Source organism: Lichenostomus cassidix, chromosome 1Aa (genome assembly GCF_008360975.1).
Source record: "Lichenostomus cassidix isolate B80296 chromosome 1Aa, HeHo_3.0, whole genome shotgun sequence".
Classification (NCBI taxonomy): Eukaryota; Metazoa; Chordata; class Aves; order Passeriformes; family Meliphagidae; genus Lichenostomus; species Lichenostomus cassidix.
In genome coordinates, this window is record NC_139480.1 from 30,227,514 (window position 1) to 30,371,692 (window position 144,179).

The following is a 144,179-nucleotide window of genomic DNA, read 5'->3' on the forward strand; positions in this document are numbered from 1 at the left end:
CTATAAAACTTGGGGGTTTTTTTCTGGTGGAAAAAATATTAAAAATAACCTAGATATCATTAAGACAGGTTTGCAAAATTTTATAATATTTACTCAGTTCTAATTAATATCCCCTGGTGAGTCTGACTGAGTCAATAAAGTTGGAATAATAAAAATTTAAAATTTACAAGTAGAGCTGCTACTCAAAAACAATGGACTTGATTGCTGTACTTTGTCTGCTGCTGGGAGAGATACAACAGTAGATTCACTTTGTTCTAGCATGTTGAGTTTATATCCTGCCTCCTGGATTGTAATTGAGGAGAGAATTCTGACTTCTGATAATTTTGACTTTGCTTACATAAATGAATCAAAGGGAAGAAAAGGCTCTTAAACAGACACTTTATTTGAGCTTGAAAATGAAGGTGTGAAAAATGAGGCAATGCTTTAAAAATCTGTCTTTGTGCAGTCTTGAGGCCAAATTACAAACTGATTTACATTCTCTCCTATCCTTGTCTCAGGAAATCACTTATAATTTGTGCAACTCTTTTTTTCTCTCTGAAAAATTCCAAGTGCTGTCTCTGATGATGTCAACACAATCCCAGTTCTTCAGCTGTGGAGTTCCAGGCAGAAAGAAGCAGGTTCAAAACAAGCACAGAAAATAGAGTTAGAGCTTTCTTTATTCACCAAACATCAAGGTAGAGTAGGATGGCAGGGTCAGCAGATGCAAGTATAAACCACCTTTTTTCTCTTTGAATATCTTTTAAATGTTTTTATTAATTTTTTTATGTTATGTGATATCTAGATGCTTTCAAAGTGTCTAGTTCTTCGTACACAGTTAAGCATTTCATTCCTAGTAGTGCAAAATAGGAAATGAATGTAGTCAGTTCAATTTAAGGTATTTGGAGCTCTTTGATATACATTTGGAAACGTGAAAGTTGGCCAGATCCCGAGTTCAGCTATTTAAAGGAAGTTTCATTGATTTCAGCAGAGCTGCACACATTTACACCGAATGAAGATTTGACCTGTACTTCCTAATATGTTTTCTGAAGAGCACTGCAAAGGAAGGTCTGGATTTCTGAAAGTAACTGTTCCCTTTTCTTGGCTTAGTACTGCACACATGTTTTCTCACTTAAACTTTGCCTCATTTGGCTTTGGGTTTTTATGTAGCCTTTGAAACCATTTCTAATGGAAAAATGCAGCTGTTAGCAAGATTTCCTAAAATGTACATGGAACTAATTTTCCAGGCATTTCTCTCAAGGACTCTGATGTATCTACAGAAGACATTTGGCCAAAAGGATTTTTAATGTAACTATATGATGAAAGTAAAAGAAAAAGTAAAGAGAAAACATCCACTTGTAAGGATAAGAAGGGAAAATTGACTTTTAGTATTTATGTACTTGTTTTAAAGTAGATCTTGAACCTCTTTCATTAGCAATATTATTTTGCAAAAAATCAATGATTTTTTAGTGTGAATTAAAGTAATCAGAGATAAAAGGATGCAAGAATATGAAGACATCTAGAATTCTAAAAATATCTTTACCATGGATTCCGATTTTACACACTGTCTCTGCATCATATTTTCAAATGCAGAAATGACCAAGACTATACAGTGGTCAACCTGACTCATTAAAAGTAACAAGCACATCATAAAGTGGCATCTTCTCAGCCTGGATGGCAGGACAAGGCAAGGGGAGGTAAAGGAGTTGGTGGGGAAGAAGAGGTTCTTGAGATAAGAGAAAGCAAAATTCAACTCTCGTATCCTTACTGTCTGTTTCTTCTCTGAGACACCAGTGCTACAAATTCACCTATGTCCATCTCCACACAAATTGCAATATGAACCTTATTTATTACAGATTAAGTTAAATAACTGCATTATTTGAGGAAATAGATAAATTTTTAAACAATCCCAATGGACAAAATTGTAGAGAATCACAATTTAATTTCTTCATTAATCCCATCACTGAAATATATTTTAGATAATGTCTACTGGCCCCTCTAACTGATAAACACATCATGGATTTTAACATGTTTATTCTTATAACAACACAGAAAAGAAAGTGTTATTATTCCCATTTTATCAATTAATAATTGAGGGCACATTTTAATGTTAATGGAAAACTGATTTGATGTTAAGTTACTGACAAAAGCAGTGCTGCCATTCCACCTTCTGCACCAGTTTGCTGTTTCTGCTTCTTTTATGCAAGTCTTAGTGTATTAGGTCCCTTATGCAGCTAAAGCCACAAGAAACTTACTCAGCAGGCAGGAAGACTGAAGAAATTATCCTTTCAACATCATCCTGTCAGTACATCAATTTAGCACCACCCTAAATGCTCCTCACCCACTGCCAAGAAACTATTTTAAAATTAAGGAGCCAATTTCAGCTTTGTCTAAAAAGGAGTAGGATATTTGTGACAGAGAAAAAATTAAACTTGAGATCTCACCTCCCATGCCAGTTTTCTAATGACTTGATGTATCTTCTTTAGGAATGATGTGATGGATCTAAAGGGAAGACAAAACATGGCAATGAAAATCAGAATTACAAAGGTTAATATACTTGGTTACAAGCAGGAATAATTCCACTTGTCTCAGGAGTTAGACTGAGATCATAGTTCCATGATATTGGCACTCAAAGAAATGAGACCAGTTGAAGGATTTCATGCTGCCTTCCTGCCTCTGGTGGGCTCCATTCAATAACTCTTTAATATTCTCTTTTACCACTGCCACTATTTGAGGGATCAAGCTGCAAATAAAATCCATGGAGTGATCCAGGTTAAAGAAAGACCTTTTTTCTATTTTGGAGGTCAGGAAAAGGTTACTTTTAAATTACTGCATTTACGGCATAGTCCACAGTCATCTGTGTCAAAATAACCTGGAGGGAGGGAGGAACACAGATCAGGTGAGGAGTTGGAAGGCAGTGGGATGGAAACTGTGTAAGTCATATTTCCATTAAAACCAGAATATTATCAAATGATGGCTTTATATTATTGGGGCAGAGGTTTTTTTGATTTTTGTTTTTTTACTATTTTACATGAGTGAAAGCCTAAATATCAACACAAGGTTAAATGTATGGTATGTGCAAGTGCATATAGCAATAAATCTGAATGATTTTTAGCAATAGTAGTTATTTCCTGAATATTAACATAAAATACAGAAGAATGCCTAGGAGAGTGTTGAACAAATAAAAATGACATAACAATGTAGACAGAGCAAAAAAGCATTTGTTATTAGGTGTAGAGTGTATGGCGTGGCTGAGAACAAGTACTAGGTGTGGGAAATACTATAAAACTTGTTGCCAGAAAGCAAGCGTTTAATTGCTACTCAACCTGAAATTCTTCTCTGCATTGAGAAAGCAGTAATAAAATATCTTTTCATCTCATCTCCATGATTTTTTCATCCTGTTCTGAAATTCTTGTTGCCTTGCTCTAAAAGATGTATTTATTTTAGGAGTAAAGATTTAGCTTCTGTTCACAAGAAGTGCAGTCGCCTAAGACGTCCTCGCTGTCCAGCTGTTTGTTACTGCCCCACTGGTTGCCACTGCCCCATTAAGAAAATACTGAGAGGGAAAGCACACCTCTAGTGCTTAGTTAATGCTTGGACACAAGGCTCATTCTTCTGCTCCTTTTCTGCTTAAAACTTGGTTCAGCCTCTTTGCAACATTATAAATGCCCTATTCACCAAAAGGCAGAATGTAAGGATATTTTAATATTGTCAAATGAAAATAAAACCAACATGATTCTGAAGTAAATTACTTGGAAACAAATTTTTTGCTTTGGTTGCACTACACAAAGGGTTGTTTATAAAACAAGCCAAGGTTATTTATGGCAGGTCTGAGAGGAGGCAGGCCTTCAGATTAGGAAAGTGTGTCATTTGGAAAAACATCATATTTATAGATATATGTTCTTCTTGCTAGTGCAAACGTAGAGACAGAAATGGCAGGGCTCCTGCTTTGACTGTTTAAAACTTACCTGTATGAGTGCTTTGTCCTTGAGGAAATAAATGTTATGCTCCCTGATTAGTTTTCACAAGGAGTTTGAAACAGAGATGGGTTCTAATTGCATAGTTTTCAACTGGTTAGAGTAATAGAAAAGTGGATTAGGGAACGCTTTGTATGGAAGCAAAGACCTTTTTAGGGAGTCAAAACAAAGTAAAGAATTAGATATTGACATGGAATTACTATGTCAGGAATTAAGTATCAGCAATGGAAGTCTTTGGAGACATTGGATGCAAATATGGGACATGTAGAGCTATTCCACAAACTTCCTTTACTTGCAGGCAGTTTATGTGGAAAATAATTCCTCACTTCTATAGGATTTCCTGCTTTGTTACTTACTTTCCCCATGTCCTATTTTCTTTTATTGTTTTATGATTTCTTTTAATGGTATAGTTTAGAAAGTTGCAATATAGATGGAACTATCTGATTTTGTAATTTATGAGCCCTTTTTAATGAAAGGAGAAAAAAATAAACTCTTAGAGCAGATGAGTTGTCTGACATGTATGTCAGATGTCCACTTTGAAATAAAATGGATCCTATGAGATGCAGGTGTCTGCCTTTGGGCAGATCAATCCTACTCACTACCTCCAGGTGTTCAGCTCTGCTTAAACATACACCAAACTAGTTTCTGAATTCAGTTCAACATTAAGACAAAAACAAACAAACAAAAAAAAAAAACCAAAAAAAAAAAACAACCAAAAAAAAAAACCAACAAAAAACCAGAAGGAAATAACATAATGAGCAGATAAGGAAGAGAGTGAAAGCACTAAAAAAATTTAGAGAAAGACGAGATGTAGTCTTTCTCTAAATGGAATTATGTGCATTTTAAAATACGTACAGGACACACTACAAGACAAAAAATCCCAGCAGTTCATGACCTCAAAAACTCAGAGCTGGCTGACATAGAGAAGATAATTTTTTATGGCTAGGTGCCATAATTCTTATGTTGTATGATCCTATTTCTTCGATTTGAATAGAAAAAAAAAACTAAGGTAATTAAAATCTAATGCCTCAAGGCACATGCTTTCTGTCATCCTATATTGAATGGGAAGAATTTGGACAGCCTGAAAAAAAAACAACCATTGAACAAGATAAAAAGATGCTAAATAGGGGAATGTGCCAAAACCCACATTTTCTAAAGAGCCCATAGACACAAATATGGATGCAAGAAGGTTTCTTCACCTGTTTTGAATCCACATTTTTTGTCTTATCCTTAGAAAAGGTATCTAATCATTCTCATCTTATTAAGACCCATTTAATTATTTTATAAAGTGCATGGAAGAATAAAAAGTATTGCTGGTTTCTATGGAATGCACAAGGGCTTAGTCTCTCTTACCATGATTATTTGATTTTTTTAACCAATAACTGTTGTATGTACAATGACAGAATTTACTAGGAGCAAAGGCAAGAGCACTGTTTTTTTCCTTACCATATGAAAGTACCAAAACACTGAATGTCAGACTTAGACTTCCTTCTTCCAAATTCTATTTTCCTTGTCTGAGTATTAAACTTCCTTCTATGCAGAGGTGCAGTGTCATAGAAGGAGGTGGACTGAAACTTCTAGGGAAGATACTGATCCTAGATGCCTTTTTCTAGGTCAATGTTGTAACAACTAGATTATTTTTTAAAAAAAGGTTTAATCTTCTTTACTTCTCACTTAATAGAGGCATGCAATCTGTGATCTTAGTCTTCCAGGCTCTTCTCCCTTCCTTCCCTCTCCCAGTCAAAACAGACAGGAGCATTACAAGATATATTGTCTTCTAGATTAGAATATTTCTCTCTACAGATTAATGTTGCTAAATTTGGTGTCTCAAACACAAAATGCCTAAGTAAGGAAAGATGAAGTTGGGCCCACCCATATCTCAGCTTGGATGCGAAAATCCTTATTTTTAGATCACATTATTTTTTTGGATCTAGCCCTCTCAAAATGGCACAGTGGAGACTTGGTTTCCGGAAAGCTTCAGATGAACTTTCCCATACCCTATTTCCTCTATGGTAAGAGAAAGTTCTACCCATCCTCCTCAGGAACTGGTAGCACATATTTTTCATCTTTTCTTCCCACCTTAAGACTGAAGCTATTTGTTACCCATGCACGATATTTTAGGCAGGAGAGGTAATAGCAGTTTTCTGCCAATACTTTCCTCTCCGGTGATTTGACAAGTCCATACAAGGGAAGAAAATGTTACCTTAATCTCCTTACAGCTCTCTGCATGTGGCACCATTCTGAGCATACTGCAGCTCATGCATATTTGCAGACACAAAAAGCTATGAGCATTTAGGTCTTTCTATTTGGTGTGTTCTTGTTTCATAAAGCTTGTTACCAGGCTGTTTGCAGCTCTCCAGCCGTGCACTGTGTTCCCTTGAAGGAGAATTGTAAGGATCTCTCTTCTTTTTTAATGCCTGTCTAGAATTAAAGCAAATTGGTGAACATTGGCTGTTTTATTTCACATTTTAAATTTAAACTGAGTCATATGTTAACCACATTTCCACACCTGGGATTTGTTTATCTTGGATTTAGTTTATATCTTTAATAAGTGTTAGAGCAAATGTGCTAAGGAAATACTTTCCAGTTTTACTATTTTTATGTTGTTATACTGAACTTAGTTTCAATTTTTGTTTTGAAGTCCGTTATATTTTCTTAACAAGTTTCTTTGAAAAGAAAAACTTCAATTTCAGTGCTGCACTCTCTTCCCCTTCAAGTTACCTCCTGCCCCCACTTTCTTTTAAGTCTGCCCTAATGAATGAATTCACACGCAGGTGAGAACAGAAGGTTAGCAGATCCCAAGGTTTATTTTTAATGTGGCTGGAATGGTGTTCCTTACAGCCTCTTCTTGCCAAGCTGAAAGTGTTGGAGTGATCTCATCCCCAGAAAGGTGTGTCTGCATACTCCCTTTCACAGGTGCAGCAATAGAAATCCAACCCGTGCAGCATCTGAAACCCTCATGTTTCCTCAGTGTATTGGCAGTCCCCCTTCTGCTCTTTGGAGGCATGCTAGAACTGTTTCAAAACCTATGTCAATTTATTATCATTACTTTTTAAGTTCAGAGACAACCTGAAAATTCTGGGATCTTGATTCAATGTTTCATTTGACATTGCATAAAGGTTCCATGAGGATAGCAAAGTCTTTATTTTCCAAGTGACAATCTAATGTCTTCTTTATTTTTATGCAGTCTATAACTATGTAGTTCATGTCTGTGACATTTCAGGCTTACTCATTACTAAATAGTCAAGAAAATTATTGTGTCCTGCGTAATTTAAAATAACCAAATACCTCCTCTGGGAGGTGCTTACAACTTACAGATCCTATTCAGATGAAAATTATGTCTGTCTTACTTTAACCTTACCTCTTATAGTTACAACACTGTTAATGATATTAAATATTTCTTGTTCGCCATTGATATTTACACTTAGCAGTTACATAGAGCCTTTTATCTGACATACTAAAGTGCTATATCTGACACAAATTAACTTGCAGCTGTTAGGACCAGAAAAGCAACAGGGGAAATTTTTTAGAAATTATTTATACATCTGTTTGCATCCCATTTTTTCTACCTGCATAAATGTGAATGGCAGCAGAAATTATTTGGGAGTTTAGAGGCAAAACCCATTTCAAGTGGTTGCAGAGGTCAGGCGGTGACCATACTGAGGCTCAGTAAGGCTAGTGCAGAAGGAGGAGCGGGGAAGTCACAATCCCTGCACAGCAAAGTGCATGCAGCTCTTGCTCTTCAAGAGGACCAAATGTGCTCAAGTGTGACTGGGGACAGTGAGGGGACAGCAACAGTGGGGCTCAAGTTACTTATTTTTAACGTAATAATATACAGCCTTGAGTCTCAGAGTGAATCCAACCAGCTGCTGGTCCACAGAGCAAGAGCAGTGACTGCCATTCTCCCTGTGCTTTGGGGTCACCTGTCTGCCTCACCTATCAGGGAGAATTTGAAAAAAGCATCTGCTAATTAAAACTAGCCCCTACAAGCAGTATGGACAGAATTGTCCCAAGTCCTCACTGAAAACTTAGGCATGACAGCAGCTGCCAAAGCAGCATGGATTCACTACCCAATTCCATGAAGGTTATATCAGCAGAAAGTCCTTGTCACTTACTGAATCTTGTCCAAACTGTTGTGGCCATACACACATGCACACATGTAGCATTGGGACAGTTTACTTTCTAGTTTATGAAGGCAGGATGTAGGACACATACTCTTCCCATTCATCTAGAAAAAGTCAAGTTGGAAAACTTCCTTTCCAGCTTTACCTTCAGTGATGTACAAATGTGTTCCTAGTACCTTTGGAGAGTTCTTTGGCGAAAAACCAGGAGCAGAGCTGGAAGAGCCAAGTGGAGAAGTCAGAATCAATACTCAGGAGAGGCACAAACTTCACAACCCAGAAAGGCAGATTTATGTCTTTATAATCAAGGCTTCAACTGTGCTTGCTAGTGCTCTCTCTTTCTCTCATCTCCAGCAAAGCTTTTCCCATTGGGCTCCATTTCTGGATGCCAAATCACTCTACCACCCTAGAACTGTAACTCTGAGACACAATATAGCACTTAACTAGTAGCACCGAGCCCAAAAGGTCAAAAGAGAATTGGTATTAGTTTAACTTCAATTTTTATGCTCTTGCCTAAGGACAAAGGCAGTATGATTTTGGCAGAAAGCCAAATCTCAAATCCACAAGCAAGATGCAGGGAGAAAAGCCCTCAGCAAATACTGTATTTTAAAAAGTGAACTAATATGAATAACAACACATAAATTTCTGTGTGCCCTGTTTACAGCAACAGATAGGAGAGAATTAATCAAAGGCTATTGTGATCAACTGCTCTTCAAGAAAATATCCACCATGTACTTGTTTACTTTCCCACCTGCCTCTTAAATGAAAAGTTGTGTGCAGTGAAGGGGGGAGAAGAGGAGGAGGGAGAGGAAGTGGATGCAGAAATTATATGATGGAAAATTGTTTCTGCATGGAATGTGGAGGCCAAAACACCTGCATGATGAGCAGATCATCACCCCCAGCACAGCAGGGAGATTTATGAGACATTTAAACACAGCTTTGCTCCAGGCCCTTAATTAAGACACAGATCTGGCTGAAAGTAGAACTAAAATCTAATTAAACTTTGCATTTGAAAAGATTTTGCATTAAAAGCACTGCGAAACTGCAAGAGCAATTTTATATATTGCCCTTACAGCAAACATGGCAAGTACATGGTAAAGAGAGGGATGCAGATTCTGTTTTCTTTGTGACATGCTGCATAGGATTCCTGAAGTTGCCTCAGTATGTCTGTGTTCTCAAAATGGATGAGGATAGATTCATCTAATCTTTGGTTTCAAACATGGCTCCTTATACCAACCTACTGTTTTGTAACACTTTGCCATGATTTGTTTTACTTAATCTATCAGAAATCTCACTGTCTACCTTAGTTTTGTTGGGGTTCTCTTTATAGTCATTGAAAAGAGGCATCACAACTCATCCCACCTGTATCAGATACCTCTTTTGGGATAATAGGAATCTTGCTATGAAGGTGCCAGTCTCCTATTCACTGTGGAATAAATTTGACACAACTGCCCTAGATTAGGTATTGCCTTTGTGATGATTAAGCTTATCTCCAGGTATTAATTAAGTACGTTCATATGTTGGGAAAATATGAGGAGGTACACTAAAATAAAAAAGTTTTGACATTTTCAAGGCTAAAAATTTTAATCCTTATCTTATTCTAGAGACAGATTGCTCCATACCTCAAGGTTTTCTACTTGAATCCAGGAAAACCCCCTGCTAGTTTTCTCTGAGAGATAGTGCTTGAGTTGTGAAGATTTGCATGGACAAGTAGTGGATCTAGGTAGTAGGGTGGATACAAATGAAGGGCTGTGGTTTGGGGTGTTGGAATAAAAGTCTAAAAAGAAAGGACAGAGAAAGACAAGCACCTCTGTATATTGATTTTGTGATTTTTGGTAATAAGCAGGTTTGAAATATGTAGGATAATGCATGAGAGAAGGAAACAGCTTGATTTCTGCTGCTTAAAGATGTTAAAGGGATGGCAATGAAGTGCAGCTTATTTTAGAATAATGAAAATCCACATGGTACAGCAGACGAGGCAAGACCCAGCTGTTCTCTCAGGCCTTCTGGACACTGTTTTTCAGATGACATAAATATTTTTAGTCATCTAATATAACTTATGTAAATAGTGGTCTGAATTTGCATTTTAAAAAAACAGAAAAACAAACTACATACATTAGCACCTATATAAGAGAGAAACAAATCATTTTTGTCCTTCTTATCTCTTTAGAGGGAAAAACAAGGAAGGGCTGAGGAGAAGACAAGCAGAATACTGTCAATCAGCACTGGTTCCATTTAAATCAATGATGAAACAAGAGGAGATCTTTGAGTCCTTGCTGCTGCTTGTCAAGTTGTTAGATTGGTTGCACATCTAAAAATAAGTAAGAAAGAAATTTCAAAAGGACATACTAGTGGTATATGATCTTACTCTGGTTCCTAAGACAAGCACAGATATTAATGTGAAATAATAATTCTCTAAATACCAGAATATCTGCTTTGCAATGTAAAACCCCACCCAAACTAATTTTTCCTGCAGAAACATATACAGGCATTAGCACAGAGCATTTTCCATCCTAGGATAGTTTTACTTGTAATTGAGAAGAACTTTTTGGAATTAGTTATTTGTTTGCAGCAGTGTACTTCCTGCAATAATAATAAAAATTTCCAGACAAGGAAAATCATTTTAATTACATTAAGTGCATGCAGTGATCATGGTGGTGAGATTCACATTGGGGCAAATGAATTCATCTGCCTGTGTTTAGACACCTATAGGATGGATGTCCAATTTAAGCTGCTTGTTTAGTCTCTCCCATGGTTCCATTTGAATTCTCTTACTCATCTATTCTCACTCACGGTCCCTCCCTGTTGCCTAGTGTTCACTCTGCTGACTGTGGAAATAACTAATTCAAAACTAGATATTTAACTTATAGGCAGCTAAGATACGTGCAATGTGTTTCTGGGTCTGTGTTTTTCTCTAGCCAACTGTAGACAAACTCACAGCCATAGAAATATCATCAATAAATAATAAGGACAAACACATTTGCAAATAATTGTCTTATTCCTTTTATGACTTTGCAGCTTTCTTTTTCCTCTGCATTTTTAAATCCTCCTAACGCTCGACAGAGAACACAGAAGTCAGCGTTTTGTTGTTTTAAGTAGTATTGTTATTTAGAGATGCCATAAGAAAGGAACCTTTTTTTCTGGTATCTTTCCGGATATCTTGTTACATTACATTTTACTTTAGAACAGAATCAAGAAACGTCAGGCATTTTAATGAAGTGTGACTGCCAAAAATGCTGTTATTTTTCTTTTCAAAAGCAGATATTTCTCTGTATTGTTTACTAAATTTCTGGTGAAACATGGTTAAATTGTTGTGCCCTGCAAAAAAATTCAGTGACAATTTTTATTGAGAGTCATACATCCTCCCAAAATGTGTGTGCTTTGTTAAAACAGATATTCTTCATCAAGGGCACACTTTTTAATTCCAGCCAGATCTATCTATAAACAAGAGGGCAGGAAATGTGCTTTATCCAAATAGAGTTTGACAAGGAAAAGAAGGGGTTGTGGCTGAAGGCAGCAACAAAATATATGGATGATTTTAATTAAATTGCCAAAAGTAAGAGTCTTGTGTATCTTTAGATGAGTCCCCAGGTCAGATCCATAACAGCATTCAGTTGGTATTCCATGGTATAACAAAGTTCAAAATTTTGATTTAAAAGTTCTCTGGTGATTTAGGTACTTTTGAAAATACTTGTGAAACAACAGGAAGGTGGGATGCTGTCATGGGCTAACATCTCTTCATGAGTTTAGACAGACTAAAACGGGTTGCAGTAACAAAGCACAAGCTTCAGCCCATGCAAACAATCTAAATACCTGTCCTAGCTCTGGAGACTGTGTTCTCTAATTATGAGCTCATTTTAAAACTGTATTGTCCCAGCTCAACTCCTCTTGCTCTCTGACCTAATTAAATGAAACTTCCACTAAATAACAACCCACCTTCATGGTAAATATATCCCACATCTTCAGCCTTGGGGAAGCATTTCCTCTCTGTGCATCTGAGAGCCTGCATCCGTGCTGTGGTGCAGTGAGCCTGAAAGTGCTGATGGCACTGAAGTTGGGGCTTTCAGCAAGACTATGATAAGGGAAAGGTCTGGAATCCACGGGCTGGAGGACATCATTGATAATATGTGCCCTTCCTCTCTGTCCCTTTTGGCTTAATGCTAATTCAGATGATTGCATCTTTCAATGCTGATGCAGAAGCACAGGGCATGGTTTTGATCAGAGTGATAATATCTGCTTTCCCTTGCTTTATTTCCCTAATGCTCACTACCTTCCTCCCAGCAACACAGGTCCTTTCTACCCAGAAGGACCAACTGATCATTAGCACCTGGTTCCCTGGTCTCCAGCTGTAAGCCTAAAACTCTCCTGGCCGGGATCTTCACTCTGCAAGATGCATTACATGCTTCCAGTGGGTCCAGCTCTCCCCATCAGCATGGTGGCCAGGACACAAAGGGCCCCAGGATGAGATCATGCACTGCAGGGAAGTAGCCAGCTGAACAGAAGCTGATCCGTGGGTCTCAGGAAGCAGACCATGAAATATTCCCTTTAGGATCTGCTCATGTAAACCAGGAAATGGTAGCACCAGCCTCAATGGAATAAAGTATATGAAACTGCTTTTATGATTTTGGGTAAATGTCTATGTATATTAGCTCATTTCAGGAATGTCTTTCATTGCTGTTTACCTCAGACTTACCACAGGGTCCAAGTATTCACACAGGCAGTTACAGGGGCCATTTGATACCTGAACTTATCACACATGGTTACCTGTTCATTTGCCATGTCTTTAGCATAACACCACGAAGGATATTTCTCTTGTTTCATGTGTTTAATATTTATGTCGGATAGCTGCAAGATATAATGAAAATTCATTTTCACAGCTGGTTTGAACCTGTTTATTTCTGCTTTTCTGAAAGGCAAGAATAGAGAGAGATGAGATATCTCACACAGAGAGGTAAAAGAGGAGTGCAACAGTTAGAGAAAAAAATAATGGAAATGTTATGCAGATAAAAACAATATGAGACAATTTTTTTTTCTTTTTCTCTGAAATAAGACCCACCTAAGGCATGCTCATTTATTTATCTAATAGAAGTGTAGGTCCCTTGATACTGCTCCTTTATATGTCACCAGTGCAACACTACAAGGACTTTTCAGCTTAATTAGAACCCATCAATTAGCTTCAAAAGCTTTGCATTAACCCCTGTGCTTTTTATTGGCTTTATTTCTCCATCAGACCTGTGCAAAGAAGCCTCCTGCCAGCAGGGGGTGGATCTGGTCTGGAAACGGGGACAAAACAAAAATGCATCTTAAAGCACCAGACAGCACCCTGCTCTAATCATTATATTTATTTATAACAGTATAATAGGGAAAGTGCCAAGACATTATCTAATACATGGATGGTGCCGCAACAGCTTTTCATCTTAGTCTGGGAACCATTAGAACGTTTTGCTGCATAAATAACACAGTGAATTAAGTCTTCTTCTTCTATCAGCACCATATGTTAATAGCAAACATATTTATAATGTTTATTTGAATAGCTTCAAAAGGGGATATTACAGCAGATCAGTTGAACTATAAGCACTATTAAAACACTTTTTAAACTTTGTCACTAATGCCTCTTAGTAGATGGAGAAAAACACTGGTGAGAAATTTCAACAGGGCTGGGGAAACATGAGATTTCCACACATTAATTTCTAAGTACATTTATTAGCTATGCAAATTCACTGGTCTCAGTAACTGTGAGTCTTACAATTCTCTCTTAGACAAATAACAGCAAAAACTGGGTTGTGTAATTAGTCTGTGGTCTTCCATCAGTAAAAACTTCTATTACAGGGAGCTGCAGTGCTGACATTTATAAGTTTCTGGGTGATGTATTAGAGTTACCATAAATATAGCTGATAGTAGCAGTTGCTGTGGCCACAAATTAGGCTAGTAAATCAAATATAAGTACTCACACTGCTCTTTTTTTTCTTTGAGAAAGCTGCAAATTAGCAGATTTTTCTATGCAAGTTCACATATTACAGAATAATGTCAGTGAGTTCAGTCCAAGTGACATTCTAGTTTTTTTCATTCTCCTTTGCTTTTTAACAGTACTACCATCAGCATTTTTTTGCCCTTTTTCAAAGACACTCACCATTCATTTGTGAAAGCAGTACCAAACAGCAGGTCAGCTGCTTTTTCTCTGTGTGTGCTGTTTCCTTTAAATGCATTCTTGAGTGAACCCTGGTAGCTCTTAAGACAATGATGGGACTACTCAGCGGGAAAGAAAATTTAGCCTTCTGCAACACAAGGAGATGCTTTTTTTGTATCTGTATCCAACCAGGTTAGTAAGCAGAAAATCTGTCTGTGTAATGAAAACAGTTTAAAAGATTTCCACAATGGATTAAAAATTAATGCCAGAGGTTCATGCATCCTGAGGTAGTCCTTTAAAATTAAAAATCAGTGATGCCAAAATTTTGATTTAATGCAAGGAAACAAGTAAAATATTACACTGGCTTGGATTCACTTGCTTAAACACAGTCATCTAGCATCATTTAAAATGTGCAGAGAAGTGACAGTTGTCTGTGGCCAGGATGTATCATATAGTATCTATACAGGAGTCTTCTATTAAATCAGTCAGAAGACTGACAGGATAGCACAGTGCATCTGAAATGGTGTTACACTCCTATGGATTGGCAAATGAATCTTATTCACACTGAGAAAATCCCCAGTGGCCAGAAATTACATTTAAATGTCTGTGTAGGTTCAAGAATTTCTGCTTCTATTCCAGAGAGTTTCCTCCCTCCTATTTCCTGAAGCTTCAGTCAGTCTGAGAAACTGTATTCTTCCTGAATAGTAATAATCTCCCCACATATGTGACTTGTCTAACTATCTTTTCCAAATTTGAGGGACTAATTTTTTGAATGAGGACTATTTCTGCCTACAGGACTCTAGTCTCAACTTTGTAAAGGAGTACAGGAACGCAAAGGCATCCAGTTCTGGGTCAAGCACTGGCTTGCTTGTAGAAATGAACTCAATAAACACATGGATTTCACCATGCCTCACACAAGTTGCGTATGTGAAGCTCCTTAAAACAGTTTAGCCCTTCTAGAGCTTCCACTCCTCTGCGGTGAAGCTTGTATACCAAACTGGACAGCCAGCACTGAAATAGTTCATCTGAACTTCGCAATTTTGAGCATAGTTGCACAAGTATGGTACTGACCATCCAAATCCCTGAAATTTCATGACCTCGATGTAGATGCTGACCAGCTATTTCAGCATGTGTGGATGGATCTAGGGCACTGTGTTACATGGACCTGATTCAGTATCAATAATATGACTTTGAAGCCAAAGTTTTAAGTCAGTAGAAACTCAGAGTAACAGAATATACTTTTTGGCATATGGGTGTTAAACACAAACGAAGGAACATTAAAATAATATATTATCGGAAATCCAAATATAGAATCCAAATGCAGAAGTTACAAAATACCAAAATATACACAACCCTTATTTCTTTTTCTTCAGGTATATGCCTTATAGTGTGGTACATAATTACATTCAAACCTGTCAGAGAGCATGAGCTATTTCAGTGCACAGGACAGCATATATTCTGAATAAGACTAAAAGCACTAGACACCTACTTGTGCAGTAAGCATTCTCAGAGACTGAAAAAGAAAGAGAAGTGTAAGGCTTTGTTTCAGTCTATCATTTTGCTACATTCCCAGGCTATAGATTTTTAGTATGTTATATGATCTGTGAAGGTGGGATGAAAATGAAGATAATCACCAGCTGTAAACGGGATAAGGGGTTCCTAATCAATCCTTTTAACTCCCCTCCTAACAACCCCAGTATTGTACTGCATGTGTAACCCCTTTTAATACCTGTACAATGTCAGCTGTGTGCTTTCTGTCAAAGATAGTTTAAAATTGGTTGAATTCTTTCCTTGATAGCATAGTTTCAGCATGTGACAAGAAAAGCTAATTCAAAATATTGTGATTACTATTGCAATTCATGTGGGCTTTAACTATGTATTTCTCTTTTTGCAAATAGTTTTCTGCTTTAAGAGTGGTTCATGCCTTTTATCTATAAACCAACAGTAGAATATTTTTGAATGTGCAAATGACACCAAGCTGTGGGTTGCAGTGGATTCACTTGACAGAGGGCATGGCATCCAGAAGGACCCAGATGACTCTGAGTAGTGGGTCCATTTGAACCTCGTGAAGTACAACAAGGCCAAGCGCAAGGTTCTGCGCCTGGGTCAGAGCAATCCTCAATATCAATACAGACTGGAAGACAAGAGCCCTGTGGTGGATGAGAAAATGGCCAAGACCCAAAAATGAGAAAATGTCCAAGACCCAACAATGTGCACTCACAGCCCAGAAAGTCAACTGTGTCCTGCTACATCAAAAGAAGTGTGACCAGCTGGTCGAGAAAGGTGATTTTCTATCTCCACTCTGCTCTGATGACACCCCATCTGGAGTGCTATGTCCAGTTAGGGTGCTTGGAGAGGGTCCTGAAGAAGGTCCCCAAGATGGTCAGAAGGCTGGGATACCCCTCCTGTGAAGAAAAGTGGAGAGAGTTGGGGTTGTTCATCTTGGAGAAGAGAAGGCTCCAGCGAAACCTCAGAGCAGCCTTACAGTACCTAAAGAGTGCTTACAAGAAAGGCAGTAAGAGAGGTTTTTTTTTTTACCAAGACCTGAAGTGACAAAGAGTAATGGGTTTAAAAGTGTGTAGATTTAGATTAGATACCGGGGAAAAATTCTTCCCTGTGAAGGTACTGAGTCATTGGAACAGGTTGCCAAAACAATCTGTGGATGCCTCACCCCTGGAAATGTTCAAGAGCAGTTGGATGGAGCTTTGAGCAACCTGGTCTTGTAGGTGTCCCTGCCCATGGCAGAGGGGTTAGATGAACTTTGAAGGTTTCTTTTTTTTGGCCTAAAACCCAAATCATTCTTTTATTCTAAGAATGTAGTGATGACTAAACTAGCCCCTGATTCTGACACTCCTTTCCACTTCCTCTTCAAGCAGTAGGAACACATTTACAAACGACATCCTTGCCTTAGGGGCATGCAACAGGTAGGTGCTTCAACCAAACCACAGTAAAATATTAATATTAGTTTGCAATCCATGAGTCCACAGACTGAGACCTGAATGCTGAGCTGCGCTACTTGTGACATCTACCTGAGAATTTGTAGTCTGGCTGCACTCTTGGAACATTGGAAAGATCAGGTCAAGCTGAGCGGTGTGTGTGAAGTGTGTGGGGTGGGTATCAGTTCCTGAATTTGCCTCTTCCCACACACTCTGGGACAGGAAAGAACGTATGTTGTGACTACAATGGGATTATTCACTGAGCATGGCAAGATCAAATTGCTAGTTTAAAATAACCTTTCCCGTATTAGACAGGCTAACATCCAGGAAGGAAAAAATAGTTCATACGAGTACTCAGATCATCCTCCAAGATGCAGAAAAGGCACCAGTTTTGACTTTTGTTATTTTCTCCATTCCTATGGCGTCTCATGCACTTTTGGTCTGATTACCAGAATCAAGTTTGAGAACTTTGGGGAAGGCCGCAGGGTGCATAGCCAATCTCTACAATGGCAGAGTTTATGCCAAATATAGCTCTTAAATATGATATTATTAAAATATATTTTTCATTATATTGTTTGAAGTGGAGCCACTCAGTCTGCCTTGTGCAGTCTGCCAATTTTTAATCATGAACTGAAATTTGAAATGCTTATTTTATTAGGGAAAATATGCCAACATTAAAAATATTATTATTAATTTAAAAATAATGTTCTAGTTATTCTGCCTCCAAACTGCAGTCAAATTTTCTGTTCACAAATTTAGATATGAATGTAACTTATTTACTTTCTCACTTCTCTAAAGACATAAATGTAGGTTTTTGTAATAAAGTTTTTACATTATTTTAGATTGTGTATCCTGCAGACACATTATACTCACAAACATGACCGATATATGTGCTATTTAACCAAAATGAACCCATTATGTCAAAACATTTAACAGCTCTTTGTTTTTGTTCTTCAGTTTAATGGAAGTTCCACCTGGTAAATTCTTTGCCATGCCAGTGTTTTCCATTGCACGCTTTTCTGACCTTGGTCTTTAAAAGGATTCTTTTAACCAATGCTTTTTGATATTTAATTATGCTCAAGCCATCAAATGTTCAAGTCTCAGAATGACCTCATTACATAACTTTGGCTTCACTTTGCTTTCATATTTGAGTTTGAAACAAAAGACAATTGAGTGAAGAATTCAGCTCACTCTACTATGGATTGCCCCGACCTTGAAAGCCCTATGTTTGCCCTTCATGCCTACCACATCACTTTTCCTGCAAACAGACTGTTTTACTGACTTAGCTTGTTGTTTGCTCAGTAAGATGCTTGACTAAGTCTCATTATCACATCTTCTATCACATTTAGGTCTACTGCTGTGACTCTATGAATCACATTTCTCAGCAGAGCTCTAATGATCCTGACAATTATATGGTAGGTTATACTACTGACAAGGCCTATTCATTTAAACATCTTAAATATTTTAAGAAATCTCACAGAATTTTGCTAGTGCCTGAAAATCATCACTTATCTAGTGATACAGAGTATATCTTTGCATTATAAACACGTTGAGTTTTGGATTACCATGAGAATTTTTCACTCAGGGCTAATTGCTGTTCTTAACTCAGAATATTTCCAATGGAAGTCATAAAAGTGATAAACCCTTAGATTTTCTTATGCAGTTTCTTCTCAGTCCCTCCAGATTTTGAGAAAGAAACCCAAAAAACAGCGAATAGAAAAGTCAGGTGAACAGGTAGCATTTTCCAATTAATGAAGAAGAGAGAGAAAGACTAATTTATTACAATGTCTGCTTTCATGTGAAAGGCACACCTTTATGAAAAAGTGTGATGTTTTCAACTGGTTTCAACAGTTTGCCATGCCCACATGCCTCTAGGTCCTAGAGGACTAAGCTTATGCAGCACAGAATAACCATGCCAGGGCATCATTCTATTCAGCTCGTGTTGTGCAGGACAGAAAGAAGCATGTCAGGCTGGCTTGGATGGCAACAAGAGCAAAGAGAGCATCCAGCAAGAAGAAAACAATAAGGAAAATTGTGTGTAGATCTGCATCAGTATGTGTGTGTCAGTATTACCCCAGGACTTAGCTACACCTTGGGACTCACAGTGCAGTATCCCTTCTTGAGGTTAGTCCCTAGGTGCTTCATCCCAGACAATTAAGCAGTGAGAACTCTTTCTAATTATTTTACAGAATAGCTTAATGAATATTAACATGGTATATTGGCAATGATTTTGTGAACCCCCTCACCACCTTGAGGAGAGTCTGACTTACAATTGCCACCACATGGGAGAAGGTATTAGTATTCTGGTAATCCGTATTCCTCTTCCGCCAGTTAAACACCTGCTGCTGTGAGCTGAGAAACTTGAGAGCTATTGAGTTAAGAAGAAGGAATGAGGAGCAGACTGCCCCTAGCTTTCCAAAAGGAAGGGTCTTGGTTCTCTGCCAGGACAGAATAAAACCAGTATTAATACTGATTCCGTAGATCAGAAGCCAGATTTGTCAGCTGCCAGCTCAAAGCTCTTAAGCAGCATGCTGGGAGAAGCAGAGTCATACTCCATGTGTTCCATTTCTTTATTCATGCTGGCCCAGAACTGCTGTCATTGGCTCCACAACCACACTTTGCTGAGAGCAACGAAGTGCTTCCCTATCTGGACTAGCTTACTGCTTGGTGATAGGGGTATTACCTGGGAATAAAGGGAACAAAATTTATCCTACAGGGAGCTGAATCTGTATGTCCAGCATGGAGTAACAGTAGCATTCACTGTCAAAGGTGTGTGGCTCCTTGTGCTTAGGGACTGACCTTCCATCTGTGTTCCATAAAAACTGTTTTAGAAAGTATAAGCCCACATCAAATGATTGTCACTGACAAAAAAGCCCCCTTCATGTTCTGAATTCTGAGTGGAGACAAAACACAGGTCTACGCCTGACGCTTCTTACTGGCTAAGTCTAAACAAGTCCTGCTTTTGGGTGGAGGCCTTCTGGTTCTTTGAAGTGTCTGATTTCCTCCTATCAGGTATGCAAGTTATCAAGGTACTTAAACTGTTTTAATTGTCTTGACAAGCCCCTTACATTTTAGGCTTTGCAACATTTTTGTACACAGAACAAAACCTCAGGGTACCAACATCAGTGAAAATTTTACAATAACTAATATTATTTGGAAATCTAACCAGCTGAATACATCTGCTACAGAACTATGTGGGACCTCAGGGGAAAAATCACTTTCAAAGTGTATATAACTTTGCAGCTTGCAATAAATATCATTCACAATTATAATTCCACTTTTATCAAACAGTCAAGAATGACTTGTCAAAAACATTTTAAAAGGCCTTTGCATGATGTTCTCATGTGCATTATCATATTCTTGACTCTTGGTTTTCAACCATATTTTCTACTAAGCACCTTCTCTCACAAGCACCAACAAATCAAGTATTCTATCAAACAGCTTCTAAATTTATTTCTCTAAAGCACATCACCTTCCACTATTTTGCTTTTAAGTGCTGGCAGGTGCCAGGGCATACCAAGACATGGAGAAGTGCAGAGATCAGTCTGGGCATGGGCAGAGCAGGTCCTGGGCCACGGGTTCAGTGAAGGTAGAGCCCAGTAAAGGGGTTAGGGCCAGTCATGGCTGGCTGTGCACAAAATTAATGAAGTTAAATGTCATGGCTAGTAAATGAGCTCACCATTAACACACACTTCTACACCACTAAAAAGCCAAGGTCAGGATCCATAAAGGTACACTCAGGACATCTCAAAGGCTCCCACAACAGCAGTGCTATTCCAGGACTCATAAACAGCCTTTGCAGTGCTGCAGTGACTCTGGAGCAAACTGGGCTTGGGAGAGTTGGTCCTTCATGCTGGTAGGTGTGCTGGGAAATCAGCATGTTGCGTTGCTCAGAGCACTGCTGGGACAGAGATCTCCTCCTCTGATGCTGCCTCTGCAGATGCAGTAAATCATTTTCCCCGGCTACTGTTTGTGAGAATGAAGGCAAGGGAAAACTCTAAGTTGTTACAGGAGTGACAATTCCTGGCAAAGATGAGTTATAGCAGAGTAAAAAGAGACAAGGAGCTGGTTCATGTGTTGTTCTGTACAGCGATGGATATTCTGAATTAAGTCATGTTTAAGAGCTGAAGGGAAAGGAAGCATTTGCAGTTTCTTCCTCTTATTCCTTCTTCTTTCGAAAGTCTCTCCAAATTAAATTTCATGTATAAAATGCATGATATATGTATAGAATTGTATTATGTAGTACTATATAGAAAATTTTACTTTGCATGTATATTTCTTCCATTAGTATTTGTTGAACTATTTTTTCTACATTAGCATTTTTTATTTTCGGACTTATTTCAAGCTTCAAATATTCATCTAAGTATCAAAAAAGGATTTGCGCAGTTTATGAATGCATTACATCTGCATTAGTAGAGGGGTTCTAGAGACACAAAACAGCAGCATACCTACCTTTACCACACAGTTAGGAGTGTGCTGTAGGTCCGTTTTTGGGTAGATCTGGCTGTTATGATTCATCTTCTTGAGCTGGTAGTCTACTTTACCCATGCTAATCACAACAAACTGTACTCACTTAGACCTAGAAATCCCCCTTCCCACTCCTTGCTGTAGAACTGCTGGTCATCAGTTTGACATTAGAGTCTTAATTAAAGTTAGGCAGTAAGAATGACACCCAGACTTAGGCAAAAGGAGAGGAAATGCAAAAACCTACTAAAATATTTCTCCTACTTGTCAGGAGGAAACTAAAACACAGTCATTTGGTGACTCTATTTTCAGCCATATTTTCTACCAAGCTCCGTCTTTCTCAAGGACCATCCAAATCAAGTATTCTATCAAAGAGCTTCCAACTTTATTTCTCTACAGCACAGCACCTTCTAATATTTTGCTTTACTGTAAAATTATAAAATGCTGTTGAATCTTGGTTACTTGAAATTCAATGATGCAAAATCATTCCTTATTTGAAACATATTCTTGTTGCCTGAATACAGCATGGATCTACTAATTCCTTGATTACCTGAAGGTATGAAAACATCTTATGTTACTCTAAATACTAAGTCTACCATAAGAAAAACCTAGCAAAACTTAGACTATCAGTCATAAAAATACCTAGTAAGTTTTTTGCCTAACCCTCTGAAGCAAAGTCATGGGACTTGTTACAGGTAACTCCGTACTCTGTCATCCACCCACCCACTGTTTAATATGCTATTTGGAAAACTAATTGTTCATATTTAAAAACTCCTTTCTGGATGGTTATTTTTGGTGCCACCCACCTTACTTTGCACTTAACATCAAGATGAGTAAGTGGACTTAAAAATTTATTCAGCAGGGACTGAAAAATGTGAGGAAAAGACTTTTAGAGACTTCAGCTTCTTGAAGTAATTTAGCTATCCTTGAACAAAGTGAATGTAAGCCCTCACTTGGAAATTACGTCACACAGATAAATTACATTACATCACATTCACCCAGGCTTTTTGTCTGGAATATGTTTGTGTATTGGTTTTTCTTTTTTAATAAAATCAATCACATCTACCTGATTTCAGAAAGTGGTAGCAACCCACCTGTGCTCTGAAACAGACAGACACAGAGAGAAAGAAAAATGATCAGACAATGTTTTAAGCTACATGCTGGCTCCCTTAATTACAATTGATACAAAGAAAAGCATGTTAGTTTTGTCAAAAAAAATCACAATTTCTCAAGAAGAGTAGTCTATGCTATTTCATGAGCCTTAAGGAAAAAACATACACATGAAAATAAGGGCCAAAGCAGTTAATTTCTGGTTTTCCGACTTACTTTAATTGAACCCTTTCTAAATGTACAACAGTGGAGTCACTGAAAGAAAAGAAGTAGGTGGATTTTTGTGCTTTTTTTTTTTTTTTTTTGATTTCACTTTCTTGATATTCTGATGCAACTCCATCTCTTGGGAATTTCCCTTACAAATATCAGGAAAATAATATACCTATTTTTTCCCCTCAAGCTCTCAAGAAATTGAATCAGTAAGCCCCAAACAGTTAATAACTTTTTGATATCTCTTTCAATCATTTTAAAAAGCCCTCACTTGTCGCTGTCAGCTTTGCAACTCCTGTCAAAAAGACAGACTTGACTAACAATTTCTTTTTATTCTTCCCACAAAAATATATTTTTCTTTCTATTTCTTTCTTAGTCTTTGTTGAACAAACTTTCACCAGTTGGGTAGAAAATCCCTAGAGATGATTATTTGATTACTTCTTAACCTCCAGAAAAAAGTCCTTGCATGTCTTTATATTTGTCTTATCAGTAAGATTATTTTGAGAATATGGAATGAGTGGCATGACAAGAACTCCTAAAAGAGAGAAGATTTTTGTGACCAAAAGTGCCTGAAACTTGCTCAATCAATAGAAAGCCATTAGCAGCAAAAAACTCCAGTATCACTCTCAAATATTATTTTAATATTTAGGTATCTTCTTAAAATTAGTAATCTAGAAAAATAAAAAAAATAGACTAGTCAGTGGGCAAAATCAGGCACTCACAGAATTCGGTTTAATTGGTTTCAAATGTATTTATTTTGGTTTGATGAATCAGGCTTTGGAGGGAATTATGAGAGAAAGGCTGGCACACAAATTTAGAAAAGCAGATATGTTGTTTTCAGAGGGTTAAGTGTAGATGACATGGATTTTACCTGGTTGATCTGAGCAGCACATCAATGCTTTTCCCTTGCATCCAGAATCACTACAGAGCCAATCATTATATGTAGAGGCAGGTGGGCAGGATGGTCTTTTCTTTCTCCTGTAGCAAGCAACATTTTCAACTATTTCTATCAGCTGAACTTTCTCTCACAGTGGTGACCTCAGAGAGAGTTTGCATCATCAGTCCCTCCTTATTACTTGTATTTGAAAATTTTGTTAGAGTGTTGTTTCTAAATGTGTACAAATTCAGGGCCCTGGTGGCATAAGTTTTCATTTAAGTCTATTTTTTTTTTTTAATTTATGGTATTTGGGGGGTTATTGAGTATTGTAAAAAAGAAAATACTACAGATCATTCTTTAGGGGCAAAATAAGCAGTCAACCGAATCATGTTATATGCAGAAAATACAAATTAAGCCTGGGTTTGATAGGATTATCTTACCAAAAGTGAGTTTTTGTAGATTTTTTTTTTCTACTGGGAAAGAAAGAAAGGAGAGGAAAAAAAACCCCAAGGAAGATAAAGACAACTTCATGATGTATTATGGCCATTGTAAGTGCTCATGGTGCAAGAATAGAGACCCAGTTCATAGCTTATAGGAACCAGAAAGGTGAGATTGTAAAGGGCATTAGAGGTTGCCTATGGTGAGAGGAAATCTTGAGAAAGAATCAAAGTAGAAAAAAACATCTAGAGATGACAAAACTATGACAAACAATATAAAACGATACGCATGTTCTTCAGAAATTAGTTGGTGGCTGTTACCAAGTCCAGAACTAAACAAGTGGTAGCTATGGACTTGTGAAGAAAGTAGAAAACATCGAGCTAAGACACTTTATGTGTGGTGAGTCAGAAGAATTTAGCAACAGTCAGAATGTGGGAATGCTCGACTCAATTACTGGCTTGAGCAAACCTAGTACAACTGCTGGGGATTGCAGGATTGCACCCATAATCACAGGTTTCACCATCAGAATTACAGTCTAGAAACTGCTTCTCCAAATTAGTCTTGCATTTATGTGGTCATGTTTGCTTTGGCACAGCAATATGCAAAGAGCATAGCATATATTGCTTCCTTTAAGTCTTTTAAACAAATACATTATTTGTGGCTTTTCTGAAACATTATTCTAGTTGAGTTCAATTCTTTGTTAAATGGCACAATTCTTAATTAGAAACATATCTTGCTCTGAAATTTATCCATGCTATAATTGTGATAATGATTTGTAAAAGACAATGAAATTCTCATCTTGAGATATTAGATTAATATCTTCATAGCTCCTGCATTTCATATTGATGTTTTGAGATGCGTAAAATTGTTGCAGTTTAGAATTCTTACTATATCACATTTTTTGTTGTTTTATTGTAACTTGCAATAAAAAAAAAAAATTAGTCATTCTAATTACAGCTAATGACCAAAAACATAAAGTTAAAGACATATGCTTAGGTCACAACTTGGAGTTCATCTTTAGTCTAAGTCTAATCTGTAGTTAATAAATGATGGTACAGATTCCATTAGAAATGTAAAGTATGTATTCAAATCCTGGTTGTATTTTTTTATAGTGTCTAAACCACATATGTTATTTCCAAGCAGAATAGCTCTCATTTGTTCTACTTTTCCACATCTTCACCTTTTCTCCTGCCTTCTTCTGAGACCCTTATCCTTCCCTGCCTTTGCTCACCACCTTGGAATCTTGTTCTGGTCAATATTTTGCTGTTTCATTTAGCTGAATTGACCCCCACAGAAGCCAGGGGAGAAGCAGAAATAGCTCATGGAACCAACAGATGAAATTCAACAAGAGAAAACAAGAGTAGGTTACAGCAGCCATTTAGTCAAGGTTTGGCCAATTTTGCTTCAGCTGCAGTGTGTAAGCATGGCCAGACTGCCCTCACTATCTCCTTCTTCCTGGTTTCACAGTGAACATTTGTCAAGTTCTGTGCCAATCATAAAATATTTTAAAAACTGGGTTATATATGGCCAAGGCATCATTTTGGAAGGGGAGATCTGGTAAAGGATGTCTGGTTTTAGACAATGTTAGGTAATACATTCAAAATAATGCTAGAACTAGTACTTTAGGAGACTTAGTTATGTCTTCTCTTTTGTGCCATCCAAGCTAAGTGTCTTAACCACACATATCTTTCATTTCAAATATGTCATAATATTGAAGGTTTTTCCCATTAGGAGAGGAGAATGGAACAAAAACATCAAAATGATATAGTGAAAAAATAAAAGAACCCCACACTAATTTTCCCTGGTAATTACACCTACACTGCTCATAGTTTATGCCTCAGGTCCTTGGGTAAGGTTTTCAAGAGTATTCATATATTCATGAACTATGACTTAAGCACTATGAGAGTTATAAATATTAAGAGCTGAATGAAGGGGTCTTTAAGCTGTTAATGCTATTTTCAATAACTCCAAAAATACTGGAATAATTTCAGAAACTGGAAGTAATTTAATGCTGCACCGTTATTTAAATGGGATAGACAAGATGACCTGCCTGAAGATATTCTATCAAGCTGACCTTGACCCTAAACAAAATAATAGAACAGATACATTACATCAATAAATAATAAAATATTATGAATGTCATTCAAACTAGTCTTCTGCCAAACAGGTTGTCTAAAGGTGGCATGATTATGAGATTACAAGCTGAGTTGACAAAGGAAGTAATATCAGTGTGTGTAATCAAAGTTCAGTCAAAACTGCGACTGCGTATCACAGGACAATTTGATTAAAAGTCTAAAATGCTACAAATTTAACACAGTGAACGTTATGTATATTATCCATTAACAAAGTGACAGACGTCAGAGAAATCATCATCAAGCAGGTGTGCTTTTATTGTGCTCCCATAGGCAATGCATTCACAATATTTTTTAATGAGAGTTTTTTTCAATGACCTAGAAGATAACATAAGAATATCATTAACGAAGTTTGCAGTTACAGGGAAGGACTAGAGTCTGGCAAATTATAAATAAGAAGCGTTATTGACAAAGGGCAATCTTGATTGCCTGATAAGCTATAAGCTTGCAAACAGAATGTGTTTTGATTTGAACTAGCAGAGAGAGAGAGAGGCTAAAGAAGAAAGGACATAAATGATGCCAACAAAAGAGGAGACATTAATATAGGAAAGAGTAATTCTGGGAAGAACCATTGGAATGGTCCTGCTCTAAGTTGATCTGAGCTTCACATGAGAGTCTGTGGTTTGAAAGGATAATGACCCTTGAGTTTAGTAAAAAGGGGGTACTGAGCAAGTGTAAAGAGTAGATAACACTTACGTATTTCTCCTTAAGTAAACTTTACTAGAATACTCAAGTAAATTCCTTTGCCTGCAATACAAGAAGGATTGCTATTTGGAAAGAGTTCAGAGAAGATTTGTGAGAATAATGATATTATAAGAAAATATGACACAGCAAAATAATCCAGGCACTTTATCTTTTGAAGTTATGAGGTCATCTTGGCCTGCTTATACCTATGTGAGGAAAAAAAAAAAAAGTGTTATTCCAAAGGTCATGATTTAGCTCCAGTAATATCCAAGTCCGGCTAGACTGAAATCCTATGTCACAGGTCAAGGTAGTTAAGCATTTTTGAACATGTAACTTATGAGTCACGCGATGGTACTTATTTCAAACCAAGCAGAATTACAAACTGAATTAGAATAATTTGAAGTAAGGTTATATTATTTGAAGCCATTTTTTAGACAGACTTCCATGAGAGATCATGTTTGAAAAGGTTTGTCCTGACTGGGGAGGACCTTCTAAGCAGGAATGAAAAGTTAAAGATTTGCTAGACTATAACAATAATGAGGCTTAGTTATGGATGGCATACCGCAAATATATGTATATATACACATATATAAAACAAATTTTTTTTTTCCAGTTAAGGTCCTATACTTAATTCTTTGTGTTAATCAGGAATGAGAAAAACAGTTCAGTTAGAATATGAAGTAAACCACCTTTGTCCCAGATTCCAATCAAATGTGGAAGACCATGTGAAAAATGAAGTCAGGGCAGATGATCACTTTGTTTAAAGAGAAAAAGTAATTAATATTCTTGGCTCTGTTTTGAAAAAATGGAGTAAAAAAACAGTCACAGCTGCTGCCTGAACTACAAGTGCAGCTTCATGTAGATACACATAGACAGCTTCAGAGAAAAATGCAGCATCACATCTGCAACAAGAGGGAAATGGTTAGTCATGTTACCCAATGAGCTGCAATTGTTGAACTGAAGAGGATACCTGTTGTTCAAAATATTTCAGTGCACAAGTGGGAACACGGGAGGAAGGACAGTATAACCATCAACTCTTTCTCATGTTATAGGATGTTGCTTAATAACTTGCCTGTCTTAGGTTCTTTGCTTTATGATTAGAAAATCTAAATTCAGTTCTTTCTGATCTGAGTATGGGTGGACAACCAGCCAGGGATGTCTGCAGAAGGAAGTGACACATCCATGAAGAGATGATGGTGAATCTGGGCTCTTATTTAGATAGGGAGAGGCAAAAGGAGGAAGTAGCTGATAAACATTCAAACTTTTGAATGTCTTATCCAAGCCTCTCTGGTCTGGAAGCAAGACTGGAAATAACTCAAATAGGATTTCTTGAAGGATTTCCAGAAGCACTTGGTTTTGGCTGGGTCAGTAGTACAGCAAGAATAGACTTCCTGGGATATTTCAGCATTGCTGTTTTCCATCTCAGACACAAACAGAACATTTGTTTTTATCTCTCCTCTCCTCTCCTCTCCTCTCCTCTCCTCTCCTCTCCTCTCCTCTCCTCTCCTCTCCTCTCCTCTCCCTCTCCTCTCCTCTCCTCTCCTCTCCTCTCCTCTCCTCTCCTCTCCTCTCCTCTCCTCTCCTCTCCTCTCCTCTCCTCTTCTTCCTTCTCTCCTCTTTCTCCCTCTTCCCCTACCCCTCCCCACCCTTCTAACGTTTCCAAACAGCTCAGGCTGTGGTTCAGCTAGAGATTTGGACAAAAGCTTTGCTTTGGTTGAAGCAGGGTCACCAAATTACCCGCATGCTTTGCCAAAGAAGACTGCTACACACCAAAGTCTGGGACCCTAAAAGTAAATAGTAACATTTGGTACAGAAAGGAAATGGGAAGCTAATGAATATTATCATTCAGGAAAATATATTTCTCTTTCTCCTTGAAACTATTGTATATACAGAAGCTCAAATGTGTACACACAGAGCCAGATTCTATCCCTGGCTATGCACACACTGTTCCCACTGAAGCACGGAAGCCACACATATGCATCTGAGGGCAAAATGGGGACCCAACAGCTGGATGTTTTAATGTAGCCACATTAATTACAGAGCTCAATGACCACTGCAAACAACTGAGTCTCTGACCACACTGGGCAGATCAGCCTTGTAATGCCATTTCTGGCTCGTGGACAGCAGACAGGGATGTCTGAGGGAGGAGAAACACACTTTGGACCACCTGTTCATTCTCTCCTTGCACGCTGGCATTGGTACCCATCCTTCCTTCACCAGGGACTGATTGTTACATACATGGCCACACACAAAGCCTGCCTGGCAGACAAAGAACTCATAAACCCAGCACTGTAATCTACTCTGCTGGCAGCACTCAGTGCTATGGATGCAACTGGGATAGTGGTGTTGCTGACTTGGCGAGAGTTTCTTTAGCTGCTTCTGTTAACATTTCAAGATTTGGCTGCCACCAGACTTTCCCAGCTGCCTTCTTTCACTGGCTTAGTTTAAAGGCCCAAGTGAATTGAGTGTATACAGACTGCTTCTACTTTGTTCCACATTATACACACACAATTAGCTGCATTTTTTGAGTTGAAAGTGGTCTGTTATCAACAGCTGAGCAACCAGAAATGAATTTCAAAATTGTGATAATAATAATAATAATATTAATAATAATAATAATAATAATTAAACCAATGAAAAGTAAGGGATATTATTAAATATTGGGCAAAAAGTGTGTAATGTAAAATGTGAGACATAAAATAAATACATAGAAAGTATTCTGTATTTCTGGGTGTTGTATGAGGCCTTAAGAAATGCTCACCTGAAAAAAAGAAAATGGGCTTTTGTTACATAGAAAAGAATCTGACATTATACACTGGATTCTAGCCTCACCTTTGTTGTCTTTGACAAAAAATGTGCATGTTGACCTGAAACTTTAGTGGAACTACAGCAGCTTAAATTTTGCTTTCTGTGATTCATTAACTGCTTGTTTACCCCTTCCTTTGTTTTAATGGGCAACAACAACAAAAATGTTCATTTTGGGGCTGAATCCTCTGCTGAAAAATAAAGGAACTTAACATTACTCTTCTCCAAGAACCTGCACCACTGCACAGCAGTGGAAGAGTTACTTTCTAATAGTGCATCATCAGTTTTGCTTTGTTTTCCCAATACTGAATACATTTTGAAAAGTGGAGGACGAAAAGGTGAAAGTGCCTTTAGAATACAAATAATTAGCTTGGCTCATTTTTTTTTTAAGAGACAATTCAAAGTCAGTAAGACTGATTACATTTTGCCAACAGGAAATCCTACCCTACAAGGTCAGAGAGCTGTTAGCATCAAGAGGAATGACACAACATGGGGAAGCATTGCCACCACAAAAGCATACTATGTCAGGGACATCAGCAGCTAATAACAGATTTGGGGGGTAGTTAATTCAATTGTGAACTAGTTGATTTTGATTTCTTTTTCTCCCTGTTACTATTTTACATATATTTAGATTTTAAATATTTGTTTCTTCTGCATCAGAGGTTTGAAATATTTTTGATTTATTGACTCTAAGAAATACCCAGACTCCACTACAGGAGATTCTGTGTCCCCAGTTTGAAAATTTGCAAAATCTCTATTTTGTAAATTAAAAATAAATTACAGTCTTACAATGTGCTATGAAATTAAAAAACCCACATCACAGGACCAGTAGTATTACTTTAAGGAAAGATGCTGTGGTTTTCACAGCAAGGAACAATTCCCAGTGCAATTAAAGTAACAAAGAAATTAATAAAAGAATGGACAATGGCTGTAAAGTACTTGTAGATGAGGCATTTCCATTTGCTTGGTGTAGACCTCTCATTCCAGATGCTGGCTCAGTCCTCACCCTCAGTCTCTGGTCCTTTATGACTGTGAATCATTCATTCCCTTCTGTTCTCTGCACCGTCAATGAAACTGTCATCCCTTCAACCTGTCTTTGTGTAACCAAGATTCTCTATTTTCTTTTGCTCTCTTAAAAAAACATTCAGCCACTGATGAGTACACCTAGATTCTTCATCTCTTCACACCACTTTCACTGTTCTTTACAAAAGGTGTTGGCACTTGTTGCTTTGAAAAGACTATGAAAAGAAAAAAGATAAAAAAGAACAGAATCTACTGAACAAATGGATTTCCTAAATCACTTTTGATCTGCTCATTTAATATAAATATAATATAAATTCTTAATATATACTCATGTATCATTATAAACACAGATTTGCTTAAATAATATTCCTTTTGAAGATGAGTCTCATGTATGTTACAGCACAGATTTGCTAAGCACAAATAGAGTAAGCATGCATTCCTCAAAATTATAATTTCCGTGATGTGGGAACCTTTGTTCTGAGCCTGTAGTGTTTAGTGTTAAAACCCTGATAATGAAGTAATGTTTGCACCCTGATATAGGTGTGAAAAAAAAATTAGTTTCTGGTATTTTAGCAAAACACATCTAAATATTTAAATTATGGCTTTTTTAAAAGGAAAATATATTTTGAAATAATATACACAGATAGACTGAATGTTCATAAAAATACAGAGAAAATTAATTTAAAAGTAACTTCATCAAGCTTTTTAATTTTGGTAGAGGAAGTCAGCTTAAAAAGAGCAAAATATTTAAATTCTCTTTCTTGTCTTTTTGCCTGAGCTTACTCCATGGAAAATATTTCTGATGCAGTAATTTCACATGTATAAAAATGTCCTCTCCTGTAGTTTGGATAAATCTGCTGGAGACATGGCTATGTGTGAGGAGGGCAAAGCCATGTGGAAATATCCATGTTAATTTTAAATGAGCTACCTTAGAGACTTGGTTCAAAAAAACTTTCTTTAGTGGGATCAAACACTATGGGAAAAAATATGCATCACTGTCTTCCAGTGCATATTTCAGCTCATTTAGGACTGGTTCTTATAGCTTAGTTATGCACTGTCTACTCTGAGTTTGCATTTAGTGAGTTGAATGCTTCAATGGACAACTCTTGAAGGATAGTGTCCTATGGCTCAGTCCAAGTCTGCTCTGCAGAATTTCAGTTCAGACTCTGTGAGGCTTAGACTGCATCAAATACCTTGATGCAGAAGACAGCACATGTCACTGTTAATATCACCAAAGGGACGATACTGCCTGCCTTGCAACCTGGTCAGGAAGCTGAAGGAGCAGATGGCAAAGAGATCTGCTGTGCTGACTCTCTGCTCTAACCTCCCTCCCCAGCAGTCATGGGTTCATATTATACTGCTTTATGATTTCTCTACCTCAACTGCTCCCTTTAACTAGAATTCTACAGTTAGACAGACCTTAAGGATTTTCAGTTCAAGATTTTTCATACCATTATGTAAAGTAAATGAATTTTAATTCAGCCCCTGAGATTGTCAGGAGCAATGTAGCCAACCCCTTGATATTTTTGAGCAATTTCAGTGTTCTCACCACCTGCTGGGTCACAGATGCAAGTCTCTCTTTAAGATATATCCATAAGGGTACACAGATACATTAACTATTAATTTTAACTTCATAAGAAAATGGTATTTTTTCTTTTAAGTAATGGTTGTATGTGTCTTGCTAAATTTATTCTTAATCTTTATTGATCCACTTACATAAATATTTGATGATCATACTCAAACATATGATTAAAACTCATATCTGTTTTGAAGCATACTGATCAATATTTGATTCTCATTCACTGCAGAATTGTTAAGGATCCTGAATACATAATATATACCATTTTCATGATGGAAGGATGCTATCCACTATCATGAGGCGTGCTATGCTTTGCAACACTATCTCAATATCAGAAAACAGTGCAAGACTTCAAATTCTATAAAATTGTAGGTGGCATTCATCTCCACAAACATTTTTTGATGCAGAATACCCAATGCAGAAAGAAGGCAGGTACATCTGGGTTACTCAGCTAGATTCTTTTTATTGTTGTCGGAGGGCATATGACATTACTAAATATTACATTTATTCTGATATTTTTAGTCTTTTAGTCAGGATTAGAGGAAGTGCTTTCTAGGAGTAGCTGTTTCTCATAGGAGTCTGAAAAAGGAGACTAGAATACCATTAGATATAGATTTCTACACAGATACCTACACTAGAGATATTTTGAAATCTACCATTGTTGTCTGACTGAAAAGGCATCTTCTGAAACACAGCCATCCAGAGAGAGCTATACTGGTGTTTTATGTACATTAGATTGTTAAGTTTAGTTATCTATTTATCCTGTGATTTATTTCAATTCCCCTGGCCTACCTCTTGGCCATATTTTTTCCTATTAATAATGCAAATTTTTCCTCCCCTCCTGAAAAAAAAAATTAAAAAACAATGCTTATATTCCCATATGCAAGAACTAAGGAGAAGAAACAAAATATAATGAATTTTGTGTAGGAGACATGTTCTATTAATATATGTAGGATAAATAGCAAGATACATAGGTGAAGGAACTTCTTGTATCATTATCCTTCTCTGGTTATAATATGTTGCTAGTGTAGCATTAACTTGTGATAAGAATATCTGCTGCCTCAAGTAAGAGAGGAGTTGAAAAAGCAAATATATGAATTTGATTTGTATTCTCAAGGCCAATTGCCAGCCCAAAATGCATTATGCTCATATCCAATGGTATGTTAATTCAACAGAAACTTAGTCCAAAGACCTTTGCCTGTATTTTTTCCAAGCTGCACTGCTAAACCATTCAGAACAAAATAAATAGGAAAACAGGTCATAAAGGAATTACAGTCCCAGAGGTAGTTGACTGAAGCTCAGATGCTCTTGGCAGCATGACAAATGATGTGCATATGATCAACAAAAAACATGGAAAAGATGGAAAGGATAATGACATATTTTACTATTGTGTTTGTTTTTCTTCTATTTTGTTCATTATGTACAAAATTAGAGGTAGAAGCCACAGCCAGACATCAACAGCTCAATACAAAGTGAAACAGAACGCCTACCCAAATAGCTGGATTAAATTAACCAGGAACAACACCAGGAGCATCAACAACACAGAAGGGAGTTTGAGTCTGGAGAGAAAAAAACCCCAGACCCAACAAACAAACAAACAACAAAAGAAAAGAAACAAAGCCCTCATCTTTACACATTTTCAGTGATGAAAAGACTGAGAAAATAATAATAAAACAAAAAATAAATTGTAGTCAATGTTTAATTCTCTCATCTGCTTCAAGACAAACTCCTATCAGAATTCTCTGGGAGAATACTTCACCTCCCATGGGGACCTGCTGGTTCCCTCCTTCACTTGATGGCTCAGCCACCCTTGCTGTACCATCAACACCACTACCTGTTGGACACAATGGAGTTGTTGGGGAAAAGGAATTTTCTTCCTTAACAACAAACCTGATACAAATCCTTCAACATTCCTTTCTGTGTTTACAGAAAAGGTATATATAAAAGTGGAAAAAATTTAAAACATCAGAGCTCCTGACAAAAAAACCCCTGAAGTTTGTTTAAAGATATTCCATGCAAAAGAAAATTTTAAACAAAAGCATTCCACCAGTTCCAACTTATTGTTTTCATGTTCATTTAAACCTGTCTTTTCAAGAATGTTTTGTGCTCTTTAAAGTCACCCAGCCTTTTCTGTGGGCTGTGAAGGACTTAGTAAGTGTGGGAGCCTCATGCAAATATGTTCATATCAGTAAGCGTTTGTATTTTGCTTCCAAGGCAATATCTTGGTAGCCATATGTGTGAGACAATGTCCCTGGAAGCTGCATTTTGCACAAGTGAATTAATAAATAATATTATATATATTTTGTCTTGTTCTTCCAAACCCCTGCAATGTAACAGCTTCAAAAGTTATTGTTCAGGTGAGCCTGTGGAACAGACAGCAGAGTAAGAACTTCAACTACCTTTCACTATCTATCCTATTTTGTGTTCTGAGATTCTTTATTTCAAAGTTTCCCTGTGAGAGCAATATGGAAGATTAAATAGAGACTGAAACCAGTGCAATCATGTTATTCTTTTCTTCCTTTTGCATTTTAAAATTTTGGGGCTTATCCATATTTGTGTTCTTCATTCCCTCTGCTAAACTAGGTGCCTCTGAAATTTTGTGTTCCCCTCTGAATTCAAATCCAGCTTGGACCTATATCTATCTATATTATATCTCTTTCTCTCTATATATATATACATATATATATATATATAAAAATAAAAGATTTGTTGGCTCTTTCTATGTGACCTTGGACAAAACAGTTTACAGTTGTCTGATTCAGTTTCCTCACCTGCATATTTTTAAAGAATATTTTCCTTTCTCTGATGCATTGACACTGCAAGCTGAAATTACATTATTGCCAGAAAGCCTATCACATGAGTCTAAGAAACAAACAGGAGTGGATGAGGGACGGAATCCCTGTGAAAATCCCTTTAAATAGCATTGGTGGCTCTTTGAGTTTAGGAAAGGTTGCACTACTACTGCTTGTGGCATCCCTGTTGTGCATGTAAGGAGGGAAAATTGCTCTACAGAACTGACAAAGCCACAAGCTATAGATTCACTGCATAAACAGATAAAATGTTAAAACACGTTTCTCCTTTCTCTGTGTGGGTTGCATTTGTAGGTTTCGCTTATCAGCTCAGCACTCTCCACAAACACACGCAAAATTCAGGTGATTGTTAAAAACTTATACATTAAAAGCATAAATAAGCTATAGTCCATCAATAGGTATAATGTGCCTCATCTTTTTCTTTTATCAGCCAAGTGTGAAACACAGGCACAGCCATTGAACAGTGGTTTAATTGAATCACAGTTGCTTAAGTGCTCTCAAGAGGTGATAAATTAAAAAGTGTTTTATTGATGAAAGAAATGGGTTTCAGCAAGTTGAAGAAGCAATATGGCATGAATCAAGTAATAAATTGTTGGTTATCTACTAACACCAAATTGCTACCAATAAAAATTATCTGTGAGCTTTTTAACAAGGAAGGAACAATAAAGAGAAGATTCTAGCTCAGACATTACTTTGTTTTGCTTTGTTTGGTCAAATTAATGTCAAGTTAAATGGAGAGCTGATCAAATTATTTCTTCAAGGCAATTATTTCAGTTAATCTGATTTATTTTGCCCTGAATAAATGTTCCCCAAGGAATGCTGATTGGATAATTTTATGGCTGTTTTCCAAATTTTGAAACTATGACCTTTTCTACAAATTTCCTTTTCTGAAAAGATATTATTAATTTTAAAAATAATTTTCTTTCCCAATTCATATTCCACTGGTTATGTAAAGTCACTGAATAGGGTTTACCTGCAAAAATCTTTTCTGTATTTCAATACAGTTTTTTCCTTGGAAGTTCCTAGGTAAAATTCTGACCTGTCTAAAGCTAGATTTTAGCAGGGACAAGAAGCCATATTGCATGCTTTGGAAGTAATTTAAAAATACAATGGCATAAAACAGAAAAGCACTTAAAAATAAATAAAAAAGAATGGTGTCCGGTAAATTCAAAGCTATGCCCCAATTATGATCTCTGCCTTTTCCTTCTGTTCTGGTTTTCATTGGGACACAGTTAACTTTCTTCATAGTAGTTTGAATGGAGCAATATGTTTTGGATTAGAGACTGAAACAGTGTGGGTAACACACTGATGATTTAGCTATTGCTGAGCAGGGCTTTCACATCATACTGGCCTTTTCTGTGTCAGTGATGAGGCTGGAGAGGCATTGGGAAGGGACACAACTGGGACAGCCTCCCTTTTTTTCCCCCTAAAGATCTTTTGCAACCCTCTCCTTCTCTTTTCTCATTTCACATGTGAATAGAAGCTTTCACTATGGAGACAAAGTTCACAGCCACAGCTTTGTTAAAAAGAAAGTGTAATCACCTACTTTCTTCAGAGGCCCCTTGTAAAAAAGGAAACAGGTACAAGCATACTACAAATAATCCCCAAATGAAGGATGCTTAGAGTTATTCCTCTTTCTTCCCTGCCTGCACTTGGATACTGATGGCATTATAGTTCCTAAAGGGGATCAGGCTGTGAATTCATGCAAAGGCTTGAAATGCACTTGTGAGAGGTCAATACTTGTTTTGGATCACAGAGTCATCAGAGCCATCCACCCAAGGGGCCAATACCTGGCTCTAGATCAAGTGAGACAGTGTGGCTTCTGTGCATTCTGCTACAAAGCCCTGCAGAAGCTCTTCCAAATAGCTGCAAGCCTGGGTCACCTCCAGGCACAGTTTAGCACCTCTATGATTTTAAGTCTTCATTATTTTGGGAGAATCTTGCCTTGCCTTCCCTTCCCAGAATTGTGCCTGTTTCCACATTAGTGTGATTAAACAAAGCACTAAACATATCCAAACACCTTGCCTCTCAGAACTGATCACACAAGGAAAGAGGAAAGCAAAAGATCTTGGGACAATGTGCATTCCAGTCCCTGCCCAGTGCTGTTAGCTACCAGCACAGTGTTCCAGCTCACTGCTGAATTCTCCTGAAGATGAAGAGCAGCTAGACTCAGCCCCTCAGAAACGGAAACTCATGGTGGATACCTGAAATTCCTCTTTTCTACCTGCTACTCTTACCTACCTGCAGCTGCCACAGCCTCCTTGCTTCAATTTGCAGGCACCCATTCTCTCTCTAAAATTTTGTTAGGAAGATCATTTTAAGTTTAATGGGAGTATTTCTTTTTCTAATTTGCTTCAAGTAGCTGAGTTAAATCATGGAAGTGGTGAACCACCCACAGCACTCTTTAGGAAGAAGTAGTACAGGAAACCTCTCCTCCCCACCCTCCACACACACAACACGTGCACACATTATTAGTGACTATCTTTCCACCTGTGCTGACATGGATAGGAATTTACAACTGCATTGAAAAAGTTACAAGCAGTACCTCAGAAATTCCACATTTTACTGAGCTGCGTTATTATGGCACATTTGTCAGGCAGCCAAATGCTATGTCAGCCCCATAATTGATTTACAGCAACATCTGTAAGAATATTTGAGGAGAGGAGGAAGCTAATGCCCACTTTTGATTCCAGTGTTCCAAAGATCCAGCGGTTGTAGGGTAGGAAATTCACAAACAGAAAACATAGAAATAAATAGCATCTTTACAAGGTTATGTGCTAAATGTTACAAAAAGAAAGGGGGGGGGAAAGAAATAAATGCAGTACTTTTCAGACAGGAAAATAACCACAGCCTTCCCAGGCATGTATGAACTTAGCCATATAAAACACCTGGCCCTAAAAAAGCAGACCCATTTTTATTTTTCTTTCCTGACAAATATATGAAGCTTGAGCAGGAAGCCCATGTAAGCTTAAAACCCCTTTGTAAAAGACCTCATTAAAAAAAAAAAAAAAAAAAAGAAAAATCCTACCAAATTTATAAAATGGTTATTTTGTAATTGCTATGAACTATAAGACCAAATTCCTACTTTTCCATTTAAGTATGTTTTGTGAGGAGAAAAGAGGCCCAACATTTTTAAACAGTTGGAAAGCCTTGGGTGAAGGAAAGAGGTGGGAATGCCTTTCCCAGATCCCTCTCCTCAGCCTCTGCACCTGATCAATGATCAGATGTTATAGACTCTGAGAAGTTTCCTCAGCTGCCTTGTTTGAGGGGCAACTATGTGATACAGCCTTTTATTTGCACTTCAGTTTAACAGAAGAGATGATCTGGGCATTGCTCACACAGCTTCTGAACCTGAGGTGCTGTTGGAGATCTGCTGGAGCAAGGCATCCCTGGGGTGGCATCATGTGTAGAGCAAGGCTGCCACTGTGGCTCCCTGGCCAAGAGCACACACAGCAATGCTGAGAGCCCACGGGGGATTGCTCAGAACACACCTCAGGTGATGCAGGAAACACAGGGAGCAGCCTCCTACAGCTCTCAAAGCACATGGCGAGCAGAACATTTCTAATCATGCAGAAAAATATCAAGCCTGACTCTTTATGATTGTAGAAACTTGTTGAGGCTGTACTTCTAAGACAGAATCAAGGAGACAAACGCTCTGGTAGGAAGGAGAGCCAATCCACAAGGACCTGCCAAACTCAGGTCAAATGGATTTGGGCAGAGGGATGTCCAGCAGGGAAAGAACAAGGAACAGATTTACACACTCCAGCTGTGTGCCTGGTCTGTGTTGCCCTGATAACCCAAGGGGCTCTGCACTTTAGATTGCAGCTCTGAATTGAAAAGGGAGAATTCAAAAACAAAAATGAAAATAATTTTGAGACAAGTCATTTCAAAGTGAAAAATCAAAACATTTCTATTTTTTCAGACTTTTTTCAGGTTCTTATTTAAGCCACTTAGTAAAACAAGTTCAGTGACTCAGTGTCACAGAGTTGCTTTTTGATTACATCTTCTCTCTTTTTTTCAAAAATACCCCATACTTTGAATGTAGATGCTGTTTCAGACAAAACTGCTAGAGTGTGCTGGTAGGTGAAATAAGAGTCGTTATAAACTACAGAACAATAAACAAATACATTTTTAAAATGAGGCACTTAAGAACCTCAGCTTATGTTAAAGGATAATTTTTTTCATTAAGTTAATGCAGCTTTCTGATTAGTCATATTTTCCATCATCACAACCATTTTACTACTTTACCTACTGTGTGGTCACATTTATGTGAAATTTAATTTGTTCTAAGAACATTTTTACACGTGGGTTTTTGTGCCCTTGCCAAAACCTGAGAGCAGATTAACTTTTCCCTGCTAACAGCAAATACCTGTGAGGCTGCTGCGAGCACCCCTGACACTTTCCATTCTTTAGCTTACATGGAAGGCTGTGTAAGCTAATTACAATGGAGGCCATGTTTCCCCTTTCCTGAGGGAAGGTTAATAGAGAAAGAACTTTACACTAATAAAGAATCCGATCATTTTGTGGCAGAGGCCAGGCTACGGGCAGCTGGCTGCTGTAGCACGAATGCTTTCTTAATGCTGCTGGTGTACAGACCCACAGCAGGTAGCAGTACAAATACAGTTTATTCTAAACCAGGAGAGTGGCTAGTTTCAGTTCTGAGTTGGCTTGATTACATATGTCTTCTACCACTTACTCAACCAGCAGCTTCTTCATCGCTGTGCTAGTTAGCCACAGCTACTAAAAAAACATAGAACAAAAGTCTCATTTGGAGATGTGTTAACAATTATTATGTGGTACCAGTGGATCAAATATTTTGTGTGAGCTCTTTGGTTAGTCAATATACAGTAGAAGTTTTCTGCATGCAGTAAGGCAGATTGTGAGGGACCTCCATACGCCAAATGAAGGACCAAGTCTTTCTGCCTACTTCTAGGAGTCTAGAATCACAATGAGATCGAAAAGCAGTTCCAAAAACTCCAAACTACTGTGCCCTGCAGAAAATGCAGACTTTCCCCATTCAAGGGCTAATAAAGTGGCAGCTCTAACTCCTTGATAGGCTTACTGAATTATGAGGAGTAAATGTTAAAACCTGCACAAGTTATTCCCTTGGAACAAGGGGACTATTCAAAACCCCTATGTGGAGGGGAAGTGCAGCCCTCCTCCCCTGAATTCCCTTTACAGTATCTCTGTAGCTCTGCCTTACAGTAGTTCTGACTATTTCCCTAGCATGTAGCATGCTAGCACAGGACAGAGCTACATATGGCTGTCAAGTGCTGGCACATCTGTGGACATAAGGACAAAAGTAGTCCACCATTTGTTGATGAACAGAGGCTGAATAGAGCCCTGAATTCTCCATGTTACAGCAGAACAAAAAAGGGCATCAATGTCAATTCCTCCATGAGAGTATTTTTTCAGTGATTTCTAAAATAAGTAGGCTGAACACCAGGAATAGTACCAAACCTAGTTTCTTTAACTGGATAGGAACTGATGTGGTTTTGCATCATTTTGCCATAAAAGAAGCTGAAGCCTCACTGTCCAAGATGTTTTTTCATACATCTCTATAATTAGTACCTGAATTTTGATAATCCAGCAGCAGATCCAAATCATAAGTCATAGCTCTTCCATGCACATGTACAAAGGAAGTGCTGAAAATAAGTAGGTCACACGTTGCTATAGCAAATGAGATTGTCTTTAGACAATGTTGCATACCAGCCTTTCAAAGCAGATGCCTGTAAAATTTCGAAGCCTGTCTTATAAGTGGATCTTACTACCTCTTGTCAAGTAAGTCAGATCTTCATTTCCAATGCCGTATTTTAAATTCACATGCCTTAAAATTAGCCACCATTAATTTCAGAACAGAGTACATACAGGTGCTCAGACTGCAAAGTCCTGCACTGAAACTGCTGGTCAACAGCCAAACTGAATGGGAATAACACCAATGCCCTTGTTGATGGCTGAGGCAGAGAGATCATGCAGAAGTGCTATTCAACAGTCCCTAACCTAGAGTAACCTACAGTTCTGCTCTCTGTTGTGTGGGAAAAAATCCTGATGTCACAAAGCCTAAATTTGTTTTACAAGCAGGGAACTTAGAATTGCTACCAACTTCACTTTCAGGTCCTGCTGTCCCATGGCATTCTTGAGTCACATTGATCACATGCATTCTGACACAGTGGACCCCACAGACCACATGACTCTGGGAAACTATGCACTGCACCAGCAATATTTAGTCTTGAACACAAACAGAATAATGAACAGATCTTGTCTACAAGAAAAGGAGATTTTAGACGCACCAAAAGGTAACTCTCAAGCTGACGTGCTCTTTGGTGCATAGCTGCTTCTGGCATTTGAAAGCATAGAGGGTTAGCGGAATTAAATACACAAAAAGCATTGTAAAGCCTGTAAAGTACAAAAATGCTCTTCATTATGCTTATAATGCCATATTATAAATATTTTATCCCTGTCTCCTGAATTATACATTTTCTGTACATTCATACCAAGCTCTTCCTAAAGCTGTGGCTAGCCTTTTTCTCTCCAACACTTCACCTCCTCTCTTCCAGCACACAACTGCTGCTTATTGCCTGCAATTGCCCTGTGCTCTGTAAACTGAGTCCATTTGTCCCAGCCTGTCACCACAGTGACAGGGCAAGCAGAGAAACTGGAAACAGAGGAGTGTAGGTTACCAGAGAGGATTCCCTGAGGACATGGGAGCAGTATTGAACTATGAGAAAAAGAGCAGCATGGGAACAGGAGAGGCCACCTGTGCCTTTCAGAAGAGCTCGGGTGTGCATATATTTATTTCAGAGGAACAAGTGACTGCTGAATACTTCAGCATAACAACCAGGAGAAGCACCTTTTGTTACACATTAGTGAGCAAAGACACTCTTGCTTTTATTCCCTCCTGTAACACTTCCCTGAAACATAAAAAAGGAAGGTATCTGGTAAATTCTTTATCAGAGTAAAATGGTAGGTACACAAACTGCATCTTGTTATACATTGTTTTTTCCCTTCACTAAACAGGCTGAGGCTCCCCTCTCTCATTTTCTTAATAAAATGATTTCACAAGGCTGGTAAACTGACATCCAACTAGTCAGACACATTCTCTATGACAAAGAAATTTACAAAGAGAGCAAAAAAGAAGACTTCACTGAGAAAGTATAATTCTCTGAGAGGTGTTGCATCTGCAACAGGAAATCTTGCAAGTAGCTAATAAAATTTCTGCTTATGTTTATATTCAAGAAGCAACACAATCCCCAATTAGAGTCCTGGTTTGTAAGACTGACAGAACACAAACGTTTGCAGTGCAAATCTTAGTTTTAAGCTTCTTTGAAGCAGCTCAAGGAATAAGGCTTAACTATTCAAGAGATCCCCAAGACTGAGTTTGGTGACACTAATGAGCCCTCAGCTGGAGAAAACTTTGCACCTAAATCTTTGCCATTTGTCAAGATCCCCTTACAGTTAAGAAATCTAAACGAAAACATTTGCTGCTGAAATACAGTAGTAATCCATAAGGTTTTTTTCTGTTTGAAATTGTAACACCCTTCAGTACGCAAGCAGCCCCAGTGTCATCTCATGCACACCAGCTAGGTTACTCATTTAGGAAATGCTTGCTCCAGAGAGATTCTGGTAAATGAGTAACTCCATTTATCTGTCTATAACAATTAAAATTACTATTCAGGTCTTGCAGAAACTATACCTCAGCAATTACTTGTGTGATTTCAACAGATAAAACATTTTGTTGTGTAAAGCATTAAATAGACACTGCCCTTAAAAAACATTCTACATGCCTATGGCAAGATTCCAGCTACTGCTGGTCATAAAAATGCAAAATGTCTGTTTTGTCATTCAACAAAACAACACTTGTTTCTCATTCTAACTCTTGAGATGAAGTGTAAGCTTTACTCAGGGTTGGCTGCAATTTATTTTCCCATCACATCAACTTGTGATTTAGCTTTCAGCTGGGTAAATATCCAACTACCAGCTCCCTAACATCTGCATCTTTAGAGGGGAAAAGGAGAAAAAAAAAAAAAAAAGAATGAAGGCAAGCAAACTTCCAGCCTTTAAAACAGATGTTTGGTTACATCAGTGATCTTTAAAAAAAAGCTACTAAGATACTGGAACTATCTTGCAATTTACAGATTGCCAACGTATTTAAACACAATCCACTTATTAAACACAAAAACTCAAGCTAGCAAAAAAGAAGACTTGGGAGCTTTCATTTCCATTTCTGGAAATTTAAGGCATAAAAATAATTTTAAGTCATTCCTGTATCTAGATTGGTAAATTAAACTTGCTAGAAAGCATTTAAAATTCAGTCATTGACCCTGAACATTTATTTAGGTACAGACATCCAAGCCATTGGATGATTAGTGTCTTTGCAAGGGAGAAGATGAAAAAGGAATAAAATGACATTGCCACTATTCTCAACCTTCAACCACTACAGAAAATAAATATAAAGCTTGTTTTTCATGATGGACCTTTAACATAGAGCTCTTAAGGATAAACACTAAATCTGGAGTAACTGTTTTTAACTTTGGTATTTTTTAATATGTCAAAAAAGCAATGTCTGGTTATAAACAGGAGCTATCACAGCCCCCAGATCTCATCTCCCTAAAAATGGGGTCACCGGGGAGGGGGGTGCAGGGGAAAAAAAGGAGAGCTGTTGAATGAATCGAATTTTACATTTCTTGCCTTATTGACCTACAGGTTTGTTCTTAACTGAGGAAAAATCAATCTCTTTCAAATGTACTTAATTATAATCAAATACCCATATCAATGTCTGTCACCACATCAGCACATCTGGCAGCAATGAAGACAAATTAACAATAAGTCAAAAAATCTGGCAATATGATCAACTAAAGCACGCAAAATCCATTCTGTACACTTAGACCACCAGTGACTAAGGATGGATTAACTTCCTGTCTCTAATACTGGTGCCTAAATTAACGGGAAATTGCATTGCAATCTGGGTACCAGGTTTCTGGCTACAGACAACTAAAAGCCCTTAGCTCAGCTACACCAGACAAGAAAATCTTTGCTCTTGCTTTAGCCATGATGCCTGTGATGGCCTCTTCTAACAGCTGCTTGTAATTTAGTTTAAAAGAAGCTATTTGGCAACCATGTAAGTTTGCACCTTCAAAGCAGGCAGATTTAAAAAGCCCATGTCCTGTAGAATTAACCATTTTGATGTCTTGCTGTTTTAGTGCATTGATGACAACAGGATTCACAGCATTTTAAAACAGTAGGCATCTGTACATAGAAAAACAAAATAAAGTGTTTTCATTCAGTTCTAACTACTACTTTATAGTAAGCAACCCTCTTTCTTTGACTTTGTATAGTTAAAGATACTGGGTTCATTACTATAAATATAATCCAGCAAGAGTTTACAATTGCTCAACTTGACTGAGTGACTAAATAAAGCACAGATCTCATCTATAACCAAAGAAGGGCAGCCAAGTAAGGAACAGAAGCATAAATTAAACCAAAGAAAACATTATCTTGTTCTTGGATTACCTCCTCATGTTAAGCAGGGAGTGGTTGCAGAAGCAAAGAAGAGGGAGAAAGGGTATGGGAAAGAAAAGACTCAGGCATGCAGCACATATTTGGCAAACACTCGACACTAAGTCACTCAGAGAAGCGTGAAGTTACCAGGCAGATATCCAGTGCCGGTTTTCTTCTTTTGATGAATAGCTTGATATGAATTTGTGCATCCACTGTGTATGTCTCTCCACCACGTGCAGGCTCACTAACAAAGGCACAGGCAAACCACTGGCACTACAGCCTCATGGGCATGAAAACTGAGAGTGCGTGTGCACACACCTGATGAGGGAATTTCACAAACTGGAAGATTTACAGCCTTGTTTTGGTTCAAATAGTTTCAACCAACCTTACCAGTAGCCGTGGCAGGACCACACCCAGTCTTTGAAGATGAACATATTTTACACAGTAGATCTAAAGGTACAAGTTCAAGTCAAAGGTGCAAACATGCATTAGAAAGCACCTACATGTGCAACACTGTCTACAAATATAATTCACACTTTTCGTTCTTCATACACTAATGTGGGTCAGAGACCACACGGCAGCATATTTTATTAAAGTAATGTGCAAATAAGATGCATGATACCTGCAAACAGCATGGAGTTTCCATTTGTAAAAAGGTACAAGTAACAGTACAAAATTATAATGCTTACTACTCATTTCAATAAAATGAAGTCTGACATAGAAATACATATGCTGTATTATTTACACCATTAATTTACAAAAGATATTATTTGCATAAAACAAAGCTATAAAATAATTACAAATATAGTATTTTTATAAGGAATGTTTTCCCTGTATAACAAATGAAGAGCATTTTTGAAATTATGCTTTATTGGAATAAAAATACTTTCTTTTCTTCTGATTTCATAGCATCATGTGGTTTCTTTCTTCCCTTCCTCTCCTTATTCCCTTTTTAAATAAAGTTCCATACTGAGGTAGTAGTATGTCGAAGTATTTCTTTGGTTCCAGAAATCAACGGTAAGTCCAAAAGGAGCTATGTGTCCAAATCACATGATTGGAAAGTAGAAGTCCTAAAGTTTTCAAAGGACTGTTTGCAAGTATGAAAGCTATTTTCTCCTCTAGAAACTGTCCTTTCCTTTCCCTCTTCCTCTGCCTCTGCATCAAAGTCCAGAGAGACATGATAACTATTACGGGAAGTTTTTGGTTGGTAATTTGCTGGCTGTCTACAGCTTGAAAGAGAGTCCAGCTGAGGCCTCCATAAAGGTTTTCCAAATGTTCCTGAAAGACAGTAAAAGAGCAAGCTCAGAAATACTGATGCTAAAAGCTTTGTGTCTCACTCTAGGGTCTGTAAGTGACATTGGAATGCAAGTCAAGGATTGACAGAAGAAAGAGCTCAACAAAGCGAGATTTTACTTAACTGTTCTTTTAACCTTTAAAAGAAAACATTCGTGTGATCATAAGGCAAGATTCTGCCCCCAGAGACATTAAAAACATTTCCAAGTAGTTGTATAGCCACCCACAAGTTTATTTCTTTTGTTTTCATGACTACTTCCATACTCATTTTTCTTTGGGAAGAGTGGTGAGGGGGGAGGTGGGAACACAGATCAAACTGCAAACGCATCACAAGCCACTTTCTAATGCAAAAGTCACAACAGTCTCCCTGTTCTGTTCTTCATTAAATGACTGGTACATGCAATCTGCCATGCAGTTCAGAAAAAATAAAACAGAAATTTAAAAAAAAAATGTAACTCCCCAACCTGTATCAGGTTATACAATGTGTCCCACCAGTGCAATCTAAATGCTACAGCAATCTTTTTCGGGCTAGCATCTCCCATTAATAACAAAGGTCCAGCTAGCCACATGCTCTGTTCACCACTGATCATCCAGCCAGTTGTGGGCAAAGAGAACAGTAGCACCCCAAAGAGAATTTGCATTTCAGTGCAATTTTTTTAATAATTATCTGGATTTGCCAGTCAGAAAACAGGCAGTGTACGTCACTTTTCACCACTGGGAAGGCGTTAGTATCAACACCTCTACAAGAAGGGCCTTCTCTTTTTTCACTGAACAAAGATACAGCCGTTGCAAGTCACAGTGTCTGTAAGGACTTATTTTCAGAGGACAATGTGCCACAGGCTGACTTTGAAGAACTCAAGCTTTTATTAATAACTGAACACTACAATCTGTAATAAATTTTGAACCCCAAATGCCACACTTCTGCTTTTGCTTAGTTTCTGGAAGCAAGAGTTTCTAGTAAAACCATGATCTGAGAAGTTACTGGAAAAGGAATCGGACAAAATCCTTATTTGCATCAGTGATTTGTAGAGCAATTTTGATCTAATGCAATATGAAATTACGTTCCTCACAGCACCAAAGTTAAAAATGAACTCAGTCTTAATAACAAAAATCCAAGCAATTAACTTTCTGGCTCGCGCATCAACAGTGATATTAATGCCAGCAGTCTTCCTCATTGTGATTTCAAAGGCAAATGGAGGCTTGAATTTGAAGACAGTGTTGAAGAAGAAAATCTACAACTAAAGACAAGAAATCTACCACAACTTCTTCCACAGCTACCACCCCCAAGATGTAGACATAGGCTCTTTGAGGGAAGAGTGCTAATGATTATTATGAAGCATCCAAGGCAATGACAATGCAACTTAAGTGGGGTGATACACTCAGGGAAATGATGAAGCTGCACTGCAAAGCTTTTTAGCGCAGAAAGAGGACCTGTGCCCTTGAGGTGACATTAACTCCTGGATATACCAACATACAGTTGAACTCCTTTCTGTAGCAGGCATGCTAAAGCCCTATCTGCACAGTCCCACACTGCAATAGTGGCAGGCAGCCAGGAGGTCGGACGTGTGCAGTCCCAGGGTCTCTGCCAGATGTCCTGGCATCTGCAACATTTTACAGTTCAAACATCTGGCTTTTGAAGGGGGAAAACTTCAGAGCTTGTGCTCCCTCCCCACCCCCTGAGAACAAAGAGCCCAGTGATGCACATTCCCCCAGGTCCCCTTCAGAGCCAGCAGACCCAGACCTTGATCAGCCAATGCTGACACACCAGCTGGGAGACAAGCCATGGTACCAGGGATCTGCTTGGCGCTACGATATCACAAGGATGAAAACAGTATGTGGTTTTATATACATTTTAAACCAAGCAACCAAACCAACATCCAAAATTTAATGAGCTTCAAGGGTAAAGCAATGCTTTTCTCCTTCCTCCACCTCTCCCTGCAATCTGGACTGAAACTGTAAACTCTAAACTAAGCTTTGGGAACTCTTTTGTCATGCACGCCATGAGAAAAGGACAAAGAAGGGAGAGAAAGGGCATTTTTACACAGTGCCTTATTTTGTAGGGTAAATAGTTTTGGCTGACTGTGTTATACAATATGTACACATACAAGTTCAAGTCTCCCCACCTGCCCTGAGCCCTCCTTGCATAGTTTTTGTCTGTCAGGCAGAACTTCTGGTATGCCTGAAGTTTGTTAAGGTATATTTAAGTTAAGTATCCTAACATATACAGAAATCTGCCAGCTATATTAAGACAGAAGATAAGAATCACATCACTGATGAGATTTTTATGTGTGAGCTATTAAGATCTGGCAATCTAAATATTCTCATTACACAGTTTTACTATAGTCACTTTTCTGGTCCTCAAATTGAAACATCTGGGAAAGAAAAAGCTGCAGTTTTGCTTAGTGTTCTATGTAGGAAACAAGACAGCAAAGACAACAGTAGCTTGTATAAAAAACAATAGCTAGAACATACCCATGAAAGTGCTGTTACTCATAATAGATGAGGGTTCCAAACTTCTGTTTAAATCAAATGTGTCTGAGTTGAGACTTTTGCTTTTCAGTCCAGTTCCTTCATTTTGAGTATAAATAGAGTTCATCACTCTGCTACTACTAGCATGTGCCCCAATAATGCCAACACACTGGTCAAAGGGATCTTCCTGGGGAGGTGAATATTGATAGCATTCCTTTTTCTTTAAATATCCAGACTCATAAGGGCCCAACCCTGCTGTTCTTTGGTCAGGAATGCAATCTAAAGAAAATGAAAAATTGATTTTATATACATTCATCACAATATGACAATTCATTCAAAGATTGAATTAGGACTAAAACTTCTGCCAACCAACTTACTTGTACTGTATACTTCAAACGCGTCAGAACTGTAAGAGTTTCCTTTTAAATACAAAGTCCCAGAAGTCCCCAGATAGTGGCACAGGAATGGATCTGCAACACCCTCCAAGTCTGTTTCACTGCTGTTATCTAGATGGCAAACGCCTCAAAAATAAAGAGCATGGTATCAGCACATGGTCTTTTCTGAATCTTCAGCTGGAATTTTCTTGAGTAAGTTTTAAGAACCCCACGTGTTCAACTACATTTCCTAGTGTAGTGTAGTTTGCTTAGGCTGGACCTAACCTTTGGATAAGAATCCTAATTGAAGCAACTGTTCAATTAATTAGCTCACAGAGAATGCGTCACAATTTGCTTCATGATCCAATCCCTGAATAATAAAACAAAACCAATCCCAGGGATCAGAACCAGCAATTTCCTTCTTCTAAAGCACTGGAAGAGAGTTTCATAATTTGTCTGACAGTCACCTTTTGAAGCACAGAGGGTCAATGTGAAAATCCCGGTTGAGAGAATCTGAGGGAGTAATTGGCTGTCTGAACAGCTATAGAGATTTTCAGTTCAATGGTTTCTGAAAGCTGTGGACATAGTCTGTGGTTCTTGATCCACAAGGAGACTGTTACTCTCACTACTCTACCACTACAAAACTATCTCACCATCACTCCATTCCCATCTGTCCCAACTCCTGATTGTATCTCAACCACAAACCATTTTCCAGCAAGGTGCCTTTTCCTTCCTTGTGCAGGCAGGTACTGGATTCTAAAGGGTCAGACATATAATTACTAAGTATTGCAACTTTTAACTAACAGTCACCTTAAATCCTTTATTGACTCTGACCCTAATGATTTTTTTATCTGGCAAGTTTAAATAGCTATACTAAAGTTACACTGTACCACACATGCCTACATTCCATTAAAAACACTCTTTTCAAGCTATAGGACAGGAAGACATGCTGCGGTAATTTCTTTTTGACACTCTTGTTTTGCAAATTTCATCATCAGTTTAAATTTACCCTTGAGACTAGAGAAAAACTTCCTGATTTAAGAAACACTGTAATGCCATTTGGATGAACAGAACCAAGTTCCAGTTATTATCTTGTTGAAAAAATCCCAAGCAATAAATTTCACATCCTCTATTAAACTTCAGTAAAGATGCTTCTTAAATGTTATTTCCATTAGTTATAAAGACAATAGCCAAACTGGATCAATAGAGCCAATCTAGCTCCTCAAGACACATAGAAAATCTGCTTAGCATTTTCTACTTACCATTACTGTCCCTCTGCTGCAAGCAATACCCTCCCACAGAAGATGAGAGGAACTGATGATGACTGCCATTTTCAGATGAGCCATATCCATCCTGCCTTTCAGCCAGTGTCCCCTGGGATGACAGGTAACTTGGAATGTCAGCAGGCAAATTTGTTTCATCTGTGGGGAAGCAAAAAAACACACAGAAGTCATCAGTATACTTCAGATTGTAGAAACATTTTTAAAATTGTCAGTGAAGCACTGAAGGTAACAAATAATTCAGCTTTCTGCCTCTGAGTCAAAGAACACAAATGTTCCTACAATAAAGTCACTGCAAAGCAAACACAAACTTTTTTTTTTCCTTTCCAAGGCAAACCTTCAATTTACACACCTGTATTTGTGATGCTGCAATCTTCATTTCTCCTTCTGGTGTGGTAGATGATGACCACCCACACCAAGGAAGTGCCCACCACACAGCAAACCACAGCTATGATCACAATGCCAACTGTGGCCCATCCATCATCATCAAGTGATGGGGCAATGTTTTGAGGAGAGTCACAGGTGGGAGTAGGAATTACATTAAGACGGATGTTGCCTCGTTCTGTTCCAAGCGTATTAGACATTTCACAAGTGTATTTCCCGGCATCTTCTACATCTGTATCCACAATAATTAGTAACTGATTGCCAGCAGCAAAGAAATGTCTTTCTGTTACCACAAGAGGGCTGTCATCCTTAGTCCAGTTCAGTCGGGGTGGAGGGCTACCGCCAGCAATGCACTGCAAGACTGCAGTTTCACCTTTTGTTACAGTTCGATCCAGCAAAGGCCGCAGAAATGATGGTGTTTCTGAAAAGAAAGCACAAGACTTATTCTTGCGAGATCATTTAGAATATAAGAAGTGTCCCTTTCCTTCACAGCTCAAGAGGAAAAGCTAAATCAAGTGCATCAGTAAGGCCTAATGAAACTTACTCTCATTCTCAGAAGAAACTCAAGGATTTCCACTTAAAGCATACAATTTACTTATCAATTGATCAGATTTAGATGCTTGATTACCTTACAAGGTAAAAAGGCAAAATCATACACGCTTAAGATTACAGAGAACTACCAAAAAAATGGTTAACAAAATGTCAAGAAATCAGAAGTTAAACAAATCTATTGTCTCTAAACGAAAATAGAAGCCCCCTTCTCGCCTCCACCCCATGCATATCAGATGTGTATACACTGAGAAACACAACTAATGTTTATTATTTTGCATCATAATAGTGATTGTGCTGTTAAGGTTTGCCTATATCTTACCTAGTACTGTTAATGTTGCATTAGCTGAAATGCTTCCAGCAGTGTTTTGAGCTGTACAGCTGTAAACACCTGTGTCCTCAATCTTTACATCAACAATAAAGAATACATCATCTTCAGGCATGACATGCATGCGCCTCTTGCGCGCTGCAGGAAAGTCTGTTCCACCATCTTTCTGCCAAGCAATCTGTGGGATAGGATGTCCAACTGCAGCACATTCCAAACGTGCCATTGCTCCGGCTCGAATGGTTAAGTCCATGGGGATTTTTGTAAATGAAGGCAGCACTAAAGAAAAGTTAGTGATACTAAAATGAATACATGAAACATACTTTTCCTCTTTTGTACAGCACTTTCTTAAACACCCTTCACGGGCCTAAAAACACTGGAGAAACATACAACCTAAATTTACCATTAGCCAGCAGAAAGGGAGGGAACTGTGAAGCATGTGAGACCACCTAGAACAAAATCTCCTTTTTGCTAACAGCCTTCTACTTGACCTTTCCACAGCATCTTGAAACAGAGCATACACTTACCTCCTGTGAGGAAAAGTTCATGTTTTTCTGTCTTGTAACACTGATTTTGCCAGATTTACTATGAATTGAGTATGTTATTTGTTTTTTCCTATACTATGCTTCAGCACACTGGGACTAGAGGTAAGAATGAATGGTGGCCTTGCAAGTATATGTATTTTTAAGAAATAATCTCATATTAAGGAATCTTCTAAAAGATGCAGACGACAAGAATGGAGAAACTATGATTACCTATCTTCATTAAAACCATTCTACTTTTAAGCCCACTTTCAAGTCTACTTTAAATCTACTTTTAAGCAAAAAATAACATACTTACTGTTTACTGTAAGTTTGGCTTTGACAGAGTAGGATGAACCAAAATGATTTGAAATAACACACTGGTATTTCCCTTCATTGCTGAACTCGACATTGCGCAGTCGAAGGATGGTGGTGTACTCCATCACTTCACCACCCTGCGCCCGCAGGTGGGCGTAATTCTCCATTTCAGCATCTTGCAGTAATTCATTGTCTTTCTTCCACGCAAAAGTCATTGGGGAATCACTGCTGCTGGCTGCTGAACACACAAAACTCAAATTGGAGCCTTTGATTGCTGACTGTGTTTCTGGCTGGACAGTGATCTGTGGTTTAGGAAAATCATCTGCACAGAGGAAGAGAAAAAAATAGATATGTGAAGCTTGAGGACTCTTTCTGGAGAGTCTGTAAGCCTTGTTTTATAGGTTTAAGAGAAGAGTCAGGTAAATATTTATTAAATGGATACACAATGCTTTTGTTTTAAATTTTGTCAGCCTAAGGGCATTTAAAGATGCTGTATTTATGAGTTTATTGTGCCAAGTCATCTCTTATTGAAGAGAAAGCACAGTTAAAAGCAGACTGTGTACATAGTTTCCTCAACAGGAGCACTAAAGATGGAAGAACTACCCCCTGACATCGATAACGACTATTCTTAACATCAATCATGAAGCCTACTTTTCATCTTTACAACACCTCAGGCTACTCTGAGCTTTTCTTTATTGAAAGCATAGTTCTTCTGCTATCAGCAACTGCAAGTTATAATTGAGGGTTTTACCCAAACCCACAAAAACAATAATTAACAAAAGTTAGTGTTCCAGTGATCTGCATCTGTTTGGTCCAAAGGGGATGGAACATCCCTTAAGCAGGGCAGAACACAAGAATTCAAGAATTTCTGGAGATCCCTTTCCTATATGGAAGTTATCTTCAAAGTGCCATATTGTGAGTTCACAGAATTCTGAATTGTTTATTCAACTGTGTGTACACTGCATGTACAAAAGTAGTGAGCAAGTCAGTGCATGGTCTTCCAAAATACTTAGCAAAATACTTAGCATATTTCCAACTTTCAAGACTTCTCTAATCTCCTGACAAACTTCATAGGAACTGCAGGGAAAGCCTGTGCCCCTAATACTCATCCCTGCAGACCCTGCTGTTTTTCCTAGCCCCTTTGTCTCCTTACATCTCAGCTGTTTGGGAACAACTGGGGTTAAAATGTAATTTCCTTGAAGAACCTCCATGCTGTATGTTAAAAAAGAAAATGAGATGTGCAGATAGCCTAACCTTGAATTCTCTGCAAAGCACCTGCAGGTCTGAAGCTGTGCTCCAGTGACAGGGCAACATGGACCAGGGACTCTCTAAGCATGGGCTTTAAGAACCTCAAGGCCATTTGCTCTTCATGCTTCATACTCAAGTCTTAAGTCCTCCAAGACAAAATATACTGTTTGTAATCTGAGTTAATACCTTCACTGACTTTGCACAGGGACAACTAAGTAAAACACCCTAAGTACTTAAATTAGCCTTGTGAAAGGACGGGAGAACATACTTCAATCTTAATTATGTGACAGAAAGGGGTGATAAAAAGGTCACTCAAATAAGCACATAGTACAGAATACAGAAGAACACACTAGGATAAGACTCGCATTATGTTTTGTCAGAACAGAATAATTCGAGAGCATATTTGAATAAATATATCACAAAGACATTCATATATATGCATACACAACTTTAAATTTCAGACCAGAGTCAACACAATTCACTTAAATACAAGCAAGAGCAGCCATTGTGAACTGGTAAAGCAAGCTGTGTACACCCAACCATCTAGTGATAACACACTTTAAAGATTTAAGTGAAGCACTCAATGATTGTATTAGGAGATCTTAGTTATTTCTGCATGACAGTTATGTTAAGTATTAAATGCAATAACTGACTCAGTAAATTTCTTTTTGCTAATACATCTTAAATGGTTTGAAATTAATTCATTAAAAATAGCATTCAGCAGCTAAAAGAAAGATCACAATTCCCCCTGGTTTAACAAATGAAAAATATATATTTAAATGTCCAGTTTAATTTTTTTGACAGAATGCATTTCTCATAAATTAGGACATCTACTTCATATGTACTTCTCTAGCCACTGACTAATCGGTAATTTCCTGCATTATGTCAACCTCTCCTTTCTAGCAGTAGCTAGAATCTGCACATTATTTAATTTATTAAGTATTTGACTGCTAATAGAAGGGCAAAACCAACATTTTGGTACACTATTTTATATTCTGGACCTGCTTTCTGACTGAAAAGGGTATGAGTAGCAACAGTAAAAATTACACAGTTATATTTGCCATGAGAGGCAAGTTATTGAGAAGACAGTTACCGTTTTGTCTCCAAAGAATATGAAGTTTGAATTTTCTTTAGTAAAAATTAAATATACTCAGCAAAAATACATGAAATGCAGTTAGTTTTTAAGTTTCCTGATATGTTTTAAATTCCCACTTTACATATCAGAGTACTCAAACACACAACTGAATGATCAAACACAAATGCTTGACTCTTTAAATAGAGAACATAACATAGGTGATAATGAATGCTACTAAACACATATAGAAAAATTTCATTTGCAAGGCAGATGCTATCACCTCAAATTCTCAGGTCCTAAAGTAAAAATATTTTACTAGCATTTACTATCTGGAAAACTGAGTTAAAAAAAACCAAAAAAAAACCACTGCTGTAACTGCGGTAGTCAGATATTTTTTTAAACACAGTTTATATTAAGGCAATAATTTACATAGTCCAAATAATTTTTAAAGCAGACAAGAAGTACACATAAAAAACCTCAGAGCTGAGGCCAGTATGGCTTTTTTGCCTTCAAATTTTATCAGCTCTGGAATAACGTCAAGATTAATGGAGTATGAAAAAAATTGAAAAATAATCTAACCCAAAGACTGCATCTTAATTTTGCCAAAATACACCTCACTTAAAAATGATACAAATCTAAACAATATCTACCTTTTAAGTCTAAAGGCACATAGAGTTACCCTCACAAACTACTGAGCTTTCCCTTGCACACTATGCTATGCTTATATAAGCAAGCTGTACTTGAAATAAAACTCAGAATGCCATCACTCCCTGTCTTGTACAAAGCCACAAGCTCTGAGCATCTACATCACGGTTTGGGAACAGAAGTAAATAAGTATCAAATCCTCTCCATTTTGTTAATGAAATCACAATATATCAAGGAACCACAAAAAAACCCCCAAACATAAAGTAGAATTTACTTTATGGAATGAGAAATAGAGGCTACACTTACCACAGACAAACCCATCCAGGCTGACAGCAAAAATACTTCTCCCTTTTAGCAGCTGAGGATGGGCACAACTGGCATTTACAAAGCTCTGGAAGTTGTTCTCTGACATCCACTGTGGTAGCCATTTTAACTGGCAGTCACACAAGAGACTTGATGTGTTGAAGTGCCTAAGAAAAAGCAATTAAAATCAAAGCTTGTTTTTTTCTGTTTGTAGTACAGATCTGTATGAGTGTACATTTGTAACAAAACTACTTTTTCAGGTTCAACACACATACTGCAAGAGAAAAGGAGCAGCATTGTTCAACTCAAATCAGTGACACTATTGTCATAACTCCTACATGCAAAGCACACGTTATCCTGAACTCCCAAATTCAGCTACAAGTATGAGTTCAGGCAAACAGTATGTTTGTAGTGTCTTTGGATAAAAAACTACAGTCCACAGACAAACACACAGAACGGGCATGCAGGAGAACAGTCCAGAAGGCAAGCACTCTGGAAGTCAACATCTGAGACAAATACATTCTCTAATTTTCCTTTCAGCCAGAATTTATCTTGGTGAAGATATTCAAAAGGTGAGTGAGGAGAAAAAGAATAGTAATGTGTTGAAATAACAAGTGCAAAACTAGTTGTTTGCTCACCTAACCTATGGGAATAACTACATTCACAGAGGGAAAAAATAAGAAAGCAAAGTAATATTCTGGTAAACACCTAGAATCAGAATTTTAAGCAGGAGAAGTTCCCAATTTTGGCTGGAAACTCAAAATCACCCTTAAAAAGCATACTAAAAACCCAGTCAGTAACAAAATACCTCTTTTCAAATCTCACTTGTTCTTGAAAGAAAAGGAAAAATAATTCACACAGAACCACAGAATCAAAGAATATGCTGTGTTGGAAGGGACACACAGGACAAGTGTGTGTCCACTTGGACAAGTCCAACTCCTGGCCTTGAATAGAACCATCCCCAAGAATCACACCATGTGCCCCAAAAGCATTGTCCAAATGCTTAAGCAATGTCAAGCTTTGTGCTGTGATCACTTCCCAGGGAAACCTGTTCCAGTGCCCAACCATCTCTGGCTGAAGAACTTTTTTCTAGTATTCAACCTAAACCTCCCTTGATAGAACTCCAGACCATTCCCCCTGTCCTGTCACTGGTCACCACAGTGAAGAGATCAGTGTCTGCCCCTCCTCTTCCCCTCAGGATGAAGCTGCAGACCCCAGTGAGGTCTCCCCTCAGTCTCCTCCAGGCTGAACAGACCAAGTGACCTCAGCTGCTCTTCACATGACTTCCCCTCAAGGCCTTTCACCACCTTTGCTGCCCTCCTTTGGACACTCTTGTCGCTGTTGAGCCGCTAGCAGAGAAAAAGACCCCAGGTCTCAGTGTGGCAAGAAAGAGAGTTTTTTATTTTGATTTCAATATATATATCGACTTTTTAGAGGTCGCCCAGATTGGTCAGCTAGAAACCTCCCCCTAGGCCTGACTGGCCAGGCCTGAACTGTCTAAATCTCGAGACACTGTTTTAAAAAACATTCAAACTTTATCTTTGTTTACAAAACACAGCGGAATGCTCTCACGAGACAAACCTGTGCTAGCTACACACTCTAACAGTTTAATATCTTTCTTATATTGCGGCTCCCAAAACCACACAAAATACTCAGGTGAGGCCACAGTGGTGTGGAACAGAGCAGGTTTGGATGCACTGCGTTGGATGGCTGGCGATCTGTGCCTGATGCCCCCCAGGACATGGTTAGCTCTCCTGTCTGCCAGGGACTGCTGACTTATACGCAACTTCTCCTCAACCCAGACCCCAAGTCCCTTTCCATGGCACTGCTCTCCAGCATCTCATTCCCCAGTCTGCCCACACATCCAGGGTTGCCCTGTCCCAGGTGCAGAACCTGGCACTTTCTCTTGTTGAACTTCATACAGTGAGTGCCCAGTCCTCTCATTTGCTGAGGGTCCCTCGGCAGGGCCTCCCTCGAGGCTGTAGACTCAGAGTCAACAGTTCCTCTCAGTTATTTGCCATCTGTGAACTTGCACAGTATCCCCTCCAGCCCGGCATCCACGTCATTTACGAAGACATTGAAGAGCACAGGGCTGAGGATGGAGCCCTGCTGAGCCCCACTAGTGACATGTTGCCAGTTTGATGTCACCCCCTTCAGTATAACCCTTTGCACCCAACTTGTAAGATAGTGTTGTTTCGCACTGATCAACAGAAAAAAAAAGGTGAGGACAAAAAAACATCCTCACTAGAATACATTTTTCGCAGTGACCGCTTCACGACTTCTCTGAAGATCTGTCTCTCTGCTGCTACAGGAGAGAAGGACCCAATTACAAGCACTGACAACCAGGTCTTTACAAAAGAATTACAGCACTGCATTTCAGTGGTCCAGCAAGGTTTAGCTCGGTGATAGAACTGCTGATCTTAAAGAACATTACATCAAAGTCTCTCTTATCTAAAACCTGTTAGAGTTCACCCAATTTAAAATAAGGACTTTACAGACAACAAATGTAGCAGAAGATGAATGCCTCCTATCCTACACTCTCTCACTTAAATACACCCATCATATAAAAAATAAAAAATCCCAAAACACTGGCATAACCTTTTTATATTTTTTCAGAGAGATTACAGCAGGACTTTATCACTGCATCAGGCAACATCTCACAAGGATTTTATTTACACATTTATCAGGGTATATATATTTAATAGAGATTATGTCTTTTGACAGAAACTTACAATTCTTTGAGTTTCTTCATTTGTGAAAATGCATTTCCTTGAACTGACATAATTGCATTGTTACTTAGATCTCTAGGAAAAAAAAGAAAAATAAGATTAGAAGAAGATAATACGTCATCAAATTGAATGTACTTAAGACTCAAGCAATAGTTTGCTATTTTAGTGATACACAAAGGATGCTCAAGCTCAAAAGCTAAAGTTAAGGAGTTTCATGGCATGCTTAATATGTATGCATTAATGTCAGCATTAATTCCAAAATTCATACTCAGCGTAACTCCAAAACTGAAAAACCTTCTGAAGATCATAGTAGCAACCATGGTAAGTGTATTTCATCCCAAGTCATAAGTAAAGCTTGTTAGTCCTACTTTAATTTCAGTTAGTACCAAAACTATTTTTTTTTTCTAATTTAGAGTTAAATGTGAGTATCTGCTACTTACAAGTGTTCAAGTGCATCCAAACCAGAAAATGCTTTCTTTGTAATTGATCTAATCCTGTTTCCTTGAAGTATCCTGAAAAATTAATGTACATGATGCAAAAGAGACGCAATTAAATGGGAGTATTTTTGAGTTGAATAATTGCATTTTTGGCATTGAACTGTGACTCGTATTTACCACTCACCCATCTCCAATGCAGCAAAATGTCCCACATCTAAAAGACCCTCATTTATTTCCCTTGAATAAATATCTAGATTTTACAATGATTTTAGAAGACATTTAAGGTGTACAGTTAAGTGACATGGATTATTCTAAATGTATAACTATAAGCATCTTTTAACTTCATAAATCTGCATTTGAAAATTTCAGTGCAATGGAGTCACTTCCACTGGATGCTGCTTTACCTTATTGAAGACTATCCCTGTCACTATGCCTTTGTCATATGATACACTTATTATTTCTTAGTATGGGGAAACCTCATTCTTTGATAAATATGTCCATAAATATTATTAATACTTACAACAGTTCAGATTATTTTGACTTGAAAAATCTGCAATTTCTTTTATTGAAAAGGAACATGTTAGAGAACAAAGTGGTAAGGGAGAAAAAAAATTATCTCTGATATAGAAAATTTAGTATCCTTAAGTGTTGAGTTTGTCCCTTGAAAGACACATAATGAGCTAATTTTTTTTAAGGAATAATGAAATACAAATATTGTAGCAATACTCACAGCTTCCTAAGTTTATCTAGGCCAGAGAAAGCACCATTCATATCTTCAATAGTCCATGATATTTCGTTGTTTTTCAGATCCCTGTTTAATAGGAGAGGGGAAATCAAGACAGAAAAGCTATTAAAAAAAAAGGTACATACTGCTTCAACAGCACCTACTATTAAAAAAAAAATCTAAAATAGCTGTTAGGTTGTTTTTTTTATTTAGTTGGTTTTTGTGGGTTTTTTAAGAGAAGCTTTTCCTGATTAACTATATAATTTCAATTTTTACTTTACTGAGAGACTTTAAACCCTATTAGTACATTTACCACTGATTATTAAAAAGATCAAAAACTCAACCATTTTTAGAATTCTGGGCAAACAAACCCACATACTCCTCCCAGGGTATTCAGATACAGGACTATGTTAAGAGGAGGTGCAACAAAGGAAGGGAAAGGATCAACTGTTGTTCCCTTGAAACAAAACACACACATCTTTTTAAGTCCATAATACTAACACCCAGAGAATAATTTTAACATCCCAAAACATCCACAACACTTGCTTAATTATCTGTGAAGCATAAAGAGATTAGAGATTTGCGTACAGAATGTGTCAGCAAAGAATCAAGAAGGTAGGCTGGAGGAGAAAGAAAAATCTAGGAGAAAAAGCCTTACACTTAAATTCCTGAACACCTTGCAATTCTCTTTCTCTCTTCATGATCTAAAACTCTCTGTATTCTTAAAAAACAGAGTGTACACCCCTCTAATTTGCATCCTTCCTAGATGCCCTATGGGTGAGTATGTGAGCAAACCCCTGAAAATAAACTGTTAGCACCCTTTTCAAAGCCTAGAAGGGAAGGCAATCATTTAGCTCATCTGGCTGACAGATGGGTCAGTGGTATGCAGTGGGAAGGTTTTAATGAAATGGAATACATTTAGATTAGTTTACTTCATTCTTCCCCTTCCTTTAAGAAATGATATTTCAAAACATGCTCAAATGCTTAAAGCTATTGTTCAGTCATGACAATGAGTTTTGTCTTCTCATTTCTAGCATGAGAAAAAAATGCTGATTCAGTTAAGACACAACTATGATCCAGATCCTTAAAACTGTGGGTAGCAGTGCCCTGCTTGCTGCTTTCAAGCACAGATACGCCTTTCCCACAATAACGGCACTGAAAATTTGTATCACAGTCACCACCTTCCATTGTGCACAGCCTTCACAAAAGAGGAACACCCCCTTTCCCAACTATTCTGGAAAGAAGTCTTACTGTAAGAAAAGCATACACTGACCAGGGAAAGTCAACAAAACGTTCTTGTTTATTTCATGAGAAAAAGAAATAACCTATAAACACAGGATTTTTTTAAGGTTTTTGACCTTACATATTGAGTTTGTCAACTTACAAAATCTGTAGACTGGAAAGTCCCCTGAAGGCACAATCAGCAATGTAATTTACTTTGTTGTTTCCAATGTACAGTCCAACCAGCATGCTTAAACCAATGAAGCTTGAATCATCTAACCTTGCTAATTGATTGAATGTCAAATCTCTGCAAATTTAAGGTGGAGAAAAAAGCATTTTAATGTTCATGCTGCAGTATTTAACTCAGTTCAACCCACATGAATTTTCAGGAGGGAGCACAATTTTTCCCCTTATGATTATCATAAAACCTACTACACCATTTCTAACCACACAGCATTTTGCATTTGTTTCGAACAATTCACAAATTATTGCAGAATTAATTTCTTTCATTTCAAAATGAGTGTTACAGCTTTAGTACAACCACTACAGTGAAATGAAGCAATCATTGGTAACTTCAACTTCTTTCAACAAGAGATAACTATGTTACACAGCAAAGTTGTTGTCACCTTGGAAACTTTGCTATGAAATATTCACAGATCAGTGGTAAGAAGCTCTTGTTTTGGCATGTACCCGGCTTCTGAAACTTCAAGAGAATAAAGCTACTCACAGCTCACTGAGTTTTTGGCAAAATTCCCAGGCATCAGGACTGATCCTGCTGATGGCATTTTGGCTGAGATGGAGTTGCTGCAGCATCAGCAAGCCATAAAGCCAGCCTTTGGTTACCTCTGTTAAGTTGTTATGGTCCAGCTGCCTACAGACACACACAAAGAGAAAAAGACCTAAGATTCAGAAACTCTGCAGCATGCATGCTATGCCACAGGTCCACAGCTAAGCTCATGACACTGACTAGATAGCTGGAGCCTCTATTTACATCTAGGATTGGATGCATGCATTTAAAATGTGCTGCTCTACACATTCACTACTGACTGCTTGCTGCATTTCAGACCACAGCAGAACAATTTAATTCAAAAATGCCTTTAGATTTTACCAAGCAATTCTAATAATTTTGTGCAAATCTATGTAATATATTATCAGCAGAACCTATCAGCAAAAGTTTGGTACTTACAAGACTTCCATGTTGGTCAAACCCCAGAAAGCACCATCCATGAGCCTCGTAACCCCATTTCTCTGCAGTTTTAATGACTTCAAAGCAGGAAGTCCTTGGAAAGTAAGCCCATCTATTTTTTTAATTTTGTTGCGATTCAGCTCCCTGCATCAATAAAATTTACAGTTACAGCACAGAAATTTTACCAGCATGACAACAACCTTTCTTCCCTCTTTGGAAACAACTTTATTTAAATACTTTTCTTGCACATAAAACAGAGGCAAGAAGTAATAAATATCAAGCATTTTACTGTAATTATTATTATGTTCAACCATGCAAATACTTTTCTGCTCTTCTGATACTGAGGACAAGTATGTGGTAGTTCCTTGATTTTCAGACTCAAAGAATCCCTGTAGACTTAGAAGGTCATGGTTAATCCTGTTCGCAAATTCAAAATGGAAAGCAAGTTCCCGGTGTTTATCCAGCAGTAGAGCTGTTGAGGTTGGTTTGTAATTGCAATCAATAATCAGTCAAGAAAAGCTGAGATTTTAGTTGTGAACTAGACAAAATTGAATATCATGGGTGATCTCTTCCTTTATCTGCAGCCAAGCACTCATTACATATTTCTCCCTCCTTTTCCACAACCAGCTACACATAGCGCCTTCCCTCTTTCTCAAGGAGTCTTGGCACTCGCCCTTCTGCCACTACACCCACCCTTCACAGGTCAGAAACTGAGACCAATGTGCATCCTGTGAGGGAGCTGCAGGGCATAACTAGCTGGAGGGCACGATGCAGTGACAAGATCAGACAAGGTCCTCATACAATGAGTGCCCATCTGCCCCTTCTAGGAAGTCTCACATCTACCAAACTAGGAAGAATCCTCTCCTTCCAAAACTTACTTCCCCATGCAAAGAAAAGGTCTAAATAATCCTTTCTGCGTAGTTATACTATCATTATTTTTCAGAGTCTCAGCCCTGTAAGAATTCAGCTTTCCTCTATGGCAGTCTGACACCAAATCTGCTGACCGAGACCTGAGGGATAACCCTACTTCTCATCCTGTGTTGAAATAAACAGTGAAGAACATTCAGTAATAACAGGCTTTAAGTTCTTCCCCACTCCTCTCTCAATACTTTCAGAAAATAACACAAATTTTTGGCCTTCACTGCAGATAACTACCCAACATAACTAGGTGAGCATATTGACTAAGAACAAAGGGAATGCTTTTAGGCAAGAATATAATCAACATCCAAAATTTTATGTGAATGTGAAGATCAGAAAGTCTATCAAGATCATTAATAAATCTCAAGCTTTGCAGGATTGTCCTCACACTCTTCTACTGAGGTCTGAGTAAAACCCTTCCTGCCTTTGTATACAGAAGAAACATAGACACTGCTTCCAGAAGTGTCAATCACCCTAATATTTCAATTTTCTTATCACTTTCAAGGTTAGCTTGAGAGACTTTGTCATTTTTAACTCTTCACCATCTGACATGGAAAATAATTACCCAGGATTTGACAAAGTGCAACCCATTGTCTTTCCCATTTTCTGAACTTTCTAAGTTTTCCAATAAAAAAAATTCCAGTCTCTTTCATATTAAATAACTTATTATTTATTCAGTAAAACATTCATAGACAGCATTGCATCAGGAAAGCTGAAGGTCTATTTATTCAAGCATATTGCTTATTGTCATGCCATCTGAAGGCAAATTGATTTCCCTCATTTCACTGTGAAAGTACACAGTAAGTAAATGACTGCAGTGAATTATATAAGTTTACTTCACTTACTATTTTCCCAGTACTTTTTTACAGCAGTATTGCTACAACCCCTTCTCCAGCCTTTTTTTTTTTAACTTTTAATAGGCAAACACAATTTTAAACACAAAGACTGTTCACATCTCACCAACACATAAGACTAGTTTTGTTCAGTACAACGCTGCAGTTAGTAAGGGTTGTAGTAATATGTTTTCTGTGTCTGTCTCACTCTGCCTCTGGTTAAATTACAGGCTAAAGTTCAAGCACTGCCAGTGCTTTGGAAAACCTGAAAACAATTAGTCAATTGTAGGTTGCACTTACAGGTGCTGCAGATGGGACAGTTTAAACATCTTTTGAGGGATTGCTGAAATTTTGTTCCTGTTCAGTTTCAATACTTGAAGTGTGGTAGACAAATTGTCAAAGGTACCAGGCTCCATAGAGGTTATTCGGTTACTGTTAATATACCTGTTGAAACAATGTCTAGAAGGTTATATTTACAGTCATTTAATAGATTTTTAATAACAAGTAGTGAAACACAAAGCTCTTGTAGTGCTCACTCATTTATAAATGGTATTTTGTTTATCATATTAATTAGAGCTCTTGACAGCTTATTCTTTAGTCAAATAGTATTTCACAACCAACATTTTACTATATTCTGTGAGTGTGATAATGGAAGAAGATAATATGTGGCAACCCCACTACATTTTTCTCAGTCAGTGTGTCTGGCATGGCAATATTGCTGAGTAAGAATTAAAACTATATTCAGAAGAAGTCCATCGAACTTCATATAACTACAAACTAGCTTTTAAGTTCCATGGGGAACTTAAATTCATTTTATTACATAATTATTTCTTTCAAGAGACCCTTCTATTTGTTTCATCTCAAGATAATGGCCTTAGATTTTTTTGATGAATTAAAACATCTCGTAACAACTCATATATTCAAGTTAGCAGCTTATGTTAAACTAGACAGGTGAAAGTAGGAATATTTAATGTAATTCTAATTAAAAGAAGACTTAGTACGTTAATAAACAGCTGCCAATCTAACTTATCCAACAAGATTTTTGACAGTGATCTGAAAACAACAACAAAAAAAAACAACAACCAAAAAAAGTAATTTTTACTTACAGATACTTGAGCTGTAATGATGGAAACGATGAAATCTTTAGCTCCGATATGTTGTTATTGCTCAAGTCCAAAGTTTCTAGACTCTGAAATGGCTTAAGATGTTCAGACAAAATGGTGGCAATCTTGTTACTGGTCCTGAAATTTAAGGGCAGTAGGCAAAAGACTGTCATTTCTAGAGTAAATACATCTTAACTACACAACTCTGGCTAAAGTTAATTCTTAATTCCCCTACTTGAGAACAAATTTGATTTACAAAAAAAACCAATAAAGTATGTTCTCTATGCATAACATTAATTTCTACCACACGAAAACAGAATGTGGAATAGTCTAAATAAATGTTCATTAATATTTCTTAAAGTATAATCCCAGAAAACAATGAAAAATGCAATATAATCAAATTACTGCAATTCATGGCTTTTAAAACGAGAGGTAGAACTTTATAATCATCTATTTCTGAACAGTAGAAATACCTGGTACTTGCATGGAACACTATGTCACAGTATCGTAATGAAATAAGGTTAGAGTTATTTTCTATTTTAAGCAAATTAATATCATAGTAGCTAAACACAGTATTTTGGGTTTTTTGAAAACTCCCTTGGCATGCAAATACAACTGAATTTCCAGAAAAAAACCACAGAGCTAGATTATAAAAAATGGATGACAGTGCATCCCCTCTGAAAAACATTCTATAATTGTGCAATTAGATCTAGATCAACCTAAAGATTTTTCTAGTGAGTTGGCAAAGAACAAAAATTCTGCATATCAGAGGTCATCACAGGAGTTTTGGACTTCATGTCTGATCAAACTTCAGCTAACCATCACATCCAATTCCACAACAAAAAGCCTGCAACAATTTGAAGACATGGGTATTGTAAGCCACTATAAGTAACACCCTCCCTTGTTTCACTTTCAGTGACACCAACTTTTTCAAGTGACCCTATTTCATGCTCCTACTCAGCAACCTACCAGTTTTTCCATCTCAGCTGCATAATGTACAGAATCGGACACACACATCAGCAACATTAATAGGGTTATTCACTTGGGGTTATTGGTGAAAGCAGATCATGACCAATTAAACAAATGTAACCTGAAATGATTCTTGTTACCTTGGTAAGTTCAAGTCAGTTCTACTGACTCTTGGTAAGTTCAAGTCAGTTCTACTCAAGTGGAACATTCTCTACCTTGTCTGATGAACTATCAAAACATTCTCTACCTTGTCTGATGAATTATCAAAATTTAGGTGTTTTCCCCAGATCCCAGAGATTGCAAGCAAATGCAATTTTAGTTAAAACTATCAACAAGAATATTGATTCTGGAAGGTGTTTACCTTTATTGGAAATACTTGCTCTGGATCAAATAGTAAGCCACACATTAGGATAGCGTGGACTATAAGCTATTCAAGGGGTGTGGGGTAACTACTACTCAAGACAAAAAAGTCCTAACTCACAGACTGAACCAGAAGTGAGATTAATGGGCTTTCTGACCGCATGTGGGAATAGGTAAGTGATCCTGCAGCCCCTCCAACACCGAGCTTGTATCATGTTTCATTCCTTAGGCTGTCTGGTAGAGGTACACTGCATTTTTTAACTCTTAGCTGCAAGTATTTATAATAAATAGAAACAAATTACTTTAATAAAAAACAACAACAAACACCACCACCATGTGTCAGTTCCACTGGCCAAATAAGAATGTGAGTTAGATAACAGGTCACAGAGCCTTGCCTTTATGCATTAGTTTGTTTATAAGGTAATTACTAACAAGGTATTAAAACTGCCAATTACTTGAGTGACGAGTAAAATTTTCCTTGCAGTAAAAGTGTGCTCCAGCAGAAGCCAGCAATTTCCTGAACTGCACGCCTCCTAAATTGCAGTGTGAAAGTGTTCAGTTATAAGACGGCTTGCACAGTGCTGTCTTTGTGTCAGCATTGCTCCATAAAACAGAAATTCCTCACAACTGGCAGGATAATAGCGCCTGTATTACAAAGTTTAGTTGGACATAATGGAACTGAATAAAACTCTTACACAGTCTTCAGATTAGCACTTAAACCAACTGGCAAATTATCTGACACAGACCAGGCTACAACAAAAACAACCAAACAAAAAGACCCCACTTGCTTGTTTCAGGAGCTTCTTTTCTTTGGAGATGGTAAGGCCACATGGAGGAGTGAAAAGCAACTTATTTTGCTCACTGAAACTGCACTACACATTAAAGTCCTAGTCCATCTCACAGTCAAAATCAAAACAGCCCTCACTGCACCTTCCCGGTAAACTCATATTTGTAGAAATTACTCAGTTGCAAAATAGCTGAATGGTTCACTTCCTATTGTTTCAACACCCTCGTCCAGTTTCTCCTCAGAAGAATATAAGTAATGATTCACATCTGGAAGAAGATTATTCAGCTCTGAAGATACCCAAATAGTTCTACTTTAAGACCCACCTTTATATAAAATGAGAAAGTTCACCTAGAATTTGATTTTTCTTCATAATCATCACTTAAGCAAAGTGAAAAAACAATGCAACATCTTCCTCGTAACTGCCAAATAACCATCAAAATCAGACAAGGACATGTTTGAAAATGCAAGCCTATCTAATTGTCAAGATAGAATCAAACAGTAAGCATGTGGGCACAACAACATAGAATTTTTTTCACTGAGAGGAGGGCGGAGGGAAGAAAGCCCAAAAGAAAACCTTTACTGTGAGATGCTGCTATTGCTGTGCTCATATAAAATAAGCTGCATACACCCCACTGATTTAATTTCACAGACCTTCAAGAGGAGATGAGAGAAACAGAGATCCCCTGCAACATGAAAACCAGCACATCAAGTTCTCCCAGAAACAAACCTGCAGCAATTTGATAACAAGTTCTTCATGTGGAAGGAAGAGCAACATGCTGCAGCTTCCTTACAACTTCTCCTGTTACAGCTAAAGCAGCAGGAGCACCAAGGAATGCAGAGAAACCCACTAAAAATATTTGCATGAATTTGAACGTGCCTTTTGCAATTTGAGTGCCTACACCCTGACTTGCAGCAAAAATACCCACAAACCAACGATCAAAAGTGCATACAGCCTGATTTAATTACTTTTACATAAGCTGGTATTCACACAGGCTTGAGACAGAATATCAGTTTTTTATGGGTATGAGAAACCTTAGCTTTCCTTCTCAGCATTCATGACATTAACCACACCACTAGGCCAGAAGTCCTATAACAGCCCTATCAATCCTGATCTTAAGATTCATTCTATATAAACAACAGCTACAATGGATCTGACATACTGACTTGTACTTTCCTTACCTCTGGGGAAATACAAAGCAGGGCAGAAACTTCTGTATCCATTTTGCTGAGGATCTAGTTAACACCTTTCAGATAAAAAAGCTCGTAAGTGCTGAAACATTCTCCCCCCACCTCCATCCCTCCCAGCTTTTAGAGATCTGAAACAGTCATACTCTCTTTTGATAAAGATTGTCAGCATTAAGTGTTTTCTACTTAAGAGAAATATCCATGTAAGCTTCATAATCCTGATACTGTAACATGGAAAATCCAAGGCAGGAACAGGACCTGAAGTCCCATCTTTTGTTTCTCTTTGAAATTTCAGCACAAAAAAAAATCTTGCACTTCCAGGATAACTTTTTCTTCCAGCTATATCCTGATCTGCAGTGTTTTGAAAACCTTAGTTGGATCTCACCCTACTATCCTGACAAGAAGTATGTGTAAGAGACTGGAGATGGAGCAACCTGGTAAAAACAGGTTTGGAGAACAGTCCATGCAGCTTGTCCTGCATAACTGTTAGATGTAAAGTAACTATCTTAACATATGTGTGTATGTGAACTAATACAGTACCTCCTGTCCCTCAAATAAGCCCTGAGATGCAGAGTATATTGAATCACAATCACAAACAGGCAAATTAAACCACAGTGGAATCTCTTGCTGTGAACAATAGGGATCAGTAAAGAGAAACAAAAAAGCATTCTGCTAGAACTAGATCTATCTTTCTGACCAGTGCTGAGGCCGAGACACAGAAATTCACAGATGCTTAGTCTGAGTATCTTGTGTTTGTATGGATTCCACATTAGAACTCTTTTGGAGGCAGCCAGATCAGAGTCCTTGCAAAGCCAACGTGACTGTCCACATCTGAGCATGTTCTGCGGTGTCTCCATTATGTGCCACTACAACTCACAGCCTCCTTTTAAATCTGGGTTTTTCACTGGTTCTTCCTGTCACTCACCAGCTGACATCATATGATTCCTGCCATATTCTCTCTTGTACTCCCCCTCCTCCCCTCCCAAACTCCTTTGAGAACTGTGATGTCAACACACTGAGTGGAAGTAAACTGAAGCAAAAAGAAAAACCAAATTATACTAAACACGAAGGATTGAGACTGTAATTGGAAGTGCTGGAAGATACATGCCTTGTGGCTTTTAGGATAAGACTGGACAACTTTAAGGAACACTTATCAGAAGAGTCTCAGTAACTACTACTTCAAGAAGAGCAAAAATGTTCCTTTTTTCTTCAGTTTTTATTAATTTGATTACTGAGCCACATCGTCATGAACAATTACATCATTCAAAATACTGAAATTCTGGTTTTAAGCTGATCACTACCATACAAAAAAGCAGCCTCTGATATGAATGGAACTACATGCCCTTCTCACCATTAAGACACCCAACTGGACTGAATTAAGAAAGGCTGTGTGTTTTTTTCAGTATTTGATAACGTTAGACATAGAAATATTACAAGTGAAATTGTTTCTCTTCAAGACAAAGTTAGCAGAAATAGAGCCTGGATTCTGGCTCACTTCCAGTTATACTGGTAGCTCTACAAGTCTGATGCCTCTTCCAAACACAAGCTTCTTGCATTACTTGTGGCAAGCAGTTGTTCTTTTTTTTTGAAGGTCTACTTCATTCCATGATCCATACCTCTCATTCCTCTTTCAAGTCAGATGTCAGTAAGAGTCTGCTTTTATATTTTGTCTTTTTCTATGGTATACAGGCATAAAACAGAAAATGAAAACTCAGAACTCCATAGGCTACTGATATCCTGACCAAAACTTGAAAGCAAAGGTTTATTGATTCCCAAATCAAATATAAACTGGGAAAGGGGAAAGAGAAAGATGCAGACTAAAACAACTCTGTGATCAGATATGTTTTCAAAATCAAAAAGAAGAAAGAGACAAATCCAAACTTGCAAACACATGATACTTCCATAACAATTCTCTTCTGATTCCAGTCATAGTACCAATATGCAACTAATTAAGCTTTCCTTCCAAACTCTCTTCTTCTGAAGTCTGTTTCCAATTCAGTTTTCTGGCTTTTCCAAAATAATCACAAGTTACTTAGCACATGATAGGCAAGTGAATGTGTAAGTTCATCCCTTTATTTTAATGACTGTAAATAAACGCAATGCACGCATAACTATTTTGGCAAGAGCTGACAACAGGAATACTGGCCCACTGCAGAATTTGTGTGCTCTGTGACAGTTAGTTAATGCTAAAATCTCGGAAAATTTAAAATACAGTTTAGATTAAACCCAGCATAGTGCCCTCCAGTACTATAAATCATGTTTCTAATCTAATGTATAGTTCCTAAGTAAAAACACCTATCCTTTATTGTTACAGAGCAACCCTCGCTTTTGCAGGGTGCAGACCAAAGCCTAGACAGCTTGTACTGCATGCCCTTCTAGATGTAACCCTAACTTCAGTCGTTCATACATGGTGAGGAATGTTCTCCTATCCACTTCTCTTTAACTCAAGGCACAAGCGATTTCAGTGCTCTATTGCAATCACCACTCACCAATTCTCTAAAACATAATCCAAATACTTATGTCTGACCTATTAATTTCATTCTTACTCCCCTTGTTTTCCTTATCATATGCCCTACTCTGTAAAATTCCTATGTCTCCTCCATTCTGGCACATCAGAACAGTGTTTTCTATTTTTGTAATCCATTACTATTCTTTTAAATTCACTGTTTCCTTTACCACTGTGATCAGAAAATTATGACAGATTTATCCACTGCAAACAGCTCATAAAATTTGCATTCTTTTCCATTCTCATTGCAAAAGCATTAATTCAGGCTCTCACTCTTTATTTTTCTGCTACAACAAACTCTGGGTTTCTACATACTTCTTCTCTTTCCCATCATTCAGCCTAAATTGCTGCCATAAAAATTGAGTTTCCATGGCTGTAAGTCTGACTAAGTCAGGTTCCTTTTCAAATTCTTTCATTTACTTCCTCTTAAGTCTCCACACCAAAAGTCAGACTGCAAGAACTAATTCCAGTAAGTTCTTTGCTCTAGCTTTTTGCTCACAACTTCAGACCAAGTCACACATGGTTTACCACCACTCTCATTTTTGGGACATTCTCCAAGTAGCCTTGTGCCTGAAGCCCAGTCTGGCATTCCTCTATCCTTTCTTTCAATCCTTCTTCAAAACAAACTCTTCCATGCAGCATCCAAATCTTAATCCTTCCCATAATAAAGTGGTAGCTGAAGAGATGACAAGGATGTAAAATATTTGACCAACGTTTTCTTAATACTGGGATCCAGACTCCAGTTTAGTATGCAAGCTTTATAAACAAACAGTACCACTTTCTCTGGCAAGCACAGAAGGGAAAGGCATCTACTCCTAGTGAATGTAAGCTTTCATTTTCAAGAGTTTCATCTAAACATCTTTCTTGTGACTGCAGCTTTCTAAATGCATACCAAGACAGTGCTCTCCTGGATTTTACACACAGCTTTAGCTCCCAGATCACTGTGAGATGACAAAGAGGCAGATTTCTCCCTATTCCAAATAATCCTGCACACATGGATTATGAAAAAAAAAATCCTTCTGTCTTTACAGAAGGCCCTACACAGGGGTTTAAGTTACTGCCATACAGTGTAAACTACCACTCTTTTTTCCAAACTGTCAGCTGGGACAAATGCCTAATTTTATTTTGCATGTTTGCTTCAATTAAATGAATTTTATTTCTCAGTGTGGCTATCTGAAAACTGATCTGGGATACCCATTATTACATAACATACATAAATATACCTTTCCACATTTTAAACAGAAATGGACATAAAACACCAAAAAAATATCATTTCTACATAGTAGAAGATACTAATTACCACTTTTCCTCAGTAACTATGTTTGTACATAAGGTAAGATAAGTGATCAGACTAATTTTTTGGTGGCTAATCAGAAAGCTGAAACATTTAAAGCCAAAACAGTTTTTCTTACTACAAAAACTTGTGGCCCGTGCAGTTACCTAGGACTGGGTGCTTTACAGTTCTTTGGTCCTGTTTTTAACTCCTGACCTTTTTTGTTAATACTTTTTGTTCATTTACCATTTTAAACATCCAGGATACAAGACATGTCTTCAAAGCCAGTGAATTTAAATTCAGTACATATTGACAGAAGACATTACAAACCAAAAGCTGTAGAAAAACTTCATCAAAGTGGCTTGTGGATTCTGTCCATCACCTAAAAAACACATGGACACATTTCAAAGACTGCCTCAATTTTGGCAGCATTTTTAACTATCTTGAAACTCAAAAGCGAATGGTCACTGCCTTAAAGGCTTCCTGTACAGATGGAGCTGGAGGGTTCCCCCAGCAGAGAAGAGAAAAACCTCTACCATGTTACATTTTTGTTATGTGTCTTATAAACAGAAGATTACACATTCTGAAAAAAAAGCGAAGTGGGAACCTGATACAAAACACACATTAATCTAAGACTTGAAAAACATTCCTGAATTGTGAATCATCCATGCTCCCTTCAACTTCCACACCGTGAATTCTGCATTTTCCGCTCTGGTTTTACTATGACCAAATATTTGTTTGTATTCTAGACTAACATGATCAGTTCTTACAACATAAGCCACAAGGGCATTTTCACTTTAATCACCTACCCCATATGCATCAGTGCCTTTAAATAAAATATCTTCAAAAAAATGTAAAATTACAAGTTTATTTAAAATACTCAATTATTGAAAACTAGTCTAATGTTAGAATCTCACTATGCACATTAAAGACTTGGGCATGCACAACTTTTCTAGTCCCTACTAACTGCAAGCTGATTACTACATAACATACCCTGGATGTGGGTAATGAGAAACATAGGGATTTTAATATCAGTTCTACACATATGCTTTGATAAGAACAGTAAATTATAGTTGGAGAGGCAGGATACTTTAATACTCAAAGCTGTTCTGTCTCTTCATAGTCACTGCTACCTTCCATTTCCCACAGTACTCAAGGTGTACTGATGATGTTGGATGGTGTCTACAACTACGTATTTTTAGAAATTCTACAAGTAAAAGTAGCATGGGTTTCTTAGTTAAGCTGTATATCCTTAAACAAAATCTTAAATAACATTGCTGCATTTGCAGATCAGTGTCTCTCTTACAATGCACTAGCAACATTAAAAGTAGTTAACATTTTCAGAAGAATTTTAAAGTAAAACTCCTATGCAAACAGTAACTGGTAGGTAAATGCCAAGCAGGACTTCTATACAAGGCTATCATACTTAAATTATTTGGTTTCAAACTATTTCTATATTTTCAACCCAGGTCCAAAACTACAACTGCAATAGACCTAAAAGGGAGTATTCATTTTCTTGTCATGTGTCAACATCACTGGTTTGGACAGATTTTTAAGATAAATAGGACAGAACTGGTATACCTTGGATAAGGAATGCCATTAAAACAGCAACAATATTCAGAACTTTTGCTTGGTCTCCTGGAATGAGGGCATTAGTGCCCATTTTTGTACCTGACACAAAAGATTTTCACCTAACATGGAACAGTAAAAAGTAAATTGTTTTTTCTCTAAGAAATGAAGAATTGTCTACTACAACCATTTAAAGCAATTCTACATTAATTTAACTGTTTTTACATGTACTTCAGGAACACAAATTAGAAAACATCTAACATATTTTACTTCTAGGGATAGATAAATACACCTAGGTTACTGTGGGTTGTGTCTTTACATCATGTATCTGTGGTAATCAGTTGTTAAATCCAGTATTCTCCTCAAAAGCTTATGTTGTCCAGCATATGGGGGACCTGGCCTCCTGTCTAGAGCTATTGTGCTGACAACTTCTGGCAAATACCTGAACTTCCCTCTTCCTGTCTTAATATACGGCTCTCTTCCTGCCTTTTTTCATAGAAGGTATGTAAAAGAGTTTGGTACAAAAGAACACCCTGGCAAATTATTTTCAAAAACTTGACCTAAAACTCCTGACCTGACACAGCCCAAACTACCACCCATGTAGCTCACGCTAGTATCCAGATTCACAGACGACGTGTAACAAGATACATACTCATGACACGAATAAAATGATAGATACATCTCCAGCCAGGTAATGAGAGTGTGCCAGAATATCCTTGCATACTCACTCCTTCACACTGGCACATCTTCTCAGGGTGGTGGTGAGGGGGTGTGCCTGCCTGATACTTTTCATTCCCAAGATGTTAAATCCTCAACTGGCATCAGTAAAAACAAAATGTTAGCATTGTTGTTTCATGTTACAGACAGACTGGGACCAGGAGACTGGGAACATCTCCTGCTCCAGGTATGTTTATCCTGAATAATTCATTAGTATGTAAATATCTCATTTAGATAAAATATCAATTAGATAGCTAGAAACAAGGTAGCTCCAGAAATGGAAACTAGAATAACATGATAATCCACCCATGCTTGTTTATATTGTTCAAAGAATTCAGACATACATGGCTGTGTGGGGATACTTGCACTATTATAGAGACATACCAGCAGAGTAATTTCCTCTGCAGGGCAAGAAAAGTCTTGCAGAACAGGTAAAATTCTAAGGCTCCCAGCTCAGTGAGAATACTTAACAAACAAAAGAGAAAATCTTGTAAGAGAGCTTCTTCAACAATGAAGATATTGGCAAGAAAAAGAGGGTACCACTTCCACAGTATTCCTTGAAGACTCCTTGGAAAAAAACAGCTGGCTTTTCAACTGACAGTAATGAACCAACATATGTGCATCTCACAAGAAATGTAATCAAATCAAGTTTCAGAAGACTATCACCCTCTTTGCTGCTATTATTTGAAAACCAGAACAAAACTCAACACAGAAACACTGGTTTGCTTTGGAAAGGCTCCACAAGCTCCTTTCTTATGAAAGTTTAAAATCCTAGAGAAAGTCAGCAGATGTTTCTCTGCAGAGTGGTTCTAAAACTTATATTCTAGTTGTTCCATATGCGTTCTCTTTGCATTAGTTAGATATACAAACTCAGTTTGATTCAACCCTTTCAAGTAACATCCACCACAGAAAAAAAATGCACATTTAATATATAAACATATATACATAAATAACATCCAACTGGTGAGAACAGGAGGCTCAAGGGAGACCTTATCACTCTCAAACTATATGAAAGGAGGGGGGTTTAGTCTCTTCTCTGAAGTAACAAGCAATAGGGCAAAAGAAAATGGCCTCAAGTTGTGCCATGGAAAGCTGAGATCGATATTAGGAAAAATTTCATCATGGTAAAGGTTGTCAAGCATTTTAACAGGCTGCCCAGGGAAGGGATAAAGTCTCTGGAGGTATTTAAAGGATGTGCACATGTGGCTTTTATGGGGGCCCTGGCAGTGCTGGGTTAATGGCTGGACTTGATGATCTTAAAGGTCTTTTTCAACTTAAATGATTCTATGATTCTACTCTGTGTTTTAAAGAAAACCTTTGCAAAAGAAAAAAGATGCTTTATTTTTGAACAATACCACTTAAACATTCTATGTTCAGCTGTTTTGATATAAAACAATTATCTTAACTATTGTAGAGTAGTATTCGTAAGTTAACATAAACTATTAAAATAATTATTTCTACCATATTATTTAGAATCTCTGCCGCAGTCACAGAATAGGTATTAAATCTCAGCTGTAGCACAGTTATATTCAATAACATCCTTCTCTACACAGAGAATTAAAATGAAAACAAGGTAAGACCCAACCAGACCAAGGTTAACTGCACTGATAGTGGTAATAGCTTTGGAAAATACATTTTTTCCATTCAAGTACCAGCACATACAGTGCATAGCACAGCTCTAACAAAGATTTTTCATGTTTGACCATCTGAATAAATGCACCAAGCCCGGGACCTAAGGATATGAAACAAACAATTCAACAGTGACTGATAATCATTTATTCTCTCAAAGGAATACTAAAATTTTTGCACAGCTGCAAAAGAATGATTTTAGGGTTCCCCTAAACATGTTAAGTTTCCATGAAGGGAGATGCTAAGAATTAATCAGAAGTAAAGCAAGAGGATATAAAACACTTTATTATGTTAGTATGTCTAGCCTTGCGGTAAAAAGGAGCTTAGCAAGGTGGTAAATTTTATATATAATATATATATATATATATGTGTGTGTGTCTGTGTGTATATATATATATATCTAAAGAATATATTTCATACATATATATATATACACATGAAATATATTCTTTAGATCAATTAGATGCTTAAACTACAGGATGCTATGCCAGTGTAAAAGCAATGCCAATACTACTGCAAAATAAAAGATGTGCTTAAATTCAACAGTTATTTGTCAGACACTGCTTTTTCTTTCATTCTTTTCTGATTTTGATCTGTAAGAAACCACATCAGTATCAAATGTCACTTAGTTCTTATTCAAACAGAGCAGTCCAGACACAGTGGCTGCACCAGCTGACTTAGCTGACCTAGGCCTAGAGTAAAAACAAACCCCTATAAATCACCAGATGTAAGCAATTGAATAGTGATCAATTTAATTAACTGAACAGCTTTGTAAAGTTTACTGTATTGTTTTAACCCTTCAGGATTCTTCAAGAAAGGTAACTTGCAATTTGTATTCAAAGACAGGATTTGGCCAGAGGGCTACGTATTAATAGCTTTAGACACTTTAGATTCCCATTGATAAAATGCAAATCCCACACATGAAAACCAGGTCTTTTCTTTTTTTCTAATTAATAGTGTGATAGTAGCGACTTTTCTACACATTCCTTCAACAGTTTATTGAAACTAAATCACAGAAGAAAATTCAACTGACTTATTGTGAAAACATCAGGAATAAGATTTCCTTTAAAATCAAGTTTTTTTGGTTATGTATCCTACATGACCTTTACAACTTTATACTCACATTACAAATGCTACCACGCAACCTACTCATTTCTCTCACACTAAACAATGAATGTGGACACAGCTGTGTGACGCAATTTTACGTATTAACTGCAGTCATAAAAAGATGTGCCATGCTTTGAAATGGGCTCAAAAAGAAATTGGCAAACCATCTTCTGATCTAGATACTTGTTCTGAAGCTGCATCTCGAGGGGATTTCCCCATGTTGCACACTGAAATGAATGGAGTTCTACCATGATTTAACACATCAGGATCTCAGCCAAGATGCATAATGATAGAGTATAAGTCTTGTTATAAAGACAGCACTGTACAAGTTTGTGTAACATTTACCAGTGTTTGTACAGTACCTAGCACAACAGGACTGAGGCTTCTGGGCACTACCACAACATAAATTAATTCTAATGCAGTCTTTATATCTGGGAAGCACAAAAACTACAAGGATTAAGCTCAATTATACACATTTTAAAGAACCTACTAAATAATATGACATAATCAACTTCCTAACCACAAGGTGCTCTATTTCCAATTATTTCACTTTAATCTCTGTAATGCATGCATTTCCATGAACCCTGTAGAGTTAGTTCCACTAGCTAGGGACAAGAATAAGATCTACTTACAAAGACAGAAGAGTTATATTTGCTGAGACTGGTCCCAGATCTGGAATGATCTCCAGTTCATTGTTGTTCAACTTCCTATTAATATTACAAAAGGGAGAGTTAGTTTTGATGTTAATCAGAAGTATGTATATTATACTTGCTAAATTGCTGAACTGTGTCACCTCAAAATTAAAAATAATTCCACTTTCACTTGATGTAAAATATCAGAACAGCAAGTATCTTTGTTGTTCAAGCAACTATCCCTAGAGAAATAACTATACAATTAGCATACACAAACACAGGTTGGGTATTTTTGGTTGGGGTTTATGTTTTGGTATGGTTTTTAATTAAGACAAATTAACTTACACTTCCTGAAGACTGTGAAGGTGATCCAAGATACTGGTCTTGATTGAAGATAATTTGTTGTGACTTAAGTCCCTATGAGGTTACAAAAATAAACAGCCTGTCAGTGTTGCCATACAATATGAGGTAAAGCAATACAATTTGAACCCAAATTATGTTATCACATATCTCCAAGTACACTAAAAGATTTTTTTTATTAGTAAAACTGGAATAGAAACTCATTTGAGTACACAAGGTATAAATATACATCTACAAATGCAAATACCTGTATCACTGCTAGCAGTGTCAATGAAATTCCTCTATCTCTGAACAAAGTAGAATTGCTCATTGGAATGTGCATGAGACCCATGGAAAAAAATCTTAAGATTTTGACTCAGATACACCAACAACCCCTCTCCCACATCCCCTCACAACAAAATATCTGGCTAAAACAGCCTTAGTTATCTTAACAAGAAAAACTCATAAACCAATAACCATTGCAGTCTCATTCCTTTGTCGGTCCTAATATTTGTATCATTTATTCTCCTCACTCAAATCTCTAAAGCAACACACAGATCACAAATACATGAGGACTGTCCATAAAGCTCTATTTTCATGCTTTCACAAAATTCAGGACACCATTCCTACATAAAGAAATTTAGCTGAGCTCTTAAGAAATATTAGAAGAAAACAGACACAGCAAGGGCTAATTCTGTTATGAGTTTAAAGATGTCTGTATACTATTGATATTAATACTACACTTAATTACACTTGAAGAAGTAGCTTGAACACTTAACTTGTGCTGTGCTGTACTGAAGATCCCCAGTATATACTGATGTAGTTTATAAGCAATCTTGTTAGCACCTTTGCAGCATTTGCCACAAGACATGCCTGGTACTAAAAATGCAACACTTTTTGTTGACCACAAGAAATACCTTTCCCTACAGTACCATGCATCTTTAACCTCTCAAACATTTATGCCCTCTCACACAGTTTACACCATACAAGAGTCCTAAGAAATTTTTGCAGTAGCCTCAGAAGTACTGGGAACATCACAGAAATAAGAGAGACCATACAGCAAGACAGAAAAGCTAACTGCAGGAACTCAAACCTGCATGTCTCTAAACCTCTGCACAAATGGTAGACTCACAACTCATCTCGTAACGACTAGCTCCGTTGAAGCCCTCCCCCTTCTTAGTCACTCATCCACCAAAACATGCACTCTTATGTTCCCATACTACAGACTCTCACTACCACACCTGCATCAGTCCAGCCATATGCAAGCATTTGTTCCACATTAAAACATTGCATTTATCGAAGCCAGCAAACAAAAACTACATTATTTTAAATGAGTTCTTAAATTCAGTCCAGTGAGTGTAATACAGGCACGTAAAGAAATTAATCAGCAAACCTCACCAGTGAGCAGCTGTAGCATCAGGTAAAGGTTGCCCATTTGAAAAAAAGTTTCTCACACTTCTTGATAGTTTTCCCCATGCTAATTAAGCACTAAAGAATCATCCACCATGTCTAGGGTCCTCATCAGGCCACACAGGCATGAAGTGTTAGTTCAAGTTGAACCTATGAGGAAACTACATGATTCCTCCCTTTTTCTGGGCAAGATGACTCAGTACAGTCACCCGTGCTGAGCACGCCAAACACAGGCCTGACTGCCATGGATGTGTCTACTCTCCATCTACAGTCCCAGAAGTGAAGAAGCCTGATGAACAGTATATCCCTGCTGCACACAGACCAGAACTGGCTCAAATGAAACCAAGTTCAGTGTCTGTGCTAGGCATCCTGCTCTGTGACTAAGCCCTGAAAAACCACAGACCCAGAGAACTCCAGTTTCCCTGCACTCACGATTCTGTACCCTCAGACACAGGTGTAATGCTGCAACCCAACCAGGCATGCAGGTTTCTTCAGCAGAGCATGTGGATAGTAAAACTGTGTTTTAGATTCCCCCAACTGACTTTTGCCCAAAAGTGTTGCCAGGACAGTTTCATTGTCACTTTTGTCCTCTCCTGCCACTGGCAGCTAAAGAAAAATAGCAATAATAAAAACCAAGTATAAAAAAATAATCCCAGGCACATATGAGTATTACGAGGGTACCACCAGTACTCGGCTGCAAGGTCTGCTCTGAGCCAGCCAACTGGACCAGGCCCAACGGGCTGCTGAGCTGTGGCACCAGCACCTGGCTCAGGGCCACAGGCAGGGTAGAGATGTGCTCCTTTCCAAGCCAGGGCTGCACAGAAGCATGCACCGGGCAGACCTGCAGGTGTGAACGGCATTTTCCACAACAAAAGAAGGGGCTGAGCTGCCTAGAAAATGGCAACACACTCCACCACCTTCAGGTAGCCACAGACTCAGAGACTCAGCTCTGGACTCAAGCACCTAATATATATCTGTGCCTTCTTTCAGGTGTCTATAAACCTCTACAGGTTTTCCTCTTAACGATGGGAAACCAATACAGTGTCAATGTTTTCAAAAGCCCACAAATGTTAGTTTCACCATTATGATTTTGAGTTCTCCCGTATATTAGGTTAACCACACTTAAGTTAGAGGACTGCATCTTTCACTGCTTAAAAATCTAGAGCAAACATTCTCCTGGCCATACACTGGAGAAAAATTCCTTTGTTTAACATCTGAAGGCATCAGCTGCATAGATTTGAAATTCTCACACTACATTCTTAAGTCTAAATACCGAAAAAGTATTCTGCTACAAAAATCTAGACAGAAATCTAACTTGGTCCTTTAAAGCAGAGTAGAGACAGTTTTTGCCCTTAAACTTAATTCAAAGTTTGGCTTTAGTCTGTAGGGATTGTATGAACTATGCAAATAAACAGCCAAAATTCAGTTAAGTTATGGCTGTTAGTGCCTAACATGTTACTGTAGCTCATGCTTCAGACAAAACTTAGAAATCAGCAATTATTTCAACAAGCAGCTTTCAACATTAGCGTCAAAAACCTGCATTTCTTCATTTCACCTAAAAACTCTGTAACAGGTTTATTTAAAGCATGTTTGCCTAAAGGACCTACCAGACAGTAACAGACGTGAGTAGATTTGTTCTGCTGGAGTTATAACATGTTAAAAAAAAAAAAAAAAATCTGGCAGAGTCCTTAAACTATAAAAATCCTGCAATTACAACCACTGCTGTGCATGATCACCACACTGGAGCCAGACACTTTCACTCATAGCTCAAGCTCACATCCATCTGGAGTCTATCAAGGCAACCGTGAGCGTAACTTACACTAGGTTTCAACCTACTTTTTTTGTGTTTGTTTTTTAACATTAAAGATACATCCACATTTTCCAAGTAGCACCTACTTTAAAAAATACATAAAATTTCTTATGCCTGGTATACTTGCAGCAGGTTGTCAAACAAGTTGGGAAAAAAAAAAAACAAGCAAAAGAACAACAAAAAACCCATAACCTTCCAGACAATACTGAATTGCCTTTTTCAAACAGTATACATGTTTGTCCACCAATAGTTGGACAAAATATGTTTTCTAAGTATTTTACTAAACATTATTTCAGTATTACGGGCATAAGAAACTTCATGCAAATTCAGGAAAAAAGTCTTACATGTTACATTTTAAGTTGCATCAGAGTGGTTGAAAGCAAACTAAGAGTTAAAATACTTGCCTTTTAGTAATAATCTATGTGAAGCTTAAGCCTGTAGAAGTTTCTCAAACTTATAAGCACTGGATCGGCAACATTTTTTAATATAAAAATCTATCATCCCATTTGCAAAGCTACAAGTACACTTCAGTACAATACATTTCTCTACATATCTTAAAACAATAATGAAGAGAAAGCTGGGAAATTAAATACTGTTTTTCCTTCACAGAAGTGGAATTGACAGTGTTCAAACATTATTACTGTGTTTTCCACTTTTGAATTTTCCTTGTATGTTAAAACTGCATTACGAGGGGAGAGAAAACTCCCTCTGTGACTACTTTTGCTACTAAAATTTCGAAAGTCATACAAGATAGAACAGAACACACTCTGAAATGTCAGAAACCAGATTTACATGAAAAAATTCTTGAAAGCAATACCAAGCATATATATCTGTTCTTCACCTCACATTTCTAATAAAAGTGATTGCCCATTTAAGTAGAATTGCCTCCACTTGAAAAAGCATGCCATAGCTTTTGCCCTCTAAGAACCTGTTCTATGAAAGAAACTATTTTCTATGTTCCATTGTGTTTGTATGACTGTCTCTTGTAACTCACAAGTCTCAGCACTAGCTGAAACTTAACTCTGAACATCAGTGTTTGTGTGATTAAAAACTGAAAGGAAGCCTAATGCATAGAGGGAGAGGGCAAGTGCTTCTTCACACACTTTCAGATATAACTTTCAGACTCTAACTTAATTTACAACACTTAGTCACAATTATCATCTTCTTCCTTAGAGAACTCAGAAACCTGAGCCCCAAGTCAAATTTTAAAATGCAAATCCAGCAACAGTTCCTTAATCAGTCCCACTGGGGCCTATAGAGCTGCTAATTCAGCAGAAATCAGCAGAGCTGAAAAACAAAAAGCCAGGCTGTAGCTGTTTTAAGACACTGATCCAAAGTGACTCATAAATCAGCTTGCTATGTTCAAGCTTTAGTCTGGAAAATATTGAAAAACAGCTGTGAAAACCATACAGCTTTTTTTTTTCCTGGCAATTCTGGTAGAGAACTAGAGGATTTATAAAATGTAAATACTAAACATGTAATACAAACACAAGTGAAAACCATTTTTCAGACTTTCCCTCCTGCCCCACCGACAGTTCTAGCATTCCTGAGTGAACCTGGCAAAGGGTATGGCACTGCCAGTGGGAGTTTGCACCCATGGAGGACACTGGCCAATGCTCCCAGCTCTGCTATCCCAGCTCTAACACTACCATGTTCTTGCAGTATCAGGATACACATCTTGGAATTAAATGGAAATCTAACTTCAAAACTATCTATACACAAAGCCATTATAAAGTTTATCAGTTTTCAGCAGACTGTTACCTCTCATGAAGGCAAGGTAACAGAAGAAGGTATTTTTGGCTAAAATCACAGTAAGGTTGGCAATTAAAGCCTGTTTTACATGCCACTTTGTGAAGCCACTTCCGTACAAAGCAGTAGACTCACCTTCCACCAAGAAGAAGGGAACATAACACATACTCTTTTTTTTTTTTCTCCTCTTTGTCCACTCTGAGGTCACTCCCATTTTTTTTCAGCAGGGAATTTGAACAAAAAAGGCATGAAAGACTGCAACAAGAATTTCATAAACCTGCTCTCCATCTGGGTGAGTACAGATGGGCAAAGGAAGGTGCAAAACCTAGCATGGGCCTAAACCTTGCCAGGCAGAAGAGCTTTCACTCTCCTGCTTGGGGGATCTCGCCTGCATATGTTGAGAATGAGGTAAAAAAGTTGCTGTTTTCTCATGAGGACTGAAAAGCCTGCAATTAAACTACTAGCCTTTGGCTATACCCACCATGGACTTCCACGGAAAACACAGTAGACATATAGCAATAAAATTTATAAACAATCTTTTACAATTCGTAATTTGCAGTTTGTTGCAACAATAATCCAGACTAGTCAAACCATTTTTGCGTATGTAAAACTGAACACACTAATTATCTTACAGATTGCACAATCCCAGGTCCAAGTACTGGGGTAGCTGGAGGTAACAGACAATGCCACACTCTTCCTTGTTCTTATTAAGAGGGGAAGGAAGAAAGAGCTGGGTACTTCTAAGGCATTTGACACAAACAAAAGAATTATTTACACAAAAGCAGCCAGACCACATGGTTTGGTGACACCTACTAAGATGTACTTCTGTGAGTTTAAAAGCAAGTGACACAGCTGTCCAATGAGTAATCACAGCAGGGTTTCTTACAACAGACCAAAGCTTATTTATACAAGCGGAACTTATTTTCTCACACTTTTAAAGGAATGTGAACTTACATAAGGGCAATTTACACTACCAAGGGAATTCTAATTAGAAAAATGTCCCTTGTGCTAACAAAATAGCCCTGCAATATGTTTCATTGTCTCTCGGGAACATAAGTGGAAAAGACAAATTTGGATTACTGCTAATGCAAAATGCTTTTTAAAGCAACTCTCTAAAAAATGAAAGTTCTGTGATTTTTCCCCTTGTGTTTTTATTGATTACATCTAATTTTAACAGCATTGATTATGCTAAGCTCAGAAACTAAACTTTACTTTAGTATCAAAAAACCATCCTTAGGTTTTGTTAGAAAACTTAAGTTGGCATACCAAGACAGTTCAAAAGAATAAAACAGACGAAATATAATGGAAAACAAAACCAGTTGTTGAATGTAAAGCAGATCCAGCGTTAGATCCGTATGCTCCAATCACACAAGCCAAAAAAAAAAAAAAAGTTTCTTTCCCCTCACACTTTCCTATACCAGTCCTGGAAATATTCAACTCCCAGAGCCATGCCTGCGTTCAGTCCCATATGGTGTCAATACAGCCATCCACATTTCATGAGTAAAGCAGCATGACCTCCAGACGAGGCAATTGAACAGAATTAGCTACAACTAATTGAAAGTCTTCCTGTTTACTTTAAAGCCCTTATCTCGATCTACTTTGAAAATGTAATAGAAAATTAATACGACTAATATAGAAGATCTTTCAGTGTCAAGTGATTAAAACCAAATGCGAGAAGTCCCTCGGCCACTTTCAAGCTTTTAGAAAGCTGACATAATTGATGCCTTTTCTATCAAAGTTTGTCACTGGAAGGAACTTTTCCGCAGCTGGCGCTTGGATTCGCGCTCCCGCGGGTTCGGGCCGAGCGGGCACGCATCCCAGAGCCAGAGCCAAAACTACACGGGAATGAAGAGCTGCACGAAGAAAACCGATAGCAGCTTCCCGACACACGAATCAGCGTTAACTTCATGATTACTGCACGTTGTCCAGGAAAGTCAATGGAACTTTTTCCTCGCCCTCTCCGACACCGAGCAGCGCTCCCGGGCTCATTTCAGCCGGGCGCTTATCGGCACCGCCGGCTCGGGGCCGCAGCCCGCCCCAAGGGACGCTGTCCCGCTGCGGCCGCCCGCCCTCGCCGCGCCCGCTGACAGCTCGGCCGCGCTGCCGGCGGTGCCCGCTCCCGCACTTCGCTGCCGCCACCACACCCGCGCTCCCCTCCGAGCCCGCCCGTCCGCGCCCCCGGGGGCAGAAGATGGCGGGCCGGCCAGCGCCCCCAGCCCGCCGCGGTGCCCGCCGCCCGATACTCACAGCTGCACCGCCCCCCGCGGCAGCCGCTCGGGCAGCCGGCTCAACTCCAGGCGGCTGCAGGCGACGAGGTGCCCGGCGCAGCGGCAGGGCGCGGGGCAGCGGGCGGCAGCCGGGCGGCCGCCCAGCAGCAGCGGCAGCAGCAGCAGCAGCGCCGGGAGGGCGGCGGGCGCCGTGCGGGGCCGGCGGAGCATGGCGGGTTCCGAGCCGCTGCCCGCGCTCCCGTCCCCGGCGTTCCCCACTGACGGAGGCGGGCGCGGCGCGACCTCCTGCTTCTCAGCGCGGGTGGTGGCTGCAGCTCATGCCCCGGAGCGGCCGCCGAGGGGTGAAGGCGGTGGGAGATGGGGCTGGAGAAGAAAGTAAAGACAGAAAGCGGGAGGGGACCGCAGCGCCGCCACCGCCGCCAGCCACTCCGCAAACTTTCCGCCGCCTCAGCCCGCCTCCGCGCGGCCGGGGGAGCCCCGAGCGCGGCCCGCCCCGCCGCAGCCCCCTCCCCCTGCCATGTGACAGCCGGCCGGGGCCCGCGGGCCGGGGGCGCGGGACGGTGGGCCAGGGAGCCGGTGGGCGGGAGTTGCTCCCCGCTGCTGCCAGGCCTCGGCGGCGGTATCCCCTGGGCCCCCGTCCCGCCTCGGCCGCACCACATGGCCGGCCTCGCAGCACGGCGGGCGTTATTGTGAGACTTTATCGCCGTCCCGGCCTCTCCGCGGGCGGGCGGGAGCGGGCAGAGGGCCCTGCGTGCCCCGAGCGTCCGCACCAGGCCCGGGCCGAGGTGAGGAGGCACGGGCACCAGGCGCTGCTCGCGCGGGGTTTTCCCTTTGCCATGGCACCAGGTAGCGCGTGTCGTGGTAATCCAGAAGCTGCTCCGGAGGCCCCAGCGGGTTCCCAGCCAAGCCTGGGGTCACTGGCATGTAAAAGGTGAGGTGAGGTTAACTCCTGCCTTCCGGGTCCTACATGGCTAGTCCAGACACCGTAATTAAGCCCATTATGTTCCCCACAGGATCCCAGCTCCAAAGGTTCAGGGAAGTGGGCAGGGCGTACGGATTCCACATCTCTGAGGTAATCTATGTAATTTAAGTAAATACCTATTGTTCAAGTTCCATATGTAATCCCGGACCGTGGAACGGATTCAATTACTGAAGGCTTCACTCCCCCTACTCTGCAGCAGCAGCCATCAAGTTGCTCACGAACGCTGCTTTCCCTCCCACCTCTTGATGTTCACATCAAAGATTGTAGACATCTTCGACGCTGTGAACCTGGAGCCTCAAAAAGTTTGACAGCTACAGTATCAAGATCTGCAAGGCTGAAACTTTGTCGTGGATTTTATTGTTTCTATGTGTATCCCATGAGACAGGGATTTTTGTTAAAGGAACAAAACTACATTTTAGTTAGGAATCATGAATTTGCGAGCCAGACTGACAAGTGCTAAGTAACTACATTCATGTGCCACTGTCAACATGACTTTCAGGTGTATAGGGTGTGCAGAGCTGTGCAATGCTTTCTCCGCTTGTGCCCCATTGACCACTGGTTTTCCTTAAGGAAATTACCATGGGAAAACAAGGAAGGAACACACTTTTTTCTACATATAAAGCAATCAAACAAGCAAAGAAAGAAAATACAGAATAGAAATTACTTAGTATCTCTGTTCTTGTTTATTTAAAGTGAGTGAAAACTGTCCTGGTACCATTGGCATATCAGTATTTCTGTTTCTTTTTCCAACCTTCTTCCTTTGGAAATGTTAGGGTGACATTAGAACATTAGCTGTTCTAAACAGCCAGCAGGGCAGTGACAAATTCAGATTTTTGAAGCTATCCATCTTTAGCCTGTACCTGTTGCAATTGAAGTCAGTGGGAAAGCTTCCTTCTGTTTCTCAGGTTCCAGCATTTGTTCTAGCTGTCCAGTTGTTTCACACTGTAATGCCGAGATATAGGGACAATTGAACATGTTGTGTTCATATATAGGTAAGATATGCTATACTTGCTACTTTTGCAAAGTAATCAAAAATTCAAGAGGAAGATCATTATGTTGTTCCGGGTAATTATTGAAAAATCTAATAAAATCAAAATGGATTTAAAGTAACTAAGCCTTTTATTATGGTTCCCAGAGTGCACAGCAAAGGGCCTCAGTTTTCTGGGAAAAGTGAACTGCTCTTATCTTGAGTGTTGGTAAGGGTGGTGATTCACTGGAAGGTGGCAAGAGAGTCATTAAGCTGTCAGTTTTAACATCCAATGAAAAGAAAAATTAGAGACAAAGCATTTTGAACTTATTTTATCATAGCAGTCAATAATATATACGGTGCGTGTGTGAACTATGGAACAAGGGAGAATCTGAGAAACAAAAGCAGAAAAAAAAAAGAGATGAAAAGGGCAGGAACTTCTGGTTTTGTAATTTTGAAAACCACTCATGCAGTCAGGGAATAATATGTCCTTAGAAAAACCTAATGCATATTTAGTGTTAGTAATATATGAAGCTGTTTTAAATTAAGCAAGGTAAATCAATTCAGAAAATTAGTCCATTTGTCTTTGCAGCTTCTTTTCTCGAAATAATCAATATAACGAATCCTACAATGCTTATATGCTGCACTTCAGAGTGCATGACAGAAAATATTTCTTCCCACAGGGAGATTTGCTCTCCAGAAGTCTCAGGGACCAATTCTGCATCTCGTATGAGCACTGTGAGCTCTGGCAGCCCTCAGTTCCAGGGGTCTCTTCATCATTGGTTTTAGGTTGAGAGCACACTGTGACTGTACATTAGCAAATACAAATCCTTCCTTCACAGGTTTGGCTGGACTATATTTTAAAGCTTATAAGTAAGCTTATATCAAAATAAGAGGTCTCCCATTCCTCTACCATATCTCACATGTAGCAAGGAACTTCTGCTGACCATTGTTTGGCATCAGTATTAGCATAACTGTGGTTTCACCAGGGTTTGGGGACTGATTTGACTGAAACCCCTTAAAAATATTAACACCACACACACACACACACACACACACACTTTAATTCTGAGTTGGAATAATTTCCTTATCCAGTTTTCCATGTAGCTGCACAAGGAAGAGGACTTACTCCTGATGGTTATGCAAAGGCAGGCCCTTTCCATGACAGCCTGAGGGGATGATGTTGAGGAGGGGGAAGCATGGCTGCAGAGAAAAATTCTTGTAAAACTAGACCCTGAAGCTCTCTCTTTGGCTAACAAGATTATTTTCCTCCACAACAGTACCAAGCATAGTCCTCTGGATGAGTTGGGAGTGGAGGAAAGGGGGTTGTGTAGTGAGCTGTAGCCCTTTGTTTGGGGTGTTACGGCTTGATTCTAATGGTGTCATTTTCAGTCTCTGATTATTTTAGATCAGATAAGCACAGGTTTACAGATTCAAGTCCAAACATATGTTGTTTAAAATATGTATTCACTTCAGGCAAAAGACACACCCAGAAGCTAATTATGATTTTTTTGCATATCATTAATGCACTGAAATCAGGCACTTCTTTCAAATAATCTGCTTCCAGAAAAGGTCAACCCTAAATCAGACTGGGTTTAGCAGATTATTGAAAATAATTTACCTATTGCTAAATTAAGCAAAACCAAATTAAGATACTATACATTTTTTGTTCTGAGTTCAAATTAGAACATCTTTTATAAAATTAGTAAGAGTTCAATTAATCTAAATAAAGTTTTTTATTCAGTTTGCAAAGGAGTCTCAAGGCATTACGTCAGACTATTAGATATAGATTCATATAGTTACGTGTTGTTAAATCAGCAGAATTAATATCAGAAGGTCAAAAGGACTGAACAGTTACATCTTCTAAATGTTTTTGTCCACTAAGGCCACCTCAGGAATTGAAAGCGTCCCCATGTACTCCTAGATCACCTTGTAATCCAAATCTGTCTGGTATTCATTTTGTATTTTCTACTTTTCATGGGTAAATGAAGTGATTTGGGTAGTGTTCAGCAGCAGAAAGCAGAATTAAAGCAGAACAATATTGCATACACTCTGACACATCTCAGTTCTGATACAGTGAGATAGAAAATAATGGCCCATCTATTTACTTTCTTGTCACAAAATGATCCTGTAGGAGCATTGGCAGAATTAATGTCCTGTCTATTTATTCCTAAACTTTCACAGTTCAGTTTTATTTATTGTCAGAGAAGATATTTAGAGCTATCTGGGAGTAGGAAATCAAGAGTTCATGCTCTCAAGATCATCACTCTCTATTGTAGATTCACTAATTTAGTCCAATAAAAATTTGCTTCTGCCCATTTGGTATAGCAATTGATACTACTTTATATTATAGCAGCACTAAGACTTCATGGCCATTTATTTCAAACCTTATGATTAACCATTGCAATTTGAGGAAAATAATAAAATAATCTTAAATAATTTCCTAGTAATTGTGAATCTCCTAGTGTGTCATAACTCCACAGTGAATATTCCAAGGTGCATACAGAAATTTATTTTTAGTAGTAATTATAATTGACTTTATGTGATCCAACAGTGAAACCATGAAAACCAAATTATGCATAATTTGAATGCACTGATTACAACCAGAAAAACCATATGAACTCTTTCTGAAAACTTTGCCTAGGGCAGAAAATGTTCAGCTTTTATAGAATTCATCCAAACAGTGAGTGTTTGCCTCCATTACAAATAAACTTAAAACATCCTAAGGCAATCCACATTAGTGACGATTGTTAATGTCTTCAAGTCATGTCCTGCATGGGGCTTAGTAGGAAGTTAAGTGCTTGATTGGAAGGACAATTAAACAATCAACATCTACATTGATGTAACTTCAAAGAGGAAAAAGAAGACTTAGTTTTATGTCATTAAGGAACACTCAAGTTGAAATGTTGTCAATTTGAATAAAAATAAGTAGATGTAATTTCAGGATAGTGCTACTGTCATAAAACACCTGCCAGGTCTGTTCTACCCGTTGTTTTAGTTTGTTGAGGATTTTTAAATAATCTTTTAAAATAAGTAAACATTTTGTGTTAAGAAAGAAGTGGTCCAAAAGGGAATCTGAAAGAGTGCACTGTCGAACCTAGCAGTGGTTCTTCCTGACAGTAATGTCTTTGGCTCTTCCCTCCTCCCCTTGCTTGGGGTGGGGGTTATGGTACCTGAAGCTCAAACACATGTTCATTTCTGTAGTGGAGATGGAAATTTTTGCTACAGGAAAAAGGGCTTGAAGGCTGTATCTGCTTAAGTAGTCACAGGCTGATTTGGTAAAATTTTTATCAGTGTTTTGCAGCCCGGATGTTAAGTATTCACCACCTTTAGGTGTGTAACTCTCGTTGAAGTCACCTGCCTAAAGAATCTCACAGTGAGAAATCAATGGGAGTTAGGCCCTAAATCTTTGAAGAATTTATGTCTGATTTTCTGTTCCAGGGGCGAACGAGCTGCAGCTGGGACTCATCTTGTGTAATTTTAGCAATTTAGAAGTTTGGTATCTCTTCTAAAGCATTTATATTGGCTTCTTCTGTAGTCAGTGGAGAAAGATACATCCAGGGATTGATTGCTACCTTTCTAAAATAGGCAATCAAGGCATTTAGAATGAATCAATCTCTGGAGATTTTCTCCTGCTAGAAAGGGCCTTATGACTAGTTTAGTCTAGACCCTATTTTTTCAGATGATTCTAAGTGTGTGGCTTCAAAGATACAAATTAAATAGCTAAATAGAATAATATGGAAGCATATTTATTCAACTTTTTTTATAATGGGTACTTGTATTGGTTTTGCATGCCCTGGTTTTGGTGAGGGGGTCTACAGGGGTGGCTTCTGTGAGAAGCTGCTAGAAGCTTCTTCCACGTCCAGCAGAACCAATTGCTGGTGGCTCCAAAAATGGACATGCTGCTGGCCAGGGCTGGGCCAGTCAGAAATGGGGCTAATGCCTCTGTGCTGACGTATTTAAAAAGAAAGATAAAAATGTGGTGGCACAGTTTTATTTCAGCCAGAGGAGAATGGAGTGAGAACATGTGAGAACAATTCAGCAGACTCCAGGGTCAATGAAGAAGAAAGGGGAGGAGGTGCTCCAGGAACCAGAGCTGAGATTCCCCTGCAGGCCATGGTGAAGGCAACAGGGAAGCTCCTGTGCCCCTGCAGCCCATGGAGGTCCACAGGGAAGCAGAGATCCACCTGCAGCCTGTGGAGGAGACCCACACCAGAGCAGGTGGGTGCCTGAGAGGAAGGAGACTGTGATTCTGTGGGAGACTCATGGAGAGAGGGGCCCTGCTCCCATGCTGGAGCAGCTGGTCCTTGGAGGACTGCACCCCATGCAAGAGTGGCCTATGCTGCAGCAGTTTGGGGAGGACTGTCTGCCTGTGGGATGGATTCATGTTGCAGCAGTTCACAGGAAGCTGTTGCTTGTGAGATGAACTCACATCAGAGAAGTTCCCAGAGAGCTGTCTCCCATGGGAGGGCCCCCATGGTGCAGCAGGGGAACAACTCCTCTCCCTGAGCAGCAGGAGAAGCCTCAAATGGTGAACTGACCTTAACCCCCATTCCCTGTCTCCTTGCACTGCTGGGGTAGGAGGTAGAGCTGGGAAGGAGGGAGGGGTGGGGGGAAGGTGTTTTTAAGGGGTTTATTTTACTTCTCATTGTCCTGCTCTGATTTTGTTAGTAATAAATTCACTTCATGTCTCTAGGTTGAGCCTGTTTTGCCTGTGATGGTATTTGGTGAGTGATCTCTCCCACTCCTTGTCTCAGCCCATGAACCCTTCGTTATATTTTCCTTCCTCTGTCCAGCTGCGGAGGGGAGTGAATGAGTGGCTTTGGTGGGTACCTAGTGTCCAGCCAGCGTCAACCCATGTCAGTACCTTAAATATCATTGTAACAATAATAAGCAAAATTTATAACAAATATGAATTGTAGTTTATAATTTTATTAGACCCCTGGAATAGTTTGTTTCCTGTGGATGTAACAAGTTCTACTAAGGATTTAGTAACAGGTGAAATCTTACAAGACTTAGTAAAATGAAGGGAAAGTGCTATGCATATGTGAAGTATCATGTACACATACAAAATGAGGACTGCATGGAAAATGATCCAGTAGTGCATCACAAACCAAATAAATATGTGTCAACAATAAACAGTGTAGGAAGCATTTTGGGGTATATCACTTGGAGTTTTCTATGTGAGAGAAAGACATAATGTTCTGGTGAGGACTGATATGAAGTACTATATCCCATTTAGAAGTCAGATATTAAAGGAGAGGGATGGAGAAGGCTACAAAAAGCTGGTAGCAAGCTCAGGAAGACAGAGTTTCCAGCTCTCGCAAAATGAATATCCTGTGTAGCAAGTCGCACTTGAGATTTTGCACAAAGCTATCCAATTGCCATCTTAGGGAAACCAGTGAGTCATAGCAGGCTGTAGTGTCATCTGGACTTGCCCCCCCTCCCCCCTTCTGCTGTCTCTTGCCTCTTGAATTTTCCCAATTTTATATGAAACAAAATAAGCAAGCACTATCCTGGTAAGAAGTTGGCCAAACACACATTGCACCACTTCTACAGCTGTTCAAGTGGTTACTTGCAATAGCTGTGTTTGCCAATAAAGTCTGACTTTCCAAGCCGGAGCATCAAAGAGCAGGCTGGATCCAGCAGCAGCAAACACAGCCTGCAGATCTGAATGGGCTGGGTGCCAGCTACATCCCAGCAGGAGTTGCAACCAACACCAGTCCTGTGCACCAGCTGGTGAGATTGGTGAACAATGGTCTGCAACACACTCTTTGCTTTGATCTTGTTAATATGGAATCAGCAGTAAGGAATGGAATCATGCAAGGGATCCTGGCTTGAATCCAGTTCATGGCTCTGACACTTTTGGGGAACCTTATACAAGCAAAAGTTTCTGTGCCCTCTTGTACACCTCTGACGTTCAGGCAACACAGTCTGGGAAGTCTCTGAATTGGAGATGTTCCCTTGCAATCACCCTGTTCGGAAACTGAGGTTTGTCCGTTTCGTAATGGTCACAGAACTCCTTTTGATCCTATGTAACTTTGTCAAGTGGATTTTCTGCTAGGGTAAGCTAAGATAACCCTCAGCATACATTTCCATGATGTCAGTTGTGAAGTTTTTCCTTTGGTATTTTCCCTTCCAGCTTTGAAGCCTAGTCATCTCCTCTCAGTCATTTCTCCCTTTCACTAACCTCTCTACACCTTCTGATCTATCAAAGAAAGTATTTAGTGGGGCAGAAAGTTGCCTATGTTGATTCTTCAAATACTTTCCTGGTAGTGTGCTGTAAACTCCAAAGAAGAAACTTTTGGTTCAGGGACTCTTCTTGCAGTTGTGTTCTCTATTGCCCTTCAGCGTATGGAGAGGAAATAAATAGGATAAAAGAGTGCAATGCTTTAGCACTGCTACAAGACAAATAGTGTATTGTTCAGTCCTCCTTGGACTGTAGTGACCTCAGCATTAGAAAAAGCAATCTTCTAGAAAGATATGAACAACACTATCGGCATCTTACCACATCCAAGGTATGAGGATCCGAGGATGAGAAGACACAGTGCCACAGGGTGGGATAGTATGTACCTTGGCCCACATGTACAGTGTCAAAAGCAAAGAAGTACTGCCACACACATGGTCAGGCTGGGCCCAAGTCTGGCAGTGGTGATTAAGAAACCATGACTTTCACTGAATTGCAGGCACTCAATAATTGAGTTATTTTTTGAGTGACTTATAATTAGCAAATTCTCCATAAGATTTGCTAAGCTACTGCTACAGTATGAATTTCCCAATTTTGTGGGAGCATTAAAATAAAGAAGCTATAAACTAAAGTAAACAGGAAGAGGTTTGCCGATCATTTTAAACCTTGGGAAAATTATATCTTATTTTAATCATAATGAAAAAAAATCCATGACACATACGCCAAGTCACCACAGTAATATCTTTGTTCTGATTTTTTGTTAGAAAAAACTGCTAATGATAAACACAAAATTACTTTTATAGAATTTTGATAAAATCATACGTGTCCTTACCGAGTACCACATGTGAGTAATATTTCCGTTATCCCACTGATGTCACTGAGATGGAATTAAAAGTGCTGAAATTTTCAGTGATGGATATTTCACTGCAGCTGTGAGCAATGTGTTCTTCAGAGACTAATTCTCCTGGGGTAATGTTAAACCCTTGGACTTGCATCTTATTTGTAAAATAATTCTGTTTAAAAATAGATCAAAAGAGATCTAGCCAAGAAACTTAGCCTTGTGTATGTTTCAGTATATAAATTAATATAATAAATTATAAATAAATGTTATTTTTATGCATGTATAGGACTGCATGTCATAAAAAATAAACCATAAATTATGTTAAAATAAAATCAACAAGAAGAGAGCATTCAAAGTTAAAACTAAATATGACTGTTTAAAAAATGGCAACAGCTAAGTGGTAGAATTTTGTTAAATGTTTTTAGGTATAGCTGCCTGACTTCTCTTGCATTTTAAATCTCTTGAACTTATTCTAGTGCTTTCCAGATACTTCATTCTCCATTTGTCTTAAAGAGATAGAATTAAGTGCATAATTAATTATAAAATATGTAAAAGCATTTCACACAAATGAATAATTCTACCAGAGAAGCTATTTTGCAAATGCAAACAATCCTTTGTTGTCCTCTTTATTTAGTAGCATACACTGATGTGCAGAGCTGAAATGGACTATTGAAAAATGACAGTGATTTGAAGAGCACTCGAGCATGTATTTAAGAAGGAGGTTTGGAGACAGAATGGTAAGGCTAAACAGGATGGATGTTTGAGAACTCTTTCTGACCAGTTCCCCTTCATGAACTAGATTTGAGTGTTAGACTGGTAACAAAGCAGACCTGAATAGAGTCGTTGGGGAAAGTCATTATAGCTGCAAGCATTTTGAGCAGGTTTTTGTTTCCCTAAGCTGTCTGTAGCAAAACTCCCTCAGCAGAGCAGGTGTGCCTGAATAGCCTTTTGCCTGTGGCTTAAGGATCTTTCCATACCCATAGACAACTTTTCAAGTTGGCAGGGTGAGGTAGTGGAGAGCAAACAGAGTAAGTATCCCTGTGAACAGTTCCTCACATCATTTTCTCAAGCAGCCATGGCTTCAGATTTTCCCATCCAGCACGCTGCCTGCTCAGACCTGCCCCAACCATCCTTTCCATGGTGTGAGCACAGCTGCTTGTGGTACCTTAGATGAAGCCAGATCGTGACTTTTTTGTTAGAGTTATTTTTAACCTGGCTCTGCTCATTTGTTTAGTTTGTCATTTGGCCCCACAAATGATGCCAGCTGCTATAATATGAACCAGTGCAAGGCATTAGGGGTCCTGGATGCACCTTAAATGGTTGTTACCACTGAAAAGAGCATGTCAAATACATTCTGGCCTGAAGAGTATCATTTAATGTGGTGATAAATCCAGTTTTTGTGCACCGAGTCTGAGTCTAGAAATAGCACAGTCCCTTGAACTTAAAAAACCTCACTCTGCCTCTTCAAATGAATTAAATATTTTTTCCATAGACATCTTTGACTTTGAAGCTTTGTCGTCTCAAATATTGTCTTCCCTGTTTTTGCTTTATGCAAGATCAGAATGGATTTATCTGTAGCTCAAATAAAGCCAGTATAGGATCCTAAAGATAGCATTAAATATCCTACTGCCCAATTTGGCAGAGTGCAGTTGTGTGCTCACACCTGATCTGTCTCCAATGTGCACTTCCATTTACTCCAGTAGTGTGCAGGTGTGGTATTAATGATCATGGAACCTGTAGTACAAGAAAAACAAGATCATTTTCATAACCGTGGCAGACATTCATAATGCCAGTAAGTAATGTACAGGGGTTTAAAATTTGAAAAATAGTTGAAAACAAGCCAGACAGCATGCATCAGTGCTTGTACTATAAGTTCTTTCATTTCTAGTGCTGTCTTAAACTTGTCTAAAGCCACAAAGTTTGCATGCATGCTGCAGTTCTTTAATGCACGATTTTGTCCTGGTTTCTTGATTTGAATGCTAAGACACCATTTTTATATTGCACCTGTCAATTCATATATACACATAAATATATTTTATATGTACTTCATTAAATTTCTGGTCACATATATTTAACTTCATGTACTGCATGGGTTTTTGCCTCAAGTACAGTGGGTTCCAAGCACAGCTAGTGCAGCTTTCAACTGAGACTGTCTCTGTCAGCCTCAGGCTCAACAGCCTGGCAAGAAAACCTGCAAATCCTGCTGCACCCCATGGATTTCTGTGATTTGCGGTGTTGATAGAAACATCCTTCTTGCTGAGGCATTAGAAGTTCCCAGATGAGAAACCTTTGCTTCACTCTTTCAAACTCACCAAATTGTTATACAGCTGCAACTTTGAGTCTCTTTGATGCTAAACTTGGAATATGTTACTGCCACACATACAGGAAAAAAAACCAAAACAAACCACCAAGTAAGGAGGATAACACTGAAGCTAATGGGTGTTTTATTGCATGGTTTTAAAGAGGTTGGCATTTCTCCACATGAAGGAAAAGGCCAGGCATTTCTCGTCATCAGAAAGATGCTGTTCTGTCCCAAAGTTAACAGTACAATGTAATCTCATATTGTCTAACAGTGACCTTAACACAGTACTACAGCTGCAGATGTACTGCAGTACAACAGATTTGGTGAATTATTTTGGGAACTTTTTTTATCGATTCTGACAAATTAAGTAGAGCAGTCAATAGATTGTATCACTAAATCTGATATGGTGGTTTGGGGTTTTTTGGGTGTTTTTGTAATTGATCACTTAAAAATAAAATTTTCAGCTGAAAATTTCAGTAAAGGCTAACAAAAGGTCTGGAGAGACAGTGGTGAAAAATGTCTTGTAGGATCACAGAATCATAGAAAATTCTGAGTTGGAAGGGTGCCACAAGGATCATCAAAATCCAGCTCCTGATGCCAAGGCTATTATTTCTTGTTTTAATTTGTGGCCCTAAAGAATGGGTAAAAAAGTGGTTTTATGTATATTTACAATTAGTATAGATTGTAAATACAACAGAGGATAGCAAATAATAAATACAACTTGTAGATATTGGAAATAGAGACAAGAAATAATTTAGGCCTCCATTTTGGAAACAATTATAGAGCTGTTTAATTTTAAGAGCATGAGTGGTCTTTTAATTCCAGCAGTCTACTCGCTTATTTAAAGTCGTAAAAGACATGAGCACGGTGTTTTCTGAAAATTATTTGTACAACACGTTAAATCCATATGTATAGTGGTGTGTACTTTGAAAATTAGATTGCAATAAAGAAGACTACTTAGAATGTAAGAAAATCGAGAAAAAAGTAGGTGTACAAGTGACAGGCCAGGGAAGTGCCCTGCTTTAGCTGACCACGGAGCAGAGGAAAGGTTTGACTGTTTCACCCAATGGGACATTTGACACTTTCCTTTCATTAGCTTCGTATGAAGACGTGGGTGTGACAAGCCACTTAGGAAGCCTTTGCAAATTATGTTTGCTTTTAAGAAAGAGGCAGAGCATTCCTATGTTACATTGAATAATAATTCCAGCTGGGGTTTTATAAGGTATTTGTCTGCTATTTATTTGCTTTTTGAGGTTGCCTTGACTGAGAGGTCATAAGAAGCTTTCAGGAGCCCTTTCCAATGCATAGCAGTATTTAGAGCTGCAAGACCTGCCCGATTAGCTCTTCCTCCCACCCGGGACATTGGGAGTCAGCTGGGTTGTGCGGCACCAGCCCCGCACATCACCGAGTGAATGTCGCAATTCCTGTGGTGTCCTCCGGCGGCAGAGGAGTCCAGCCGTGCTCTCACTAAAGTCCATGGGATGTTTGTTGCCTGTTACTTTCAGAATAAGAAAACCCTTAAATGAAATGTTTGGCCAGACAGAATAGGTAGGCAATAAATGTGTTACCAAACACTTCTTCCTTTCTGAAAATAATTCTGTTTGTACAATTAAACACACTTCAGGTATTAACTACTTTTGATTTTACAAATTCAATACTTAAATCTGATTAATCAGCATGTTAAATGGACTAACCTTTCTAGAAAGTCCCTTGTTAATTACTTTCTGAGAGCATCACTGGTAGATTCAAGTATGTTTATTCCTCTGAGCTCAGCACAGCAAAAAGCTTTTAGTGTAGTAAAAGGCTTGCATCTTTTCATGTTAGCTGAAAGAGGTAATAAAGATGTGTTTTAACAAAATAGATGAGAGATCTGTCGTGAAGTCTCAAGATGTTTATTACCTAAGGGGTAAAAAAACCCCTTTTAATACTTTTTTAGATGTTATTCCATTTTAAAATCAATTTAGGATGACTACAAAATATTGAAAGGAAATAGAATGAGAAAATTAGACCCATAAAAATTTTGAAGTCAATCATATGATTGTCATCGTTAGGATTTTTAAAAGTGGTCAGAATATTTTTTCGTTCAAGAATATAGCAAAATATAATTAAAACAGCTGCATGTACATACCTAAAGAAGCATAGTAAAACCAACTGCACTTGAGGACTGCCAGGGCTCAGCCATAGTAGGTTTAAAGGGAACCTCTACTAAGAGTTGTTGGGGAAAAGATTGTTATGGAAAACAATCATGTCTCTGGTTGGGCTGATGGAAAATTGCCAAGGAATATATTAATCAAATGTTTCACTTTCTACAGCTCTACCATTAAAAGGAAAGGACTTTATTTAAGGGAACAAGGTTTTGCATTTTTGTAATAAAAAAGAGTGCACAAACTTTTGTTATGAGAATTGCTTATATAAAAAAAGCCAAATTCAAAGCCACAACCACCCACCCCAAAAATAAAGCAAAGCAAAGCAAAAAAACCCAACCTCAACCAACCAACCAACCAACCAACCATAAAACCCAAACCCACAATGCAAATGCAGCAATGGGTACCATAAGGAACTTGCAGTTCTTCAGTTCTAGCTAGCTTATTTCCTTGGTTTGTGACTAAATATCCTATCCATCAGACAGTGGACAATGCCTGTGAAACAAATAGTAAACAGACCATAAACCAACCCCTACACTTGGACTATGAACTGTGAGTAGGCAGATGCCCATTTACTTCATGCAGGTTTTGTGACTGCTCAGACTTCTAGAAGGATGGAATTGATGGCATGACTAAGGCTTTAGAGTCTGATTTCATAGGAACTGGTCAGAGCTGGACAAAACATGTCCTTTGCCTTTGCAATGAAATAAGTGAGAAAAGTAACTTCCTTTGCTGTTTCTGAGTTGGAATTTGATAACTGAGACACTGGGACATATTTTTTTCAGACTAAACAAGATCCATTCCCATTGCCTGCAGAACAAATGTAGTAATTTTCAAGCTAAGCCAAGTCAAAGATATAAAACAGCTTAAAAAGAGCTTTGCAGATAGCCTATTGCCTCTCCAAAATAAATGCAATAAAATAATAATTAATAAATACGTATTAATTACTTCATAACTGTAATCAGGTCTTTCAGTTCAGTGACATGTAGTTCTCTGGGAATCACATTGCCTGTAGAGGTGTGAGTTCATTTTTGGAATAATGTTGTCAAATTTCAACAACAATAGAAGGTTGTGCTTTGTTTGTGTCTACACACAGGTAGGTACTTTGTGATTCTTTGATTCACAGGATTGAGGAAAGCTAGGGTCAAATTTAGAGCTGATTTTTACTGACTGCCACATAATAAGAAGGTCAGCAGCTCTGGTTTGTGGTCAGTGGAGTGAAAGCAAAGTTGTCTGTGCCTCAGGCTTTGAAGAAGGCATTAATTCTTCTTTGGATTTCCAACTGGAAATATTAGGGGTCATCGGGGAGAGCTCTTGTTACTAGCAGATGGACTCCTTCTCCTTCTGCTTTCCTTCTCCAAAACTTTGTGTTATCCAAAGAGTGAAGAGCGAAGAGACATAAGGTCATGGAAAGACTATAGATGTCTGTAGACAAATCCAATAATTCTCAGTTTTCTCTCTTACATAAGCAGAAAGGGCTGTCTTACCATCAGGCAAAAGGGATGTTACAAGATTATCAAAATTTTATGTAAAGAAAAATAAAATCTGTATTTGGAAAATGGTTTGGAAAGGGAACTGCTGATGTCCTCCTCTTTTTCCCTCCCTCTTTTTCCCAAAAAAACTAACTCCCCGAAACAAACAAACAAACAAACAAAACCAAAATAAAAAAACTAAACAAAACCAAAACCAAACCAAACAAAACAAAAAAAAAACCCCAAAAGAAACAAACAAAAGAAACAAAACAAAAAAAAACCCCAAAAAGCACATACTTAAAAGTGATGTATAGAATGAAGTCACTCTCAGAAAACAAGACAAAGGGAGTTTGAGAGTTTACTTCTGCTTTAAAATAATCAAGGATGATGTTCAGCATATATTTTCTAGATTATTAAACTGGTAAATTTGGCTTCCATTCAGTGACGGAAGGATAGCCTGAGCACAGAATTCTAGCATATAAGTCAAAACTCAGTTTCCACTGTCTTCAAATACACTGTTGAGTGAGTGACTTAGGCCCATAGAAGCAGTCAGGTACCATAAATTTTTCCAAGTCCCAAGACTACTGTTGTCAAAGCCCTGCCTGGGTTTTGGTTGCTGGAGAGTCCTAGTACACACTTCACACTGCCTGGAGCAACTAAGTAACTAAGGATAGTTACTTATTTTGTAAGCAGTTAATACACCAAGGTGGGATTCAGTGATTGGTAACTACTGTGACACTCTATGGTGTCTTGCAACTCTGTCTTCATTTGCTTACAAAGCACCTATTAGATGATAATTTATGTTTAAGTTGCCAATTGACACTGACTGATTTGTATTCTACCGTGGGGCATGGAGGCCTGTTGTCTCAGCAAGTCAGGTTTGTTACACATCTTTCAAAGATCAAAAGAGTGTCTGCCTGAATTTGTAAGCTGAGAATCAGTGCATACAAGTAGAAATGATGATAGGGAAGTGCAATGAAGGAATAAGAAACTCTTGGTCAGAGTGGTGTTAGGTCACAACACAACCAGAGCAAACAGTTGATAGGTTTTACAAGCAATGCAGACATCTTTTCTTGTGAACTTAGTTTTCTCTTCCGTTCAGCACACTTCATAAAAAATGGAGTATTAACCGGCTGCTATCTTGTAATTCTTGTAACTTTTAATAATTAAAAGATAAATTACAGATCTCCTTGTTCTGTTGATTGCTTGACTAGGAATAATTTTCATAAATCCATGTATGCTACTGATTTAGCATTTCTGCTTGTGATGGGCCTCAGCTTATCTAAAACATGTATCTCAAACAAAAGTTTTTGTGCCAACTTCCAAATCCTCTGGAGCTACTGCTTTATCCTGCCTTTTTAAACAAAACTCCATCTTATGGATTTATCCATAATAGGGACTAATTTCCTGAGGCATTTTCTCCTGAGATATGGCTACCTCTGGAGTGTGAATTTTTCTACACTCTGCCATTCTCAGCACTCTCAATAGATGAGCAAAATATTTTATCTTGCAGATAGTTTCTGCTTTATAGAACTGTAAGAATGCTTGTCGCCAGAAGGTATGCTTTGATGTGTATCTCTGTCATTAGGAATGCTGTTAGTGAGTTCTTCCTTATCCTTGCAGTAGCATCTCAGTAACATGTAGTGGTTTCTTTGTCATGGTTACTGGTGATGAGACCATCCATCCCAGGAACTCATCACTTTCCAGAGAACATGAACTTCTCTGCAGTGTTAATGCTGCTCCAGAAAGTGCAGTTATAGCTGTCCTGTACATTGGGAACATTTTGTCTCTCATCAAAGATCTGAAACTGTGTGTTTCCTGAAAATCATCTAAAAATCATGAAGATATAAAAATCCTGGATTAGGTCTATCAGGGACCTCATCACTGAATGCTTTCTAAGTTCTTAATTGCTGCTTTCTAAGTTGTTAATGTGACATTAAGATATAATGTTGTTCTGTTTTTCATACTTTTTATATAGCTAATCTTTTCCCTCTCTTTGTTTTGCATTCCACAGTATGGAATTGTACCATACTAACCAAGACATTTGCAGTCAGTCTGTCTCTGTCTTGAGTTCCTTTATCCTTGCTTGTTCTCTAGGAATAACTTCAAATTGGAATTTGAGGAAGGAAAGTTTGGTCGTTGATTGAAAAAAATTGTGGGTTTTTTATACAGGTCAAGAAATCATCTCATTTGAAACCAGTAGTATTTGTTAATGTCATCACTTCTAGACTGGTCCATACTACTTTATTTTTACATAATTGATGTATTTTTAACAAGTACTTTGTAGCCTTCTAGAATATTAACTGCTTCTGACAGAAAGTCAGGAATAGCAAATACAGTGAAACATTTGAATCATGGAGTAAAATATTTTCTAGTTCCAGAGGAAAGCAGCAGAAGTGCCATTACAGAGGTATATGGAACTGTCACATACAGCAGTAACAATTCCACGATTCCATTTTCCATGTGAGATATGCTTCCAGGACTTTTTCTGGTCCTAGCTTCCAGATGGAACTGGCTTTTATTTTATTTTATTTTATTATTATTATTATTATTATACTTTACTATATTTTTCTGGCTTTGTTGTTTCATTTAATGTAAAATTACTTATTCCAGGAAAGAAAACATGTCTCTTTTGCTCTGTGGAAAACATAACAGTTCACATTTTCTTTAAGTTTGGAAACACTGAGCTGTTACTTGTTTAAGAAAGGAGAATTTCTGATATTGGCAGAGAATAACTCTGTGGAAATGTCTTTCTCTCTGCAGTAAGTATTTAAATTGCCCAAGATACTCAACACTTTGAAAGTACCATTAGTGTTTCACTTTTCAGATTTCCATTTTTGCGAATATGAGAAAATGAAGGAATGCCTTTTTCTGGTTGGTTCCTTCGCAGAATATCAGTGCCTCTTTGCTTCAGGTTTTGGGTTTTTTTTTGCTCTGTTTGCCCTTGTAACTTAAAACCAAAAGGGAAATGAATAGTTTGAAAGAAAGATATTTGCTTAACAGCTAGTGGCTCCAGCTAAAAAATCTGCAGCCTCCCATTGCTCTCACATGCAAATTCAGTCAGCCTGAGGTTTGATTGCAAAACTTATAAATGATTGTGTATTTCTTAGTTTAAGTAGATACTTTTTTGAGACTTCTGCTCTGATTTTGGTGATGTTTTGGGTGCTTTATTCTACATTTTTCTAAGAAAATGGTGTTTAGAGGACTGAGCAGTCATTCCATGTTTTTGTCTGTCAGGTCATCAAGGGTTACTCCTGTGCAGGGCCAGGAGTTTGACTCAATGATCTTTGTGAGTAACTTCCAAGTCAGATACTCTATGATCATCTCCTATAATTTTGAACCTACCATCAGTTTTAACCAAGACATGGGTATTCAGTCCATAGAATCAGAGCAGAAATAGTCCAAAATGAACACCTCTGAAGTATGTACAGCATCAGTTTTCTTCTACTCATCCACAATACTTGCTCATGTAGTGTGACTGTAAAACATTCACTGTCACGTTTTTCTTTAATAAATGACAGCAAAAACATCATTTTTGGGCTCACTTTGTGGCTAAATCGAGTCAATTTATGAGGAATGTGTAATAGGGTTCTGCTGTGTTCATTCTACCTAGCATCAGGCAAACCAATTGTAGTTCAACTCTCATTATTTGGGTATTTTCCCATTTTCTATCACTCCACTGCAGTTGCTATAGGAACAGAGGGTTAATATAACAGAGGGTTAATTAATGTAGTCCAAGTAAAAATATTTTAGCCCATTTCTTTTTTCTAAATTATTTTTGTGGTAATAAATTTCAGTCCCATTTATTATGTCTTCTATTATTGCTACAATAACAGAATAAATTTGAATTTTTCTAGTGTGAGCAGTCATCAGGCATGTTGTGGAAGAGACTTTTGCACCTTAAAAATCTGAGATTTGTAATTTTTTTCATCCAAAAGGATTGCCTGGTGGGGCTTTAGAACAGATTTTGGACTGTTTGGAGTATCTAGTTTGGGTGTGATTCAAAGCCACACAATGAAAGAAGAAGTCTTCATTACAGTTAATGTGACATCTTCAGAAAGTTATTCAAATCACTTATATTAGCCTCCATTCTCATACAGGGAACATACTCACACAGTGCAAAATTCCCCACAGCAGGAGAGGTACCAGGGCATTCCCACCTATACCTGAACATAAATTAACTCATTGAACTTTGTGTGTTGTGGGCTTCTCCCACCCCTGACAGATCAAGACTGCAACCATTGCTTTGACCAGTAGACATTGGAATTGCAGCAACCAACTCTTGTTGCTGGACCCCTGGGTGGTGACTGACTGTATACCTTTCTACTCTTATCCTTTCTTATTCTTTCTTCCTTTTCCCTTAAACATTTTCTTAAGTGTTTTTTCACACTTTTATATTGTTGTAGTTCTAACCAAAATGGCTACATTTTAAAATTTGCCACATTATCTTATTCTACCTTAATGTTGTAAAATTTGCAAGTAAAAGTTTGTTATTGAACCTCCTAAGAATTTTGGTTCACCCATGCACCACCCAGACTGAACCAAACCATCTTCCCCCAAACTCACAGAGCAGACTGGGGCATAACAGTGTGCTAACTTCAGAATGTGTGATTATATCCATACAATAACACTGTTTGTGCTTTTCAGTGGGAAAAACCCTACTTCCAGGTTTTTGGGTGCAAGTTTGTGTTGATTCTGCACATTTCAAAAGAGGAAAAGATTTGCTCATGCACTCTAGAGCAAAATCTGGTTCTTTGCCCTTGGAATAAAAAAACAATGGTTTGTGTTTGTAAACTATTGTTCAGAAAAGTCTGTTGCTTTAAAGTTACATGCAGTGTGAATAATGTTCTGTACATAATAAACAGCCCCACAGGCTAGTTAAGGAAAACTAGTCAGCAATTCAAGGAACACATTATTTTGATGTAGAAGATTCATTGGTAAGAATGAAAAAGATGTAAATAGGTACCAAATTAATTTATTTAATCATAGATTTTTACATTTCTCCTGATTAAAATAGGGAGAGTTAATCATCAACCTTGAAAAGTAATTAGAGTACAGAATCATAAAAAATGTAAGGAAAAAAAGATGGAAATAAAATATTTTTATTATCTCTTCTGAAATCTTCATCTATTTCTCTGTTATATTCCAGTTTTCATTACTTTTTTTTTTTCTGGAATAAGCTCATTCAACTGTATATCTCTGTTGAGCCTATATTCTCTTCACTGATTTAATATAAGGTCAGAAATATTGGAGACCAAATTCATCCCTCACTTGCCCATTCCATTTGTGTGGCAATCTCACCATACTGTGTGGTTACAGGTAAACAAAAAAGCTCCTCTGTAGGTAAAAAAATATGTTCAATTAAGCTTGTGTTTCAAAATAAATGATGTGCAAATCTTTTTATAGCTTCTTAATTTAATGTGGGTTTAGTTAGTTAATATCTTCAACAGCAAAAAAGAGCTAAATGTATGTAGCAAAACTGGTTAATGTGAATTCATGTGTACTTTTGGAAAGCAGCTTTGGAAATATAGAGTGTATTATAACTGAAATCATGTAACATTTTTTCTCTGAAAATGAAAATCTTAAAAAATCCCAAAGCATAGTAGTTCCTTTTCTCTGAATAAAATAGGCTTAATATTTATCTCTGAACATCCCCTATTTGGTAAAACCCTAAGGAATGGAGCTAGTCCTGTATTCTTCATCTCAGGAGCAGTACAGTTGTGAGGAGATACAGTCAGCTCTGTCATTGAAACTATGTCTGAACTCTGCATTGTGAACTGCAGTAAAGGACTTTAAACCACAGAAAAAAATATTGAAATGGTAAAATGAGGAAACCTCTCCTTATATTTTGTGCTGGTTTTCCATCTTAATTTCTAGTCTTTAATCTACCATATTTCTCCTGCATTTGTCTTTCTCAAAGTCCATCTGCCCATGTCAGCATGACGCTATCTTCCTGCATGTCACTACTATGCTTCTTTACTTATCTGCTATCAAGAAAATAACATTGTGATTAGCTTCTGAATGGCAGAACCTCTTAAGACATCCTCTGTATGCATTTCATTCTGGAGGATGCTTGTGGGCTCCCCTGCATTCCTCATGGTTTCAGCTACTGTACTGTTTTCTTTCAGAATATTGAAAGATAATGTCTGATTGCAGCCCTCTTCACTTGTGGAAAGACTTTAGTTTGTGGAGTTCCCTAGTTATTCCAGATCCAATGTCAGAGAAACACTGAAGTCACAAACCCTTCAAGACCTAATTTGCAGGCAAATAATAGAACAAGAAGTGTGAGTAAACCAAGCTGGATTTACCCTTCTGATTAGTGTGCACTGACTGTTAACTGAACTGAAAGATCATTCACTTTATCAAATGGATTTTCACAACCTCTAGCAGTTCTCATTACTACAGGTACAGAAGTACCCGGATTTTTAAAGTTTTTCCACCTGTCAAAGACTTTACTGACAGTAATGAGAGTGGGTATCTGAGCTATCTTGATAACTTCTTCTCTTCCTTTCAGACCCTTAGGATTTTGAAAATCTGAATTCATATCTTCCAGTAAAGGATGTTTATCTACTTGCCTATTAGCATATATTCTTGTAAACTGTCAAAAATATTTTAAATATTATTTGCAGCATTTTTAAGAGATATAGAATGTGTAAAGCATTGTTTCAACTCTCAGTGTTTTCAGTGTTTGAAATTATTTTCAGGAACAAAAAGGCATACTTAGAGGTGCTACCCCAGATATATATCTGAATCCAAACTCCATGTCAAATATACCTGGAGAATATTGGAAAGACTCTCTTGTTCTTTGTACTGCTATAGATTTACATTACTTTCCTATGTAATGCAACAATGGTATTTTAGAAGAAGAACAACCAGAAATTCACTGATGTTCAAAATGAACATGAAATACGAACTGACAAAGTCTGTTAAACAGATGATGGAGCAACCATATATTTTACTTAAATACTGTCACTGTATGTACTAGACTTCTGTGTTTAATTCATGGAAACATTAATAACAGTGCTAAACCTCTCCTGACAGGCAATGTATAACAAGTCTTCAAATAATAAAACACATCTAACTTCATCTCAACCCCTTTTCTATAAGCAAATGCATGAGTGTGTCTCCAGAAGCATACAATCTCACCTACATGAAAACCTAAATATTTAAAATTAGTATCACTATTGAGGGAGGGGTGGAGGTTTTACTATGGAGAGACTTGATCTACAGCTGCTATTTAATACCAGCCAACTAACTCTCATGCCAAAAATGTCTGGTGTTTGTTTTCTTTTCTGAAGAAGCAGATGATTGTCCAGATGATAGCCAGATGATTAAAAGGAAGCTGAATCTGTATCCTATCAAAGCTCCTCTGAAGCTTATCCATAATTTCTCCTTTCTCCCACTGTATGTACTTTCATGTGCAAGAAGCTTCAGACAAACCAGAGACTATCCATTAAACAAAAAGAGTACAATGGTGTACTGAAACTGAATTTCTACAGTAAATTGCTACGTGATCAATATTCAATACATTAAATATCTTCCTTGCAATGACAATTATCCTGTGTCCTATCCTGCTTCATAAATTACCCCAGAAACAGCAGCTGCTATAAAAACCTTTTTCGTCTAGGCCAATTTTTGTAATATTTCCCCATGAACCAAACAATTGTGCATTTGTAGGAAATTTCTTTTCCAGGGAAATAGTTTCATGAGGTCTGTTTTTAAAGATTGAAACCTCCAAATCTTGTTATGTCAAAGACATGAGATTTTTGCAGTTAAGTACAGATTTTTTTTTTAAATTGTTATTTTTAGAGACCATGGTATTAATTTAGCACCTTAGAATACCCCCTGCATATCTTCTGTGCAGAATAAACCTGCAATTTGTATTTTTAGTTTATGTTGTAACAAATTCCACTTTAGAGGTCTGTCTAACTAACAAGAGACAATTTTGTCCAAGTTTATTCCCCTTCATTGTGAATAACTGCACTATGCCTTCTGTACTGAAGTAGGGAATTTTTGAGCATAGATCATCTCATCTGTTTTACTTTAAGATGGGATGAATCACTCTTTGGATTCTATTTGTCATATACACAAGATTTCAAATTATTATAAAGAGACACAGTGCAATATAATCAAATGATAGATTCTAATGCACATTGCATCCTGTCTTCTATCACCTGACCTCACAGGAGAAGGAATGTATACAGTTTTCCTCAAAGAATTTTATAAGCATCTCTCATATGGATAAAGGCCAAAACAGATGGAACTGTTCAGCCTGGAGAGGAGGGAGGGGGGGTGTCTCATTAATGTATACAAATATCTGAAGGGAAGGTACAAAGAAGAAGTGGTCTGTCTCTTTTCAGAGGTGCTAAGTGACAAGGCCAGAGGCAACAGACAGAAACTGAAACTCAGGAGGATCCCTCAACTTCAGCACTTTTTACTGTGAGGGTGACAGAGCAGTGGCAGAAGCTGCCCAGGGAAGTTGTGTACAACCAACTCTAGGCAGCCCTGCTTGAGCAGAAGGGTTGGACCAGATCACCTTCACAGATCACTTCCAAACTCAACCTATCTGTGATATTACATCCTGATTCTACTAATATTTACATAAGGATGTCAGTGATTGCAGACTACTTAAGTAATATGTAGGATCTTTGAGGGTGGAGCTCTGCTTTTGCAGAAACACGTATTAGCTCTCAACTTATGTTCCTACTGCTCTGCCCGTGAAAGAGGAGCAACAAATTTCCTCTTTCATAATCATTGACGTTTTTGTTGACTTGAATGAGTTTTCTGACTCTTAAATGAACAGAGTTCAGTTTTCTGGATCATCAGCATACTAAACCCATGGAGGGGAAAAAAGAAATTTTTCTTCTGGTTTAGCTTCTTAAACCCAGTCACATGCATCATATATATCAGTGATATAAAGGAATTCACAGCCAATGGCAAAAAGTAGTTTCCCCTTGCCTTTGTTATTGTCTGCCCTGTCAAACTTCATCCTAAGAAAAGGAACAGCTTAAGGAGCAGCTGTTTCATTTTTCTACTTATTCAACTAGGTATTGTGGTTAACAGTGCTTGTGGCAGCATATGCATCAACAATTTACTGTACCCATTTCCAAAAGGTCTTGATCTTCTGGTTAGTACTGTCTTGGCTTAACATTTCAGTCTGGACCTGGGTACTCCAAATCTCAGCCCAGGTTGTCTGGAATCTGCATAAAAACCTCATTTGGGAACTTCATTCACTACCTTCTCTAAAAATAAGGTGTCTGGTTTTGCATGATTTCAAAATGAATCCAAGTGAAACTCATTGGTTGGGGTTTTGTTTTGCTGAGAGCTCCTGGGTGCATGTGGATCTGCAGGGGGGAGCTGGGGCTGGGGGAGCAGGAGCCACACTGAGCAGAGCAGGTCAGAATGGAACAAGCCAGTGAACCTAACAGGCAGCTCAGCCTTGAAAAGAGAAACTGCAACTTCACGGGCAATTTAGCTGGTACAATTTATTCTAATTTATTACAGTAAACTACATATTAGCAAATGTTAACAGATCAGGGCAGATTTATGACAGGGAGGCTACTGTGCTAATGAACGGCCCCCTCATTAGCATTGCCTGGAGCAGCACACGCTCTCTCTCAGCCTTTCCTTACCACATTTTCCCATTGCCATCACAGCAGAAACAAGCCTTTCACATCCTGTAATCTCTGACTGGAAGGAATCTTGTTTAGAAGGTGGAGAAGGGAACTAGCAGATGGTTATTTGTATGAACTACAGCTCCAGTTGTTTTTATTTGGGCATTTACTTGAAAAAACACAGGAATTACTGGGTACTCAGCACCTCTCAAAATCCGTATCACAGTTGTGGTTACTGCTAGAGTGGTTGTAGCTTGTATATGTTGCATTGCTGCAAACTGACTCTGACCATCAACTTTTCTACTGGTTTTTTTCCTCTGTATAAAGAATAGGATTCCTAAAACCTGTCACAACACAAGATTTTTTTCACTATCATGCACTCTTTTTCATTAGTACATATAAAGTATTTGCATTTTCAGCATTATTGCATCTGGCTTTAAGAGGGAGAAATATTCTGTAGGTTTTGCTAATTAACTACTACAAAGCATTTGAAATCTTGGATTGGCAGGTGCTGTCAAAGCATAAAATATGATCAACATGCCTTTAAATCAATGAAAGACTTAGAGTATCAGAATTCAGACAGCAAACAAACCTAATTGTTTACTCTCTACTCTGCTGCAGTCTGTAAGCACAGACTCAAAATTAATGTAGTATGCTTTAGCCATCCAACTAAAACCCACAAAAATCCATATAAAACACCTTCCAAATTCCTTACTGCCAGATTGTGCTATTTTGAGAAAACTCTTTCTGTGATACCTTTTCTTCTTTTAAATATTTAGTCTTTTATTAAATATCAATTAAATAGCAATTTGAAAGGATTGGAATGACATTTTCACACATTCATAATCCAACTGATGATAAAACTACTCCTAAATGTCTCCAATGACAGAGTCTTCATTTCCCCCACTGTCTTTCCAGACAACTCTAAAGGAAACTTTACATCCTGAGTATTACCAAATTGTCTGAAGACAACACTGTGATTTTTTTCTTTTGTTGTAATCTGCAAGTACATGATTAAGTCCTGGTTTGTAGCAATCATTGACTTATTGGTGGCCCTTTTGTCAGGCAGTCTGGATTTCACTCTATGAACGTGTGCAAGGTTCCTAAATTTTTTTATTCTCTTCAAGATGATTTGCATTTGCCATATAACACCTCATTGAAGACAGAGAAAAGGAGAGAAATGCAGATGCCCAGATTTTCCAAACTGCTCTAGCCACTTTGAATCACCCCATAAAACTTCCAGATCCTTTTCCTTGGGGAAAGGTGCAGGTGGTAATGGGTTGAAGGAGTAGCTCCTAAGCTTGGCTTCTGCCAGCCAGCAGCAGAGAGGGTGCAGAGAGCAGTGAGAAGGTGGTACTGGGGCTATGGGTGTTACATGTGTATGTAACATGTGTTTTACAAGTTACATGTGTGTTGCTGCCCTGTGTGGGTGTCGGCAGCTGGTGAGACACAGGGCTGCTCAGAGTGAGCTGGGGGAAAACAGCCAGGGCTTGGTGACTGGAGAACTTCAGTGTTCCTAGAACTACTCTGTAACATTTTCAAAAATGAGGAATTCCTGAGGATAATAGAGAGAGAAGGGGATGGGAGAAAGAGGACTAGAAATGGAGTGGAATCCCTGAGCATCATTCAGTCACTGGTGAAAGGGAGGGGGAAAGGGAAAAGACAGGAATGCAAAGTTTTAAACAGTTGAAGTGTTGGTATTTCCAGTTTGGAAAACCTTGAATTATCTAAGAAATTGTTGAGATTTGCCTTGCTATTTTCTTGTAAAAATAATAACTGGAAAATTAATTACTATTCCTTGTGCACTCCACTGGGTTTCTCAGGTTGGATAAAGCTTTGTGAGGTTAATATTTTTCCCCTATACATAAATTAATATATTTTAAGACGAGAAGGGACTGTTCATCTGACCCCATACATAACAAAGGCAGCCGTTTGCTGTATATTAATTACTGCTTCAAGTCTGATTCAGCTGCAGCATACCACAGAGAAATCTTCCCACTTCAAACCATTATCCCCTTGCTTATATGTCAGTGAGCTCTATTGTCCTTTCTTTCCAACCGTCACTTTGGGAAGTCTAACTTGCTAGGGGTCAGATCCACTAGAAGTCCCCTCCTCCAGTCCTGGGAGAACAGCATTAGTACATGATTAAGTACATGACTTAACTTTTGATCATGACAAAAGTTATATAATTACCTAAGCAAATGAAATACAACAATGCCAGCAAAACACTATTTTGTTTGGTATCTTTTTTTTCACCATTCCTCTCACAGAAGTGCCAAAAGCAAACTGTAGAGATATCTGAGTTGGATCTTTTAAAAATTTTAATTAGTTAATTAAAATATATATTAAAATTAGGGTCAAAGGTTGTCCCTGTGGGACTTTATTCAAAAAGTACTCCATCTTTGTAGATGCGTTTCAAGAGCTGCTGGTTTCTAATCTGTGCCGTGTGCTCTGTTGACTTTACAGTATTCTAGTTTACTATTCATAACATTGTGTGATATTCGTTCAAATAATATTTGATTTATTTACATTGTTACCATTATCAAATCTGTAATTTCACTTTTTATTAAATACTTCATTGCTGTTGCAGACAGATTGCCTCTTGGCATTTTTTTCTATAGAGAGCAGGGAAAGCAGAGGTGACAGCCTGGAGCTGTGACAAGGCAAGATTCTGGGAAGTATACAAAGAAAAGGATCTGATTGAGGGCAGTAGGGACAATGAAAGGCTTTAACAGGAATAGCTTAAGCAGAGCCCCAAGCCAACAGTGTGATTCCCTGGGAAGCACAAGAGAGGAAGCAATCTGGTTCTAACAGGAGTGTGGAAGCAGAAACTCCACCTGACAGTCAGGATTGGACACCTCAGACCCTAGTATATATAAGTAATTCCTATGAATCTAAAAGAAATGTCTACGTGATTCCTCATCATCCTCTCCTTTGTTCAGTCTGGCCTCCTCTAATGACACCACAATAAATGTATTACAGAAGAACCATAAGATTTCTCCCTGTTCTTATTTCCTGTGCATTATCACATGTACCATGGGGTGGAATTATATAGTTAGTTATTTTCTGTGTGTACAGGATATTCAGGTAATAGACTCAATTGGTGCTCTTGGAATAGGAGATGTATTAGTTTCTCCAGTAAGGCATTACTCTTCCAGCCTAGAAAAAACATAAAAAAAATCAGGAATGACAGTTACATTGTATTGCAATCAACACCACTAATTTAATGAACTTTTGATAATAGTCTCAGTAAGATAGTCTGCTCCTTTGTTGAAGGAGCAAAATCCCTACTCACAGCAACTACTCAGAGATCATCCACACAAATACTTTCATCAAGTGGAAACTCTGATATAAATCTTTTGTATTTAACCACTAACCTCAAATGAATACAGCACACTGGAAAAAAATCTAACTGTTTTCTTTGAGTGGGTTACTTCAACTGGCTTCACTAATGCTTTCAATATATATTCTCTGCTCAGTTTACCAACAAGCAACTTTTAGCAGAGGTTTTGGGTTGTTGTTTTTGTTATATTTTCTGTGAATACAAGAGTGGACAGAAGCCAAAGCAGCAGACAAACATCGAAGTTTGTCTCACTTTGATTTGCTTCATCTAGAAGGGAACAGATCCACTAGTGTGCCAGCCTAAGGCACTTTCCAAGTTGTGCTCAGTAAAAAACAACACTGGAGCAATGCACTCTCTAACAAGAAGAAACATCCTAGGATGAGTTTGGGAGAGAGAGAGCAGGAAAAAGATGAAGGAAATGAGATATTGTCCTATAACTTTGGGAAGTCTGATGAGAAAATAAAGGGATTTTCTTAACAAATGGACCAAGACTCCAAAGCATTTTTAAAAAGACAGCTACATAGAATAAGGAAAAAACCACATTTATTCTACCAGCGCACAGTCAATATTAAAAGGCTTATAATTCTAAAATATGGTTGTAGGTTTTTATTTTTTCCATTCAATTCTCTTTTTTAAGAAGAGAAAGAGGGTATCATTCTTCCAATTTAGAATTAGTGAAATAGCACTTTTCCCTATATGTATACACAAACGTGAAGGGCAAATCATGCAGGTGTTTCACAGGATGCTCTCCAAGTGGTAACTCCTCGGAGGGGAATGCCTGGGCTGCTATTCTAAGATCCTCAGAGTCAGCACGTGGTTGGTCCAGTGCCTGACATGCTGTATTGGGCAGTCATGAAATCCTCACATGGCAAGGCCAATTCCTTGGACCTTCTTGGGTAAAGGCAGTGGCTATGAGCGTGTGCACCAGGTGTATGTTAAGTGCAATCTCAATGAGTGCACATATTCATAAAAGCTGTTGCTGGCATCCTTAAGCTCCTGTAGGCTTTGTAATTAATTTCTGTTTTGCTTACACTCTGTTGTATTTCCTTTCCATTCCCTTGGTGGGTAAATAAGATTTTGCTTTCATGATAACTCTTGCAGAGCCTCTGCTTTACCAGGTGACTCAGCAGTACAAATAGGATATGGATTACTTATGTGCAAACAATCATATCTATGCTGAATTACCCAGAGCACACAACAAACAACAGTATGTTGACTTTCTGCTTCTATTTGGATTTTCTGGCAGTTGCAGGTGCTGCAAAATGCTACCTGATCTGGCACAAAGTTAGAGTGCAGTGACAAACAAAACCTGATTCTGCATAAAGCCTGACAGCATAACAAGAACCCCAGGTTTGGTATGATTTTGTTTTAACAAATTTGCAGTAGATAGGGTTCAGGCTATGTTAGAGGGCTTCTTTTATTCTGTAGCCAAGATATTTTTAGAACATGGTACTTAAATCCCTAATCTGGATTTACTGTATCATCAAACAAAGACTTGAGTTTAATGGGAAGAAGAGTTGTTGAGAAAATGTATTCCAAGTCAATAGAGCAAAGTCACTTGGAAAACATGATTCTCTTATTGGTTTGTCTGTTTTGACAAATGACTCTTAAGAGTCAGCTGAAAGAGCAGAAAATTGTTGATTCTGGCTTTCTGGTTCAAAAAGCAGATTGCTATTTATTCAGCATTATTTAAAGCTATCTGCTTTTAATATAAGATATTCACAAACGTGTCCCAGCTATGACTTTGTACCTGCAAATCACTGAGTCTGTGGAATATTCTGCTTCCTTGAATTAACCTCTGCACTGGTGGGCATTACATGGAAAATGGCACTGACAGTTCATGTCATCTGGCTTTATGTTCTTCCTCCCTAAGTCTCACAAAATGAAAATGTGGCAAACGACTTCATGTTAATTGCCATGAATTATAATCAGATCTCTGTCTTGATTCTCTAAAATATCAGTGTTTGATATTTTCAAATATATCTTGTGTGCTTGATATACTCTAAAAGAAGACAACACTCTGTTGAAGAAAGTAGGTAGTTATTTATAAATGAGGCACCAAAGCTCTTAACCATTTTGCATCCAAAGTGTAGAATGAAATCCAAAAGTTTCAGTTAATTTCCCCTGACAGGCCTGGGGAAACAGATACTTCACATGGAACCCAGATCCCTATACTGTACACAGACCTGCTCAGGGTCACTAGAGAAGTCAGACATATATATTAAGCTGACTTACACTGAGGTGCTCAATGCATGTCTGCCAAAAAGTGCTTCTGTCTGTTCAAGATCTGCCACTTGCTTCCCTTCCCCCTGCAGTGGAAACTTGAAACCATTCCCTTAAGTAACTGAGCAGGATTCAGCTTTTCTTGTGAAAGTTATTGACAGGATAAGGACCTTTTTACATAAAAGCCTGGGGATTATAGCAGTTGCAAAGGAAACACTTAATTAATTTTGCTTCTCACCCTGAAAGAATTCATATGCATATCTGCCACCTCCCTCCCAGGGAAGAGTGAACCCCCCAAGCCACACACTGACAGAGGATGAAGAGCAGAGAAGCAAGAAGGCACACAAAGTGCTCACAGACCCTTCTTTTGGGGCTGGAGCATGCAATTTCACAAGTCAGTGAGCCATACAAACCTGGCTTTAGAGTCTGGTGGTTAGTCAGTCATATGGAAAGAGGTATCCTGGGTTTTGACTCATCTATTTTATATTAAATAACAAGATTTAGACTGTCTGTATGAGGATTTGTGCATTCACCTCTGTCTCCCCACTTTCCAGCCACAGTGCTGATGACTGCAATATTCACAGCTCAGTTCCAGCACCAATGCTGCAGCTTCATTTCAACTGCAGGTATGTTTGTTGCATGGAGTCCTGCATCAATACAGGACCTAAATTTATGCTTAGTACTTTGCAGCTAAACTTATGCTTTCCTGGATCTTCGAGGACCTTTAAGGGATAGCCAGCTGCAAGAGAGTTTCATCTAGGGTATCACTTTTGCCCTGTGATCAAGGATGCTCATCTTGTGAATGTCCTCCCTCAAGTACATCAGTCACCTGACTTCTATAGAGGATGCTGCTGCAGCAGGTTCTGGGATACAGAACATTGGATTTACATGCTGTCACCAAATATTTTATGTGCTTGAATCCAGATCTGAAAAACCATCTGTATGAAATTCAGTGCTGAGTGTAGGATTGTTCATATTTATGTTAAATATTCATATTATATTAAATAGGAAATATAAAAGCAGGTAAGAGGTTTCTGTCTATGGTTTTTTTTTTGCCATTTACATAGCAGAGAAGATACCTATGACACAATACAAAAAATCAGTTATGCTGCTCCCTCTGTCAGGAGAAGTCTGAGGTGGACAAATGCCATGCAGACCTTATGTTAGTGGAAAAATATGTTGCAGTCAGACATGAGAGGTACAACAAAAGAAATGGGATTCTGATGACATTGGTGTTTCAGGATTAATTAAGCCTTTGTCACTTTGCAAAGCATCCTGCCCATATTTCAAGCATGTGGCCTCTACCAAATCCAGGAATTATTTTTCTGACATTTTAGAATTATTACTGTAATGGTCCCAGTTGTTCTGTGTAATTTTTATTGATCACAGTTTTGCATAAGTGAAATTAGGTCTCAGAAGTATGACTAGCTTGTTTGTGTGTAAATCCTGCCAGCAGTTTATCTATTCTAATCTCACTTTTGCCATTAACTTATGTTGTGGATCTGAGTTCATAATTTAAGTTTGATTACTGATCTCACTTGAATTGGAGCTCTGCCACTGAATTTAATGGAGATAACTTTGGCCTTTACCCATTTAATCTCACTGTTTCTATATTACAAAGAACAGATGAAAAATTATTGTGCCAGATGCTAAAGCACTGGTCAGGTCAGAACAGGTACTATGCAGCTGAATCTTGAATTGGATAGGTGTTTCATATTAAACTGTTGCTGTCTGGTGAACAGAAGTGGCACTGGGAGCCCAGCCCTGCCCCTCCAGCTTCAAACATGGGCTGCATCAGGGACATCTCCAATTTACTGTTCTTCTAGCCTTGTCACTCCTGCCTGCACATCCCAGGGGATGAGATCTTCTCCAAGTTACCCTGTTGCTTGGTACCTTGCCACTGGTGTGCTGGGGGTGCGTGTTTACTTCCTTGGGATAATTCAGAAATAAATTTCAGTTCTTTCACTTCCTGACAGAACTTTCTGGTGAATATTCTAGCAACTAAGCAATTATGCACTCTCTGCTACCATAGAATCAGATGTGGTTAGTTGTAGCCCTGGCCACAATTAACATTTGAGTCTTCTCCAAGGACTTTTAACTGAGTTCAAGTACCAATCCAACTCACCCATTACATGAGAGGAATAGGTGAGAGATAAGCATCCATTTTCCACTTCTGAGTGTATGTGGGAGACTAAAGGTAAATACCTCGGAAGTTTTTAAGCTAAAAGGGTGTCACCTAATGCATTTATGTAGCTTACATGAGACACCCCTGAAAATTAGGACAGATTTTACTTTTCTCTGAGACTGTGGCAAGTTCTGAACATCCATTTTACATTTTAGATGGAACTTGTTCTGACTGAATATGTCTAAGAGAATCAGTGGAAAAAAATAATATATTTTTTCCTCCAAGATGTACAAATGTTGCCTGGGATGTTATGGTATCTTAATATTGTTGCTTCTATGGATTTCTGCTAGGCTTTATATCTTTGTACATCTATGGATTTAGTTCACTGGCTGCATCACTTACTTCTGCATGAAACGGGTAGTGAGACAGGAACTCTCACAAAATTGTCCTCAGCCTTTCAGTGTTTCTATACTATTTATATTAAATAGCAATAACTTGTTTCAGATTGAGGTCTTGGAAGCCTTGAAACTTCAAAAATTATTATACTGAGATGTATGCTAGAAAACCAGCAAAAATGCAAAAACCCCCAAAAAACTCAAACATAAAAAATCCTCACAAAACTCAATGCCTCCAGCTCCCCTAAAAAAGGAGTTCACTTTCCAACACTGTTCTATGTATTATATTCCTGAATCACTGAAGTGAGACTTTAATGCAAATTTCTCAGACAGGTAAACAAGCCTGGGAAAACACCACCCTCTGGGAAAGGTGCCCTGGTTCATAAAGCCAGAAAAACATAGACATTTTTTTTAATAAGATAGGCGGGAAACAGGTCTCCAGCCTGAAGCAGAATGGAGAGGACAGGCAAAGCAAGTAGAGGAGTTTAATGAATTTGTGTTTATAGCTACTGACACACCTAACAGTAAACTGAAAACATGTGCAATTGGCTCTCTCATGGCTTGTTTTCCTGTGTCTCTTTGTACTAAAATAGGAGATAGTCTCCTGCATGAAAGCTGCAAGGTGGCCAATCCCCTATGTTAAGGTCCCTGTGAGAGGAATAATTCTACTGAACATGGTCAGAAGTACTAGATGATGAACACAAACAGTAAGAACCTCGTCTGAACAGAAATAGCCATTTTAGCATGCAGCAGAGGACTGGAGAGGACTGACAGAAGCCACAATTTAACCAGCTGCAGTAAGAACTGGTAGAAGCTGTTGGTCTGCCCTTTGATACAAGTCCACTCTTTCTCTCTTTGCCCTTCTGTAATTTATACGGCTTTTGGATATCTGCTAGCTTATGTAGTCATAGACTTCACAGTGTGGCCTGTCTGAAGGAATAATATTTGAAAAATTCTGATCTGAATTCCACATTACTTTTGCCCAGTGAGGGTTACTGTCTTCACTGTGTATTCCTCAGTGTCTTCTAAATAACCATGCCTTTGTATAATATGTATGATTAAGTACTTTGTAAACAGCTTTATGTTTGATAAGATGCTACAAAGAAGGAGTTTTGATGAATTAGATTTCTTTCTAGGATCATAAAGTATTTTCCTGCCTGTTTTGGAATATATTTTGTTTCCTATGATGCATTCAGTTGAAGCATTGCTATTTCTGTAGAGAAGTATTGTAGAGTAAAAGGGTAGTAACTACATTCATTTTACAGTAATATAAGCTTCTGCCATCCAATTCACATGGCCTTTACAACTTTGCCTAATTCTCTCTCTTATGTGAAAGACCTAAGGAAAGTCCATTGAATCTAAACCCACAGATCAGTACAGTATAGTGCTATTAAAACTTTATAAGATTATAAATTAAGTCACAGGGAGTACTGTGTTCAGCCAGTCATCTTTTCATCTTTTTTTTTTAATAGGACAGAAACGATTTTACAATATTTTCCGAAACCCTTACGAAGTTTCTTTTATGAACTCAAAGGATCAGCTTGTTCAACATCATTCATGACATCCTTACAGCAGTACCTTAAGAGACATCAACTAACCTTACTGATTTCAGCTGATTCAGATATTGTTGTGTGCAGTGCTTTACTGCTTGGGACATGAGATTTCAGGGTTCAAAACTAAGTCTTGCATAGCAGCAGAGGTCTCATGGAGTGCTAGGAAAAGTTCATTCCACTGTGGGGACTCAGTCAAACAGCTTGGATACAAATCTCTGCGCTGAGATTCTTCTCCACAGCTGTCAACATGAAGAGCAGTAGCCTGTGCCAAGGAGTAAGAAGCTATCAAAAGATAGGAAAGGAAGTTTCATTGTGCGTGATTGCTCTTTGCTGATCAGTCTTGGTTAGGTAGGTAGTAGAACAGAGGTTATTTAGTGTAAGCTGCTCAAGTCTGTTTCTTGTAGCAGAAAGCTAACATTGAAATACTGTGGTCTCTTCACCTATGCAGACTTCATGGGAATGCATCCATATGGGGTGGCCTCTTTACAGATCTGGTAAATTTGTTGGCAGGACTGAAGCACTAATTCCAGTAAACCTCCTACCTAAACGTTATTCCTTGCTTAATAAGAGCAGCTACAGAATGTGCTCAGTGGAGTAATCAGCCCAGTAACCAGTGGCAAAGCTCCCAGATAAGAAAAAGAATGATGCTAATTTTTTGTGGGAAAGCATCATGCTGTTTAAGACATACTGTAGTTCTGCCCACACTTAGCAGTAAGAAAGCAATGTAGTAAAATGTTATGATAATAGTTTCTCAGAACTAGCAATGAAGTATAAACACCTGCATATTCTAGTTCCCTGCCTTAAATCAATTGTCAAAAAGCCAATTCCTTCCTAATGAGTCAACAATATTTGAACCCACAGCAATCAGCGACAATTTTGACTCTGACTTATAAAATGTTCCAGGGAGGGCCTTCTCTATTCAGTATTATTTAATGTACTGTGGACATATGCGTGATAAAAATGCTAAAGGGAGAATTATGCATTGAAATCACTAGAAGTATTCAAGCTGCCTTCAGTGGAAAGAAATTTATCTGAATGTGACCTGGAAAAGAAGTTCAAGAAAAAAATGTTCAAACTTGAGGTATTTCTTGTGATTTCAAAGTTTTGTTTTATTGCCAGAAGGAAATAACTTCTTATGTGATTCCTACTGAAACTCAGATATTTGGCATGATACAATTAGGCACATAATGCTAGAACAACCAATAGTGGATCAGAGTGAAGCACCTTGTCTCTCCCTGAGGAGAGCAGTTCATGCCTTCGGAAAAGGCATTGTGATGTGATACTTCACATGCCTTTTTTTCCCCCCCCAGCCTTCTGCAGTCCATGGATTTCCTGAAATCACAGCTGTATCTTTGTAACTTAGGGCTGTGGATGCATTATTTTACTGTATACTTTTTATGGTACTTTTTAACCAGTTCATATTTTTGCTTCTCTACTATTCTTTATAGTGAATTCTATGATTTATGTAGTTACACACAGTGCATGCACACCTCTTTCTTTTTCCTTACATACTAGAACTTGATAACTTCATTTGTCGCCCCTTAGTTTTGTCTCTAAACATCTGAATAACTACATTCTGTTCATCTTCTCCAACTTATGATTTTCACCAGTGACTTCTGTCATAAGGACCCAGTCAGCAATTAATATGAATATTCATTTTTAAAACCTTGAATTAACAGGAACTGTAAAATCATCTTCCATTTCTAAATAATTTCTGATTATACTGAACAACGTGAACCTCAGCACAGATCTTGGGCCTTTCATAGTAAAATCAGCTGTTTTTTTCTACTCTTTCCTTCTGTACTTGGATCAGATCTGAATTTTTGCGGGGATCTTCCATGCTGTGATTCCAGCTTTGTTTCTTGAAGGCGAATGCTGTCAAACTGTTTTAAAATCTACACTCACTACATAACATGTATTTCCCACATCTGCCTGCTCTTGAGCACCTTTCAAAACTGCTGGTAAATTTGTGAGCGATGACTTTCTTCTGCAATGGGACTGCCCATTCTTCCTTATTATAAAATATTTCTCACCTATTTATTGATGACAGGATATTTTATGAAGGCTTCTACAGGTTTTCCTAATATAAATGTAAGATTTCCTGGTCTGCAGTTCCTTAATCCTTTTTGGAAGGATTTTAAAAAATCCTTGTGACAATGACTACTTCTCATTATTCTGTTGTTGAGATAATTTCAAATGTTAGCTCTTCCCATTTGATGAAGACATTCCAACTCCCTTTCTGAAAACACAGACCTATCATTAATTGTGCTGTGTAATTAAAAAAAGGATTCAGATTTCTAGATCTCCTCTGCATAGTAAAAACAATCTCAAAATTCTGATTTATTTGGAGCAGTTACCTTGTCCCACTGAACAGCCTCTGAGCAGCTTTTCCTTCACAGAAGAAACAAGCAGGTATTAGTAATGCAGTTAGTCATTGCAGTCACATCCTTGCAATCTGCAGACTGAGGTAAGCTGAGAACCCAGCTAAATCAATGACTTCACCTCTGTTTACTTCAGTGGACAGGAATTAAGGACTCACGTAATTGTACTGGGAGTTGGATACCTGCATACTCACAGAATGTGCTGAGAAGGATTGAAGTTCAGCCTTCAGGCAGGAAAGATTTTTATTTGCTACATTTATTGCCACCGATTTCTGTTTCATCTCTGAGTAAAACCTGGCGAGGTTTGGTTCACTGATTCTTGTGAAAACCACACCAATTTCAGGATCACAGTGTTAGGATTAGTCTTTGGATTTATAGGATCTGAAGCGTTGGGCATCTCTGTCCAAAAATCTATATATGTCTACAGCTTGGGGGTTTTTTTGCGGCTGTGTTTTTGTTTGACTGTTCTCCCTCCACACTGTTTTGATTCTAGAAAGCACTAGTCCCTGTGGCCACTAATCTTCTGCCTTATTGAAGTGTGTATGTTCCCATCAGCTTCTTAGGAAAATTTAACTTCATAAGTAGATTTCTCTGGCCAAGACAGCTCTGAAAGTAACAGTGTAGAGCACTGCCATCAGGAAAACAGGGTTTGGAACTGAAAAAGTTTTTTGCTGGGCTGATGGAAACTTGGCACACTGTATGATAACTTAATGAATGCTGGTGAAAAACAGACCCTAAAACTCCTGGCAGCAGAAAGTAAGCTGGGACTGGAGGTTTAGTAAACAAGCTGCTCATGCACAACCCCCAAAGGGTGGGACTGCTGTTGGTCACTGCAACTTCAAGCACCGACTGTGAAGGGGCAAAGGACTAAGGCAGAGAGGAGCTGCACCAGCAAGGTCTCCCAGATGTCTTGTTACTCTCACCCTCTCTGAAACCATGTGCCTGTCCTCTAAGGTGGTGAGACCATGCTTGAGGCTATTTTATTATTGATATACAAAATAGATTCAGGTATTTGAGTGGCTTTTGAATTTGCAATGTCTAAAATACATAGCCTCAAAGGGCCTCCTTGGCTGTCACTTAACTCTGCAGAGGTTGATTATTATAAGAACTGAAGTTTTTATCCCTTACATGTCTTCCATGTCCGAGTTTGCAACTGCTCATATATTGGAGTTGCCAAAACATCATCTTGTGACTGCCTTTAGCTTAGGTTTCAAACATATTTGAGGTATATAAATCAGACATCGTTCTGCCTGGCTGGCTGGCAGGGCCTAAACCAGCCAGCAGACTCAGATCAAATCTTAATTTCTGCTCTTCATTTAAAGTGAGACCAGATGACATAATAGCCCTTTTACTTTTGTGGTTACAGCATTACAGCATTATCCTGTAGTTAATTTCCTTCTCTGCTTGGGTGCTTATCTCAGCAAGTGGATGATGAGATGCTGATTCTGACAGAGAGCTGTGTCAAACAATTGCTGTCTGGGATGTGTTTTGGGACAGCAGGAAGAGACTTGTGTTCAAGTTAAACAGGGAATGTTCACTGGGGAGGTGGGGAGAGCCTGGGCTCTTGATCTTTCCTATCCTAGGTGAACAAGCTCTAGATGACAAGAATTTCACTAGATGGTGGTAAGGGTTTCTGTATCTTGCTTTAAATTTCACTGCAGAGGGAAGGACAAATTATCCTGCTCTGAAATGCCCAGTAATCTGAAAACTGGACATCCAAAACATGCAAATGCACATTGCCCTGCACAGGAAAAGTATTAAAACTCTGTCTCCCAGTCTGAGGTGAGAGATTGGATCATTACACGGTAGAATAGAAGAGGGGTAATACACTCCTCCTCCTATGTTTTGTGAGAAAGGGGTAGTTTAGGGACCTGCAGTCTAGGACAGATGCTCTCTGCTGTGTCCAGGATGTGCCAGTTCTGTCTCACAGCAGCTGCTCATCCCTACTTTCTTCAGGCTGTCAGCACAAACACACTAATTTGCTTCAGGCACAACAAAAGAAATCAGCTCTGACAGTGCAGATTGTTGGGATGAACTTGGCTGAGTTGCCTTGGGGTGAGGTAGGGAGCTGCCCCACAGACTGAATTAGTCACAGGTGGCCTAGGGCAGGAATCTCCAGCTGGGGAAAAGAGAAAATGTCAGCTCCTTCCCTAATTTTAGGAGGGAGCTCAAAGCTAAAAATACCTTAGGTGGGAAATGCCTCCATTTATTTCAGAACTCCATCTCTAGCAAATGGGTTTAAATGCTCTGGGTGCACCTAAATCCGTCTTTGGAACAGTCTGCTACCTAATCATGTCTTTCTTTAAGTAAGGTCTGTTTCTTTCTCTCTTGGAGTCCAGTTCTGGTCTCCTTGAAACTTTTGCCAAAATGCCCCTCGCTGTGGCAGGAGGAAGATTAGGGAATGCAGGAATAGGTGCTCTGCAGTCTATCACCTCCACTATCCTGAATGTCTTCAGGCAAGTTGAGAAGGTCCCTGTCCCCAGCAACCTGTGCTGTTCCCAGAATCTGGCTTCCCCCTTAAACTTCACTTCTCCTTCCTGTTCCTTCTTGAGTACTTTTTCTTGTCACCTCCCTTTTACCAGATCAGGTCTTTGACTGATTCTTCAGGGGGCCTTTTTTTTCTGCAGATTTAGAAGCTTCAGCAAATTCTGACAGGGCCAGGAAAGCCCAGGGAAGGGGGAATGAAGGAATTGGGATGGGCTGGTGGGTATCAGGAGTGCAGCAGCCAGTCTTGGTCCATGGTTACAACTGCTTGTGCAACTGCTCCTTAACCACATAGACATCAGTTTCAACAAATTAAATGTCAAATAACTTGGATCTTTTTGACCAAACGGGGTTAGAAATGAAGTACCATTAGCACTTTATCTTGGTGGATCTGACAGGTCTAATGGAATGAGAGGGGTGGAGCTTGAGATAAAATGAGCATTAGGTGCCTGTAATAGCAATAGGTGTCTATAAAATTGTACCCAATCTTAACTTTGGCTAGAAGGGAAAGTGCAACATCAGTTCTGTGTGCTGGCAGGGTCATTGCTGACACAAGTCTGAATCTCACTAGTACTAAGCAATTTCAGAAGAAGGCACCATCCTAGAGAAAATTCTAAGGGTGTGTTTTTGGGTTTGTAATTTCCAGTATACAGATTTCTTGATGAAAACTTTTGATATATTTACTAGTGTAAATATAGTGTACTATAGTGTACTATATATTTACTAGTGTAAATATAGTGTAAAAACTAGGGTCCTGTGAAATATATGTCTTTTTTAGAGATAAAGCAACATTTCCAGATTCCTAGTAATTTCAGGTGTCGTATGTTTTTCTCTACTTTGTGCTAAGAAGGAAAAACTTTAATATGAATTGTACAAAAGTCGGGGGGGAGAGAAAAAGAAAATTATTCACAAAATTTTATTATAGATGCCAACAATAGGAAAGTACAAGTGATGTTTTTTATGTGGTCTTAGAGAGTCACAAGTTGTGATTTTTCCCGATAGTAAAATTAGCATCTATATTGCTAGGACAAAGCTCCAGATTATCTCTGTTAAGAAGACAAAGGGAAAGGTAAATGGGAGCTTAAAATATGGGTATGCTTATTTCCTTTCAGACTTGAGTAATCAAAAGAAGGGTAAATTTAATTTCATTTGGGAGGTTAGACCAATTATTGTGTGGCAGAAGAGAGCACTAACGCATGCTGCAGACTTTGGTTTCATTTGACTGGAAAGTGACTACACAATCATGTGAACAGAGTTTAAAGTCATTTAATGTCTTTTGTACAAGGAATGAGCAGAAGTTGGCAAAAAGACAACTTCCCTCTTCATAGCAGCAGCAGAAATGAAAATGTCTTTATCACACCAATGGGGTTAATTTCTTAAAAGATTTAAAGAAGACAGTATTGCATGTTGACCTCTAAAAGCCTGTCGACCTGGTAGGGTACAGATAGCATTAATTCCCAGATTAAAGAAATAATCTTCCTGAAATTTTCTTTAACTTGGTATTTTTCAAGCAATGGCTGGATGAATTTTGTTTAAATCAGGCTTCTGTGCAAGTTTTATAATATTATACATCAAATATATTGCAACTGAAAGTATATATTACTTATGAATATCACAGTGAGGTTTAATTTAGGTTTTGGCTTGCATCTGTGTAACAGACAATTGAAATATCTTGTATTTTCATCTATAACTTCATAGATAATTCTCTACTAGGGATAAAGTGGGCTACATATAATTTAAAGTTATCTTTTATTTTAATTGTTTAAAATATTATTTCTTGTAGAGGTAAATTTGTATTCCAATAATTATCATCATCATCATCATTATATCATGAGTCTCTGACATGCAATATTGTTAATCTGCTGTATCCCTTAGTGTGCTACAGTTCATTGGCACTATTATTGATATTGATGGCTTTATTTTTTCTAGACATTAAGTGAGCAATTCATCAAGAGAACAACAAAGGCTGGAATAGAAAGATAAAACATCCAGGTCAGTGACTCATTGAGTGTCTCAGACCTAAAAATTTGCTGGAACACACAAAAGCCATGGGCTGATTTGATACACAGACATGCCAGGATGAGTGACAGTGGGAGTGTCAGTGTGTATAAGGGTGCAGGTGCTTGCTGTGAAACCAAAGGCTCACCTTATTACCTATTTTAGTGAAAAAAGCCTGCTGGCAAAGATCTGAGTAGTAAAAAAAGTTAAAAAAGACCTGTTAACCAATAATAAATGGCTTCCAAATTCACTTTTATGTAATAGATTTCTAAATACACTTACAGATTTTCAAACCAGCATGCAGAGACTGAGAAGTATTCCACCATCTAAAGATGCAGACAAGTACTAGGAGATATTTACAGAACTAACTTGGGCCCACACTTCCCAGCATTCATGCATCAGACTATGCCCTTGAAATTAGTTCAGGCCCTTTTTACAAGGAGGAGCCTATCAGGATTGTGTCAGGTGTCCAAGCTCATGATATGGTCAATGGAGAGTATTAGCTAGACCACAGAAATCTCTCTTTCCATTGGCTGTAAAATGCCCCTACATGCATTTTCAGTATCCACTTACCGGAGCAAACTGATGGGAAAAGGGTTTAGCATTGAAAATCCCATTATGTATGCTGATCCCACACTTTTCAATAACTAAATCCAAATGTAAGTAATCCACCTTTAAGTACAGTGCTGCCATATTATAACTAAAAAGTTTGTGACTGAAAATGCTCTTCTTCCAATAACACCATCAAGAATGAGAATGAAGTTGGAAATTTTTTCAAAACCTTCTATGCACAAGAAAACAACCACACTTTACCCTAATTAACATAACTGGCAATCAGATGAAACAATTCTGAAATGAGGGAATAATATTTTGTTGATGTTTGAGATTAGAGGATGAATACCTGGCATGGTATTTTTATCCTGATTATTAATAATATGCCTTGCTATTACACTGGACTAGCCAGTAGCCAAGTCACTTCACAGAAGCATAAAATCCAACCTCTAATCTAATTTCTAGACTATATTTTATATATTTGCCCTTTTATATCTTTAAACATGAAAAAACCCAAATCCTAGAGTACAGATCAGACTATAGCCAGGTTGCTCTGTAAGAAAGGATGGTTACTTCAGTGATTTTTACTGACAAATACTGAGGCAATTTAAAGGTGATCAGGGATGCAGTTAAAATTATGAAACATGATCCAATGATACTTTAGCATTTACAGCAAGGAGAATGGAACACTTTTTGTATTCTAGCATGGCATCCAAGTGAACCCATCATCTGTAATAATGAGTAACACCGTATGGAGTTATTCCATCTCTGGTCTTAATGATGTGAGATGTGAGATGTGTAATAACCACAATGCCCAAATTGTGATTGCTTTTCACAAACAGTTTATTCCTTATTCATTTGATAGTAAATAGAAATCTGATTCTTTTCTAACATACTCATTGTCCTTCTCCTTAAAATACACACTGTTGACAACTGATGTCTTTCTTTGACATCAGTTTCTTCTTACCCTCAGTCTGAAATATACCATTCTCCAATTTCCTTCATTTCCAGTATGGTGTATATCTGACATAAAAAATAATAACAAAATAGCAAATATTGCATACAGAAGATCAACAAAAATTCAGACAGCAACAAAAGAAGCAAACGGGTAAATGATCAGTTGGAGTGTGCTGGTACATCAGGACAATTTTTGTGTCTGTGCTTGTGTATGCCTATATACAGATACCCACAGTGTGGGTGATTGACTGTTCTACTAAACACCTTCAGATGATTTCTTCCATTTTGGGCATGATGCCTGTTGGAGAGAGAAGACCATTCAAATAACCTACTTATCTTATTGATGTACATAACAGTCTTTATAAAGGAACTTAACTCCTTCCACATTTCTCTATTAAGCAGCAGAGGGTACCAAGGAAGGTTAAAGGCCAGCCAATGCCAATTCTTTCTTTAGGAAAACCCCAAATCATTAAACTAGTGTTTAAGATCATGTAAATAATTCCCAATCATTTACTTGCCTGAACATGACAGAAGGAGAAAACATACATCTCAAACAAAAACTAATAGTTTATTATTTTCCCCTTGCACAATTCTGAATTTCCTTTTTTTCATTTCTGTTCCTGTTGTCGAAGGTAAATTATAACAGTCTGCCAGCCCAATGAAGAGCTGTCTTTTCTCTGGAAATGTCAGTTTCTACTAGAAGCTATCCAGCAATTCTGTCTCTAGCATCTCAGAGTTCTGTATGATAAATCCAGAAAAATCACTACTTATATTCATCAATTTAACTTAGGATGAAAAACAGGACTGAACCTGGTCATTGGTTATTCATCTAGTTAAATTTAGTATTGAAAGCAGTTGGAAGATATATAATACGTTGGCCTTCAGACGAAGAATTATAGGACTTTGCCGTTGATGTATATTGAGAATTCATGCTCCTCTGAACTATGACTAACTTCACTTGATAAGGGAGAGAAAATTTTCTTTTGTCTATTATGAAGTCAATAAGCAGACTGGGTTTGACAAATACTCCATTTCTGTCTTTGGAGAAAAATATAGGTTATATGTATTTTCCATATGATTATTACTATTTTTTTAATTTCCAATGTGTCTAGGCACATTATTAAACAGGTCCTATTATAGAGTTTTGTCTGTAAATGAAGAGTCTTACAGATAATATAGATCTTTTAGATAATTTAAAGACATACTTATCATCTGCTGGTGCTGCTTTCTAATAATTTTGAGAAACTATGATCATTTTCAGCAATTGCAATAAAATTACTGTTTCTGATGATAATTTTGAAAAGAGAGAGTGAAGACCCATCTTACTCTAGGTATATCTTCTTAATTCTTAAATAAGCAGTTATATATCTGACGCTAAATAATACACTCAATGCTGGATAATTTTCAATAAGCAATCAATGTTGGGATGATAATTTAATATGATCTTCTCAAAATAACCACTTGGTTTATTGAAATTATTTGACCAAAATCAGTGTTACACTGTACTAGATTTCTGTAATACACTGCTGATATCACAGTTTTGTGTTTCAGTCAAAAACTTAAATTTCAAAAGATAAATTCACAGAATAAGTAATGGTTTCAAACATTATGTGCAATATGAAGCTTTTCATTGTCAGTCACTCCTGAAGCAGGATCCCTCAGGAGTCACACTGTGGTCTGAGGTGAATAATTTCTCACTCTGTGCTTACCTGGGTCTGTATTCACCTGTACACTGTGAGCTCAGGCAAAATGTTATAGTACAATCCAGTGGATGTAAACAAAAGACATGAAAAATAAATAGACACAATAGTCAGGAATAAGGACAATTGTTCACTGGAACCAGTTCCCTAAGTGACATCTCTTCAAGTGTTTTAAATTCAACACTTGCTATTTTTCTAAAATAAGTGTGTTAGTTTGGCTAAGTCATGTAATTGGAATCATTAGTCCAAAGTCCAAAGAGGAGAAACAAAGACACATCCTATTAATCTTTGGGTAACAGTTTATCCACCAGTATTATTAGATTGGATTCTGTGCTTGTGTCAGTTTCCCAGTTTGTTTGAAACATCTACTATTTTTAAATAACACTTTCTGTACCTTTTTATTTTCCCTGAAGGATTCTTTATTTTCTTTAATTTTAAAACATTTAGCTACTTCCAGGAGAAGGCATTGGAAAAATAATATTTTATGCAGTATAAATGTTTCTGGAATTTTTAGTTATCTTAAATACTGAAAAAAATGAGTGCAGAAAATACATTGATGACAAAGACTGAGTGTTGGTTTCAGTTTTGCTATGTACTGAGTGTTGCAAATATTATTTTATAAGGCAGCTTTTTACTCCCTGTTGACACCTGGAAGCAAAATAAATTTTGCTGCACTTTGCTGCTTTTTATAGTAGAGGACAGCTGTTGATACTTTCTTTAAAAAGCAAATATTGGTGAAATTAATGGCAAGATTTCCAAGACCAAAAGAGACATAGAACAAAGGCTTCCACAAGATTGTTTATCTTTGAAAATATCCACTGAACCACTGAACACAATAATGAACAATATACAAGAAGATGTTTGCACTCGCACTGAATTCACATCTGCTTAGAAACAGCAGTGACAGTCCTCAAGTCAGTCCATTGATTTCCTGCAAAAACATTTTTAATATAATAATATATAAAAATAATACTCTCTTCATTTATGAAATGTGCAAACTTTTTCTGATGGATTACACAATTCTGAAACAAGTATTTTTTTCTTTAGAAAATTCAAATTCAGAAACTATTTTAAACAATCAGACATAAACTATAATTATAGAACATTAAAGCTGTACTGCTAAGGTTTCAAAAATCAAGAAACAGATAGTCAAGTATGTCTATTAATTTTTGCCCCTTGTGAATATGCATTATTAAATAGTTTTAAATGTTCTTACAGTGTACTGTACTGTGCATACAAATTCATGTTTTCTAGAAGTCATTTAAAATGAATAAAATTAAGGTTTGAAAAGCTGTTTTCTGAGTAATGCCACACTAATTATAAAATTTGGTGTCTTAATTATGCCATTAGAGTATAAACATGTAGTTAGGCAATATGGATATTTAATTTTGTGTTATCACTTGCAATTATGAACTGAATAGTCTTAGGAAATTGTGGCCAAGATTGACACCTGAGCAGTTTGAAAGTTTTCCGTCATACATGTTTTTTTGTAAACATGCCCTAGAACATCAAGTGTGTTAATTACTAATGTCTCACCTCAGCTCATGCACTGTGCAAACTGTGGTGGGCAGTGGCCAGCATGGAGACACACTGTGCTTTCTTCTCATACAATACAGCAACTAATCACAACCCATGTTAAAATTTGCATTGCTTAGGGTTACTTGTCTTGTTCTGAATATATCTTGACTGCACTTAGGTTATCTTACGCATTTCTAAATAGTGATATTGTTTTCATTCATGTTCCCTGTCTTCAGCTTTGCATGTAAGCCCCTCTTAATAGGTCCAAGCAGTGACAATATAAATAAGGCATTTATTGGCATTTGCTGAAAAATTAGTACACACAAGCTCTGAAGATATAGTAAGTGAAGATATCTTTAGACCTACATGAGGAACAAAAGATGGTCCTGCTTTACTAGTTCACATAGAATTAGAGAAGGTTTGTATCTGTCTGGCATTGGCTGAAGCACCAGGTTTAGACAGTGCAGTAACTTTGAAAGAGCAGATCAAGGCTGACCTGTGGCTGTGGCACCAGGAGTCATCTGTGCAAGTGATGACTGTGGCTTTGGAATGAGCTGGGCTCTGAAGGAGCTCTATCCCACCTGAATACACATAAGTGCTGTCTGCTTTCTTCTGCAACATTTGATGTCCATTACTGTTCAGCATGAAAGGTTTCTTGATATATGCTTAAGGCATTAGTTCAAAAGATTATCAGCATATTTAGTTCATGTATCACTTAACCTTTTGCCAAGAAAACAAGTAGTATCAGCACCTGTGGTTCATTGACCAAAGATTTAGAAGAACTTTGTACTTATCTCTCAAGAGACCATATTGCATTTTTTCTAATTTCAGAAAAAGCAATTTTCCTGAAAGTCATTTAATACCATGCAATTGTTCCTACTCACTGGTCACTTTTTATCTGTTTTGCTGTTAATTAGAATATCACATTTTTTTAAAGATATCATATCACTTCCAGTTACAGTTATGAACTTCACCCACAGGTGTCATTTCCCGTGTTGATCTCAAACCAGGAATGGACAGATAAACTAACATAATTTACTACACTCATAAGAGCAGAAAAAAAAATTAATTTCTGTTGGTGTTACAAGCTCCTCTTTTTAGTGCCACAGCCTTCAGTTTGGGGATCCCAAATGAAATACTTTAGGATATATATCAAAAGAGGAAAGTGAGTATTTGCAACAGAAGAGTTGTCATTCCGGATGGCAGCACAGCACAGAGCTCTGTCTGACATTGAACTGCTCTTTTTAAGATAGGCCTCACACACTGTAAGCAACCAGACAGAATGCAGAGTGTTTCCAAAGTCTCTCATGAATTTCTAATTGGTAACTAATGATGGATTGTTACCTGTGCATAATGAAGTTATTTTCCACAGGGTTATGTTGTGAACAGACATCTGGCAATGTGCATAAATGAAAGAGAGTAATAAAAATTATAGTGGTAGTTTACAGGATTCTTTGAGGTCAACAAATTCCCTTTCCTAGAGATAGTTTTGTTCAAATTAAATTTTGAACAAATAGTAAAAATCAGTCCACTGGAAACAAGCATTTTGGGACATGGTTCTTGCTTACACTATGTATAAGCAATGCAAATTGTCTTTAAAGGGAATGAATATTCTATTTACATCCACTTTATGTTAGCTTTATACTGCCACACTGGTATTAAGGGGCCTTTGGAAATCCTTGATGAAATTTTTGAAGATATTAAGGGAAAATATACTATATTCACGTTGGTTTTCATACGCTATGAAACCAAACTTAACAGGCATTATCTTTAATAATTTCTTCCCCAAGGTAAAATATAGGAAGTACAACAGAAACAAATATAAAATCAAAATAGGTTTGGAATCAAAATGTCACCCAAGCAGTTAGTCAAGAAAGGTGTTGCAAACCTCTGTGGTTTTTTTTTTGTTTGTTTGGTTGGTTGGTTGGTTTGGGGGTTTTTTGTTTGTTTGTTTTGGGTTTTTGTTTGTTTTTTGTTTAGTGTTTTTGTTTTTGTATTTGTTTTAAGTGGTTATCTGAAAAGAAAAGGCAAATAAATGTAGAAGGTATGTGTCATGTGTCTAGGGTAATAATATGTTCAAATAGTCACAGAACATGTACCTGAAGGCATTTTATCTCAGTGTATGATTTCATTCCTCTATTTCTAGTGGATTGAGACATATATTTTCTTTTAGAAGGGCTTCCTCCGAAAATGAAAATGTGTTAAAACACATTTCTCCTTTCTCCTCCAATGAAAATGAGAAGAAAATAAGTTTACCTTCTGAAAAAACAATATAGCTACTGAATCAGTCATATATGGTTCATATGGTTAATGAAATAAAAAAAAAAAAATTGAATGCTTTTTGAAGCTTGTTGGATTAAAAAAAAAAATTGAAAATCTTTAAAAAGCAACCATTTTATTTCAGATTTTTCATTGCTGCAAAGTGCAAGTGCATTAAAATGACAACCCCCTCCAACCCCATTAGAATGCTTATCTTGTTTCTTCACTGAAAAACCTGTAAAGCATCAAACGCTTATAGCACAATAGCACAAATTCAGAATTAGGAAGTACAGTATGGGAGATCATGTAATTTGAAATGCAAGATAAAACCAAGATCCTTTCCACCCATGAAAATAAAAAAAGCTTCTCTTTTTTGAGGTATCTGTCAGGCAAAAAAAAGATGAATTCCAATTTTTGTTACTATGCTGCACTTAGCTAACAGACACGAGAGGGTTTTTTAAATGAATTTTCTAACTTTTTCTTATTGGTATTTGTTATTTTAAAAAATTATTAAATTGGTTTTTATGAGTTTTGTGCCCACCTAAGGTTACAGTATTTTATCAAAATATGAAGTCTTTATAAAGTAAGCTGTGAATTAGTTATTTTACAGTCCTTGAGGACAAAATATGTGCTGTGCTACAAGTACAGCTTACACATAAGATATAGTATGAAAATTAGGTAATTCTTACCTTGGTTAAAAGAAATGTAGAACCTAGGATACTGTAACAATTTGCATAGATTACTAGTAGGTCTTCGAGCACCTACATTTTTTAATAATTTGCATGTTTAAACCACTTCCTCCTATTCCCATAACCTCATATCATTTTGTTGCTGTTACTGTGCAATGCTGAAAGAAACACAACCCCAAACAACCAGCTTCTGAATTATGGAACTTCATGTTCAACTACAATCATGTCAGGTCATGTCAGACGGTGTAGAGATAACTCTATTTCTGTTCCATGTTAGGCTACATATATATATATATATATATATATATATGTATGAATGTATATACATGTGTGTGTGTTTATATATATGTAGAGCATGTATCTAACATATTCTCCACAGATTAGTGGATCTGAAATGCTCTTGAAGTACCCAGCAACATATGTGGATAGCCTGTGAATGCGCAGTATTAAATAATTAGAGAAGTCCAGTGAAATTGAAAAATCTTGGAAATTATCCCACCAAAGCTAAGTGTTCCACTTCTAGCGCAGTTTAAAATAAAACAAAAATCTCTTTGAAGGTATGATTTTTAATCAGAAAATAGTGAAATGAGATATCTGAACATAAGATTAAAATAAATGCCTCATCTTGTATACCCATATACAACTAACATGACCTAACACGTTAGAAAATAATTAATGTGGTTTGGTAAGTAATTTTGTAAGAGCACAGATTCTGGATTTTCAGATGCTTACTTTGTGCTTTACTTGGCTCAAACAACTCTACTTTAAAGTCTTATGCCATGATGGAATGATAATTGGGCGTTGATGAAAAACATCAATCATCGTTGTATTGTGATTTGAATTATATTTGTTCTGAAGTTGAGCAGTAAGATGTGAAATAAACCGTATGGGTTTGGTGATTGCACTTTAAAAAGCTTCTTCATTTTCAGTCTAACTGTGAATCATTCTTTAAATCAATAGAGCTTACTGAAATTCTAGGATTACCTGAAAGAGTTTTGAAGAGCTTGTCAGTAAGAAAAAAAATATCTTGACTGTCTTCCATTACATATCTCTTTGTGTTCCATATCCTCCCTAATACTTCTGAACTGTTACCATGGACATTTTTCCACCATTCCTGATAGGACAAGCTAGTCTGATTTTGAAGTTTTGTTTATCAAGTCATTCACTGGAAGTATTTTCTAATCAGTAATTTAAATGATTCATGTGAAAAGAAATTAAAATAAAGGAAAAACTGCACGAAGTTTCATTGATCTTAGGTTTATTTATGCTAGTTACTTTAGATCATCGGAAGGAAATTAATATTTGCCCATGGTTGAAAACAAGTATATAATTACAAAAAAGAGATTAGATAAAACAAAAATTACTTTATATATGAAGCTGTTTTGATTGTTACTTCCATAATAACCAGTCATTAACCACACAAATGGTTTGTTGATCACAAGGACAGAGCAGAGGCTTGTCAGTTATTCTGATGACTCAGAAAGTCCAGATGACATGAAAGTCCAGAGCAAAAATGGCTTACAAATAAGGTAATCAATATTCCTTGCAGCTCTCATAACAGTGTGTATCTTCAGAAAGGAGTACAGATGATGTTATGGTGGACTCAGTCCCTAGAGATGCATTTAATCTGACTGGCCATTCTGCTTTTTCTGTCCTCTGATGCTGAGACCACAAGGAACGCAGACTAAAAAATCATAAAGATTTTCTTTCCTCTGCTTAATATGTGTAAGCATCAGAGAATGAAACTTAAACTAATATGAAGTTTTTTCACTCCAGTACACAGAAGCAGGACAGTGGCATTCTTTGTTACTGCTTTATCACATCCAGCATATTAAGTCTTCTGAGGCTCTTAGTGGTAAATAGCAAGTGATCAGAATTTCTGTCACTGGGGGGGATTTCATAGTTCAAGAAGGTTGTATACATATACATACACGTACACGTACACATATACATATACATATACATATACATATACACATGTATACATATATGTAGATGTATACGTATACATATACATATACATATATGTGATGTTTTAAAATACACATTTGTGGGTGTCAGAAGGCATAAGAAGGTTCAGAGCTGGAGGAATTTGTTTCATGTAGGAGTTGAGTGTGAAGAGGAGGGATTATCATCTTAGGCTTTTGTTCTTTGGTGTTCCTACACCATAGAAACTAGGCTGCTGTATGAGAATGACTCAGAAGGTTTACAGCGAAGGAGCTTGGTTGATCAAGACCAAATGTAAGAGAGCTCAATAAAGTAGCAAATGAGCTGGAGAAGCGTGGGGAAGTGGAGACCTTGCAACTGATACAATAAAAATATATTTGAAGATGTTGAGAGAGGAGGAAACAATAAATGAGTTACAAACCCCCTTCTGTAATCTTCTGGTTTTTACTCTTTGCTGCAAAATGTGTGGCATCTTTACTCTCCTTTTTCTTTTCTTTGTCATCCATCTTCACTTGTTCTTAGTAAAACACTTCTCTTTAACTTCCGTCTCTTTGATTACAGTGTCCTTGTTTTTCCACTCTGAAAGTATGATCAACATGCCTGGGAATGCATGGTGCAGACTGTTGGCTGCAGACCTGCACTTATTTTGGCTACAGAAACTACTGTTAATTGTTACATTCCTCTGCCTCTTTCCTCATGAACACAAACCACTTTGAAAATTATGAAATTAATTAATGATGCCACAAGATTTCTGCCTAATTTTGCTTTATTAAGGCTTTAGACTAATTTCATCTTAGGCCATATTATCTGTCAGGGTCATGTAAGTCAGAGCTTTTAGCTTTCAGCTTTTAGAATACAAGAATTACCAGCTTTGGGGGAATAAAAACACCCCAAACAACAACAACCAACCAAACAAAAACCCTATGAAAACCCCAAGTAACAAACCATCAAAAGAACCCCCACATCCCACCCTTGTACAATGTTGTCAAGTTTTGATTTCCTGGAGAAATAAAATGATGCTCAGCTTCTGATTTGTATGCTACTTCACTTCTCTCTGACTGTCTCTGTCCCTTCTTGCATGCATGAGGCTGTGCACAGTGCCATGTTCTCAGTCCTGCATAAATCCATCAAATGTTGAATGTGCAGCAAAGTTCTGAATACTGCCAACAGGAAGTGCCTAAGATCCTCCGAATGATTTAGGCTAACAGGCAGCTCTCAGTCACTTCAGACCAGCTCTTCAGAAGAGCTCAGTGCTTGAATAACTTTTACTAAAAACAAGATTTTGAACAGTGATGAGATAAAACTGACTCTGAATGACCAGACTTGAGAAGATTCTGTGGATGAGTATCTGCCTCTAAGTTTCTAAGAGTATATCTAAGTAAGAGTATATGACTCTAAGTTTCTTAAATGTGTCAATCTCCAAGTTTTCTCTAACTAGAGAGGGAAATGTTTTCATTAAGACTAAGTCCTGAATTTGAATACTAGGCTTTCTTCCATGTATTGGCATGAACTTAAAGTTTTAACTTGAAAATAATTTATTAGCTATACTCTAGAGGCGTAAGTGTAGTTTCTATGCCTAGGCATGCTAAACCTTGGCAATTCTGGTTTTATTTATCTGGACTGGGTTTTACTGTATTCCTTTAGGTCATATTATCCTGCTTGTATATTGCCTGTAGTTTGTTTTTTCAAGCGATATATTAAACTGGGCTAGCAGAGACGTGCTGGTATTTCCTTCATATGAAAGAGGAATGTAGGGAAACCCAAGCAAACTCACCCACTGCAGTGACATTACAGATCAAGGTAATGACCTCCAAAAGAGTTTTTTTCTGTTTTAACCAATAATCATCATATCATCATTTTACAAACTTTCAATGCTATAAATAGTAAGATGTTATTCCCCTTATATTACTCTGAAGCATAATTTGAAAAGTATTTAAGGACAGAAATTCAGTAAAAAAAATTGGTTCTAAAAATACTATTCAGATTTATAAGTAGTTTTGCTGTTTTTGTAAAGTCTGAGCAAATGTTCACTGTGTTTTTCAAAATATAATAAACCAAACTAAGATATCCACACTTTTTTCCCATGTCCTCTTAGGCAATCTGCCTTTTCGTAAAAAATAAAAATATAATGTCATAGTGAAAAGCTGAGACTGAAAAGGCATGAGAATTAGGGTAAGGGAAAGAAGACTTTTCTCAAGAAGAAATACTTGTTTCTGTATATTCAAGCCTGCATTAAGTGCTTGGCCTGTCTACCTCTCTGTAAACACCGTCAAAATGCCCCAGGGTATTAAACCCAATGTGTCAGCAAACACTAGGAGTCAGGTGTTTAGTGCTCTGGGGGTGTGGATGCCTGAGATTTTGCCAGGCACCAATGAATACTTTCATCAGTGCATGGTTCATAATGTGATAAAATATGCTGAAAAAGAACAATGGTGGAAACAACAAAATAAATAGACTCTCAGCTTTAGTCTGATGTAATTTTTGTTGCCCATAAGCAGCAAAGTGATCTCAATGTATATTTTTTTCACCCTGAATGGTTCAGTCTGCATAAGCTTTAGGCATGGATCTTACAGTTGGGTTTTGAGAATTTAATCAGAGGATGGCCATAAGCAATTTATGTACTTCCTTTTAAGTATGCAAGGAAATCTTTCCAGCCAGCTGCAGTCTTGCTCACAGTTCTTCATGATCTCCAGCTTCCAAAGTAGTCTTTACTACCCCAGACTTTGGAGTTTATTGCTCTTGCCCTCCATAAACATATTATTTGCAAGGGTTCTGAGAACATCCTTCTCAACTTCCTCTCTTAGCTGTAGAGACCATCTGCCTACAATCAAATAACCATGCTGGGGGCTATTTTGAGCACCATGGAAGGAATGAGGGAAGTTTGTGAGCAAGTGTCAAGAAAACTTAACAACTAATGTGTGAATGAAGTTTTAGAGAAGCTAAGAGTAAACCACTGTCATTCTAAAGGGATTTATGCCCTCCCTGAGATAAAAATCACTGTATATTTCCCTTTATCTTGTAGTCTTTCCTTTGTGTCTCCTATTAGCTGACATCATAAAAAGGAAATAAAAAATACACCTATCTGAAAATACTGTAAGTTTTCCCAAAGATCAGTGTAAAGGCTACAAAACTGAGAATTAAAATGGATATAACAGACAGTGAAATAAAAGGCAGAATGAGAGGCTCATTTTTGTTAGACCGTGGGAGGAACTGAGTTTTTTGGGATAAAACATCACAGGTTAGAGAGAGTTTGCTTATGAATTAGTATGTACATTTTGCTGAAAAGATTGTTTCTAAAACTTGTTTATACTTTGCACAGATTTTTGTGAAACAATCTTTGTGGTGGTGGTGAGTTTTTGTACATGGACACTATCTAGCTCATTTTAAGGCAAAATATTGGTTCAGGATATATATGTTCAAAGACTAGTTGACACAGACATATCCTCACCTGCCAAATATGCTACAGCAGTGTTCCTGCTGGAAAAAGCTTGGAACTGGCAACAAAGAGCAGTAACACTTTAAACCCCTGAAAACAGACTCACTCATGATTGCTTCTCAAAGTCCTAACACATCTGAAGAATTACAGTAGAAATAACTATAACCCAGCACAAATAGTGTGGGGAGCTCAATTTCAGGCCCATGTGCTATCTTTGGGCAAAAATATGTATCAGCTGGAGGCTGGAAGCAACTATGAGTACCTCAGTGGGCAAGGGAGAAGCTAAGGATGTCACCTATCTAAAATTCTGTGAGGTCTTTGACATGATCCCCAGTAATATCCTTCTCTCTAAATGGGAGAGATAGGGATTTCATGGATGGACTCTGGTGGGCAAGGAATTGGCTGAAGAGTCACCACTCTCTCTGGATGGAAATCAGTGTTCGTTGGTGTTCCTGGGGGTTTTTATTGGGACCAGTACTGTTCAATTAATCTTCATCACTGGAGATCCTTAAAGATAAACTTCCTTTCACTTCCTGCTCAGGATGTTTTATATCTAGTACATCCCTAAGGTTGGATCAGTACCCAAATGTTGTGATATGTGTAAGTATTCTATGTGACATTGTTACATGATGGTTGATTATTTAGGGGTTTTGGTTTTTTTTTTTTTTTTTGCATATGTGCTTAATTGTCCTTTGACAATGATAAAACTAGTAGGAAAAATAAAATAAGAAAAGTAATTAGCACATTCCATGTGTCTGCAATTTTCCTAATGTTTACTTTGAAGGGCTTTGCTAAAGTCCAAAAAAAAAAGACTTAAGTAATGATGAGTTAACCTAGAAAACTCAATCTCTTCCCACTAGTGGGTGGAAAGTTTTGAGGACACTAGTATTCAGAAATCAGTCAGATGATAATGTGATGCTTGTGTAATACAAGGTTTACGTTTAGAGTCATTCACAGAATAAGAGGAAACAATTCACACTGTCACATGTACTGCTTCTTTGACCCAACATTGTATTTGTGCTTAGTATAGTGGGTAGACTTGCAGTCCTAAATTATTTAGATATCTTGCACTTTCAAATGAAAGACCATTATGTCCCTCTTAGCTTCTGTATAACACAGAACAGAATCTTTCACAGTGTAGTTTACCTCATATAGAATATAATTTTTTGTTGATGTCCACTATTTTAGAAAATCAATGAAACCATATTTTAAGGCTTGAAATGATAGATACAGTACTGTATTTTACTGGTGTTCTATCAACCTTATTTTTAAATATGTCCTCTAATGAGCAAGGCTTTACAGCTACAACACTTGCTCTTAATGTGTTGTTATTGCTTTGTATAATCAATACAAGCCAGATTGACATCTTCCTCAAATATAGACCCTAAGTTTCTAAGGCAATGAACAGTGCTAGAATTAAAGTAAATCTCTCACCTGGATGTGTGTTCTGTGTTATCACTAGTATATAATCCCATGTGCTTCTTGTTATATTGTTCCCCATTCACCAATCTTTAAGGAGAAATATGTTCACCCACTTACATATCTTAAAAATAAGGATGAATAAGTCATGCCTAAATAAACTAACAGATGCTCCAGTATACCTTGGGGTGAATGCATCAGTCAGAATATTCATTATCACATAATATGCAACCACATTATCTTCATCTGTTCCTGTGGTGTATTCCCAGGAAACCTAGGCAACATTACATTCTACCAGGAGATGGTTTGGTTCAAAGCACATTCATCAAATCTTCACAATCCCTTTTTGGGGAGAGTAAACATACATAAACATTTCTAAAATTAGCAAAGCCAAACAGCATGGGTAGTGTATAAAATACATTTTAGCACAATTGTACAATAATTTTCTACCACAAAGAGGATCCTAACATGGCAAATCCTGGTGATGATTTTTGAAAAATAACCTGTGAAAAAATGTGAGGATCTTCAGGATGAGTGTGTATTCCGAATATTTGAGACAATAATCCTTCCTGTGAAATTCAGGTAAAATATGGCACCGGGATCCTGAATAAACTTCATGGTTTTGCCTTCCTTTACCTCATTGCACTTCCCTTTCTATTTCTGAATCTCAAGACTGAAATATTAGTTTATATAGCTCTTTATATAGTTTCTGGGTGGTCAAGCACAATAAGAGTCTTCCCAGGAAAATGGTCCCCAAGCTTGTCAGTGTTCAAGCAGCTTTTGGACAATGCTTCTAAATACATGGTTTAACTTTCAGGTCACCCTGTGTGGAGTCAGGAGTTGGACTCCATGATCCTCTTGTATCCCTTCCAGCTCAGGATAATCTGTGATTCTATGAATCCATGAAAGTCACAACAAATAGGAGCATCTTGTGGACTGATTATCTCCTTGGCATGTATCCAAGATCCCACATTTACTGTGTGGAAAGAACTTCACCCTTGCATTTTCAGGAAAGATGTGCTTTGAGGACATATTATGCATGGGCTGGATAGTGCCTCTATACCATGCTATCTGCAGCAGGCATTCAGTTTCTGGAGACTGGACTCCAAATAGGGGTCCCTGTCCATTTTTTCCTATTTGTTATTTGTGCTTTCCTTGGAAAATTCAAATGTATCACCTAATCAGATTGCATTGCTATCTTAACAGGCCTGGATTTCCCTCAGTAGATTTTCTATGATTCTATGATTTTATGATTCTATTTACAATTAGCCTTTTGTACATACTTGGTGGCAAATTCTACTTTCATACTTGTCACTTATATTTTTGAAGTTATTACAGATTTATACAAATATGATTGAGAACAGGAAGTTATACATCACTCTATATTACGAATGGTGATAACCACTTGGATTCAAATTATTTTGCTGTAAAAGTCATGCAACACTTTTTTGGTTACCAAGAAGGAGATTATTTTTCATGGCAAACTTTTTAGGTGCAAAAGAGTTTGCAGGGAGATATAATAAGGAGGGAGAGAAAATTATGATTACCGAGAATTATGTATAGTTTAGGTGGGTGTCCTTCAGCCAAAAGTTTTTGTCAGTATTTAAATGCAAGATAGTGTAGCTGGAAACCAAGAGTAAAGGTGAGCATGAGGACAGAAAACTCCGTCTTGGAAAGCAATGAAGCACATAAGATTTGAACATTCAGGGAAATTAATATTTTTCAGTATGAGTGAATTATGAAAGACTATGGCAAAAAGAATCTATGTGAATCTTAGTTATTTGAGAGATAACCAAGACACAAGATGGAAGAAGACAAGCAGTTTTACTTCTATAAATAGGAGTGTTATACTAGATTAGCACATCAGTGCTATCATCTATACTTGTAAAGAATACAGACCTATTAAAAATTTCAAACAGTTCTGAAGATGAACTTGAGAGTATAACGCTTATAATGTAAATTAAAAGGAACTCAGTTTCTGTGAATTTCTTTCTCCGTAGAAGACAGCCCCTGTATTTAGGTGATACTGAGGAAAGATTTGATACTGAATGAGAATAAAAATGTCAAAAGGCCTAGTGAATGGATCTCAAATCAGGCAAACTGAATGATAAAGGAAGTTGTTTTCATAACAGCAGTTAAATGCAGAAATACCTGCAGAAAGGTAGCATATGCAGGATTACTTGGAATTGTCAGAACCAGATTGTAGTTCTTTCTTAAGGAAAAGAAGTCAAACTCCTGGAAGAAAAACTATGAGTGAGGAAATCAGAAATGAGTAACGTGGTTTCAATTGTTTTCTTGATGTTGACATTTATTTCTCCATTCTCCATTAATTCTCCATTTTGAGGAAGACTTCTCTACTTTCCATTCCTCTAGGAAAAAGAGAACATACTTTACAATCTATTTACATACAATATATTTTTTATCATCCTCAGGGAAAATGTGGCAATGACTGTGACCAAACACAATATGCCTGAGAATTTCAGGCAGTTATATGCAAGAGGAGATTAATAATTTTTAATTTCCCTTTACAAGTCACAGATGTATTTTTTCATTTCTTTGGTAAGATCTTAGTTTGAAGCTGCAGTGAAGTGACAGTTCATACTGTAAATGGACAGTTCCCTATAGGTCAGGCTATGATTCAAAGAGGGTACAAAGAATATTAATGTGTATGGACAGTGTATGGACAGGTGTGTATTAATGTGTATGGACAGGTCTGGTATTCATCCATGCACCAGAGCTCAAACTCCTTGTCAGCACTCAGACCAAAAATACATTCTCTTTTCTGCAGACCAGACTGGGTTATAGGTTTTTGTTATTGTTGTTTCATTGGTTTGTGTTTGTCATGAGGAGGAGAGGTTGTTTATTTACTTATGATTTTCCTCTGCATGGGTTATGATTCATCTCTTTCACATATTTGGAACATTTCTTACTTAATGAGCTCCTGACTACTCAAGAAGCCTCAGGCTGTGGTGGAAGCTGGGTCTTTCCTGTTCACTTGTGAGAGAAAACAGTTGTTTCAGCCCTCAAAAGATGAAATGTTTTTGTTTGACTCAATTTGTTGGCCTTAGTATAAGCTATTTGGGTGAAATGGGTTGTGAATGGGAGGATGTGAATACAGGAGGCTGGAATACATGATCTAAAGGCTTTACCTGCTCTTAAAATTTACAGACTAGGAAAGCCATTAGCAGTTTAAAGTATAGTTTTTCTTAGGAAGTCCTCTTTTTATCTGTATGTCATACCTCAATCATTTTGGTAAAAGAAAGGAAAAATATAATATACTGCCTGTGAAAGCTCTGCAAATACAGGAAATGTAAAGAATTTCAAAGAATTTGTTTCACTTATTCTTTAGGATACAGACTAAATGTCTCTGAAACTAAACAGCCATCCTGCTTTCACATTATGTTGCCCCGTGCAACACATGCATTATAAATATTTGTACTATGCAACACTAAAGTATAATATCTACACAATACTTCCTTCATTGGTTCCTTAGTTTTATAGATTCCTTTTTATATTAAATTTAGATGACAAATATGTTTTACTATAATTTACTATAATTAATATATGTGTTACTATACTTCTTCAGCATGAAAAGACAATACCAGTTCTTAAAAAGATAATCAAACATATTCAAAAGAAGAGAGACTATAACAGGAAGTTCACTACCTGTTTAAGGGTCTTCCTGCTCCAAGGCCGAAAGAATAGGATTCACACCTCTT

At 37.9% G+C, this 144,179-nt stretch overlaps 2 protein-coding genes across 2 annotated transcripts; one reads left to right on the plus strand and one right to left on the minus strand.

The window, feature by feature from the left end:
* Positions 1–45,303: 45,303 nt before the first annotated feature.
* On the minus strand, positions 45,304–85,400 carry LRIG3 (leucine rich repeats and immunoglobulin like domains 3). Its single transcript, XM_085043962.1, has 19 exons — positions 84,992–85,400; positions 77,782–77,853; positions 77,437–77,511; positions 64,706–64,840; positions 63,900–64,043; positions 61,849–61,992; positions 61,390–61,533; positions 60,826–60,969; positions 59,448–59,528; positions 58,721–58,792; positions 58,284–58,355; positions 55,555–55,718; positions 52,282–52,602; positions 51,439–51,720; positions 50,536–50,988; positions 50,166–50,324; positions 48,907–49,050; positions 48,533–48,808; positions 45,304–46,045 (listed from the first exon to the last, which is right to left on the minus strand). Exons 1-19 carry the CDS (start codon positions 85,180–85,182, stop codon positions 45,801–45,803), a joined length of 3,318 nt encoding a protein of 1,105 aa, XP_084900088.1. The 5' UTR covers positions 85,183–85,400; the 3' UTR covers positions 45,304–45,800.
* Positions 83,148–91,857, plus strand: LOC146443399 (uncharacterized). Its single transcript, XM_085049215.1, has 4 exons — positions 83,148–83,152; positions 84,674–85,903; positions 85,986–86,044; positions 87,605–91,857. The coding sequence occupies exons 1-3, from the start codon at positions 83,148–83,150 to the stop codon at positions 86,041–86,043; spliced, it is 1,293 nt and encodes a 430-aa protein (XP_084905341.1). The 3' UTR covers position 86,044; positions 87,605–91,857.
* The last annotated feature ends 52,322 nt before the right edge of the window (positions 91,858–144,179 follow it).

Excerpts from the sequence above, each read along its gene's own strand:
- LOC146443399 (XM_085049215.1), top strand. Across the intron at positions 85,904-85,985 it reads GGGTCACTGGCATGTAAAAG|GATCCCAGCTCCAAAGGTTC; the intron begins GTGAGGTGAGGT and ends TGTTCCCCACAG.
- LRIG3 (XM_085043962.1), bottom strand. The coding sequence starts at position 85,182 with ATGCTCCGCCGGCCCCGCACGGCGCCCGCCGCCCTCCCGGCGCTGCTG. Across the intron at positions 61,993-63,899 it reads CTGTCCCATCTGCAGCACCT|GGAGCTGAATCGCAACAAAA; the intron begins GTAAGTGCAACC and ends TTATTGATGCAG. Across the intron at positions 58,793-59,447 it reads CTAGATAAACTTAGGAAGCT|GATACTTCAAGGAAACAGGA; the intron begins GTGAGTATTGCT and ends TTAATTTTTCAG.